The sequence below is a fragment of the Zalophus californianus genome, chromosome 5 (assembly GCF_009762305.2).
Source record: "Zalophus californianus isolate mZalCal1 chromosome 5, mZalCal1.pri.v2, whole genome shotgun sequence".
Lineage (NCBI taxonomy): Eukaryota > Metazoa > Chordata > Mammalia > Carnivora > Otariidae > Zalophus > Zalophus californianus.
This window is the reverse complement of record NC_045599.1, coordinates 109,592,097-109,736,275: the sequence shown is the minus strand read 5'-3', so window position 1 is coordinate 109,736,275 and position 144,179 is coordinate 109,592,097.

Here is a 144,179-nt window from a genome sequence, read left to right as displayed (position 1 = left end):
TTTTCTGTGAGTTAAATCTCCCTCCACTTTCCAACTAAATTTGCAGTGTTCTCTTTCATGTCGTGTTTTACAAACCACACAAATCTCTGATACCCTGCCTGCACTCTGTACTCTCCTGACTGCCAGTGCTGGAGTTCTTCTTTCATTAATATTAACAATTAACATTTACTGAGTGGTTATTGTGGGCCAGGTTTTTTCATAATTGCTTTACATGTACCACCTCATTTCATTTTTATATAGTCAAAAACCCGTAAGGACCCCCATTTCACAGAAGAACAAACAGAGGCTTACACATATTATACAACTTGCCGTAGGAAACACCGGGTGTAAGTTTCAGTCTAGAATCCCCTTCCTGCCACATCCATTGCCCAATCCTATCTAACTACCACTTGCTCATGAAGCCTTTCTTGGTGCTTCCAGTCCCAAGAAAACTTTCCTTCTGATGACCGCTACAGCAATCCATCTTTTCTACTTCCATGATGCTTCTCCTACCTAACCCTAACATATGCAGATTCGTTCAAGAATATTTCCAAGCAGTGAACCATGCTAGGCACTGGGCATTCAAAGGTGAATAAGACAGTGTCTGCCACTGAGTAACTCAGAGTCAAGTAGAATAGACATGTCAAAAGATAAAGGGATGTGGTATAATATATAATATTTCATACACTCACATACAATGCAACTAAAATCCCTAGGAGGAGCAGTTGGGAGAATAGGTCATCTGAGCTGAATATTGACAAAAGGAAATATAGAGAACTCCTAGGTTTCTGGCTTGAGCAGATGAGTCAAAGATGGTATCATTCATAGATACCTGGCATCCAGTAGGATAGGCTAGGGCTGGGTTATAAGTTTATTAGGGGATGTGTTAGGTGTTTGGCATTTATGGGACATTTAAATGTGACCATCCATTTGATATTTGGACATGCTCAGGTAAGAAGTCTGAGGAAGTTCTAGAGGTTTAAGGGCATGTGAGGGACAGAAGCAGATGGCTTCATCCAATCACCAGCAGGAGGCAAAAAGCGGTATTACTGACTTTTGTTTAACACATTTCTCCTTTTGATAAAGATAGAAGCTCCATGACCTACCTCCTTCCACCAGGAGATTCTTCTCCGCCTCCTCTCGCCTGCTCCTCTGCCTCACTTGGACATTAGTCCTATAGGGTGAAAGCAGTGAAGGATAGCAGTGAAACATGAACTTTTAAGGGTCAGGCAGAGGGGAGCCCCCAAGGGACAGAGAAGGTAGCACCAGTACAGAATGAAGTAAGCCAAAAGAGAGTTGTCATGGAAACAAAGGTAGAGAGCAACTCAAGAAGAAGAGAGTAGTCAATGAACTACTGTAAAACGGCAAGATCGGTCAGAGTATATATGTGAATCAGATATATAGGTGTTTTCTCAGGGAGAAAGAATATAATACTGGATTTAAGTGTGGGAATGAAGTAAGTCATGAAAATAGGAAGTAACAGTAACAAAAATAAAAATATTAACAATAATGTATTGCAGAGTTCAAAGTATAATAGAATTAAAATATATTTCCCCTTTTTTCTGATAATGTGGTAAGTTGCATTAACTGATTTTAAATTTTTAACTAATTTCACTGAAGTTGTGTGTGTGTGTATGAGAGAGAGAGTGTGAGAGAAGATAGAAAATGTATAGACTGATTCTAAAATGTTATAGAAATTCAAAGGTACAAGAAGAACCAGTACTATTTAAAAAATAACAGATTTGGAAGACTTACTCTCTAAGAATCACAATTTATTACAAAGTAACAGTAATAATGACAATGCTATATTAGCACAAGGATAGAAATAAAAACAATAGAATGAAGTGGAATAAATAAAACGTTCAGAAACAGACTTATACATATGGTCACATGATAGATGACAAGGGACAGATACTACAGTGAAGTAGGGAAACCATGGTCTTCTCAATTAATTATGCTAAATAAATTGGATATCCATATGGAAAAATATATCCAAAGTCCCACTTTATATTGTATGCAAAAATTAATCTAGGTAGAATGTTCGTCTAAACAGAATAAGTAAAACTCTAAGCTTTTAGAAGAAATCATAGGAAATTATCTTTATGACCTTGTAAGGTTGGGGGGGGGCTTCTTATACAAGACTATTTCGAAATTTAAGAACTCCTCTCCTCAGAAAACAAAACACCATAGAGTGAAAAGTCAGGAAATAGAGTGGGTGAATACATTTTCAATACATTTATCTAACAAGAACTCACAACCAGAATATACAGACTCCTAAAAATGAACAGAAAAACAGAGAAATGGCCAAATAGGCACTTCACCAAAGAGGACATCCAAATGATATGAAAAGGAGTTCGATTTCATTATTAAAGAAATGTAAATTAATACACAATGAGATATCAGAAAGGCTAAAATGAAAAAAAAATAGCAAGAATTGGCAGGGATGTGGAGCAGCAGGAATACTCATACAGTGTTTATCCAATACAACCACTATTTAAAATACAAAGTGCATATCCTACTACCCTCCTAAATACATGCTCTACAAAATGCTTAACGATGTGCACCAAAGGATACACAAGATTATTCACAGCAGCATTAATCCTAGTAGCCGAAACTGAAAATGACCCAAATGCCAAACGTCCATCAACAGTAGAATGTATAAATAAAGTGTGTTGTATTCATACAATGGATAATATCCAGAAATAAACATGAACTATTACTATACCCAGAGATCAATCTCAAATATAATATCAAGCAAGAAGCCACACATGAAAGAGTATATTCTATGTGTTTCCCTTTTATATAAAGTTCAAAAACAGTTAAAACTAAAATCTTATGAAAACTAAGATTAGAATATAGGGATAATGGCTCAGATTGGGCTTGACAGCGGCTTCTGGGCTTTTGGTAATATTCTATATTTTGGTCTGGTTGCTGGTTTCATGAGTATATTCATCTTGTACAAATCATGATGCTGTCTACTTATATGATCTATGCACTTCTTTGTATGTATATTTCCAATTAATTAAAAGGAAAAAAAAACGAGTTTGATAAACTTGCCTAGGTAAAGGATAGTGAAAATCTTGACAACCAGCAATATTTACAGCCCGAGTGAAGGAGGAGACATTCAGTGAAAGGCAGCAGGAAAAGACAAAGATCTACACTGTAGGACTAATTCATTTTGGCTTTCAGCTACAGAACCCATAGCAGTGCTTTCATTCAGTTATTCGTGCACCAATTCAACAAACGCTTTTGAGCACTGACCCTGTGCCAAACACTGTGCCAAATTCAGGGCATAGCACAGTCACCACAAAGAAGTGAAAGCTGCTTTCAAGGAGCCATGTGCTTTGTACATCATACATTAAATTATTTGGGGTGAACAAATTAGTGAATGAATACATATAAAGCATTCTTGGAGGCTTGGAAGTCCTGTTAATTGGTAGACTTTTCCTTTTTATTATATAATCTAAGGACATAACCACAGGCTCCCCGAAGCCAGATGTCAATATCTAGATTTCTGCACTGGAACTGGATTTTGTGATTCCTGATTCCTCTATACGGTTATCAGATGCACGGCTACCCAATTCTTCAAATTCTGTCTGGTTTTGTTCTTCACAGCATCTTCAAAGCATAATATATTAAACTTATCTCTGGAAGAACAAAACAGAATTCAAACTACATATTATATAGTAGTTTTCTATATTCCTCTCTCCATACAAATCTCAATTTTGAGATGAAAGAGTGTGAGGTTGTGTGACATGAATACAAATATGGATAATTACAATAAAGTCCAAAACACCCATTTTTTTACCAGTTATATTTTTACTTATTCATTTGATGAGAAATACATTTTCCTGTATTTTCCAAGCTTGTAACTACTTAAGAACTCCTTTAAAATGTTTTCCCAGAGTATTCAAGAGAGAAATGTGTTAGCATTTGCATATATGTGTTAATACAGAAACAGTAATCTACAGAGATCCTGCTCAGAGGTTAAAGAAATACACAACGAGGGTTCAGTAATTAGCATCATCATTAGGCTTTGTGGTTTACAAATTATCCTACCACCTTTAGAGCACTTCCACCACTATTCTCTCTTTCATTTCTTATATGATGCCACGAGAAAGGTATTTTTATCTGTATTTTACACACACACACAAACACAGCACACCAAGGCCCACCATTGAGAGACGGGAAACCCGGCCCCAGGTTGCGTAAGTGGCACAGACGGCAACAGAATCCTTAATTTTCAGTCTCTAAATCCAGAGTTTTTTCCTACTTACCCCATGTAGTACAAATCTGTCACAGGCTGAGTTTTCTGGAAAGCAGACTCTGCAATAATTACATGTGCGGCATATTTATTGGGGGAGTATCCTTACAGTTAACACCTGTGAAAGGGAAAACAGGGTTCCACAGAGACAGATGAGCTCAGTCAGCTCACAGGGAACTCAGGAAATAAAAAGGCCCACGTTCCTCTGAAATAGCCAGGCTTTTATATCCCAACCTCAATCAGCCATTGGACGTGGGCCACCTAGGAAGGTGGATGGGGTGACTGTCTACAGCTGTTGCCATCCTTGAAGATGCTACCAGCTGAAGGCTGTTCGCTGACAGCATTCCCCAGTAGCCTGGGCCACGCATCTTCCTTGAAGGGGAAACTGAACAGCACATTTCTTTTTCTTCACCGATCTTACCAATGATCACCTAAGTCAATCAACATTTTTCTGGTCTTAACTTTCCAACAGGGATGGCCTGTTGCTTCCTAAATCCTACAGAGCTTGTCTCTAGGAACATCATTATCTCTGGAACACAAATATACTTGCATATCTAAGGAAACATGGACCTAAGTTTATCATTTTTGCTCTTCCTTTTAAGCCAAAAGTTGCCAGGAACAGAGAGAAAACCTCTCATTTCAGTACACATCCATGGGACAAGCTGCCTGGCTTGTTTATATTTTACTAGACAGTTAAGTTTTTGTTCCAAAGAGTAATAGACATTCAATCGTGAAGGCATTTTGGAGGACTTAAATCCAGATCACATGATAGAGTGACCTTCTCCGAATTAACTGTGGTAGCTTTAATAGTTAGTCTCAGTTCATTTCATCTCCCCAAAACCTTATTATAGTTTCAACCTGTAGTACCTCTTTATCCAATAGGCTTTATGCATTTCCCCATGGAGAGGAATAACCTTCTTTTACTTGTCTCACGCTTGTCCGAGACTTCTGCTAGAAAACACTAGCTGCCATCTTATCATCAGCCTCATCATTATAACAACTAACCGTTATTAAAAGTTTTCTAGATTTTAGAATTCACATGTGTTACCTCATCCAGCTCTCACAACAATATTACCACTGAATAAATGTAATAGAAAGACAACATATATTAGAATGGTTTGGAACCTTTGGAAGTATGGTAGGGGCAACTGGAAGACCTTGTTTGATTCATCCCAGGATAGACATTAGTCACATCCCTCACCCCAATCCAACCATTTAACTTGCTGTAATCGGGTAAAAACTGCTTAGTGCATGTTATTTAACATCATATTATGGGTTGGTTGATAATATAGAAAATATTAACTCTAATAAGTATGTGTAATAAGAATTTTGATTATGCCACCAGAGACAAACTGAAATACAAGAAACATCAAATCACCTGCTTTTAGGGAAAGGGAGAGATCTTGAGAGATGAAATAGAAAGAGAAACCATAATGCACTGATTAAATAAAACCATTCCACCAGAAGTGAGCACATAGAAGGGCTCCCCCAAATAGCCCTGTGAATACTGGTTAGTGTTCTTGAAAACTGAGAGATTTATTTACTAGCGGATTCCTTTCCTGCTAATTGGGACACTAACTTTTCAAAAGAACCTATTAATTCTGAACATCTGCCTTGTCTCTTTTCTCCAAGCATCTGGGTAACTGAATTTTCAAAGAGGTATTGATATTACTGATAATACAACTGCTCTGCCCCAGAACCCTTTATTATTCCTTATTTTCTGGTTCTGCTTGGCAGAATACAAATGCTACCTTACTAGGGAAATAAGAAGCTCTGCACAAAAGTCAGAAATTATTTTCATCAATAAAATGTCCGGGGGAAGGAAAGGGGGCTGACATTAACAGAACACCTTGAATTTGCCAGGCACTAGGGCGGTTCTTTGCATACATTGTCAGTTACCATAAAAACTCTGTGAAGAATGCATTGTCATTCCTAGTTTCAGCTGAGGGTGCTGGGCTTCAAAGAAGCCGAATGATACAATCAATCACTGAGTGGATAGAAGTAGGCACTTCCCTAATCCTCCCTCAAAGGCCCATATATAATGGTTCTGCCCCATATCCTTCTGGTCCCCAAACCATGGTCTTCTTTGTTGTTCCACGTATCTGAGGAAGCAAAGGCTTTGAACCCAAATTTCTTCATCTTTTCCCCGTATTTCTCATTCACTCAAACGAATTCCACATCATCAAAGGTCCTTTCTGTTCTCAGTGTCCATAAATCTCCATTTTTTTCCAACTATTATTTCAGAATTGCTTGAAATTTCCATTACCTGAAAAGTCTCTTCCAGCTGGCAAGTAAAGAATAATAACCCCCAGACTATAAACTTTTATTAGTAATTTGGTGTCAAAATAGGGAAAAAAAAGAAATAAAAAATTATTCCCTTCAGAAAATTTTAAGCCATTTTTCTTAAAGTATTGCTTCTGCTCATTCTTTCTCCCCTCTCCTTCTGGGGTCCCATTTCTACCTACATTAGCACTTTTCACTGTGTCCCCATGTCCCTTATGTGCTAGCATCCTTTTGTCTGTTTCAGAGATATTTTCTTCTTTCTTTCACTTCTCTATCAAATATACCCTTAAACTTATCTACTGTGTTATTAATTTCAGATACTGTTATTTCTATTTATTCCTTTTTATAGATATTTATTCTTTTTGTAGATATCAGTTTCCTATGGAAATTTTCCATCTTGTCATTTAATGTCTTGAGCAGATTAGATAGAGTTATTTTAAACTCATAATTCTTAATATCTGAATTTCTTGTGGTCCTGTTATGTTCTCAGAGTCCTTGGTCAATACTTATCTTTTGACACCCAGTGATTTTTTTTTTTTTATTTGATTGCCCACTGCTTAGTACTCCTCCAATATCTTTAATAGATTTTTGGGGTATAACTTTCCCAGTATTCTCAGTGTAACTCTTCATTTCAAACAAGAAGACGGCTGGAAGTAGGACTCTTCACATATAAATCTGAATCTATTTAATCCTGGAGGAATAAATAAGTATAACACAGTGGGTAAAAGCTCACACTCCAGAATCTGACTGCCCCAGGTTTGCATTTGAGTGGCACCATTTATTAACTGTGTCACTGAGCAAGTAACTTGAAGTTTTTGAGTCATATTCTTTAACTATGAAATGGGGAACTTGAGGCACCTTTCTCAAATGATTGTTACGGGAATGAAATGGGATAGCGCATGTATAATGTTCAAATTAGTGAAGAGCATACAGTTAGTGCTCAGTAAACCTGAGGTGGTATCGCAACTGCTTCAATACTACCACTTGCTGTCACGATTTCTACCACATAAAAATTCAAGTATATTTACCAGCTTCATTTGTACCCTACAGGAATTCTGTAAGACATAATACGATACAGACTTATACCCACTTTCAGTCACAGAGAGACTGAGCGTTAGATCATCTAAGTGACTGAGTAAGGAGATGATGCAACTAAGATGTAGCAGATGTGACATTCACACACTGGTTCCTCTGAACCCAAAGTGTGAGTTGTTTTTATAAAATCATTTATAGAACAGTAATGATGTTTACAGTCTGGCTAAATGTCCTAGTTTAAGTGACATATGTCATATTTAAATTCAAGATTAAAGTTTATCTAATCTTATATCATAATTTTATAAATGGGGAAACTAAGGCTGAGAGGGGAAAGGTTTTGGTCTAGTCTGGACAGCTAGAAATGGGCAGAGATAGACATAGAACAAGGCCCCAGGTTTTTCTCCTTTTTTTTTTTTTTTAAGATTTTATTTATTTATTTGACAGAGAAAGAGAGAACACAAGCAGGGGAAGTGGGAGAGGGAGAAGCAGACTCCCCACTGAACAGGGAGTCTGATGTTGGGATTGATCCCAGGACCCTGGGATCATGACCTGAGCTGAAGGCAGACACTTAACGGACTGAGCCACCCAGGTGCCCTCACCTAGCTCCTTCTATGTCAAAAATATTTGCCTAGCAATAGCTCTGATTTTGACTCTGAAACATCAATAGTAATAGCAATACATTCTCCCTCTCCATAGAGTAGCCAAATAGCAGAGAGATGATCTTATCCCTAATGCTAATGCCCTATTATTATATTATGCCAGCATAAGCATTTTATCGTGAAATTTAAAAATTTAAGATAGCATCATCTGCTCAGCCAGGAGGTAAGAGTCAAGATGAATGTGTATGGTATGTTCAATTTAATTGCTGGCTTATTGTGTGTGGTTTGGACTATTATAAATCAATTCAAGTAATGCCAGTTTCTCATGAGCCTTAGAGTTTTTGTTTTTTCCCCCAAGTCCATGGAGTATGCAGTAATTATCCATGGATCAAATAACAGCATCAACCTTTATTAGAAATACTGACTGATTGGGGGCGGAGCAAGATGGCGGAGGAGTAGGAGACCTAGATTTCGTCTGGTCTCAGGAATTCAGCTGAATAGGGATCAAACCATTCTGAACACCTGCGAACTCAACAGGGGACCGAAGAAGAGAGTACCAACAACTCTCTGAACAGAGAAGCGACCACTTACTGGAAGGTAGGGCGTGCGGAGAAGTGAATCCGAGGCGATAATCGGGAGGATAGGCGGCGGGAGAGGGGGCCTCCGTTGGCCGCTTTTGGCAAGTGCTAGAGCCGCGGAGCACAAAATCGGACTTTTTAGAAGCCGGCTCCGCTGAGGGACGTCGCTCCAGTGGCTAAACGGGGGGTGGAACCCTCGCGGGACAGTGTGGTCTCAGGACACTCGGGGTCACAGAAAGACCGGGGGTGCCTGAGTGTGGCAGAGCTCCCAGGTATCAGAGTGGGGAAGCCGGCTGCAGAGACGGAGCCGAGGCGCAGGCTCTCAGCTCGGGGTTGCCATACACGGTGATCCGCGGCATAGTCAGGCCACTTCTCCTCCAGCAGGGACCCAACAAGCGGCAGATCCGGGGAGACTCCCCTTCCTCTCCCGGGAGGAGTGGCGCAGGAACGCACCGCAGGGATCTGCTGGGTTTGGAGACTCCACACGGGGTCGGGAGCCAGAGATAGAAACACTCGGTCATAGGCCGGGTGAGCACGGAGTGCGGCCAGGGACCGGGGAGACGGGAGTGACTGCTTTTCTCTGGGGGCGCACTGAGGAGCGGGGCCCCGAGTTCTCGGCTCCTCCAGGTGGAGATTGGGAGGCCACCATTTTCACCCTGCGCTGCCAAAGCTGTACCAGAGCTTGCAGGGAACAAAAGCTCCCAAGAGCAAAGCCGAGCAGCTTGCTTAGCCCAGACCGACAAGGGTGGGGCAATTCCGCCTCCGGCAAAGACATTTGGGAACCACGGCAACAGGCCCCCCCCCCCCCCCAGAAGATCAGCGCGAACAGCCAGCAAGCCAAGACCAAGTTTACTGATCAAGGAGAACAGGAGAACTCCAGCGCTAGGGGAATACTGCACATAGAATTCATGGCTTTTTTACCATGATTCATTAGTTTTTCAAAGTTAACTTTTTTTAATTTTTCTTTTTCCCTTTTTCAACCATCTTATCAATCCCTTTTTTAAAAAAACACTTGTTATTTTTCATTTTTAGAGTCATATTTTATCCCTTCATAGTAGTTACCGTTATTTTTGGCATATATATATATAAGTTGATCTCTCTTTAAAATTTTGAGATACAGTTTCTTCTAACAGATCAAAATATACCCTAAATCACTAATGTATGCCTTTGTTCTAGTCTCCTGCCTGATCATATTCTCTCCCTTTTTTCTTCTTTTTTTTAAATCTTCTTTCTTTTTTCAAACAACTTCTTATCAATTCCTTCTATAAAATCTTTTATAATTTTCATCTTTACATTCATCTTCCATCACTTCATTGTATCAACCCTTATTTTGTACATATATAAGTCTTTCTTCCTTTAAAATTTTAGGAGGCACTTTTTTCTAACAGACCAAAATACGCCCAAAATCTAGTGTGTGGCAATGATCTATGCACTAGCCTGATCATATCTGATCATATTCTGGGTTTTTTTGTATTGTTCTGTTTTTGTTTTTATCTTTTACTTTTTTTTTTCTTTCGTTTTTCTTTCTTTCCCTTTCTTGTCCCCTGGTCTCAGGTCTTTTCTGATTTGTATACAGTATATTTGCTGGGGACATTGTTAACCTGTTAGCATTTTGTTCTCTCATTCATCTATTCTCCTCTGGACAAAATGACAAGACGAAAAAAATCCCCTCAGGAAAAGAACAAGAGGTAGTACCGTCAGCCAGGGACCTACTCAATACAGACATTAGTATGATGTCGGACCTCGAGTTCAGAATCATGACTTTAAAGATACTAGCTGGGCTTGAAAAAACCGTGGAAGTTATTAGAGAAACCCTTCCTGGAGAAATAAAAGAACTAAAATCTAACCAAGTCAAAATCAAAAAGGCTATCAATGAGGTGCAATCAAAAATGAGGGCACTAAGTGCTAGGATAAATGAGGCAGAGGAGAGAATCAGCGATATAGAAGACCAAATGATAGAAAATAAAGAGGCTGAGAAAAAGAGAGATAAACAACTACAGGATCACGAGGGCAGAATTCGAGAGATAAGCAATACGATAAGACGAAACAACATTAGAATAATTGGGATCCCAGATGAAGAAGAAAGAGAGAGGGGCAGAAGGTATATTGGAGCAAATTATAGCAGAGAACTTCCCTAATGTGAGGAAGGAAACAGGCATCAAAATCCAGGAGGCACAGAGAACCCCTCTCAAAATCAATAAAAATAGGTCAACACCCCGACATCTAATAGTAAAACTTACGAGTCTCAGAGACAAAGAGAAAATCCTGAAAGCAGCTCGGGAGAAGAGATATGTAACCTACAATGGTAGAAATATTAGATTGGCAACAGACCTATCCACAGAGACCTGGCAGGCCAAAAAGGACTAGCATGATATCTTCAGAGCACTAAACGAGAAAAATAGGCAGCCAAGAATACTATATCCACCTAGGCTGTAACTAAAAATAGAAGGAGAGATAAAAAGCTTCCAGGACAAACAAAAACTAAAGGAATTTGCAAACACGAAACCAGCCCTCCAAGAAATCTTGAAAGGGGTCCTCTAAGCAAAGAGAGAGCCTAAAAGCAGCAAAGATCAGAAAGGAACACAGACAATATACAGTAACAGTCACCTTACAGACAATACAATGGCACTAAATCATACATTTCAATAGTTACCCTAAATGTAAATGGGCTAAATGCCCCAATCAAAAGACACAGGCTGTCAGATTGGATTAAAAAACAAGACCCACCGGGCGCCTGGGTGGCTCAGTTGGTTAAGCGACTGCCTTCGGCTCAGGTCATGATCCTGGAGTCCCGGGATCGAGTCCCGCATCGGGCTCCCTGCTCAGCAGGGAGTCTGCTTCTCCCTCTGACCCTCCCCCCTCTCATGTACTCTCTCTCTCTCTCTCATCCTCACTCTCTCAAAATAAATAATAAATCTTTAAAAAAAAATAAAAATAAAAAACAAGACCCATCAATATGCTATCGGCAAGAGACTCATTTTAGACCCAAAGACACCCCCAGATTGAAAGTGAGGGGGTGGAAAACCATTTACCATGCTAATGGACACCAAAAGAAAGCTGGGGTGGCAATCCTTCTATCAGACAAATTAGATTTTAAAACAAAGACTATAATAAGAGATGAAGAAGGAAACTATATCCTACTTAAAGGGTCTATCCAACAAGAAGATCTAACAATTGTAAATATCTAGGCCCCTAACATGGGAGCAGCCAATTATATAAGGCAATTAATAACAAAAGCAAAGAAACACATTGACAACAATACAATAATAGTGGGGGACTTTAACACCCCCCTGACTGAAATAGACAGATCATCTAAGCAAAAGATCAACAAGGAAATAAAGACTTTAAATGACACACTGGACCAAATGGACTTCACAGACATATTCAGAACATTCCATCCCAAAGCAACGGAATACACATTCTTCTCTAGTGCCCATGGAACATTCTCCAGAATAGATCACATCCTAGGTCACAAATCAGGTCTCAAACGGTACCAAATGATTGGGATCATTCCCTGCATATTTTCAGACCACAATGCTTTGAAACTAGAACTCAATCACAAGAGGAAAGTCAGAAAGAACTCAAATACATGGAGGCTAAAGAGCATCCTACTAAAGAATGAACGGGTCAACCAGGAAATTAAAGAAGAATTAAAAAAATTCATGGAAACCAATGAAAATGAAAACACAACTGTTCAAAATCTTTGGGATAGAGCAAAGGCAGTCCTGAGAGGAAAGTATATAGCAATACAAGCCTTTCTCAAGAAACAAGAAAGGTCTCAAATACACAACCTAACCCTACACCTAAAGGAGCTGGAGAAAGACCAGCAAATAAAGCCTAAACCCAGCAGGAGAAGAGAAATAATAAAGATCAGAGCAGAAATCAATGAACTGGAAACCAAAAGAACAGTAGAACAGATCAACGAAACTAGGAGCTGGTTCTTTGAAAGAATTAACAAGATTGATAAAACCCTGGCCAGACTTATCCAAAAGAAAAGAGAAAGACCCAAATCAACAAAATCATGAATGAAAGAGGAGAGATCACAACCAACACCAAAGAAATACAAACAATTATAAGAACATCTTATGAGCAACTCTATGCCAGCAAATTAGATAACCTGGAAGAAATGGGTGCATTCCTAGAGATGTATCAACTACCAAAATTGATCCAGGAAGAAATAGAAAACCTGAACAGACGTATAACCACTAAGGAAATTGAAGCAGTCATCAAAATTCTCCCAACAAACAAAAGCCCAGGGCCAGATGGCTTCCCAGGGGGATTCTATCAGACATTTAAAGAAGAATTAATACCTATTCTCCTGAAACTGTTCCAAAAAATAGAAATGGAAGGAAAACTTCCAAACTCATTTTAGGAGGCCACCATTACCTTGATCCCCAAACCAGACAAAGACCCCATCAAAAGGAGAATTACAGACCAATATCCTTGATGAACATGGATGTAAAAATTCTCACCAAAATACTAGCCAATAGGATCCAACAGTACATTAAAAGGATTATTCACCATGACCATGTGGGATTTATCCCTGGGCTGCAAGGCTGGTTCAACATCCGCAAATCAATCAACATGATACAATACATTAACCAAAGAAAGAACAAGAATCATATGATCCTCTCAATAGCTGCAGAAAAAGCATTGGACAAAGTACAGTATCCTTTCTTGATCAAAACTCTTCAGAGTATTGGGATCGAGGGTACATACCTCAATATCATAAAAGCCATCTATGAAAAACCTACAGCGAATATCATTCTCAATGGGGAAAAGCTGAGAGCTTTTCTCCTAAGGTCAGGAACGCGGCAGGGATGTCCACTATCACCACTGCTATTCAACATAGTATTAGAAGTCCTAGCCACAGCAATCAGACAACAAAAAGAAATCAAAGGCATCCAAATCAGCAAGGAGGAAGTCAAACTCTCATTCTTTGCAGATGATATGATACTGTATGTGGAAAACCCAAAAGACTCCACCCCAAAGCTGCTAGAACTCATACAGGAATTCAGTCAAGTAGCAGGATATAAAATCAATGCACAGAAATCAGTGGCGTTCCTATACACCAACAACAAGACAGAAGAGAGACAAATCAAGGAGTCGATCCCATTTACAATTGCACCCAAAACCATAAGATACCTAGGAATAAATTTAACCAAAGAGGCAAAGGATCTGTACTCAGAAAACTATAAAATACTCATGAAAGAAACTGAAGAAGACACAAAGAAATGGAAAAACGTTCCATGCTCATGGATTGGAAGAACAAACATTGTGAAGATGTCCATGCTACCTAGAGCAATCTACACATTCAATGCAATCCCGATCAAAATACCATCCACTTTTTTCAAAGAAATGGAACAAATAATCCTAAAATTTGTTTGGAACCAGAAGAGACCCCGAATAGCCAGAGGAATCTTGAAAAAGAAAAGCAAAGCTTGCGGCATCACAATTCCGGACTTCCAGCTCTATTACAAAGCTGTCATCATCAAGACAGTGCGGTACTGGCACAAAAACAGACACATAGATCAATGGAACAGAATAGAGAGCCCAGAGATGGACCCTCAACTCTATGGTCAACTCATCTTTGACAAAGCAGGAAAAAATGTCCAATGGCAAAAAGACAGTCTCTTCAACAAATGGTGTTGGGAAAATTGGACAGCCACATGCAGAAGAATGAAACTGGACCATTTCCTTACACCACACACAAAAATAGACTCCAAATGGTTGAAAGACCTAAACGTGAGACAGGAGTCCATCAAAATCCTCAAGGAGAACACAGGCAGCAAACTCTTCGACCTCAGCCGCAGCAACTTCTTCCTAGAAACATCCCCAAAGGCAAGGGAAGCCAGGGCAAAAATGAACTCTTGGGATTTCATCAAGATAAAAAGCTTTTGCACAGCAAAAGAAACAGTCCACAAAACCAAAAGACAACCGACAGAATGGCAGAAGATATTTGCAAATGACATATCAGATAAAGGGCTAGTATCCAAAATCTATAAAGAACTTATCAAACTCAACACCCAAAGAACAACTAATCCAATCAAGAGATGGGCAGAAGACATGAACAGACACTTTTCCAAAGAAGACATCCAAATGGCCAACAGACACATCAAAAAGTGCTCAACATCGCTCGGCATCAGGGAAATCCAAATCAAAACCTCAATGAGATACCACCTCACACCAGTCAGAATGGCTAAAATTAACAAGTCAGGAAACGACAGATGTAGGCGGGGATGCGGAGAAAGGGGAACCCTCCTACACTGTTGGTGGGAATGCAAGCTGGTGCAACCACTCTGGAAAACAGTATGGAGGTTCCTCAAACAGTTGAAAATAGAGCTACCATACGATCCAGCAATTGCACTACTGGGTATTTACCCCAAAGATACAAATGTAGGGATCCGAAGGGGTATGTGCACCCCAATGTTTATAGCAGCAATGTCCACAATAGCCAAACTGTGGAAAGAGCCAAGATGTCCATCGACAGATGAATGGATAAAGAAGAGGTGGTATATATACACAATGGAATATTATGCAGCCATCAAAAGGAATGAGATCTTGCCATTTGCAACGACGTGGATGGAACTGGAGGGTGTTATGCTGAGTGAAATAAGTCAATCAGAGAAAGACATGTATCGTATGACCTCACTGAGATGACAAAGTCTTAATCTCTGGAAACAAACTGAGGGTTGCTGGAGTGGTGGGGGGTGGGAGGGATGGGGTCGCTGGGTGGTAGACATTGGGGAGGGTATATGCTATGGTGAGTGCTGTGAATTGTGCAAGACTGCTGAATCACAGATCTGTACTTCTGAAGGAAATAATGCAACATATGTTAAGAAAAAGAAAAAGAAGAAGATAGCAGGAGGGGAAGAATGAAGGGGAGTAAGTCGGAGGGGGAGACGAACCATGAGAGACGATAGACTCTGAAAAACAAACGGAAGGTTCTAGAGGGGAGAAGGGTGGGGGGATGGGTTAGCCTGGTGATGGGTGTTAAGGAGGGCATATTCAGCATGGAGCAATGGGTGTTATGCACAAACAATGAATCATGGAACACTACATCAAAAACTAATGATGTAATGTATGATGATTAACATAACAATAAAAAAATAAAGAAAAAGAAATACTGACTGATTTGCAACAATATGGATGGACCTAGAGAGTATTATGCTAAGTGAAATAAGTCAGAAAGGGAAAGACAAATACCGTATGACTTCATTTATAGATGGAATCTGAAAAACAAAGCAAACAAATAAAACCGAAACAGATTCATAGATACAGAGAACAAACTAGTGGTTGCCAGAGGGGAGGGAATGGATGAAATAGGTTAAGGGAATTAAAAGGTACACATTTCCAGTTATAAAATAAATAAGTCACAGAGATGTAATGCACAGCATAGGGAATATAGTCAATAATATTGTAATAACTTTGTATGATGACAGATGGTAACTAGATTTATTGTGATCATTTCATAATGTATAAAAATATCAAATCACTATGTTGTACAGCTGAAACTAATATGGTACTGTATGTCAATTAAAATTCAACAAAAGGAAAGAAATACCAACCAAAAATACTCTCTTCCGAGTTCTCTTTTGGTTCCCTTTGGGTGCTTAGATGTTAAAATAATATTGTGGCGTGTATCATTTGAGAAGCAATTATTGAGCATCAGAAGCCCCAAGGAAGGGACTCCTCTATGTAGGTCAACCACATGTTCACTCCTAGACAACAGTTCTGAGCAGCTCAGAGGGATTATGTGAAAGTATGCCTGCTTCTACAGGAACCTTAGGAGTGGGGTTCGTGAAGAGGCCAATTCCCCCAAAGAATCTCTTGTGTTAGGAGGGGCAGGTAGCAGGGCAAAAAGGCAACAGATCTCTCATGCCATTATTCTCTGCATCTCGTCCTGTGCTGAGTCACCCAAGATGCTCAGGTTTGGTGGAATCCTCGATGAAAGAACATATGTGGTCTTTAATGATTTTTGTCTTACTCTGCTGCCATTTTCTCCTTTTTAAAACAATTTCCTTTTCTTCCTTTTTTTCTCTCCTAATCAAATGCATTTTTCTAAGTGTACACACCTGTGGAGTGAATCCTGTTTACAGAATTCCAATTAAATAGTCCCTTTTCTTCTCAATAGCATTCTTTCCCCAATTTGAACTTGCATGTAGTTTGTGAATGAGTCAAGGCCACCCTGACCTTGAATTTTTCACCTCTCCTACCTTCAACATTCTCCACGGCTTTAGTCCATAGACTATATTAGGAAAGACTATTTTTGGTACCACTATACCTTCACTCTGTTCTCTTCCACTTCCAGTCCCTATCTTACTTTTCAATACTTTCTCCAAGAATTTCAACACTATTGTAATCATCACGTCCATTGTCCCATAGGAAACAGACTGGATCAACCAATTAACCCTAAATTGAAGATTTAAAGTATTCGTTCAAAGTAAGATTTAGATTTGCAAAGAGAATCAGAGACTTAAAAGCTTATGCCCAAAGACTGACTTAACTTTTTGGGTTAGAGGTAGGTATTTGGGATGGATGGTCCTTCTTACTTTCCCTCAAATCACATTTAAGTTGCCTCCAGAAAAGTGTGACTAATATCACATCAAAGAGGAAAGTGTAATTTTCTCTCCTATCAGTTGCAGAAACAGTAAGCCCATTGAGTACCCTTGCCCTAAGTATTCTGTGGAAAGAATATGTTGTCTTTATTTGGGGAGAAGTACACCTTGTCCCAAAGGGCACAAATTTCTTAAGGTAAAAACTGACAAAAGGATGAGCTGAGGGACTGAAAAAAAAGGTAAGATATGATTTGCAAGACCTTTAAAAATAATAAAAATAACAGATTTATTGAGATATAATTCACATACCATACAATTTATCCATTGAAGATGTATACTCCACTGGCTTTTAGCATATTTACAAAGTTATGCAATCATCACCATAATCTTATTAGAACATTTTCATCAACCCATAAAGAAATATTATTGTACCATTAGTTGTCACTCCCTAATTCACAATCCATGAAAATGAGTCCCCAGTGGCAGTTTTAGAGGTGATCCCTATAGGTGTCATATTTGTCCACTTATTTTAAAGGTCCAAAAGCCTGAGAAAGGACTGTTGCAGGGACCCCAACAACGGCAATCTTTGCCTACCACAGGGCTGTATTGAACACTAGTAGTTGAAACCACAGACATAACTGAATTACCTGCTGGGTGGTGTGTGGTCACTCACTGTGGCTGTCCAAGTCCAGAGAGCAGCTTAGTATCAAAGCTCAGGCTAGAACCCCGGGGTTCCTGATTCCCAGCTTGAGGCTCTTCCCACCATCACACTGACTTCTTTGGGATAAACTTCCAAAGGTGCTGGAAATAGTTTCTACCCCAAATCCAACATCAAATTTCTCGCAAACATGTATGCAGGTTTTCCCTGAAAACCTCACCTTTGCACATATAGAAAAGCGACAGAAATGCACAACAGAGTACAACAGGTTACATCCTGGCCTCCACTGAAAAGTAGAAGCCTTATGTCCAGGAAGGATAAAGGGACAGCTAGAAATCCTAGGGAGGCCAGATGCGTTTCTTCCTTCCCACACTGAGTGAGTGAGACCTGCCTCTGTGCCAGGTGTGGGCTGAATTATTTCCAGGATTAATTGCTCTGGGCTTCACTGACAGTCTTCAGTGCCTCAGTGACTTCAACCAGGTAGAAAAAAGAGTCCTTATTGGTCTTTTTTGATAAAAAGTGCTGAGTAGGCTCTCACACTCTGCAGGTCTGAGACCAACATAGCATAATTGAAAAGAAGAGTATATAAGTAAAAGTTTAGGTCCTAGGGCCCTGTGATGGAAAAGTGATGGACCTACAAAGGGAAGTAGGACAGATATGTCTTTTCTTGTAATAATAGGAAGCTCTATGGTTATTTCTGCATTAGAAAAACAAAACAAAACAAACTGTCTTGTCCAATTCATTGAAAATATCTCACTGAGGCAGAGAGTATAGTAGGAAAGGCATAATCATGGGTATATGAAACAACAAACAAAAATCTGTTCCAACCCTCCTGACCTTGGAAAAGTGATTTCTTCTATATAAGCTCATTTCCTCTTCTGATTACATTATGCATCATATAACTGTTTTGAAAAATAGATGGTAAGAGGTATGTAGAGTTGTATAACAGTGCTTGGAACATAGCAAGTAACTATTATTATGAATATTATTCATCTCCCTCCTCCCCTCTACAATTTACCCTCATGTTCTCGCCCCACAATCCTTTTGACAAAGGGACTGAAAACTTAGTTTATATCAATGCCATAGTGACTAAAAGGGAGTTACTCTTAATTCCCCCAATGACATTCACAAATACCTAGGGACAGTGAAAGATATAATGAAGTTTTTATCCAATGGTGGAATTTTGGCAGTAAGTCAACCATGGGAGAAGCTATTTAGGGAAGTGTGATGGCGCCTGAAGTTACTATATCAAAGAGAATACGTCTTTATTTGATGTGTAAGAGATACACCAAAGACATATGGTAAATATGCTTGTTCCAGGCATCAGCTCTCATGTGGAATACACTATGATAGGTCTTCATAACAGCAAAGTTCCAATTATATCCACATTGGTCAGGAGTTTTCAGTCGACCCCGAGTAAGTTGTTTAACTTTGTGGACTTCAGGTTCTCTGCCTGTCTAATGGGTTTAACTGGCTTTTTCCCCCAAAGAAGGAGGGATGTGTAACTCTCTGTCAAGTTTAGTTACTAGATATGAGGGCTGGGTGAGAAAACTGGGCTTACAGGATGCAGGAGATGGAGAAAAAGGAGAACAGAAAGATATCCAGGGTTGAAGTCAAGATCAAGAAAAGTAAACAGTGCTACTAAAGAAAGTCTAGAGAAACTCTCAAAGGCTGGAAGTGCATTTGATGGGCTAATGAGGCATTTCCTATACATATGAAATAAACTGCTATGGACTCTAAACCAACTGTCACAGGAGCTCTATCTTGCCTGCTCATTTCAAAGAGTTGTTCTGCAATTCAAATAAAATAATCTGTGTGATGACAATCTGAATGTCCACAGTATTATTATTGCAACTTTATGAGAAAATTTCCTTTTTTATACTAGAGGAAAAATATGTTCTCACCATCAAAGGATAAATCAGACCTCACAGCGATTTGATGCATTCACAATTTAAAGTTAACATAAAGGCAAACAAATTAGTTATTTTATGGTTACTGGTCAGCAAATATGGGCATAGAGAAAGAACACCCTGGTTATAGATAAGAGCCAGATATCGGAGAACTGTGCTGTGCCACTTAGCAACTGTATCCTCAGGCAAGTAGTATAACCTTAGTTGCATCATCTGAGGAAAAAAAACCAGGGATAATTATGCCTGCCTCAGTAGCATCCTTGGATTTTCATTAAGATAAATTAGACATTGCGATGTGAAAGCACTTTGTAAATGGAAATGTGATATAAAAATGTTATAATAGGTAAAACTTAACCTTTTCTAAATTTCACCAGCCTTAAACTCACCAGAAATTTTTTTTTTAAAGATTTTATTTATTTATTTGAGAGGGAGAGAATGAGAGAGAGCATGAGAGGGAAGAGGGTCAGAGGGAGAAGCAGACTCCCTGCTGAGCAGGGAGCCTGATGTGGCACTCGATTCCGGGACTCCAGGATCATGACCTGAGCCAAAGCCATTCACTTAACCAACTGAGCCACCCAGGCGCCCCCGCACCAGAAATTTTTGCCCTGGTGTTGTACATCCTTCTGATAAATCTGTCCCATGGCCATCCATAAACACTTACACACACACACACACACACGCATTTCAATCTATCTATAAAGTCAGATGAGTCCTCAGAGAACAAGTGGATGAAACGTGTAGGTGGGCTGGACCTAACCCATTTGATCCACTTCTATGGAGTATACAAAAGAAGCTTTATCATTCTAGAAATTAATAGGTTCCTGAGAGCAGATCTGGGACGGGGTACTTTGCCCCCCAGATGGCAGCAGTCTGACTGGATGACTTCACCTCCTCAGGCTATAATTGCACTGAGAGCAACTCGCATCAATCCAATTTCAGAATTGCTTTCTTCTCTATTATCTTTTTTCTTCTTATTAAGAACAGGCTCTCCTCAGCTGACATTCTGCAGTAGGAGGAAGACAAGTGACATCCAAAGGCTCATAGCCAAGTGTTTGATTGGAACATTGATACTGAATGTGTCTTCTCAGAGCTGCCATGCCCAAATTACCCACGCCCCAACCCTTTTGGCATATGGGCATTTTGCAGTGATCCTAGCTCATCCTTCATGATCTATCTTATGGCAACATTTAGGGCTGCACTTAAATGTCCCAGATATATTAATAATAAAAATTGTCCTAAAATTTTCTCCAAGTTTAATCAGGCTTTATTTATTTTGTTTTAATTGTTTTTATTAATATGGACAAATTTAGAGTCAGGCAGAAAATATAGGCACTTGGTCCTTTACTGGATTAGGGCTTAATTTTATTTTTATTTTCATTGTGTCATTTTAAGTTGCACAATTAATGCATGCAATAGTATAGACTCAGATAATATAAAAAGCAAAGGAAAAGAGGAAGCTTTCCTTACCATCCCAATGTTTGAGATATAAGGAAAAAATGTTTTACAAGAAACAAGGACAAAATTATATAAGAAATTACAATTGAAGTTAGAAACAAAAATGAAACATAATTGGAATTAGAACCGAACAGGGAAAGAACAGTCCTTAGTAGATCAGGTCAATTTGAGTGAAGTGTGTATTCTGACCAATTAGTGTAAAGGGAGCTTTCAACAAAATTACTAATTAGATTTTTATGCATAACTAATAATAGGTAAAGTGGAAAGGCACAAAAAGTATAACCAAATAGGGTTAAAGAAAGGTCTATTATTTTTTTGCCAGGCATCTACAAAGCATGCCTAGACAAAAGTAAACTATGATATTTCTTACTAGAACTATCCAATGTTCATTACATCCTTAATAAAGTTCATTTAATTTAGTTATTTATACCGACATATTTTATCTTTGGTTTAAATATTAGAAATGTGTTCTTTTCTTGCAATATCAGTGTTCAACAAAATGCAGAATGTCCCTTCTTATCCTTTTCCTGTTTTTAAGGGTTAGGTGGGCAGGGGATATCAATGAGCTTTGCAAACCTAGTCTCAAAAACCATGTTCAAGGTGAATGCTCTATGTGTTTCACCCACCTTTATGAATTGACTGATCGGTCATAAATCAATTTCTTTCCCTACATGAGACCGATCAGATAACTGATTTTTACTTGGTTTACATGTCAGGTTTAGGCTTTTTTGTCTTCATTTATACTTTGAAACAAGGATGACAATTAATAGGATCTCCTTGATTTTTTTATTATTGAATAAATTTGACATATATAACATTGCATAAATTTAAGGTGTATAGTGTGTTATTTTGATACATTTATATACTATAATATGATTGCCATTGTAGCAATATTTATCACATTTCATATTTATAGTACAATTTTGTTATCTATATTCACTATACTGTGCATTAGATCTCTATGGCTTATTTACTACAAATTGCAGGTTGTACCCTTAAACAACATCAATCTTTTCCCCTCACCTCCATCCCTTTGTAACCATCATTTTACTCTCTATTTTTTGCAAGTTTGACCTTTTAAGATTGTACATATAAATGATATACAATATTTGTCTTTGTCTGAATTATCTCACTTAGCATAGTATATTCAAGGCACATCCATGTTTTAAATGGCAGGATATCTTCCTTTCTCATGGCTGAATAATATTTCACTGTGTGTGTGTGTATGTGTGTTATGTATGTGTGTATATATATATACATTGATATATATAGATATCAATGGATGAGTGGACAAAAAATGGACAAAAAAGATGTGAGAGAGATATATATATAAAATAAGATGTTATATATATACATATCTATATCTATTAATGAACATTTGAGTTGTTTCCATATCTTGACTATTGTGAATATGCTGCAATAAACATGGGAGTGTCTATATCTCTTCAAAATCCTGTTTTCATTTCCTTTGGGTAAATACCCAGAAATGAAATTGCTGGATCATAAAGCAAATCAATTTGTATCATTTTTAGGAAATTCCATAGTGTTTTCCATAGTGGTAGAACTAATTTACATAACCACCAACAGTGTATAAAGGCTGCCTTTTCTCCACATCCTCAAGAGCACTTGTGGTCTCTTGTCTTCTTGATGATAGTCATTCTAACAGGTGTAAGGTGATAGCTCATTGTGGTCTTAATTTGCATTCCCTTGATGATTAGTAATGTTGAAGTTCTTTTCATGTGCCTGTGGCTCTCTGGTTTCAAACTGTACTGCAAAGCCATAGTAATAAAAATAGTATGGTACAGACACAAAACTAGATACATAAACCAATGAAGCAGAATAGAAAACCCAGAATTAAAACCCAGCAGATACAGTCAACTAGTATTTGAAAAGAAAGCCAAGAATATACAATACACAAGACTGAAAGGATAGTCTCTTCAACAAAGTGTGCTGAAAAAAATTGGAGAAACACATGCATAACAATGAAATTAGACTTCTATCTTAACATCACTCACAAAAATTAACTCAAAATGCATCAAAGACTTAAACATAAGACCTGGTACTGTAAACTAGAAGAAAAGATCGAAAAGAAGTTCCTCAATATTGGTCTTGGCAATGGTTTTTTGGATATGACACCAAAAAATACAAACAAGAAAAGCAAAGAAAAGATCAACAAATGGGACTCTATCAAACTCAAAAGTTTCTGAACAGCAAAAGAAACAATTAGCAAAATGAAAAGACAACATACAGAATGGGAGAATTTTGTAAACGTTATGTTATATAAGGGTAATATTTCCCCCCCCAAAAAAGGATTTCCTTGATTTTACCTGTACCCACTTAGCTTAGTCTTCAAGGCAGAAGTTCAATGCCATGGGTAGAGAATCCCAAACAAGGGGTGTTGTTAACCCTACAAAACAAGAATATAACATGATCCACATTCCGAAGGAGCTTACAATATTCTTTAAGAGACCACAATTATTCATGAAAAAACAAGAAGAAAAAAAGAAGAGAAAGAAAGAAAGAAAGAAAGAAAGAAAGAAAGAAAGAAAGAAAGAAAGAAAGAAAGAAAGAAAGAGAGAAAGAGAGAAAGAAAGAAAAGAAAGAAAAGGAAAAAGAATCAACCCATAATTGTAATTCTATAAAATAGAAAGGGACACAGGGGAACTGGTAATAATCCCATTACTGGGGTTTTATTCAAGTTATTTCCTCTCCCTGGGCAACAGTTTTCCCATTTTTACATAAATTAGATTACACCAATGATTTCCAGGTTGTTATATTCTTAATCTAGTGAAATTTCAAAAATCAAATTTCGATGAACAAGATAAGATCCTTAGCCTTTGGTTTTGTCAAGTAAAAGAATTGAAAATAACTTCCATCTATCAGCATTATTTCATTAAAAAAAGATATTTCAACACCAGAAAAAGAAATATAATCACAGAATAAAGAACAGCTTTTCCCAAAATAGGAGGCTGCACTTACTTACTCAAAAGATATGTATCGAAGGTTCATTGTGTGCTATACTGCTCCTGATGGTAAGGAAATACTGTGGTGAGGAAGCAGACAAGTCTTAATGGAGATCCCATGAAGGAGATTAGGGAGTGGCAACTTTTGCAATCTACCCATTGTACTGATTTATTTATTCATTTCACCATGAACTAGTGGAAACATCACGCAAACACCCGTTCTTGGACCAGCACTGGGGAAGCACTGTTCCAGAAGATCAATAGTTCCCAGATCCTATGGTTAATAATGTCCAGAGTCTCTATCATAAATAAAAAGTCAGAACAGGGAATTACCAATGTTGGTCAGAAAAAATTTAAATTCACTGAAAGAATCTAAGAGAATGGAAAGCATTTTATTTTGATTTTAGGTCGGTGGGAAATGAGGTAAATAAGAAATGTTCAACTTTCCTTGGAATTCATTTTTTCCACTCACTGACCAAAACAGTAATACATTCAAGATGTTATTGGTTATCACCATCATGCTCATGGTATTGCCTTCTCTGGTAATGCAGCACAGGGGATAACATCCAAACTTCCACAGGATGCTGATAGAAAGGGATGACATAGTGTTTCCAGGAGATAACAGAAAAGCAATTTCTCTTAATTTGGGTAGTTTCTTTGTCTTGGAAGATGTGACTATATATATATATATAGAGAGAGAGAGAGAGAGAGAGAGGTTTTGCTTTAGAGAGCATGAGCTGGGGGAGGGGCAGAGGGAGAGAGAGAATCCCAAGCAGGTTTCACTCCCAGCATGGAACTCAATGGGGGCCTTATTCTCATAACCCTGAGGGAAGATGTAATTATAAAGCCACTGGAGCTAACTTGTCCAAGTTTTCTCCAGGTCTGAACAAGATGAGTGAATATACAGATCACAATCATTGGCTAACTCCTGTTGCCATTTGTCCATGCGATGAAGGTCCCTGGGAAGTTCATTTTGGGTTACTTGATAATTATTTACAATGAAGAAGAATGCGCAAATGATCTTTCATGGCTTTTACAGTATCATTCCCTTAGCAATGAGATAGACAAGATGGAGTTCTTGTCCTTTACCCTAAAGTTTTGGCTGAATCAGACCTAACATCCAGGATAAGTTGCTTGAGGATAAATTAAAATGAGTATAATTGGAGAAGACACTCAAGCCTACTGAGCCGACAAGGATATGGGGTAGGAGGGAATGGAAGTGGACTTGTAGCATAAGTATAGATGGGGCACCAATCATGTCAGCATTGAGTCATGAGAGGGATGACTGAAAGACACCCAGTTGTCATGGAGAAGAACAAAGGGAAATATAGAGTAATAATGATGCTTAAGTACAAGAACATGGTAACTAGGAAAGCCATTGACATTGACTCAGGGAACAAGGAGACCTTTGTTCTAGTTCTGATTCTACTGCTTTCACTGCATGACAGTGGAAACATCACCTTCCTTCTTTCTAATTCAGTTATCTCTGCTATATGCATTGGGTGAGTTAGGTTATCCTACGCTGTGGGATATATCTATATGCACTCAGGAAGCAATATAGTTGGTGTTAAGAGTAAAGATATTGTAGTCAAACAGACGAGGGTTCAAGTCATGGACCTACCACTCACCAGCCACATAGCTAAGCCATGCTATTTACTCTGTGCCTAATTATCTTAACTGGAAAAACGGGAATAAAAATAATACAAATATCATATGGTTTTGTGAGGATTAAGAAAATACACATGTAGGGGCACCTGGGTGGCTCAGTCAGTTGGACGTCTGCCTTTGGTTCAGGTCATGATCCCAGGGTCCTGGGATTGAGCCCTGCTTGGTGGGAGCCTGCTTCTCCCTCTCCTCCCCACTCATGCTCTCTTCTCTCTATCTCTGTCTTTCTCTCTCTCTCAAATAAATAAAAATCTTTAAAAAAATACACATGTAAAGCTCTTAGTTTAATATCAGACACATAATACTATTATTACTTGTAGCCACTACAGACTGACTATTCAGGTCATATCCTCACCTGGCAGCAGCTGCAGCAAAGCTTAAGTATCTCCAGGCTCTTTTGCTTAACATGTGCCTACACAAAATAACAAACCCACCAGCCTAATTGAAGGAAGTGAGTTCTCAGAGTTATCATCAGATATTGAGAAAAATAGCCAGCACATTCTCCCTTGTGTTTATTACTAATACGATCTATTTATATATAATTATATATAATGTAATATATAATATATATTGTATACATTGTTTATAATGTAATATATATGTTGTAATATATATGATATATATTAATGTAGTTATATATAATATACTAATATTGTATATATAATATACTAATATTATACATATATATATATACACACACACACACACCATATACAAGCATCTACAAACTAAAGGTCACACTGTTTGCCACCTTGTTCCAGCTCCCTTGTGTTCCCTGCCTTCAGTAATGTGGTTGAAGCAAAAGAGATGTTAAATGCCATAGGCCTAGGGAAAACGGACAAAGGCAACTTCTGTTTCATTTAAGGAGTAATCCTTTCTGGCAGAAATATGAGTCAGTTCCAATGTCTTTCCTCTGGAAAGACAGGTCTGTTTTCATATATTGAGTATTGTATAAAATTTTCACATAGTAAAAGATTTTTAATTTAATAAATATTTACGACATACTGATCACAACTGAGGCACAGTGTTTTCACTGTGCAAGGAATAGGAGTTTATAAGATATTTTCCCCTGTTCTCACTTCCCTTCATCACTCTCTACTTACACAAACATGTGCACGCATGCACACACACACTCACAGACATATGCATGTGCATTTAGAGAATTGAAAAAGCATAAAATATGAAGTGGTTCTTCAAGTCCCCTCCCCTCTACCAGTAGTATCAGTATCACCTGGGAATCTTCTTGAAATGCACATATTCAGGCCCTACTCCTGATCTTTAGAATCAAAAACTGTGGGGGCAGTTCCCAGAAATCACTGTTTTAACAAGCCCTCTAGGGGCTTCTGATATACATTGAAGTTTGAGAAAAATTCTCAAGCAGAACTTTACATTGAGTGCCTCTTGCAAAAGAGGAAAGTCATCAAATCACAAGGGAAGAGAACAAGAGAAGAATGAATAAAAACTATAAAAACAATCAGACAACAATAAAGAAAATGTCAATAAATACATACCCATCAATAATTACTTTAAATATAAATGGACTAAATGTTCCAATCAAAAGACACAGGGTGGCTGAACGGATAAAAATATAAAATCCATCTATATGCTCCCTACAAGAGACTCATTTCAGATCTAAAGATTCACTTCAGATCTTTAGACAAACACAGACTAAAAGTGAAGGGATGGAAAAGAGGTTCCATGTAAATATACCTTCAAGGGTTATACCTTCTTGTTGGACTGATTCTGATCCCTTTATCATTATGTAATGCCTTTTGTCTCTTGTTACAGCTTTTGTTTTATTTATTTTGTCTGATATAAGTATTGCTCCCCCAGCTTTCTTTGTTTCCAATTTATAAATTTTTGTGTATCCTTAACTAATTATTGTAGATATAGTCAATATTACTATTTTGTCTTTTAACTTTCACACTAGCTTTATAAGTGGTTGATCTATTTTGTTTGCCTTTACTAGTGAGGTTTTTTTTCATATCTATATCCTAGTTAAGCCTTCTCTTTTCCATTGAAACAAGTACCTTTAATACTTACTGTAAAACCAGTTTAGTGGTGATGAACTCCTTCAGCTTTTGCTTGTCTGGGAAACTTTCTCCTTCAATTCTGAATGATAACCTTACCAGGTACAGTATTGTTGTTTAGGTAAGTTTACTGTTGTTGTTTGTTGTTGTTGTTGTCATTTCCATTTCAGCACTTTGAATATATTGTGCCACTCTCTTCTGGCCTACAAAGTTTCTGCTGAAAAATCAGCTAATAGCCTTATAGGCATGCCTTTATTTATAACCAATTACTTTTTTTCTTGCTTCTTTTAAGATTCTTTATCTTTACTTTTTTATATTTTAATTATAATGTACCTTGGTGTAGATCTCTTTGGGTACATCTTGTTTGGGACTTCCTGTGCTTCAGACCTGTATGTCTGTTTCCTTCCCCAGGTTAGGAAAGTTTTCAGCTATTATTTCCTCAAATAAGTTTTCTTCCCCTTTCTCTCTCTCTTTGCCTTCAGAGACCCCTACAATGTGAATATTAGTATGCTTGATGTTGTCCCACAGGTCCCTTAAACCATCCTCATTTAAAAAAAAAAAATATTTTCTTTCTTTTTGCTCTTCAGTTTAAGTGATTTTCACTATCCTGTCTTCCAGATCACGGATCCATTCTTCTGTATCATCTAATCTGCTGTTTATTCCCTCTAGTGTATTTTGCATTTCTGTTATTTTATTTTTCAGCTCTGATTGGTACTTTCCTATATTTTCTATGTCTTTGCTGTATCTTTTTTGTCTTATGTTTTCTATCTCTCTTGTGTTCTTCCATTCTCTTGAGTTCAGTAAACATCTTTAGCACCATGACTTCGAATTCTTTATTGGGTAGATTCCTTATCTTCATTTTGTTTAATTCTTTTTCTGAGGACTTGTCTGGTTCTTTCATTTAGAACATATTCTCCTGTCTCCTCATTTTGCCTAACTCTCTGCTTGTTCCCATGTATTAGGTAGTTCAGCTACATATCCACATCTTGAAGGAGTAGACTTATGTTGGAGCCCAGAAGCACAATTTTCCCTGGCCACAAGTTCTAGGTGCTCCTCGGGTGTTGCTTGTGTGTATGCACAATCCAGTTGTGGTGGGGCTGTGACTACTGCAGGCACAACAGTGTGCAGGGCTATCATCCTCTTAGCTGTGAGGACCAGCCAAGGCACATGGGGTGCAGGGTGCTCCGCAGGACAAGCACCCTGTTTGGTTAGGAGTCTAGAGGGTAAATTCTAAAATGGCTCCCACCAGTGCCTGGATCAGCTGGACAAACTGAGATAGCAAAAATGGCTGCTGCCAGTGCCTCAGTCCCCAAGGAAAGTCCCAGCTGCCTCCTGCCTCTCCAGTAGGCACTCCAGTGGGTCTCACACACCAATGGTCTCTATGATCTTTGATCTTGTTTTTATACTGGTTTCTGTGTTGAGTGAGTCTGTGTGTTAGCATTTTAAGAGCAGGTTTTCCTTTCCTTACAGTTCTATAGTTTTCCTTGACATACTCTCTGTTGTTTTCCAAGTTGGGTGTTTTGGGGAACTCATTTCTTTCTCCTGTGCAGGATCTAAGGATTGGGCTGTCTGATGCGAAGCTTAAATCTCTTACTCCTCAGGGAAAAGTCCATACCTTTGATATCCCTCCCTACTATGGAATGCCAGGCCTGGGGCTTAACAAGATTGTATCTTCACTTCCTCTACCTGTCTCATTACTGTCCCTTGTTGTGGCAGCTCTGTTCATCCAGTTGCTAGGTCCCCTTCAGAGGGAATTATTGCATATGTAGTTGTAGATTTGTTGTGTCCATAGGGAGAAGGTAAGCTCAGGATCTTCATATGTTACCATCTTGAGTCCTCTCCTCCCACTTCTTCCACTCTTGATATGTCTTTCCATGTAGACAGAATTTCAATATGTATGTCATTCCTAGATGTTTCTGCTCATTTACTGGCTGCACCAAGAGTAAATGAAGTGACTTACATGATAGGTAATTTTGAGAAAAGAAATTATGCATGCTCCTCTCAACTGCTCCCTTTTTTTCCTCTTGTGAGAACATTGCCCACAGGAAGCAGATATTCATTCTCCCCTACCCTCACATGCCATAAGTCTAACCACAGGATTTAGTTAGGAAGCCCATGGGCTCTTAGGCTAAGATATATCTTCTACTCCGATCTTAACAATTGTGTGACATTTTTACTTCCATCTGCCTTACTTTTTGTCTTCTCACTGTTCAGAATCCAGGCAGGGAAGAGGAGTCCTATTTATTAGCCTCTTTTGAAGACTCCAAAGGCAAGATGTGTCAAAAGCCAAAACAAACAAACAAAAAAAGGTGGGGGGGCGGTTGCCCTTTCCCAGATATTCTGAGTCTGGGAACTCACACTAACAAAATAATCAATAATGCAGTCACAGATTTTGATAAAAAAAATGTCCATCATTATTTAAAAAGGTAAATATTATTTTAAAATTAAATATCCAATAAGTGGAGATTATGCTATGGTCAATTTGATTAAATGGGATACAACTCTGCCAAATCATTGTTTCAAAGAAAATTGATGACTTTGGAAAATTCTTATGGAACAGTACTTAGTGAAAGAAGGCATAACTCAAATAAATGTAAATACACACATACACTTAAGTTAAAAAGACATCTTAAATGTAAATGTTAATCTTCAAAGCAAAAACTAGCTTTATTTCTCTTTCCCAGAGGGAAATTCTAGAAAAGATGACTAATGTGGCCATGTAGACAGTATCTCATTCTTACAGTGATGGGAAAATGGCACTAGATTGAGGCAAGGAGGGAGTCAGGAAGGGTTGAATTAATCTCCTGATTCTACTACCTACCTACTGTGCTTTCTGTGTCCTTTCCTTGGCCTCAGTTTCCATGTCTATAAAAAGAAGGATCTGGAATCAGCAATCTCTATGACTCCTTCTCACTCCAACATGTTAGGATTCCATTATCTCATCACTACAAATTTTATGCTGAGTTGCTGAGTCATTCTAACCATTAAGCTAGAAGGCTGACAATTCTTCAATGAATAGGAGCTCTGTTGATTTATCTAGTTAAGTCATTATAACATTCAAACATATTTAATGATGCAGTAATACTTCTAAACATTTTCCAAGTTACTAGGATGATCTACAGAAATCATCTATACTCCCATACTTGTAATTTCCTTTTTCTGTTGCCCTCATTTTGTGTTTAAGTCTTCCCTCTGAAAATGGAGAAAGGAAAATATGTTGGTCTTTAAAAAAAAAAAAAAGAAATTATCATTTAAAAGCCTCAATGACTTTGTCAAAAAAAAAGGGGGGGTCTCATCAAATTTTTTTTTTCCTGCAGATCCAAAGGTACTTAAAAAGCCATGGGGAAAAAAAAGCACATAAAGAAAGAAAATTGGTATCATTTTATATTTGTTTTTAAAACAGAGAGAAATAATTATTCCTATTCAGTTGCTCATTGAAATGCCATCATCCTTAATTTTTTATTGTTCCATCTTCTGACATAACTCAACAAAATGATTTAGTTCTGTTTTTTGTTTTTGTTTTTTTTTTCTCTCTCTCTGCCTGATAATTTCATAAGCTCTAGTTGTTTCAGAAGGATAATGATTCACCTCAGGTTTGGTGCTTGCTGGACTCTCTCCATCCATCTAGTGATAACCTCAGCCCATACCTTCCAGATAAAAGAAGGACTTTAATAAAAGAGAAATAAGCATGACTCTTTATTTTTCTAGAAGTGAAGTCCCCTATTTCACCATGTTTTAATTAAGCAATAAGTTAGATGTCAAGAGCAATTATAGCCTTGAAGGTCAAAGCTTGCTTAATTAAAAAATTGGAAGGTTTTCTCCTTGTTCAACTATTTTGAAAGCACTAGAGACCTTTCACATCCACCTGGGTACTGTAAGGAAATGAAGTCATGGCCAAATAGGCTAATACTTTACCTTGGAATTCAGACTCATGTTCCCTCCTGCTGGGCTGCATTGGCCTCCACAAAGCCTATAAATTTGATACATAAATTGAAGTATGTCATTATGACCCAAATCAGAAACAGGTTAATGTTCTAAAAGTGCTATTGAGTGGCAGAGAATTTTAGCATTTATTAGGTTTTAGGCAGGTGGGAAGAAAATGTTCCAAATATTAGATCTTCAGTATATTTTCATTTCTTCAGGTGTGACCCTAGAAACACCACTATTAGAAGCCTCTTTCGAGTTTGATACAACGTAGACTCTATGGACCTACCCCAAATCAATGAATCAGAATCACTGGGAATGGGCCCCTGGAATCTGTATTTCACTTGATGCCCTAGGTGACGCTTATGCACACTAAAATTTGAGAAACTACAAATCTAGTCTTTCCTTCATTTTATCAGTGAGAAACTAGGATTCAGAGAAATGCACCAACTTTGCTAACCACTTTAAATCAGAATTACAACCCATGTCTTCTCATTTCAATTTCAGATTCTTTTCCACCAACCAACCAGACTACCTAGGTAAACCCACACAACCAGGTTTTCCGATATTTAGGTTAATAGAAATGCTTTGAGGAGCACACTTGCCCCAAAGGATTCTTCATAATATTTGTCACAATGACTAATAATATTTCTATATTCAGTTTAAAAGGTCTTAGCTATCTTATATCATAATCCCAAGAGCCATTCCTCTCAACCCATTCTTATTTCTTTTGTGTCTTCTTGCAATTCTATTTTTATCAATAACATTTGACGATGCTTTGGATTTTAGCAATCTGAGACACTCCTGAATTTAGAGGTTATTCTCTAAACATACCTACAGTGATGATCTTTTTGTAATCAACCCCTACTGTCTAAATAACACAAGCACCAAGATGTAGTGGATCTTATAATCTAAATTTATGCAACATAGAACTGCAGAAAGAGTATAGACTTAAGAGTCAGAATATTTGGTTTCTAATTCTTTCTCAATCACAAATTCACTTTAGGCAGGTCATTTCCCTTCTGAGCCTCTATTTCCTCATTTGTGAAAAGAAGGAACAGTTCTATAAAACAGGCCCTTTTCAGTTCTTTCATTCTGTGAAGGAAAGCAGGAAAACCAGGACCCTGTGCTGTCATTAACTCACATTGTTCCTGAGGAGTGTGAACAATCATGAGATGCAAATATCTCTAATTATATCAAGCTGCCAAAGAAACACCTGTCAGTATATTCTATTATTTCTCTGGTGAGAAGCTCCAAGAACTGCTGAGTTCTCTGTGGTTAAAGGGGCAGAAATGAATGAGCACCTGCGGAAGGTGTTGATGAGGTCCCAGCATTTGTGCGGGAGGGCAGAAGAGACTTCAGGGAAAAAAAAATATCTCTAGAGGATTTAATCCACCTATGCTTTCTCTGCAAAGGCTAAGAGGCTAGGAAGGAACAGCCTTCTCAAAGAAGCTGAGTAGAAAATTGATTTAAAGTGCAGGAAGTTCAGCTTCAAACAAGCTGTGGCTAAACAATTCAAGCTAATTAAAGCATTCTCAAATCAGGAAGAAATGTATGTGTGAGTTTGGTTTCTCTTCAATAATTCCACGGTTTAAAAAAAAAAAAAGCTAATAGTAATGTGCCCTGAGCATCTAATTACCCACAGGACCTTCTGAAATGTCAATGTGTGATGAATGGAATGTGTAGACAATGAAAATGTGTAGACCTGCACACAAGAAAGCTGGACTTGAATTTTATGTGCCATGTCTTAGTAGTGTGCTTATACAGAAGCAATATGTGAGCTGCTGGATGATTCTAAGGCTTCCTTTCTTTCTCATAGACTGGGATTAATAATGCCTTCCCAACCTCTCTCAAGTGGTGGAAAAGGGACAAAAGTAAGAGATGGTATGATATAGTCATATTAAACTTTTTTATTCAGGTGTAAGGATAAATAATATGGCATTACTGAGATAAACCTAACACAGTCATGATCGTATTATTTCTACATATAACATATATTGAAATATATGTATTTATACATTGCTGTTCCTTTGTTAATAGTATTTAATTTAGAGTTTCTCTATATATGTTCTTCAGTGAGATTGATCTACTTTTTTTTTTTTGTGGACAGCAAAGCAAAATTTATTGAGGGATAGTACAAAGCTCCCGAAGAGGGAGGGGACCCAAGAGGGTTGCCCTGATCTATAACTTTTATTCTTCATGAATTCTTTGCTTGCCTAATAAAATATGTTCAGGAGTATATCTTTTTTTCTATTCACTGAAAGAGTTTACGTAAGATTAAAATTATGTTTCTCCTAAAATGTTTGGAAAAATTCTCCAGTAATGCCATTTGACTTTGGAGTTTACTTGTAGAAAGATTTTTAATTAAATATCTTATTACTTTAATGAATATAAGATTATTCAGTTTTTTTTCTTCTGGGTCAATTTTGAAAGATTTATTTTTTTAATTTAGTGGTATAAAATGGATTATCATAACTCATTATTCTTTTAATATTGACAGGATTGAAAATGTTATATTTTCATAATTATTAGTTATTTGTGTCTTATCTCTTTTTGACCAGTCTCAGCAGTGGTTAATCAACTTAAGTGTTTCAAAGAGGCAGTTTCTGGTTTTGTTGATTCTCTCTATTGCATATTTGCAATCTTTTAATTAATTTCTACTGTTACCCTCTTTCCTTCTCTTGTATTTGTTTTGCTATTTTTTTCTAATTTCATTATGTAAATGCTTAGTTTATTCCTTTTCAGGCTTTCTTAATTTCTACCATATAAACTTATAACTGAATTTCCCTCTAATCACTGTTTTAGCTGTATTTATGATTTTTGATGTGCAGCATTTTTCTTCTTAGTTGGTTAAAATATATTCCAATTTTCATCATGATATTTTATTTAACCAAAAACCTATTTAAAAATACATTTCTTAATATCTACACATGTGAGTTATTATTAGAATAATTGTATTGGGCTTACAGAAAATACTCTATGTGATTTCAAACATTTGAAATTTATTCAAACTTGTTTTATGACTCAATATATGGTGCATTTTTATAAATATTCTGCATGTGCTTGAAAAATAATACATGTTCTGCAGTTATTTGACTTAATGTTCTATTTATGTCCCCTAGGTCAACTTATTTAACAATATTGCTCAAATTTTCTGGATCCTTAACGGATCTTTGGATTATTCTATCAGTTACTCGGAGATATGTATTTTAAATTGTCCTATTAGTTTTATAAATTTATATCTTCTTGTTTTTATATTTTCACTTTATATATTTTGAAAATATGTTATTATAAGCATAGAAATTTAGAATTGTTATGTGTTCCTGATAAATTAAATCTTTTAGTGTTATGAAATTATTTTATCTCTAGTAAATCTTTTTGCTTAAGGTCTAAAATTTCTGTTATTAATATAACCATACTAGCATTCCATTGGTGAGTGTTTCCATGCAATATATTCTCTTTTCCTTTTATTTTTTAACCTTTCTATACCTTTATGTGTAGAATGTGTCCATTCAGTTTTAGGAGAAATCCCAAATGAGTTTTTGCTTTGTTTTGTTTATTTATTCTAATATATATTATATATATTTGTGTGTGTGTGTATTTATTTTTATGTCTACATTGAACATTTAGTTCTATTAAATTTAATGTATATTTCTGTGTGTTTTACATTTTTCTTGCTTGTTCTGTTTCTTTTACTCTCCTCTTTTGCTTTGTTTTGGATTTCTTAAGGATTTTTTTTTATATTTCATTTTTCCTCTGTTAGTTTGAAATTTACACACATTTTTTACTCATTGTGTGGTTACCATAGAAATTACCCTTGCGTTTTATTCTTCTGGTCAACAAAAAGACCTTAGTGCAACTTTGCTTCATTTATCTCCTTCATTACTGATATGCTACTGCTGTTGGATACTTTAATTGTCTCTATATTTTTATAAATATGAGATATTATCATTGTGTATGCAGTCAATATTCATATAGATTTACCTACAGGTCCACAAGCTTTCACCCCAAACCCTGGTGTTTCAGAATTCCAATTATTTTGGATTTTGATAGGTTATATGCTATGTAAACCTTGTATTACTTATCACCTCCAGTGGAATCTCATCAGTACTTTATAATAGTGCACATTAGTATCTTTGCAGATAACTGTTAACTATTTAAGTGGAATAAAAACTGTAAAGAGCTTCAAGTCATTTTAGGTAGGTTTACGTTTCAGATCAGGTATTACTGATTTCAGAGGTTTTGGGATTTGGAACTGTAGATGAGAGATTGGGGGCAGACCTTATTCAGTGCCTGTTTTCAGGAGTTCAATAAATGCTGTTGTTGACCTGAATTGTCAGCAATGAAATTTTTACATAACAGTTTTGGCCAGATTTGGGACTTTGGGGGTATGTGACTTTAACAATACAAATCTACCTGTCTAGATGACAGACATTCTTGCACCCAACATATTTATGCGGGAAAAATTAGAACAATGAGATTGTGGAGTGAGTTAGCATCACATACAGCAGGTTCAGAGCGGGAAAGGTATCTGAACTCAAAGTCTCAAGCCTCATGTAGTCTTACTTTAAACATATTTTGACTCCTAGGGAGGAAGGAAAACATCACAGTTGGATAAAAACAAGATATTCAGACTGAACAATGAAGGGCAAATGGCAGTCAAGGAAGAAAAGAAAAGCTTCCTCACAGATGAATGATATGGATGGAGCTCTTGAAAAGACCATTTGAGAGAGGGGAATCAATGTCTACCTCTCCTAAATGGAGATGTAAATAATCTGTTTGAGCTGGAAGATTTCACAGCCTCATAGATTTTATGCAGAAATAAATTATTTTCAACATGGACCCAAAATTTATTACACTAATTATACCATTATTCACATCCCTCTCCTAGAATGATCCAACATGTATGCATTTTAAAATATGGATTTACAGAACTTCTTCGAATAAATCTCTTTTTATAAAACCATTTGTATAGTAATGAGAAAGGCCTTATTTTCTTAGTGATTTCAAGTTCCCAAGCTCTAAAGAGAAAGGGGCTGAAGAGTTCAATCTATCCTTGATAAACCACCTCCACTCACAACACCAAACAATCCTAGAAGTTAAAAGTGAGTACAGTTTTTAAGATGATTTCAAAGAGACTTAGAGAAATTGTTTGCTGCCTTATATAGGAGCTCATTAACTCTATGTGAATTACTTAAGCTACTAGGAGACATTAGAAGCAGAACGATTGAAAAACGAGAAAGCAATGCTGAAGCAAAACATCAAAGGATAAAATCACCCAGGGCTTCAACTGATGCAGGGAAATGACTGCTTTCACACATTGTTGGTGGAAGAATGGATTGCTATAGTCTTTTAGAAAATTAATCTGGCAATATCAGCACAATTAAAAATACAACTTGACACAGCAATACCACTTTTGGGAAATCTATCCTATAAAAACAAAAGGGTCACTGTGTGAGGATCTGCATACATATATAGTGTTTATTCTTTCAATAAATTTTTATTGAGTACCTACTCTGTGCCGATCATGAAAGAAAGACAAGTGCCATGGCCTTACATTCTAAGGGACAGAGATAGATGATAAATGGAAAATAGATGGAAAAATATCAGGCATACATATCAATGTTATGTAGAGACTCTAAATGGAGCAGTGTGTCTACTTGTCACTTTAAAATGGGTGATCAAGAAAGGGCTCTCTGAGGGCGCCTGGGTGGCTCAGTTGGTTAAGCGACTGCCTTCGGCTCAGGTCATGATCCTGGAGTCCCGGGATCAAGTCCCACATCGGGCTCCCTGCTCAGCAGGGAGTCTGCTTCTCCCTCTGACCCTCCTCCCTCTCATGCTCTCTGTCTCTCATTCTCTCTCTCACAAATAAATAAAATCTTAAAAAAAAAAAAAATTTAAGAAAGGGCCCTCTGAGCAGGTGACATTGAAGCTGGGAAATGGCCAACAAGAATCTGACCTTGGAAAAATTGCAGTGTGTTTATTATACCTGCAAAAGTGTGATAACAATCTGAATTTCAGCAACAAAGGAATAGATTAATTACATTATGACATATTACAGAGCTATTAAAATAATGTCCAACTGGCATCTCAAACTTAACCATGCCTTAAAATTTAACTTCTGGTCTGTCTCATGAAAATACCTATTCATTTGGCAATCTGTCTCATCTGAGTTTATTGCAACTCTTCTTCCAGTTTTTAGCATAAAAGCCTTGATCTCATCCTTGGCTCTACATTTTGGCTAACGCCCCCTATCTCATCCCTCAGCACTCAATCTGAGCACTCAATCTTGAAAATATACCCAGAATTCCATCACTTCATGCCACACCCACTTCCTCCATCTTGCTCCATCATTTTTCACCGAGATTATCACAATGGCCTGACAACTGGGCTCCCTGCTTATACTTCAGTCTATTCTTAGCATGGCATCCAAAGTGACCCTGTTAAATGTACATCAGGGTGTTATTCCCTGGATCAACATCAGTTTCTTTCAGAGTAAAAATCAAAGTCCTTAGTAAAACTTTTAAGGCCCTACAGGAACTGACCCCCACTGCGTTGATTTAACCTCGCTGCCTTTTACTCTGTCCCTCAGTCACTTTACTACAGCAGAGCTGGGCCCCCAGCTATTCCTTGAACACACAAGGACACTCCTGCCCCAGGGATTTGGTATTTAATCACTCTTTGCCCCCAGTAATTGTTCATATTAAAGTCCTGACTGATTACAGTGAGTAAAATACAACCCCTTACTGCTTCTAATCCTTCTTTCCTACTTTACTTTTTTCCTTAATGTGTGTCATTATCTAATAATACCATGGATTTCACCCAGTTACATTGTGTATTATCTCTCTCCATCATCAGAATATAAGCTTCACGAAGGTCAGGGTTTTGTTTCGTTTACTCTGTAACCTCAATGTTTAGACTAGTGCTTGATGCCCAATAAATACTCCCTAAGCATTTGTTCAGTCCACAAAAAAAAATATTTTTTAAGATTCAAAAGTAAATTGACATATGTGTATGTATTTATGAGTATATAAAATGGTGTGGGATACAAACCAGATGGTTCACATTGATTCCCTCAAGGAAGTAAAAGTAGAGGCAATGAGGAAGTTTATTAAGCTTTTTTCCTTAAGCATTTCTGAATTGGCTTCTTATTATAGGGGTTACATTTGTGAATTTTTTGAAAAAATTATACTTTAATTTTACATAAAGCATATTGACATTGCCAAGAAAATGTACTTAAAACCCTCAAATCCAAAGATTAATCCATTTCTCCCTTTCATCATTAGTATCAGTATTTTAATTAGAAACACATAAATATTCAGGTGTGGTAGCTGTTTATACATAAAAGATCCAAGAATTTCAGTGGATTCTGAGCTTTCCAGAAATAGAAGCCATTCTAGGCTTCCTCACTTAAAGCATAACCCTTGCGTCATGACCAAGAATAACCTAAATGAATTTTGAGAAAAATCAATCCTCATCCAGAGAGTTGTTTTTTTTTTCATATTCTGATTACTTCTGGCATTAGAGAATAGTTTAAGAAGCCATCAAGTGCAGTGACTATCCAATCTTTTTTTTTTTCAGATGAAGCAGTATGCAGAAACATAAACAAAACACAGCTAAAGGAGATGTGGGGATGAACAACAGCCTCTTTGACCTCCCCAGGTGGCTTCTGGGATAGCTAAGTGGAAGTTTTAGGGGTCCTTGCACTTAGAGTATTTATGAACCCTGATGTGGCAGGCTGAAGAGCAGAGCAGTCTGTTAACTTTCAAATAAAGTTGAAGGAATGTTTGAAAGAAATGAGACAAGATAACTGTCTTCAATTATTTTAAGAAGGAAGTTGACTTTTCTGTGAAGCTCCAGAGAACATCAATAAGATTAGTGAAGGGAAGGTTTAAGAAGGCAAATTGTTTGATACTAGGAAAAATAAACTGTCTGGAAATTATAGTTGTCCCATGGTGGAATGAACTGCCAAGTGTGATAGCAAACCTCCTGTCACTAGAGGAATTCAAGCAGAGAGAAAACCTGGGTAAACAACCAAGTGCGATATATGGCATTACTTACCAAGTGGGAGATTAGATCATTAAAATTCCTACTAATTCTCAGGTTCTAGGAGTCCATGTATTAGGACTCTTGGTTATAAGAGACAGAAACTCTCCTTATGCTTAAGCTGGCACAATTGAAATGCCAAATTAGATCCTAGCTTCAGATGTGGCTCAATTCAAGGGTTTAAGATTTCATATCTCTTCTCGCTTTTCCTTTAACCTATTTTTGTCTTCTTTTTTGGTTTAATTTTCAGGCAGAATCACTGCACATGCCAACAAAGGCTCTCAGCAATCCCAGGCTCATACTACCCTTATACCTAGAAATCTTCAAGAGAGGAAAGATCCTCTTCTCAATGGCTCATGCAGAAGTCTCAGGAAGAACTCTGACTGTCACACCTTTGGTCACATGCCTATCCCTGAAACAATCTAGGCATCCAGGCAGGCAAGACATGGTGATTGACCAGTCTGAGGAGGAAGAATTTCCACTCCCCTTCAGGGTCCTTCTAGCCAGACTCAGAATCAAACTGACATGAGACAGTTACCAGGAGAAAATCAAATTTAATTTTGTACCTAAGGGGAATCCACACAGACATGAAATTTCAAAGATAGTCAGGCAAACTGAGGTATATATGGCATCCAGAACTAAGCAGAAGGGGATAGGAATCTAGGACTTGAAAGGGAAGGAATGGAATTCACAGGAAGATACAAAAGAGTAAATGATTGGTAAATAAATGTTCCCTGGGCCACTCAGAAACAATGGGAGAAAAAGGACTTTGATCAAACAGGTCTTGCTAGGTTCCTCCCTGTCTGCCATCCCTAGTTCATGTTGTTTATCCATAACTTAGATATCTATGGTAATAGCTCTCTTCCTAGAGCAGGTACTCTAATTTTTTTTTTAGGCAGTTGAGGGCAAAGGTAAAGAGCTTTTCCTGATTTTGCTGGGGTTTTATTGCTTTTTCTTTTCTTTTTTTAAGATTTATCTGGGAGAGACAGAGAGAGAAAAAGTGAGAGAGAGCAAGTGGGGGAAGGAGCAGAGGGAAAGAATCTTCAAGCAGATTCCCCACTGAGGCCCAGAGTCCAACATGGGGCTCAGTCCCAGGACCCATGAGGTCATGACCTGAGCTGAAACCAAGAGCTTAACAGACTGAGCTACCCAGGCCCCCCTAGTTGCTTTTTAATCTAAAATAATCTTCATGCCAAAGTGGTCCATCTTGGGGTGGCCTGCCCTTGGCCCCTACAAACCCATCCCTGTCACAGGAAAGGCAAAACCATGTAAATGATACTTCTACCAGGTGGGGGTGGACCATTTCCCTAAAGGACAAATTTGCTCAGCAGAAAAATAACAGATGTCAGATGTCTATTATATTCTGAGGAAAGCACATAAAACCAAAAGATTCGATCGTTACATACATCTGACCATCGGGTGAATTCAAAAGGAGAGACCAAGGTTAATAGTCATGCTTTTGCAGATTACAACCAAGAAGGCATTGAGTCCCTTCACATGTGTTGGCTTAGATAGAGCTTTCCAGAATTAACGAAGAAAATCATGCTGTTTTCACCATGGCATTGCAATGGGCTGGTACTAGGATAGGAGATGTGTGCTGTCACCAAATATGTTTCTCTAACAGATGGGAATTGCTTTTTCTTGAAATAGCTACTGATGTAGGGATGTTAAGATTAGCTAGGGCAATGGCTTTCCATTTGTAGGAATTTGTATTATGATAATCAACCAACCAGAAGGAACTGTTAGTCATCCTTTCCCCGTTTAGAGGCAGAGCTTTGCGAATGTAAGAGAACAATATACATGTAGGATATACGTATGTGTATGTGTGTGTGTGTATTTCTCCTCTTCTATATATATGCAGACATTTATAGACTGTACACAAAATGAGTCCACGTATTTCTGACAAAAAGGCAGAATAGCATAATGTGTACAAGCAAGGTTTAGGAACCATTCTGCCCGATTTCAAATCCTGATTCCATCACTTACTAGCTTGGGAACCTTAGGCAAAATATTGAATCTTGCCACATCTCATTTTTTCCCACCTATTTTTAATAATAGCAACAATCCCAAAGAATGAACGGATTAAATGAGTAGATAATGGAAAAGCATTTAGAAGACTGACCGGAGCATCATGAGTGCCTAATAAAGTTTGTGATCATTATTATTACTGTCACCAACCTGGCGTGTGGTATTCTGCAAATTGCTTACAATCTTAGGACCTCAGTTTCTACTCTTTAACAGCCATGTGGGGGTTCCCATAGAAGTCTAGCATGCCATCTTATACTCTGTATGGGGTATTTTTAATCTTGTGATTGTACTTACAAATGTGTCAAACAGCAGCTGAAGCAACATTGCTGGTTTTCAGAACCAGGAAAATCCAAACAACATAAGCTAACAGACAAAGAAATTGACCTAATAGCGGATCATTTATGTTAAAAATCTCACATACACAACAGTTTGGAACCAGAGTAATTCTGTAAATATGAATTTTTTAAAAAGGGGTGAAATTAGAAATTGGGCATTTCATTTCTTGAATTATATACTTATTAAACAGTGCTTGTGACATGAATGGTACAAACATTCAAAGAGGGGGATAGGAAAAAAATGAAAACCAATTTTGCAAAATTGCTTAGTAAGGTAAATTCATCATCCCTCACTAATGGTTAATATGAGTGTCTGAAAATAGGCACAAACTTATTCTGGGCCCAACCACTTTATAAAGAAATAATTTAAAAATGGAAGATGACGGTTTCCAGAAGTTAAATTTCTCTGTACGTCGCCAAGTTTGTTCCTAACTTTCTTCCCGTAAAGATGCTTTGCTGGATATGAATGGAAACTTTCCCTTTTGGAATCCCCCATCTGTCACTGTATAAATTGGATTCAGAGAAAGTAATTTGGTTGCTGCAAAAAGGATTTCAGTAGCACAGGTAGGCTAGGCAGTAGAACAAGGCAATTCTCACAAACCGAGACCCAGCTTCAGGAAACTAGCCCTTTAAGGGAAGACAGGGGAGAGAAACCTGGCAAATATTTTAACTAAAAACCAAGTTATCCTCAAATAAAATAATGCACTTCATGGAGTCCCAAGAAGCATCAGTTACTCTTCAGTGGTTGCTGATGATTTTTAGATGTTATGATGACACATAATAGAGTTTAACAGCCATGGTTGAGAAAGGAGGACTAGGTAGGAAAAAGAAAAATAGCTAATGATGGATACACACAATGCAGAATAGTCTCACCTGCTGACAGCCTGAGCAAAAGATAAAAATTTATTCCAGTGAGATTTCTTGCCTGCATCTGGATTTAGAACTACACGGAAGATAAAGCTGAAAAGAATTTTAGAGGACATCTTATTCAATCCTCATCTCTTGTGTGATTCCCCATTATGATCTTCCTCAAAAGTAGACTTTCACCTTGACTAGAATACACCCAATGGTATTTTCCAGAAAAAAGAAAAATCCATTAAACAGTAAGCAGTGTGGACGCTGAGAAAGTTCTTTTTTAAACTGAGCATAAATTGATCTCCTGGGAATTTCCATGAATTGATCCTAGATTGATCTCTTTAGACTTTCTCCGTAATCACTAAAATACATTTATTCAATAATTCAACGAGTATTTGTGAGCCTCTCTGTCACATGAGCGGATTTTAAAACCTGAATAGAGGGATACAACATGAAAAAAAATAGTTCTTACCTGCCAGCTGCTTACAAAGACAAAAGAAAGGGATGAAATTAGTTTCAGCACAGATCAGTTTTAGGGCACAAGGTACAAGGAGATGTGAGCAAGATTAATGATTTCAGTGGAGAGAGAAATCACTTCTTTGTAGGTTCTACAGAGAAGCCTTCTTGAAAACGAGAGAGTGGGGAATGATATCAGAAGGGCACTAAACAGCATGAGTGAGGGTAAACGTGAGAAGTTTTGGGGTTTGATGCCTCCTGGATGTCTATGTTGTACATTAAGATAGAGACCCCTGGGGGCGCCTGGGTGGCTCAGATGGTTAAGTGTCTGCCTTCGGTTCAGGTCATGATCCTGGGGTCCTGGGATCGAGCCCCACATCGGGCTCCTGGCTCGGCGGGGAGCCTGCTTCTCCCTCTCCCTCTGCCTCTCTCCCTGCTCATGCTCTCTCTCTATCTCTGTGTCTCAAATGAATAAATTAAAAAATCTTAAAAAAAAAAAAAGATAGAGACCCCTGAAAATGTCCTGTCACTGCATATATGCAGTGTTTGGCATTTGAACATGAAATAAACTGTCATATTATAAACCTGAACTGGATGGACTTTAACTTGGCCACTTCCCTGCATGTGAGGGGCAAGAGATACTCACCCAAAAAAACCAAATGATGAGTTATCTCGTTCTCTACAGGTGTACAGTGTGTGTTTGTGTGTGTTTGTGTGTGTATGTGTGTGTATTGTGTGTGTGTGGTATGAGGGTCTCTCACCTTGTCAGTGATCTCTGGATGAACTGTAATGCCTCCTGGAGGAGAGCCAAGTGGGAAAGCCCCAGATGGATACAGCAAGGGATATTTTGTTCTTGACTAATACGGAGACTCATTGGCCCAAGCCCAATTCCAGGTGGCAGAAACGTAATAGTGCCCACTTCAGGGGAATTAGGCAAGGCTCCAGCAGGGCCAGGTTTGCTTCAGATTCCACCAGGAACCAGCCCTTCAGAGGCCTAGAAGCTTGTTTTTTTTTTTTTTTTTTTTTTTTTTAATTTTTTTATTGTTATGTTAATCACCATATATTACACCATTAGTTTTTGGTGCAGTGTTCCATGATTCATTGTTTGTTCATAACACCCAGTGCTCCATGCAGAACGTGCCCTCCTCAATGCCCATCACCAGGCTAACCCATCCCCCTACGCCCCTCCCCTCTAGAACCCTCAGTTTGTTTTTCAGAGTCCATCATCTCTCATGGTTCGTCTCCCCCTCTGACATACTCCCCTTTTCTTCCTCTCCTGTTATCTTCTTCTTTTTCTTTTTTCTCAAAATATGTTGCATTATTTGTTTCAGAAGCTTGTTTTAAACATGACAACTGTTATGCCTTTTGTATTTTATATAATTATTGCCTTTTTGTTCTCTGAGTATTAAAGTTCTTTTTGAAAATGTCAGCCTGTCTCAACTTAGCAAAGGAAAAGAGGAAAAGTTGTTTCGATTCATACCTTTCCAGTTTTTACGGGGAGACGGGCTCCCTGGAGCCGGATGTAGTGGAGGCCATAATACTCTCTAAAGGAGAAAAAGCCCCAGAGGAAAGAGAAACTTAGGGAAAAAAAGCTGGGAGGGCCCTTAACTAGCCATCCCTCTTCACAAAGACATGGTTCTGGACTTTTTTCCTTATTCTCATATTAAGAGAGATTATTCTATATGTTTTTTAAATATTTTCAAAATTCAATTTTGTATTGAGGAAAAAATGCCTGTGCATGGTAGAAAAGAAGAGAAAATCAAAATGATCCAGAATTCTATCACCAGAACATTGGTAATGTTCTGCTGTTTCCTTCCACATTTCTTTAACTTATAAATGTATATACATTTTTGGCACACAAGTGGAATTAAATTGAATTTAGGATTTTGATTTTTTTACATGTATTATGTTGTAACCCTTTGTTTGCTGTTTATAAATTGTACTCCTATGGCGGCATTTTCAACGGTGGCACAGCATTCCACATGCATGTAAATCACACCTCGATTGTTAGGCATTTGACTTGGTTCCATTTTTATACGTTTAATATGACATTACAATAACTATGTTTTATTTTCATCTGCAAAGGAGGGGCAGGAGGAGGGTATTTTTATAACCTAATCCTTTTCTATTCATCTAAACTTTTTACTGCAGCTTCTGAATCCATTCCAAGCATACTTTAGGGCATGAGTGGGCAAACTTTTATATAAAGGACCACATATCAAATATTTTTGCCTTTGTGAGCCATAGGGTCTCTGTTGCAACTTCTCAACTCTGCCTTTGTAACACAAACACAAAAGCAGCCACAGATAATATGTAAATGAATGGGCTTAACAGTGTTTCAATAAATCTTTATTTATACAAGCTGGCAGCAGAGTGGATTTGGTCTGGGGGCCATGCTCTGTGGACCTCTGCCTTAATGTTCAGAGTCTTATGGCTGTGCCTTATATGATCTGTCCTACCATATTATGGGCTTAATATATACCAGTGTTCTTCTGAGCTTGGAGAATACAAAGGTGAAGTAGACACAGATTCTGTCCTTGTGGAACTTAATATTCTGTAACTTTGATCTGAAAGCAAAATTTGAATAGGAATGTATGTGATCAGGTGATTGGGATGCAACATTTAGGACTGTCCCCATTGCTAGGGTCACAGAAACATGATGGTCATGCCCAGTAACACTTCCTGTTCCCTCAGTCATACAAACTGCACATGGGAACCCTAAAATGCAAAAAGCAAACAGAGTAAATGAGCAGAATATAGAAGTCACAAAACGCTAGCACATTTCTGGCAACATACTGATTGTGTGACTTTAAACAATATCCTTAACTTCTCTATGCCTGTAAAATAGGGAGAATAATGGGGCTGTGAAGATTGAGGTCACATCTGGGAGGTGTTTGGTCCATTACATGGAATAAGTGTGTAATAAATGACATCTATTTTTGAGAGGAAAAAAAGCCATCTTTGGGCCCTTATCTAGAGAGTTGCCTATAAAATTAGGTAATATTCCTCATGATTTATTCATTAAACACTTTTTATTACAATACATAGAAAGAACATACTTGTCTAGGACAAGTGACAACAAAGGAAAGAAAGAAAAATATAAAAAATTAGGCACCAGAACTGAAATCTGGACATCTGGAGTCATTTATAATAATGGCCTGCTTTACTCTTTACACATTTAAAGGTATTTTATACCTACTGTGCCTGACCCAGTTTATGCACCTCCGCAGACCTCAGTCCCTCCTGGCTGCCAGGCCTCAGCTCTTTGCTCTGTTCCAGAAGCAGCTGCAGTGGCAGCATGTCCCATTCCCACTGTCACAAAGCCCTGGCCACGTCCACCATTGCCTTGTCTTGTCCAGCCTCCCTGGGGGTGGGAGTCATGGGGCTCCTGTGCCAGGTTATATGCCCTCCAGCCCTGACAAATGATGACTCTGTTTCAGTAGCTGCCAGGAGGGGCAGGCGACCCAACTCAACAGTATCAGGGAATCCACGTCCTAAGGGGCAACTTTTTATCAGTGAGAGTGGGGAGCCAGCAGACACACTGCTCTGTTCCTCCATCTATCTTAGACTCTTGTGGGTTTTCAACCTCACGCCCAATAACATGGTAATACTTCAGTACCCATTAGCTGATAAACTGTGCCTCAGGCTCTATTGCCCAGAGAGCCAGGCTGATACACATAGTATCTCATTTAATCATCATGACAATCCAAACAGCAACCCTTTATAAACGAGGAAACGGAGTCCTGCTTCTGGAGGTGATGTGGCTTATACAAGCCGGTCACACCTGGACCTGGCCACTTGATTAAATGAATTTCCATGACCCTGAGCTACTTTCAACATCTTGTGCTTCCAGTTAGGCTTTATAAGCCTTCAGAGTAAAAAAGGAAGTCACTCGTTTTCTTCTGTCAGCCTCCTTCCATACCAACAAGGGCTCAGAGCCTGGGTTTATTAGAAAAACTAGGCCTCTGGGCGGCTCAGCTGGTTAAGTGTCCGACTCTTGGTTTTAGCTCAGGTCATGATCTCAGGTCGCGGGATTGAGCCCCTAGTCAGGCTCCGTGCTCAGCACAGAGTCTGATTGAAGACTCTCCCTCTCCCTCTGCCCCTCTTATATGCCCTCTCTCTCAAATAAATAAATCTTTTAAAGAAAGGAAAAGAAAGAAAGAAAGAAAAACTCCCAGTCTTCCACATGTTGTAGAGAAAAGTTTCAGTTCCATCTATCTTCTGTGTGTTTGCTTACTACTCACACTAGTTACTTCCCTTCTAACATTTCTGGTCACCAAACGTGTGGGGAGGTTTCCCCAAGACAACAAGCAAGTCTCCTACACCGATGGGTGTCCTACAGTTTAATTCAATTCTGACACTCTCTACCTGGAATTAGTATCAGATCACAGGTTAAGGGCTCAGTCCCAAAAGACTGCCCCCACAGCAGCCGGGTATCCCTTCAGACACCAGTCACAAGGCGAGGTTATCACCTGTGCTTCTGATCACAGATTCCCACAACCCCCTCTTTGACAAAGTTTGATTAATTTGCTACAGCAGCTCACAGAATTCAGGGAAACTTTTTAATAAACATACCAGTTTATTAAAGGATTTAATAAAGGATATGGTTGAACAGCCAGATGAAGAAATACATAGGGTGCAGTCCAGAAGGGTTTCTAGCACAAGAGCTCCTGTCTCTGTGCAGTTGGGGCGTGTACCGCCTCCCTGGTGTGGAAGTGTTTGCCAACCCTCTGACCCCTGTCCTTTTGGGTTTTCCTGAACACTTCATTACATAGGCATTGATTAAATCATTGGCCATAAACAACTGAACTCAATCTTCAGCCCCTCTCCCCACCCCAGAGGTGTGGGGGGGTATGCAGGGTGCAGGACTACAAGTTCCCACGCCCTAATCACTTGATTGGCTCCCCTGACAACAAGCACCCACCCTTAAATTGTCTAAGGGCTTTCCAAAAGTCACCTCATTAACATAATAAAGACCGCTTTATCGATGTTATCACAAGAGAGCCCAAGCTGTGAACCAGTAACTGTGGAAAAAGACCAAATGGGCATTGGAAATATATTTTGATCACCTACATGGCCAAATATGTATTTCTTATAAATCACAATATTGCACTGGGGCTGCTCACTCAAAAACACTAAGAAAGGACTTAGTCTGCAAGCCTGTGTGGTCCCATCTGATGTCAGCAGCCTCTGGCCCAGCATGGCATCTAACCCATCCTTCCACAGATACTGCTTCATGTCATCCAGAGGCTTATGCCAAGCCTTTCCATTTGGGGCTGGTGGATAGCTGCACACTCTGTTTGAACACTAGGGTGCAGTAAGGAGTGCTGGGTTTTGTACAAACTCTAATACCTACTAGCTGGGTGACCACTCAAGCCTCAGTTTCTTTTTCCATAAAATGAGGATAATCAGGAACCACTCTCAGTGCCCCACCCAGCTCACGTGCTCCCAGCTCTCCCAGACAGTTCCTGGACTCTCCCATGGCTCCCTGCACCTTCGCATGGCAGGGTTCTCTGGGCAGCATCAAGCGAGGCCCCAGTGCAGGGCAGAGTTACTGACTGGAGCAGCCTCAATTAATGAGGGACAAGAATTAGTGGATGCACAGTTCAGCTTCCTTGTACCCTGTGTAGGTCAATTCTGAGATGTGTGCTACACAGTCTCTCAGAGAGTTCCCCAGCAAGACTGAACCCCACTTACCACACGGGGTAACCCACTTATTTACAAACCCCTCCCTAGCCTCCCTCCCTTCCTTATCTCCCTTTCCCACCCCCGCACTGTGCTACCTGGGAAGGACTCGCAAATATACCCATTTGCCTCAAATCCTTTGCCGCATGTCCAACTTAGCAAGAACAATAGAATTCTTGCCTATCTCAGAGAATAGTTAAAAGTAATAAAAAGGAAAGTCATAGAGTTCCACTGCTAAGCTCCAGGAGAGTCAAGACTGTTTGGCTCACTACTGAATACCTAGTACTCAGCACAGTATCTGGCAGGTAGCAGATTTTGAATGCATATTTACTGAATGAATTAATTAATCAATTAATCTCAACTCGCCTCCTGGTGTTTACGAAGAATTTACACTATTTGACAAATTTAACATGCTCAATAGATGTCAGGGCTTCACTCCTTTTCCTCTGTCCACATTTTTCTCTCCTAGGTCTGTTTCTGGACGTTTGGGAGTGGCTGAACAGGACCCAGGGTCCTTGGGCTGTCTCCTGCTGTATACCCCCCTTCCCATCTCCCACAACCCCAACCTCTAAGAAATTTTTAATATATTCATCACTATCTGTTACTTTTCTGCTTTGAATTGCTCTGCTGTTCGCACCCACTTTATTATGTAATATAATCAATTAACAACTATAGCAAAAAGCAGTTACATTTGGTGCCAATCAATGCCTTATGGGGAGTCCATGATTTAAAAAAAAATACATAATGGACTCCTGACTCAACCTCCCAACCCCATTTCCCCCAAAATATGCAGTCAAGTTAGGTGACTCCTTATATGCATGGGCGGTGGGTGGGGGGAAAAAGAAAGAACTTCTATCAAGTATTTAGAAGAAATGTGAAGTTTAATGCACTATCTCCTTAGACTTGGCTTTCTGGTAGTCTGAAAGTAGTCACAATATAGCTGGAATAAGGGTTCCATGGTTTGCCAAAGGACAAGACTACCTTGCAGAGTTCATGCCTGCACTCCCCAGTCTTAGGCACCAACCAACGAAACAAACAAAACCTTTCCAGAAAGCTGTAGTGCTTATAGACTATTGTGTCAGAAAGTGTCTTCCATCTGAGAAATCCAGAGGAAAGGACTTTTGCATCTGGCCTTCTCAGTTTACAGATGAGTCACTTGAGACACAGAGATTGCCATCTGTTCAAGACCACATAGTACATCGGCAGCAGAACAAAGGCCAGCTCCTCAATCTTCTGATTCTTCCTGATGCTTCTCCACCACATGCTACCTCCTCAGCTCTTGACAACAGGGCAAAAATAGTTTCATGGGAAATATGCGTGTGGGTATGTATGTAAGTGAATGTTGATGGTTTATTTTTCAGGGTTTATGTCAATTTATGCCAGGTTTCCAAGGATATTATGTTCGTAAGAGATCAGCTGCACATTTTCCCTAAACTAAAAGCTTTCTTAATCATGTATGCCTCCTCCTATTTTCCTTGTTTTACATTTTAGGGATCATGAATATATTGAATATAAAGCTTTTATTGGTTATGTCTTTTTCTGGCTCTGTTTTTCCTATCAATAAGATGAGGAAGTTGAACAAATGTAGTCACTGGTGTGTCTTTTAAATGGAAAATCCTGTGATCCAGTGGCTTTGGTGGTAGTTACTTAGCAGCATGGGCTTTTCTTGTCCACTGTTGTTCCCTGGTGTCCAACATATTTCTCTATGCCATTTCTCCTTAACATAAGATACGCAGGAAAGTCAGTAAATGCTTGTTGGGGGGACGGAAGGATAAATGGGAGAATGGAGGATTGAGAGAACCCACCTTCAGAAGTGAAATTCTTATACTGAAATTATTTGTGATTATAAGTAACACTGACATAGTCCAACAGAGAACCTCAATAATTTACATATGTGAAACCTAGAATCCTAGACCCACAAGTTTTAAGTTACTCATTATATTAATCTACACATCAATTCATTCATTCATAAATTTGCATTCCACATGTGTCAGTCACACTCCCTTCCATTCACTCATTCATTACTGATCTAATCAATGCACTCAGTTAACGTCTATTGAGCACTATTCCCTCACGAAATTAGCCTACTTCTTAAATTATTCACATTCTAAATTAGACCAAAAAAAGAACAATGAAAACGTAAATTCATTTGAAAAGATAAATCTGAGTTAACAGATTTTATGTCAGTCCTTTGTATATTACATAAGCCAACTATAACAATCAAGCTACTAATCAAAGTCTATCATCATTGTTTATAATAAAACATTATTATTTATATATAAAACATCCAACAAACATAGATATTCTGGACCAGAACCAAGGACATGGAAGAAAATTTCAGGTCAAGTTTAGCAAAGCCTTTTTAATAGTGAGAGGCATGGAATACTGAATGAACTTCTGGAGATATTCAAGCTCAGACTGGATGAACACCCACACAGAGATCTAGATTAATTGTACTTAGGAGTTTAAAGCCAGTAATGGCTTTCAGAGACTAATAGAATAAGTTGATCCTTTCCTAAGAAAAACCTATACACACACACATGAAAAAACAATTCTGCCTTTAATTTCAGAGCTTATGCATTCCTTGAATTCTATCCATCAACCCTAGATTAAACCCACCTGCTCTGGAAAGATTCCAGCATTTGGTGAGAGGCTGAAATAGTTGACCTTTAATGTCCTCGGAGCTCTGAGAGTCCATATTTCACTATGCCATACATCTTCTATCTAAAATGAGGTTCTTTATTTTCTTCACCCCCATATTAATGCTTCTAAAATTGAGATGAGCTTACTAATCAATATGTACATTTAATGCAGTGGGATCTTTATTTGTTTTCTAAAGAGCTTTTACTAAAGCAATGGTATTATCTCCTAATCAATAGCAACTTTGAAGTAAAACACAGTGCATTATTTATTGGATGATGTGTTTGGCGTTGCTAAAAATAAAAGTAAAAACAACGTCTCTGCCTTCAAAGAGTTTGCAATCAAAAATCTAGACAAATGTTTGTGAAATAGACTAATACCCCAGCAAGGAATAAATCATTTGTGAGGTGGGCATTTTTCAGAAGAAGTAGATATCAATACAAGGCAGAGAAAATAATTAAAATGGCTTGAGATGGAACAAGTGGTCATGAATTGAATCTATGGAAGGGCTTGGGGGCATGGGGGTAGACCTAAAACATTCTAAAATATTCAGCTCAGTGGTGTGGTTGCATGATGGAAACAAAATAGTATATAAATCTGCCAGCAATTTATTTTAGCTGTTTGAGATGAGTTATTAAAAGTATCACTGAAGTTATAAAAATGATCAAATGGGGAAGGATGTAAAAAATCTGTTCACTATTCTAGGGTGAAGCTAGAAATTGTTCTTCAGGCAGATATGCCCTTTGTTTTGAGAGCATACTTTGATAAGCCTTTTACTTGCAGATATTTCAGGTGAATATCTACCCATTTTTCTTAGAAAATCCTCAAACAGTGACATATATCAAATGCTTCAGGCCAAGCATTTTGTTTCTGAATAATAAAAAAAAAGTATCATTCATGGGGGTCACAGTTGCCTCCCTGCAAAGTTTATAATATTTTTACTGAGTGCTACATTCTTCAATCCCCATTACAAAGAGGGACATATGGGTCTAGACTCAGTGGAGAAGGCTGGGTTGGGGTCTAGAATCTATAGGGATTAACTGGCCCCTTCAACATGGCTGCAGACCAGACTCATAGGAAAGAGATGAACATTGAGGGACTGACCTTCTGTGGGGCGGGGGGGGCCAGGGTCACAGTAATCAAATTTTACAGCAGTTATTCACAATATTCAGTTTCACTTCTCCTCCATCTCTGTACTGTAATTCCCCATAATTACCAGTTTCTTATAAAGTTTTGTCAGTGCTACAATCTGATATCAGCTCTTGCTAACTAAGTAGGGGGCCTCCATCCTTATCTGGGTCAAAGTAGATCACAGAGGGTGATGTGGTATGAAGAAATGTTTTCAAGCTGCAAGAAGGGACTGATGAAAAAGTCCAGAGTGGTAATTGATAAGCAGCAACTGATGCAAGTGTGCAAATTCCCAAAAGAGACCCAGAAAGAAGAAGGGGAGGGATCTGGACTTCCTGTATCCCTATTTACTCCATTTTAGTCAACTGCTAAAAAGAAACATGACTCCTTGCAGACCTCTGGGCTTGGAGACAATAAGTGTGTTTTTGCTTTTTTTTGGAGCCAGAGTCTTTAGGTTCTCAATAGCCCCCAAAATATTATGAACCATTAAACTATGTTTGAGAATGGCAAGAATTGGACAGGCAAAAGAAGAGATTTTACAGGAAAATAAGATTTTCTCTAAATACACATTTAAAATATATTAAGGAAAACATTTTGGAATGCCGGCTATGTGTTTGGTAATAGATGAGATGTAATTAGACTTTAAGACATACTATATTATGCTCCTCGGATATCACTGGCTTTTGGTTCCAATGCTCTCCCAGCAAGTCAACAGATAATGCGGCTGCCCTAGGGAGTCCATCCTTGGAGGAAAGTTGCAAAGCCCTGGGCCCCTGGCTAATTAAGAGCCATTTATCATTTTTAGACTTCTACAGCATTAAAAGACGTGGAGTATTAGAAGTGGAATTCTTCCCACGAAGGTAATCAGAGATAGACATTCGAACCATGGATGAACAAAGATGTTCATCTAAGGTAACAGTGAAAAACTGAAAACAACCAAATTATCTAATATACTGGATTTTTTCCACTAAATTACAGTATCCATTAGATGAAATATAATACAGTCATCAAAAAATAGGTTGCATTAAAATGTTAATAGGGACTAGCATTAATAATAATGCTGTTGACAGTTGTAGATGGTTTGGTCTCCTTTTGTTTTTTGGCTTATCTGTTTCTGAGCTTTCTGGAATGGTTGTGATGTTTAATTTCTGCAGCAAGCAAAATGATAAAAGTTGTTAAAATCAAGGTAGAGGAGAATATTTATAATCATGGTAAGGCCATTCTATATTGCTAAATAAAAAAGGAAGATATGAAAGAGTATTTGTAGGATAACACCACCTAAAATGTAGTTATATACAGAAAAATATTTAAAGATCATACAGCAAAATATTGATAGGTAATTATAATTATTATATTTTTATTCTTCTTTTGTTAAAATTTTCAAGTTTTCTCCACTGAGCATAAATTAAATTTTTTTAAGTTATTAAAAATTAAGGGGTGTTAAATTTCACCCTCAGGACATTTCTACCTTAACAAGCAGTCCTGTATAAGGACTGGGTATCCATATTTCGCTGTCCTATTTACCCTTTTGCAATGTTTCAGAAACCGCATCATTTAGGGGATGAAAGGCCTAATTTCGCTTCTATGAAATGGCCCCTGTGTTGATGTCTCCTTTTGGTAAAGTTTGTGTATGTACGCATATATACATACAATGTACATAAGTATATAATACACACATGGACAAATCCTACCTTGATTCTCCTAATAAGCCTCTAGGTGTTCAGCAATTTAGCAGAGAGAAGTTTCCAAATCTGTTAGTGGTACTGTCTCCAAGAGCAGCACAAGGTAAGAATAAGAGATTAGACTGCACAGACTATAGGCAAAAACAACAGTTGACCAAATTTGGAAAGTGGTGGCTATGGGTGTGAAATTTTACAATGATCAGCTTTAGAGACTGCATAGAGCCAATTTCCTCCGACAGCCGCCCACTACTGCTCCAGCCCAGCTCAGGGTCCTTCCCATTCCCCTTGTCCTTTCCTCAGCTCTTGTAACTCTTATTACCCAGAAAAGCCCACTTACTCCTTCTCTAAACTATGAGAGCCTAACCATTTTGTAAGGTGACTCAAGACAACACTAAGGGGATCGGGGGGGATACTACGTAGGAAACAGATGGCACACTCCATGGGACAGGTTGAGGGGAATTTAATAATGTACTTTTTACCATGATGGAGGTGAGGTTTAGGACAACCAACAGGACACAGCACATGTGGTAGCCAAGACTACGGCACGGAAGCTTACAGTGAGATCCCGTTTGTGGGACCTGAAGTTTTTTTACTTACTCACTTTATTAACTTTAGTAAAAAGAATACAGAGTTGCAAGCATGAAATCGATGATGTAAATGAATGTTTTCAAATGAGAAAAAAAAAAACACAGTTAACTTCCAAGTGTAAACAAAGCTGATGGCTACTACAAAACTGCAAAAGCCAGGAAACCAGCATCGTTATACCAATTAACTGCTGAATGAAACGCTGTAATAATTTTTCCCTAAATTTTTGGCTGCATGTTCTTTTTTTTAAAAGATTTATTTATTTAATTATTTGAGAGAGACAGAGAGAAGGAGAGAACCAGTGGGGGAGATGCCCAGAGGGAGAGAATCTCAGGCAGACTCTCGGCTGAGCAGAAACCCAGTACAGAGCTCAACAAGGGGCTTGATCTCCTGACTGTGAAAACATGACCTGAGCTGAAGTCAAGGGCCAGATGCTTAACCAACTGAGCCACCCAGTCGCCCCAGCTGCATGTTCTTTGATTACCTTCTCAAATGACAGTGATTTGCTTCGTAAGTTGTTATTGGTAATGACACATAAATTGTCATGATTTAAATCAAAATTGAGAAAACCAGTAGGTTCCTTTTTCTTATTTACTTCAGTATCAAAACTTATTTTAGGTAATGTCACATAAATGTTTAGAATTATTTTGATATTATGGGAAAATGTTTACCAAGTTTCTTCTACATGTGCTCTCTACAATGTGGAAGAATTTTTCACAGACTACCATTGGCTCTATTTCAAGTTCTCCTCCAGGACCTAGTCACTTCTGCCATCAGGCTCTGCAGGACATGTCACAATTCAACCTCTGGCCATGTGTTTCCTTATGGTGATGCCAGATGAACCAGTGCAGTGGATTATAGGAGTGTTTCTGGAAGCCATTCCTTTACCAAGTTAACTACTCATAACTATTCACAGAAGTGACTCTGAGCCATGTAAAAATGATATCCCACTAAATCCAAACTAAATGTAAGCCCTGGTTTCCCTTAATTAGACCCTGCATATTCCCAGGGCCACTCCACATCACCTGATGCAAAGAGAATTACAAACAGAGGGAGGGTGAAGTATGACGAGGAGGCAGGATTATTCAATATGAGTTGAAATAACTGTATCTTTTCTATTGCTGCAAAGTAAATGATCACAGACTTAGAATTTATTAGCTCACAGTTCTATAAGCCAAAAGTTCTCTGGATTCTCTGCTCAGAAAATTTAAGTGTTGGGCTGAGTCCTAACCTGGAGGCTCTGGGGAGAAATCTGCTTCCAAGTTTATAATGGTTGTTAGCAGAATATTGTACCTTGCAACAAGAGGACCAAGGTCCTTGTTTCCTCAATGACTGTCAACTGGGGGTCTTCATCACTTCCTTAAAGTTGCCTGCATGCTTTTTCATGGACCCCCTCCATCTTCAAGCCAGCAGTGGGTCCATCAAATCCTGCTCTTGCATTAAATCTTCCAGGCTTCTTTTTCTGCCACCCCTTGGAGAAAGTTCAACACTTCTAAGGGCTCAGATGATTAGATCACAACCACCCAGAAAATTTCCTTACCTTTTTAAAAATATTTTATTTATTTATTTATTTGAGAGAGAGAGCATGAGTGGGGGGAAGGGCTGAGGAAGAGGGACAAGCAGTCTCCATGCTGAGCACAGAGCCCGACGTGGGGTTCGATCCCAGGACCCTGGGATCATGACCTGAACTGAAGGCACTCAACCGACTAAGCCACCCAAGCACCCCCCAAATTTCCTTATCTTAACATCAACAGTGCCATATAATATAGCAATAATAGGAGCCATATCTCATCATATTCACAGGTTCAAGGGAGTAAGACATGCAACTTTGGGATCATTTTTAGAATTCTGACTCTTACAAGATTATATTTTAGCAAGGTATCCAAAAACACATGACCATATTAATACATTGTTAGGGTTCCTCCCCAGGTGTGGAAGAGCAAGTGAAGACCACTGAAGCTCAATGCTGAGTCCACCTCTGAGCTTTCTACCCCAAGGAGAAGGGGGAGTAGTCACTGGAACCCAGAGAGTGCATTTGTATGAATCAGTGCTTTAGTAGAAGAATACAGCCAACCTACAGTGACTTGGCATGCAGAGGGGCCTGAGGAATAAGTACCCCAATATCACTCTGCTAGGATCTACTGTTGGTTCCTTCCGTTTGCCGAGTCCACTGAAAATCAAAACAAAAGAGCCCATTGATGCAGTCCATGCATCTCAGGCTCCCTGGGCCCACAGGAAGGTAGAAAAGTCAGAAAAAAGATCTGGAGGGCAAAATGAAGACATCCATCCCATTGATGGATCTCTTTGTCTAGCCATTTAATGCCTATTGACTGATGCTATGGTGTCGGCACTCACTTGTACCCTGCCTGCTAGTACTTGAATTACTGTGTAGGTGGATAGTGACAACCCTGCCTCTAGATGGTAAATTGCATAAGAGAAGAAGGCATAACTTTTCCTTTACTTCCACAACCCACAACACAAAGAACAACATTTAGCTGAGCTCCTTAACAGAAGGGTCTATGTGAGCTAATCATTAAATTCTTAATTGTCAGCACTGTTTGTGACATGTAATTAAGGATATGTTTATCATCCAAACTGGGACACATTAGAAACGGATGCTATTTATAATTATACTGGGTCAAAAGATATTAGCTGAGGGTGTCCCAGACAAGGTAGGATGTATAATTGTCCAATGCATAGCGGATGTTTGTTAAACATATTGATTAGTAAATGAATGAAAGGATGAATGGAAGGTTTTACTAAAATATTCTGTTATCTCCTTTGTGTCTCCTTGCTCTATGCAATCTACTTACATTCTATCTTCTACTCTCTTGACTTTATTATCACTTATTTATCTATATTTCTGACCTCTCTCTGGAGATCTAGACTGGAATTTCTTAAGGACCAAATATATATTCAAATCCAACATGTCTACAACTGAGGCTAATACTTTCTACTTATTTATGCTGTACCCTGTCTTTCCCATCTTTGTAAATAACACCATCAACTCTCAGTCCCCAAAGTGATATTGCATAACCCAGTGCCTTATCCCAGCAACTCCCATTCAATCAGTTGTCACATTTTCTAAACTTTTTCTCTTCTAATTCATTTCTGTCTATTCCATTCTCTCCTGCATCACTGTTACAACCCTGTCCAGGTCTCTATCAGATTTCTATTGGGCTACTTACTACTTACCACTACTATTGTGCTACTTAGTACTGGTCTCCCACTTCCAAACTCTCACTTTTTCAGTCTAACTGTGACTCCATCTCTAGAATTGTCTGCCCACAATACAAATGGGATTATATCACAAAGCTTTTTTTGATGGAAGGAATACTTGCAAAATATAACCAAGCCTGCTTGGATTGACATTCCAAAGATTCCCATAATCTGGCTCAATCCTATCTTGCCAGCTTCATCCAACACTACTCTCCTGCAGATATTCTATGTCACTAGACTTTGCCTAATGTGCATTCACACTTTGGGGCATCTCCAACCACAAGGGATTCCTAACTTTCTTTTTAGTGGTGTATAGGTACTGATTTCGTGCTTGCCAATTTCCACTGTGTAAGTACTCTTACTATGGCCAATTTCAAGTTACCGATTGAGTGTCACTGACTACAGGATTTGGAAGGGATGTGCACATTCTATTGCCCTGAGTCAGCTTCAACACCTCACTACTCCTTTTGTCTGCTTCTAGAAATCCTACACATCCTCCAAGGGTCAGGTCAAATGACTGCATCTTCTAGAAGATCCCTATGACTTTACCCTCAATTCCCAACTCTGGCCTTCTTGACTCGACTTGGACCCACTGATAGTACATTTTTTTATTCTACCTTAAAGCCTGGAAAGCAAGTGGGCTGAAAATAAATCTCATCTATAATTCATGAGTGAATGCTTACTGATACATTGTATTTTACATTTCTCAAGCCAATATTCTTCATAAACAGCAGCTGTGCTTAAATTCAGGTCTATTTAGCTATTTAGTATGGTTGTGCTTTTATTATTCCATGAAGAAATCCTTAAGACACAACATCAACAGCATTTGTTTCTTACATTTGGTGTAAAAGAGTCAAGGGGTCATGAGATACCATGAGGACAAAGAACTTGGCTTTCAGAATCATGGTATCCTACTGACTCAGTAACTTGGAATCACAGGAGTGAGCAAAATGATCTTGAACCCAGCTCATAAAAATAGCTTTTCCCTTTTGCCATACCTTTCCTGGCATCAAGGGGCATGAGAGAAGCAGACATGTGTATTACTTTTGCTCCCATGATTTCTGAGCATAATTAGGTAATCTTTATGGTTAAGGTGAGCCAGGGAACCTCAAGGACTCCATAAAAATCTGTGTTTTGCTCCTTTTCCTGCTTCTATTCTTTTTTTTTTTTTTTCCTGCTTCTATTCTTGCTAGGACCTGCACCCCCACCCCACTTTACACATGCCTTGTAATGCAAATAGCATATGTCCTCCTTGAAAAGGATAAGGAGTTAATGACTTCTCTAAAATAGATAACAAAGAAAGGACCAGGTGAGAACAATTGGAGGAAGCTATAATATGCATATTCCAGACCGCTGGCGCTAGACATCTCAGCACTAAGACTCCTGGCTTCAGGGAATGAGTGACTTGTGATGGATACCTGGCCTGGCCCCTGTCCTTTTTCTGACCAGTTCCTGGATGCCTGAGAGGACACTTGCACCAGACCACAATCGTCAGTAAAAACACAAGACCCTGGGGTGCTTGGGTGGTTCAGTCTGTTAAGAGTCTGACTCTTGATTTTGCCTTAGGTCATGATTTCAGGGTTGTGAGATGGAGCCCCACATTTGGCTCCGCAATGGGTGTGGAGCCTGCTTAAGATTCTCTCTCTTCCTCTCCCTCTGCAACCCCTCTAAAAACAATTAAAAAAAAAAAAAAAAAAACAGACCCCAAGCAAAGATGAGACTCATGCTCCTTCTTTCTGAGTCTCCTAGATGCTCCATCTGTATCTCTTTCTTTATGTCTTCAACAGACTCTGCTTTCACCTCCTGCTGGGTTCACATTTGAGTTCCATCCTGCATGAAGCCAAGGACCCTGTTGTCTGGTCCTGCAGGACCCCCTCTGTGTCCTCTGACCCAGCCTACCTGTATCAAAGGTACAGGTGCTATCTGCAGTTTTTAAAATTATTTTTTTCTCAATATCCTTTTTATCATTTTTGCTGTCTTTAGCCATGTTTTGTTTTCGCCACATAACTATTCCCTTTCTCCATTTAGTGGCTCCTTTAAAATCAACCTTCAAAAACTGAGTTGAGCTATCAGACCTCATCATAAAGCCTCCCTCTCCACTCAATGAGTTATATGTATAGAGGATGGTCATCTTAATCCCACTGAGAGAAGCAGGACATATGGGGAGAAATATCTCTTATTGGATCAAATAATGGTTCAAGTGGGGATAAAATAGAGTTTTGTTTTGTTTTTTTTTAATCAGTACTTTCCTGCCTTCACACCACTTTAAGCTGGTTGCAGGATAAGCTAGCTGCAGGTTCTTTTGAATAGACGGAAGGGCATCTTCCTATAATATTCCTGATGAAGGTTTATTTTCCTGTGCCAGGAGTGCCCGCAATATACCACCTGCCCCTGTTATTGAACTGTTTTCAAAAATAAATGGCTCCAAATCACGACTGCTTTGAAATCAAAATCATTTTTGGTAGACACCCTCCAACACCTCACAACATTGAGCTGGCTCCATGCTAACAATTCCAAAAGCAGATCGATTCATTTGATTATTTTACTATATCTCACTGGTTTATCTCAGAGAGTTCACCATGGTGTCAAAGTTTCAAAGTTTGCTGTTATCAAAATGTGGAGGTATTTTTAAGTAATCATGCTGGATAATGGGAAATACCTCCTGGGAAAATATTCTAGGCCAGTGGAAGGAAGAAAGGAAAGTAGGAAGGAAGGAAGGAGGGAGGGAGGGAGGGAAGGAACAAAGGAAGGATTGAGGAAAAAAGAAATAAAAATAGTAAAAAAAAATTAAAGAATAAAAAAAGATACTATCTACATGCCTGTCTCCTTATTACATCTAGAGATTGTGTCTCATTCATTAGAAGGCTGGACACACAGTAGATGCTTACTAGTATTGTTAATATACTCCTTTAACCACTCTTTCCCCTGAGTCTTTTATCCCAAGATTGCTCCTGACAGAAGGACTAACTCTTAGATTTACATGCCCAACCATTAGTCCTTAGGGCTTTGACACCAACCCTGCCATTGTTGCTTGATTCTATTAAAGCAAAAATGCAATTTGCATTTATTAAATGTTTCCCACGTCCCAGGAATTTCTCTGTATCTCTTATGTGGCACATTATTTAATCTCCACAACCACCTTTTAAAGTATCATTATTTCTATCTCACAGATGAGGAACCTAGTATCAAGGCAGTTCAGAAAGTACCCCCCACCCAAAAACATGAGAAAGTTTCCAAAGATCACATCAGTAAGTAGTGGAATCAGAATTTCAACTCAGGGGGATGCCTATGTGGCTCAGTTGGCTAAGCATCTGCCTGTGGCTCAGGTCATGATCTCAGGGCCCTGGGATCAAGTCCCACATCGGGCTCCCTGCTCAGCAGGGAGCCTGCTTCTCCCCGTCCCTCTGCCCCTTCCCCACCCGCTCGTGCTCTCTCTCTCTCTCTTTCTCAAATAAATAAGTAAAATATTAAAAAAAATTTTTTTCAACTCACAACTAAGCCCCCTACACACTATTTTGCAGGTAATACTTCAATATCTTACAAGTACAGTGTTTGATATTTACCAAAAATAAAATTCTGAAGCATTAATTTGCTAGTGTCTTAGAGTTACCCTCTGAGTCTGGAAGAGTGAAGAAGACTAAACCGAAGCCAGGATAGAGTGACTTATGTAAGTTCAGTTCAGTTCATATTGGATCAGGGCATTAACCAAGACAGGACAATGAGGGCTTAGGAATGTAGGATTCGGTTTCAGACATATCTGGCTTGAGGCCCTTCACCACCAATTTATCATTCAGTAGGTATTTATTGAGCAACTCCAATGTGCTGGTTCTGGTCTGAGTGCTGGAAACTGAACAAAAGCTGAGAAGATCCTGCTTTAGTGGAAGATGCACTCTATTTGGGGAAGATAAATGATAGCTGGATGGATAAGAGATAAAATAAATTAGGTCATATCAAATAGTGAGAGAAATGATGAAAGAATAAAGGGAAGACAGAGTGAAAGGGGAGATGACCTTGAATAATGTGATCAAGGAGGGCCTCCGTGAGGAGGTGACAGCTGAGCTGAATCTGGTGTGATGGAAGCAGCCAGACACATAAAGACCTGAAGGAAGAGAAGATCAAACAGAGGGAACAGCATGTGCAAAGGCTTTGAAGGGGGAATGAACTTGAATGTCTGAGGAACAGCCCCTTACTGGTTGATTTCCTTTGGGCAAATTAATACATTTCTCTGGGCCTTATTCTTTTCCTCACTCCTGGAAATGACAATAACACTTCCTTTACAGGACCTGGCAAATGGTAAGTACTCAGTAAATGCTGAAAAAATGACATTGACTCCACTCTTTGTTCATTTTTGCCCATTGCTCAGCATCATGTCTAAACAGGCCATCTGGGCAATTTTCCATTCCCGGGGTTATTGCTCCCTTCTACAAATTAAAAACAAACAAACAAACAAAAACTCCAAGTTGCATTTACTTAAAGGCCTTACTCAAAGCCGTTGTCCAGGTGCAAAGTCAAGCTCAGCCAGGGCATCTGGGTTTGCCTCTCTGTCCTTGATCTGACAGTCTGGATTTGCTCCCTGAATATTTGCTGTCTTAACATGCCTCTCTCTCCAGATGCAGGGCATTAATTCTGAATCAGCTCCCCCCACTTTCCTGTCAGAGGTTGTCATTTGCAGAGCAGATGATGGAAGGACTGAATGATAGATGGCAGTCCCTTCAGAGCCCGTCGGCTTCATTCTCAAAGCAGGAACTGAAAAATGTGAGGCTGGTGCCAAGCCACAGGGCTCAGGGGGGAAGAATAAGCGCCTCTCCCAAAGGCTGAGATAATGAGAATCCTCTGGTCAGTATCACATTGCAGTCTAAGTAGGACACAATAATCCTGATTATAATGTTAATAACAATAGGCTGTATCCACTGAGTACCTACTCAAAATAAAATTTTGCACAGAGGAGACCAGGTACGTGGGTGTAATAGCAGCCCTGGCCCATCAATAAAACGTTTTTTTTTTCCTCCTCCATCCATTCAGGAGCTATTTACTAAGCATCAAGTGTGTGCCAACAATGCTACAAGGTTCCCAGATTAGAGAAATGAATGAGACAACGCCCTTACCTTGATGAGACTTACATTTAAGAGGGACACTGATAACAAACAATCAAATAATATACTATGATGCCAAAGTGGTAAAGGCTTGGAAGGAAAAGAAGGCAGAGAAAGTGATTAGGTGGTACAGAAACAGAAGAGGTAACTTTGGATTGGATGGGTGGTCAGGGAAGGCATCCAAGAAGGGGACCCCTGAGCAGAGATACTTGAGTACATTGGCAGTCCAGCCACGGAAGTGTCTGCAGCAGAGTTCCAGAGAGGGCTGGGAGGAACCATGAGCTCTGTAGTGGAGGAAAGGGGGGATGTGCTGCTCAAAACACTAGAGTCTCAGTCATCTCCTACCTGGGTCTCCTACCTGGAGAGCATTCCTGCCCTATGACAGGTTTCTCAACCTTAGCACTACTGACATTTGGGGTGGGATAAGTCTTTGTGGGGTGGGTTGTCCTGTGTGTTGTAAGGTGCTTGGCAGCATCTCTGATCACCCATTAGATGCCAGTAGCTCCTGCCCACTTGCCACAACCAAGGTGCTCTTTCCCAGCACCTTGCTTGCCCTCTGCATCATTTCTATGATTCTTTGCAGGTACTCTTAGCTCTAGGTCAGGTACTTCAGATCGACCTCGCAGTTATGTATAGAGTCCTTGAGTCTGTTTTCACAAGCCCTCTGGGCAAGTCTGATGCCACCAAAGTTTAAGCACTAACTTGACAGGTAATGGCAGAAACCTATACAATGTTACCTGATATAATTCTCTAAGAGAAATTCCCTGAGGGTGAATATTATCACTATCCCCATTTTATAGATTTGGAGAGTGAGACTCAGAAACATTATTTCACCTAAGGTCAACACAGTAAGCAAGCAGAAAAGCAGAGATTTCAATGCTAGAATGTCTGATTTCAAAATTCACCTTCTTCCCCCTAGCACACATTTATTCTGGTGGGAGCTCCCAAATAATTGATGTTAAATACCTTTAGAGAACAAATAAAAACGCTCGATGACCGTAAAACAGTGTTATTACCAGCAAAAGTCATAACCATCATCATAAGGAATACTTCTTGGCATATTTCTGTTGCGTCCAGTCCTGAGGACAGTGACATCATACTCTATGGCTTTTCAGAGACCCAAAAAGGTTAATCCACCTCCCAGAAGCCCTGACTTCCTCCCAGTGAGTCACTGGGCACAGAGGAGACCAGGTACGTGGGTGTAATAACACACACACAGCACAGCAGGCTTGCTTGCACGTGCGCCTCCCTATTGGGAGTGAAATGAAAATAGAAATGGAAAGCAAAACGCTTTGCCTTGCTGCCTGTCTCTCCCTGTCACCTGCCATAAATCTTCGAGACCAGAGTTCTGTGGGCAAATGAGATTCTCCCAATCCATCACATGTGGCTTTTGGAACACTGGTCTAATGTCTAGCAGCGCTCTTTCTGCGAATGCTTTGTGTCATGCATCATATTAGCATCAGCCACCCAAGTCTGTGTTGGAGGAAGAAAAATACAAAGAAAAGCAGAAAAAGTAAGATAACTGGCTATTTATATCTGCTCTGTCGGAAGTGGTGACAGGTATAATTACTGAGTAGAAATTACAGGGCTGATTCCAGTGGCATTCCTCCCGCTGTTTTGGGGAAGATAAAAGATTGAAAGTGTTCCTGACATCTCTTAAGGAGAGGATGCTTTGGCATTCACTTCCATTTATACTGAGATTGATTAAAAGCAATTTCCTGTTGTTCATCGTTGAACCAAGGGCCTTTCCTGGTCCCCTAGATTCAGTGAAACCTCTTTGAGGGGACAACCCCTTGTTGAGCGCTACAGTCTTCCCATCAGCTCCCTGCCCAGGTCTAGTCCTGTGCTCCAGGGTCCTTCACATCGAGAGAAAAACAAGCTACTGAATTAATGCACATAAAGATGTGACTGATGTAATTGACCATAATCCCAGGGGTATTTGCCGTAAAAGAACATAAGGTAAAATCCTGTGATATTAGAACAGAAGGGGCCTAAAAATCCTCTAACTCAGTAGTTTCTAAACAAAATCAATAAACAGGAGCCCCCTTAGATACATAACTTTCCCTAGAATCCACTCAGGCGTAAGGAGCTAGGCTCTCTGGAGCTCAGACACAGGAATTTATAATTTAATAAAGCTCCTACGTCATTTTGGTTTAGACAGGTTTAAGAACCACTGATCTGCCCCAAACACCTTAATTTATATGAGTAAGAAATGAATGGAAAAGGGGACAACATGGTTTGGCAGAGTGAGGCACTTGGCTAAAAGTTTTAAAACCTCAACAATCAAGATGAATAATAATTTAATGCAATATTTTTCAAAATCAAAAGTAATGTCAATAATCCATGATAAACAAAACATTAGTTTTCAGTGAAGACAGGATTAATACTACTGATGCATCCTTTGGGTCCAGGTTTTCATATGGCTTAGCATGAGCCATTTTTGAAAATATTACTTTAAAATATCATTTATCTTGATTACTGAATTTTTTGATGCCACTTTAAATTTTACACCCAAGGGGAATGCCTTGCTCACCTCACCTTATATTTTGGCAAATACTGAAACTTGATGGCTGTGAGCTCATATACAATCTGTAGAAGTCAGTTTTTTGGCTAGTGTTGGTTTCTGTGTATACATTTTGCTTTGTTTCTTTTCTTCTTCTTTTTTTTAATCAAATTATCTACCACCATTTTAAAGTAGGAAGATTTAACATTTTAAGAAATTATGTTTTATTGTGAAAAATCAGAGTTGTTTGTTTATTTGTTTTTTAACAGACTAATTTTCCTCATGATATCGATATCAACCACCTCGTACTAGGTGGTTGCTGCCCTCTTGCAGACGAGGCAAAGACCACTGGCCACAGTCAACAGCGATAGATATCACTTCACTTCTTTATGTGTCCTGACTGATCTCTGTGGGCATTGGATTTTTGTGATCCCCAGTATAGCAGAGGACCACATAAAGAAACAGTGGCAAGATACTGTGTAACCCAGTTTACTCATTTATTCAGCAGATACCAACAGTTACACTGTGCTTCAACGAGGCAGAGACCAGCTAGGCAAGATCTCTCTGAGAAGGACCATAACCCCGGCCTGGTTCCTTCACCTCTGCTCTTAGGCCCACTTGCAAGCTCAACCTTGCCCCAGGCTCTGGGACCTATATTTTCAAGTGGGGAAATTAAAGACATGTAAGTAAGGCAGATATTTGGCCACTTCTGCTTCAGGCTGGTTTCTTTCCTTAAATGACTTTTACCTAAAACTTTCCCACTCAGCCTTTTCGTTTTCTGGCAGAGAAGACCCAGATCTGACCCTTCTCCTAGATTCTTGAGTCCTTGCCCTTCCTCCTGTGCCTGAGACCTCAGTACGCCAGGCACTGTGTATTCCTGTCATTGTGGCAGATTTGGCCCTGGCCCTATAGGCTGTTGACAAACATTTATGGAGTGTTTTTGGTGGGCAAGACACTGGTGCCACGATAATTTACAACACGGAAAGAATCGCTACCTTTGTGGGGCTTTTAATCTAGTAGAGGCCACAATGAATACACAGACCCCTCACCTCTCTCTTACCAATTTCCTCAAGGTTACAAACTCAAATGCTAAAAGGAGCATGGCATTGCAAAAATTAATGAAGGAGATTCCATAAAAATGAAAGGAGGTATTAGGCACTGTGGAGAAAATCAAGAGTACTTTCCCTGTTTGATGGTATTCAAATTCCTGTTTTTAAAAAAAAAAATGTGTGGAGGCTGAGCAAAACACATTTGCTGACGGAATTTTGCAAACCTGTGTGCAACCCCTGCCTAGAGGCGTACCAGACTCCTTCCTGCCACTTTGCTGTGCTTCCTCTGACCCTTGTCTACTGGTTATGCTAATCTCTCCCCAGAGCTCACATCTGGTCTTTCCCCAAGCAAATCATCTATCCCAATTCTAGGCAGGCAGCCCTAGATGTGGCCATAGACCAAGTCTCCAAGCTAAACTAACTAAACAACCCCATTTACCTGTCAGTGTCCTTAAACTGTTTTTGGTCATGGATCCCTGTGGCAAGGTAATGAAGTCTATGGGCCCATTCTCAGTATAATGTTTTTAACACCTAAGTTAAAATACATATGATTGTACTGCATGATATATGTGAAATGCAGATTTAAATATTAAAAATGATACATTTGAAAATAGTATATGTATTCCTACACGGATGCATTCAAGGATGAGCTCTGGCAGGATGTCTAGCACTACCGTAATTTCAAAAGGAGAAGAAAAAATATTAAGGTTTCTACAATAACTACAATATGCTATGAAAAATGTGATTTCTACAGATGACAAAGTCACAGGTACTGCCAATCCTACTGTGGTCTGTTGTTGTATTTACAATGAAGGAAATCTCAATTACAATTAGGGATTAGTGAAAATAAAGCTATAATATTTTTGCCATCCAAATTCATGAGGGCCTAGAATTCTATGTGATGACCCTTTTAGGATCCATGGAAAAGAAACTTTGACCTGGAACAACACTTCCCAAAGAGCAGTGTGAGGCTCTGCGGGTCTTTAGGGTACCTCTAATATCAGGAACACGGAAAATGCTAACTTCATTTTGCATGAATTAGACTAGAAGTGCCTGATGGGATGTTAAATGAGGTGGCCACAGCATTCTCAAACACTGCGGGTAGGAGTGTAAATTGGTACAATGTGATCATTAGGCTATGTGTTTCAAAAGCCTTGGAAAAGTGCAAATGCCCTTTGACCCAGCAATTCTGCTTCTCAAAGGTATCCTAAGGAATGAATGAGACCCATGTGCAAAGCTCTAAGCACAAGGATCTTCATGCCCAGCTGTGCAAGAAATAATATACATCCAATAGAAAATGATACAGATCCATGATTACTGACATGAAAAAATGACAAACACAAAGTAAAAGCAACATGGGCATATAAAAATAATTGCATATGCATGTATTCACACAGAAAAAAGCTTGGAAGGATATATACTAATTCTCTCAGTGGTGATTTCTGGCAATTCAGTATTGATTTTGCATACTGATGTCCTTCTTTTCTCCCCCCACAATGTATTGTAGGATAATATATCACCGATGTAAATAAACAGTAATAAAGGAAAGGGACAGAAATGTCACCATGTAGAGAACTCATTTATTCTGTTTAAGGAGATATTTCCTGGGGAGAATTTCTGTGTTTACATATTCTTACTCATTCAAAAACCAGGTGACAATCATTATTGTAGATACTAAGAATGCAAAATTGAACAAGGCAAACAAGGTGCCTTATCTTATGGAACTTACTTTCTACTGCAGAAAGCAGAAAATTATCCAACCAACAAATGCGTAAATAATGTATTGGGCAGAGATAAGTGCTTTGAAAAAAAATAATAAAATAGTTGGAAGAACTAAGGAAGAGATGAGGCAAGGGAGACTTCCTAGGCAGAGGGCCAGGCCTTTCCATGGCAGTAACGTTTAAGTAGAAAGACAGCAAGAACCAGCCTGCTCTAGATGGGGACTAGGGAAGAGCATTCCCTCTATGCACAGGAAAAAGTGAATGCACGGCTTTAGGGCTTGGCATATTTGGCAACAAGAAAGATGAGAGGACAAAAGTGGCACTGGACAACATTGGGCCAAATCATTTAGGGTCTTGAGGCCCTGGTAAAGTGTTTGAAGGTTATTCTAAGTGCATGGTAGATAGAATTATTAGTCACAATTCTTTGTTCCATATACAAGTATTGCAAGTTTGCACCCTGGACACAACCTCATGGTGAAAGGACTCTACTTCCTACCCCTTGGTTTGGCCACATGACTTGCTTTGGCCAGTGGCCTGTTCGCAGCCATGACACAAGCAGGACCTTGAAATGTGCTTGTGCATTAGATTTGCCCTTGGGCTTCTGCCATCGCCATAAGAAGAATACACCTGGTGTAAGCCTGCTGGCCCCCAAAAGAATGGGAGACACAAGGAGCAAGCCTGAACCAAACCTGCAAGCTTGGAGCCAAGTCCAGCTCAGTCGAACTGAGATCCACAGAGTGATCCATCCAACTCTCAGACATGAGAATGAGAAAAAATGGCTGTTCCAAGTCACTGAACTTCAGTGGTTTAGTGGTTTGTTATGAAACATTATTGTGGCAATACTAATAAAAGGAACAAAGGGAAGGCACTGAAGGCTATTAAGCAGAGGACTGGCAGGACTGATTTATATTGTAAAAATTATTTTGGCTGCTGTGTGGAGGGTGGACTGAAGAGGTAAGGTTAGAAATAGGAAGACCAACTGGGGCCTGTTATATTTGTTTTGGTGAGAGAGACGATGATGGTATCATTTATTGCAATGACAATGAACAGGGGTGGAGAAAGTCTAGGAGAGCAGGAGAGGGTTTAAATCAACACAGGTGTTCAGTTAGCCAACATATAGTACGTAATAAAAAAAAAAAGTTCTGAAAAGATCTGTTAAGTCCTAAATAAATAAATAAATAAATAACACAGGTGAAGTTTCAAACCCCTAAATAGCAAATAGCATCTAGGTGGAGGAAGAAGTCATGGTACATATAGAAGTCTGGGAGTAACTTGCTCAAAGTGAGGATTTAGGACGGGTGATTTGTCCTGGGAAATGGTGTTCCACCTGGAGTGAGATCACCCCTCTAGAGCTTTGTTTTAGCCTTGTTGTTTGCTTTCACTTAAAATATGATTTCTCAGAGAGTTCAGACATTTCTTTCATAGCTTCATAATCCCATCTCTCTCATATCTCTCTCTGAGCACAGCTTCCCAACAACCTTGTTAGAAAGAAGTTGATCTGAGGGAAGACGATGCCATTACTGGTGTTCTGAGGAGTGAGAAGGCACACGCAACTTGGAACTCTTGTTTTTGTTTTTTGGGTTTTTTTAAGATTTTATTTTATTTGAGACAGAGAGAGACAGAGAGTGGGGGAGAGGGGCAGAAGGAGAGGGAGAGAATCCCAAGCAGACTCCCTGCTGAGCATGGAGCCTGATGCAGGGCTTGATCCCATGACCCTGAGATCATGACCTGAGCCAAAACCAAGGTTGGACACTTAACCAGTTGAGCCACCCAGGCGCCCCACACCTTGGAACTCTTAAAGTCATTACTCCAATCTCCTATATAACAGAGCAACTTTTCCCCAAAATACCACCCACAGAGCACAATTTCTACAAGACATGAAGAACGTTATTTGGAAATAACAAGGTTCTCTTCCTTTTGTCATGGAGCATCTCACAATCCTCACATTCTGCACGATGTACTGTGGGAAATGTAAACCACAAGACCTTTCCTCATTACCCGTCACACTCAATAAAATTGAGTCACTCAATGAAATCAACTCTTGTTGACAGGCAGTCACTATTAGGTTGAACACCTAACCTTATTAGAGAGTCTCCTCTCAGAAATGTCTAGTTGCAAGTCCCTTCCCCTGGAAGTGAGATAACCTCCTTGAAGTTTTCACTCATTGACAGTGGTGCTTTCCATGGAGGAATACAGAACTAAGCCCCTTCATTATCCATGGGAGATGCCCCTACATTTGAATGGAGTCTTGGGTCCACCCTCCTTCTAACGTCTCCTCTGCTGAGAGTTGAACTTTGGCATTACCTTCAGTCATTTCTCACATACCCAGCCTCTGACAGGCCTGCATCAGAGGCCCATATCTCTTGCATTGTCTTGTCTTTCATTGTTTACATGCCTCAGGTCCCAAATATCACAAGAACAGGTATTATTAATTATACTTTCATCTACACTCTACCATGTCTAGATAATGCCCTCCACATAGGACGATGTGGATGAACATTAATGAATCACATTAACATATCTGAAGACAGCTATTATGTTGTTTCTAAGTCTGCTCATTTCCAGTTCACTCAACCTAGGTTCTTTGGAGAAAGTTCACATTATAGAACTGAAACTAAGCTGATATTTCACTTTGATGAGATGTAAGAACTCGAATGGAAATCCTAAAAGCTTAGCACATTGCATAAGTCCCTGAAAAAGGGACTGGGGGTGGAGATCTGGAAAATATTCTGTTCTTTCAATTTCTCTCTTCTCTTTGGTTCTACTGGAAATCATGTTGGTTTGTTACCTAGCAACACAGAGCTTATCACTGGGCAATTTACAACCATTTCTCATTTGTCATCATTTGTCTAATCAGATCTGATCATAAATAAAATCTGCACACAATCAACTGACTTCTGTTTGTAATTAGAATCTATCTCCATCAGGGGAAGGACGTTAATAGTTTTGCACCTTGCATGTGTTGATTTATTTGTGCCTTTTTGTCATTTTCTAACATGCTACCCCTCACCATCTTACATGATTCAATCTGTCTTGATTCCCTTCAGCAAAATTCCATCTTTTGTTGTGAGTTGCTATCAATCCAGGTGTCTTTGGATGAAATTTGTAGGTCATCTCTGCTCATTTATTCTGAGCATATCATCTGTGCAAGGTGACTTAATTTTGCGATATACTGCTTATGTTTAACACAGCTTCTTGCTTCCTTTCTATCATACCAACTAGCTTTGCCTACTTTAGTCAATGCCACAAACATTTCTTATTATGAATTGTAGTGGGCATGAATTATTTTGTGTGTCCGGCATTACTCTCTTTTTTGTCTGTTAACAGCAATTCCTTTCCTTTGGGGATTCCAACCCTCAGTGATGATTTGGGCTGCAGAGCTGAATACTGTATAACTTTGGTCATAGAAATAGGTGATTTAAAAAGGAAAAAAAAAATACTAGCTCTTACACTCACATTCCCTGGTCACAGTGCTTGGTCCAGGACTGGTCCATGACACAAGCCAGACCAATCTTTTGGGAACTCTCCAAGTGAAGCTGACAGAAAGAGTCCTTTTTCCTCTTACTTCTCTAAAACAAAATAGTAGCCCAGTGTTTCCTATGGACATTTGCCTTCCATGTGGAGAAGGCCCATCTGCAGAGGATAGAGAATCACAAAGAGGAGAGCCTGAGGGTTACAGGGGTAGGCAATTGAAACAGAAATAGAGAGAAAGAGAAAGGGGAGAAAGAGGAGCACAGGAGGATGGGAAAGAGAGAGAGAGAGAGACTGTAAGAGAGAATGTTGATAGCATTCGAGTCCCTGGTTCTAGTTCTTATCGCTGCAGAGTCACCCTGACATCTTTGATCATGCGAGCTCTCGCAGGACCAGTATCCTCCCCATGAAGCCATATTTGAGTTGGGTTTCTCTCAATTGCAACCCATATAACTGACTTACACAACTATATGATTCATAATCCCGCAAAATTGGAAAGTACTTAGTTTAAAATGTTTTTGCACATTCATCACTTGTTGTATCCTAACAACAATGCTCGAATCCTTGGAAACAGTTAATGGAGAGTGCATTGTACCCATTTTACAGAGGAGAGAGCAGAGTTGCCCCCAAGATGACCTGTTATTTGGTTATACAGCTAGGTAAGGAGAGGACGAGTGACTCTCAGTCCCATGCTCTGCACAACAACCTCCCCACACCACATCACACCTGGCAGCCACAGAGCAGAGCAAAAGCAGCCATGGAATGACAGAGAAACACGTGGTGCAGTAACTGGCTTGGCACTCCAGAAACTTACCTGAATGGACAGATAAGATAGATTCAGATACAATGGCAACTGAAAACACAAAGACCAGCTTCATGGAGACAGAACCAAAGCAGTCCTGTGCTGGGGTCAGTAGGAACAGAGGGGTTCGGATAAGAAGGAGAGTGAGAGAACACTCCAGGTGCCAGAAACAATATGAGCAAAGGTACAGAAGCAGGAGTAGACATGGGGTGTTGTAAGGAACACACGGAACACATCTGGCTGGAAGGGAGGGCGTTTGTTGATTTTACCTTCTAAATACAGCTTGGACCTTTCTAGTTCTCCTTTTCTCCACTGCCACCATTCTGATCCTTTCCTCTGTTACCTGGATTATTGAACTAGCCCCTAACTATTCTCCCCATATCCTTTTTTTGCATTGCAATCCATTCTCCACATTGCAGCACAGGGTGATCACTGAAAACAGTGTCTCTGATCAGGTCACTCTCCCATGTAAAACTAAGCAACAGCCTCACACCATTTTCAAGGTGCAGACCTCATCCTTTACATGCGCCACTAGATGTCACAGCCCTTCTAGCCTCAGAGGACACTTTGCTGTGCCTCCTTCCCAAACACTCCAGCCACAAAGAAGGTCTATTGCTACAACCCATCCTCCTCTCTCTGGTAGTAGGACATTTGCACTTGCTGGTTTCTGCCTAGAATATTGTTTTCTCTCTCTCTTTCTCTCTTTGCCTCTCTCTCTCTTTTTATCCTTCATTCTTCCTTCTTTCACTTAATTCAAAGAATAATAATTGAGTGTACCTTATGCACCAGAGAGGCAGGTTTAGGATAGCCACTAAGAATACAGATTATGGAACCAGACTTCTGTGTTGAAACTTAATTCTGGGGGCGCCTGGGTGGCTCAGTCAGTTGGGCGTCTGCCTTCGGCTCAGGTCATGATCTCGGGGTCCTGGGATCAAGTCCTGTGTCAGGCTCCCTGCTTGGCGGGGAGCCTGCTTCTCCCTCTCCCTCTGCCTGCAGCTCCCCCTGCTTGTGCTCTCTCCCTCTCTCTCTCTCTCTCTCTCTCAAATAAATAAATAAATAAATAAAATCTTAAAAAGAAGAAAAGAAACTTAATTCTGATTCTTACCACCTGGGTGACCTTTAGCAAGTGACTCAAATTCTCTGTCTCCATTTTATCATAATTGTAACTACCTTGTGTGGTTGAGGATTAAATGAGCATATCACAAGGCATATATCAATGTCTAACATAGGAAGGACTATATGGGTATTTGCACCAATAATGATTGCAGCCCACCTCGACTAACTTTCAGGGTGTCAGAGTAGATGTGATGACCACGGAGAAGGTTTCTCAGCCCAAGGACTGAGCCACTCTCTGAACTTGCTCTGTTTTTCACTTCATCGTATTCAGCTACTTTAATCCACTTTCCTTGTTGGATTATAAATCCTAAGAAGGCAAGGATCACATCTACTTGGTTTGTCATCTTAAGGAAAGGTTCTAGTACAATGGTTCAGAGTAGGAGATAAACGATTATTTATTTTTAAGAAAATCAAGGTCACAATGGTGATTGCTGTGAAAGGAAAAATGAATTGGGATTTCAACTGTACGCAGCAGGGGAATGATCTGTGCTCTTCTCAGGCTGGAAAAGATACAGGGACTACTTCCCTTTAGGGAGTGTTATATCCACAGCCTCTGCATCGTAAGTGATCTTGCCGGCCCTAGTTATCACCTGAATTGGCAATGACCTGAACAGCTTCTGAGAGGTTTGCCTCGCCCGTCGGGGACATCCTGGGTCAACCGGTGACTCATGATAATAGAAGGGATGTGACAGTGCTTCCACGGACACCAAGACCTTAAAAGGTATTACAAAACAGATATGAAAACCAGGCCAAAGCATGAGGGCCTATGCGCACAGGAAGGGCCGGGCAGGTTTTTAAATGTCAGAACAAAGGATTATCACTGTTTCCAGACAAAGGGTGCAGCAGCCTAAAAGATGATAAAAAAAAGAAAGCTTTCAAATGGGACTTGGGGAGCACAGATCCCCTGGTAGAGAACATACAGAAAGATTCACGTGGTTCCTGCTCCCATGCCCTACAGTCAGGATGGAACCCATTAAACCTCCAACTCCATTATAACCATTTTATGCATGAAATGTGGCCCAAACCAACGTAGGAAAGTATGTCTCTCTGCATATACTAATGAAAATGCCATGGTTAGAAGCGAATACATCTGATGCCTTCCCTTATCTGCTGCATGGCATTCATTAATTAGACAGTTAATTTGTTAGGTGCCTATTTTGCCATGTGGGGGTGCTGGAGATGGAAAGATGAGATCACTTCCCTTGAGAAGGTCACAGTGTGACCTTGCGACATGTGAAGTGACAGAAGCCCACTTGGTCCTAAGCTCTGGCCATGACTGGCTTCAAACAAACTTTGGATAGTTACTAACTTAAAATCACCAGGATAGCTTAGTATAAAGTACTGAGAAGTGTCCCAGGGGAGAGATCGAGGTAGACAACATGTAACAAAGCCTTGGCCAGTAGAGGGGATGTGCAATTCTTTTTTTAATTTTTTTTAAGATTTATTTATTTATCTGGGGACTGCAGGGAGGCAGAGGGAGGAGGCAGAAGGAGAGGGAGAGAGAGAACCTCCAGCAGACTCCCTGTTGAGCCCGAGATGGGACTCAATCCCACCACCCTGAGATCACGACCTGAGATGAAATCAAGAGTCAGAGGCTTAACCTACTGAGCCATCCAGGATGGGCAATTCTTAACATCTTCCAATATCCTTTTCTCACTCAGCTTACCATGGACTCATACCTGAGTCCTTAGGGAGAGAAGGAGGAATACTGTGAATCACAACTGAAGCAGAGTTTCACTAAAACTCTGCAAGCAGTTGAAGCACAAGGCCATATTGCCTTTGTACCCATGTCACTAAAGGACAATAAAAGCCACTTCTGTCTCAGCCTTGGCTTGGTTTAGCACATTGAGAGCATCAGAGATCACAACCCACTGGCACCTCTGGAGAGCTAGAGCACCTCAGGTAAGATACTCAGTGGAGACTGCAGCAGTAAAGTAGGGTATTGGTGCCAGGCAAAGGGGCAGTGGGCAGGGCTGTGCTGGTAAATGGATAACAACTGGCTCTCTAGGAAAGGAGAATGTGTTATGTGTTGGTGCAGCTGTGTGTATATGTGTGTGTGTGTGTGTGGATGGGGTATACATTATACATACATAAGTCTCATATAAATTTTACTGATATTAAGAATACATAACATACAATTTGCAATTAATAATAAAATATACAATATTCTTTATTGTAAATTCCATGTAACAAATTAATTCCTACAGGGTACTTTCACTGTTTAGAGACCCTGTTGTGAGCAGTATTTCCCTTGTGCTCATGAATGGGTCTTGTCACGTTTTACCTGATGGGTGCCATCACTCTCTCTGTGACTCTGTCCTCTTTGGTCAACCTATGGTTATAATTAACAACCTATGGTTGTAATTAACAAATGAGCATAGTTCTGACCTGAATGCTAGTTGATATTTTCCTTATGCTAATGAGCAGGCTGAAAGTTAATCAATCAAGACTTATGTCGAAACTTCATTGATTCATCAATAATGACTTCAATGAATTAGGTAATAGTTTCTGAATACTGGAAGGACATTTCCTCAAAATGTTTGTTCTATTCACAATGTAATGGCTGCACACACACACACACCTCTAAATATAATCTGTATTATTGACATTTTCTCTATCACTTTCTTAAGTCTAGGCAACCAACAAAACAGTAAGTCAAGCCCTGATTTGTCGAGTTTGCCAGTTTCCATGGTATAAATACTCCCAACGTGGCCAGCATCTAGCTACCAAACATGATGTCACTGAGTTGGAAAAGAGGTATGCTGCATGCCTTTATATCATATGATGTAATTATACAATCAACATACATGTCCTCAGGAGCATAGATGTCAAAAAATAATTAGACAATGATGAGTTTTGAGTACTTATTAACTCTGTTTTTAATATATTTTTTGTGGATTTATATGATTTTATTTTTAATAATGGCTCTTTTGCAATCAGCTTGCAAAATTCCTGGAAAGTTAACAATCTGCTCCAGTAGGAGCCAGCTCCAGCACACAGCATCCGTCTCAGACATGGCAGACATGCTCCAATCAGACTTCCTTTGAGAAAAGACTCATGCAGGTTGTGAAGAGTGTACCTCGTTAAGAGCTTAGAAGGTTTGCCTCAGTTTTCAAGCCAATGGCATGCTATGCTGTTCTTGAGATGGGTCTCTGCAAATGACTGAATAATAATGGGGCAAGCCCAGCCATTTCTGTACAATGTGGGGCTCCTCTGATAGGCAATCATTGCTCCTGAGCTCCCCCTTGGACGGACAGAAACTTTGTCTGACTGCTCTCACATTCTGACATCTCCCCTATCCTCTCCTGTATCCACGCTTCCCTGTCACAGGCGCCATACCCACTGAACCTCTTATACTCCCAACTCCGTCTCATTGTCTGCTTGCCAGGAAACCCAGCGCAACAAGGCACTGGAGTCAGAGGGAAAGTAGCTTCATGTATTATCAGAGAATGGGTACCTCAACAAGTGGAAGTGACCAAAGAGGACAAAAGTGACCAAAGTGACCACAGAGGAAGTGATGGCACCCATTAGGTGAAACGTGACTAGACCCATTCATGAGCACAAGGGAAATACTGCTCACAACATGGTCTCTAAACAATAAGTACAATTTGGCATAGGGCTGGGAAACCTGAGCAAACAAGGCTGAGAAATGAGTCAATATCTTTGGCTATTAGTAGATATCCTATCTGTCCATTTCTAAGTGGAATAGCCAGCCAGGGAAAGTGCAGGTAATTATACGCAATGTGATAAGTGCTGTACTGGAGGTATGAATCAGTTTCCTTCAAAACAGAAAAGGCAAGCCATCAAGTCAATAGAAGAGCCAGGGAAGGCTTCACAGAAGAGGTGCTATTTGAACTGGATCCTGAATACTAAGTAGGAATTGGACAAGCAACTGATTTACTGGGAGAACTTAATGGGCAGGGGGTAGATTGGAGCAGACCAAGATATGACTACTGATTCACTCACCAGTATTTGAATTATTTCCAAGAGCAGATACTCACTTCAGTGAAACATCAACACATTTTCTTGACCCTCCCTCAGCATCAGGAACGTAAACAACTCTGGGTGGGGACTGGGGCATCCCTGGGGCAGCCTGTAACAAAGGGCAGTTAAGCTGGTTCTTACAGAGATCAACCCCATGGCTGGTCCTAGAGTCTCATTAGACCTGTTTTCTGACTTTGCAAGAGTGAAAAACAATCTAGGCAGGAATTTGAGGAACTGTGTGTTCTAGTCCTTGGCTTTTGTCTGTCTCCCCACCTGTAAAATAGAGTTGATAATCCAGGCCTCCCTTAACTCAACAAACCTTTTGTGAGGACCCAGTGAGGTAAGAGACTGGAAAGTGCTTTGAAAAATATTAAAGCACTATGTAGTGCTTACCCCGACACCTCCTCAGCAAAGCCTTATTTGAATCACTCCTCCTCCCCCATCCCATCCTCAAGTCTAGAGCAGGTCCCTCGGTGACAGTCTCAGCTTTCTGTAGTTTTCCATCATAGCACCTATTACTGCTGGGAATTAAACAGCTGTGTGATTATTTCATTAATGATGGGTTCTTCCAATAGGTGCATTGGGGGGATACCACAGCAAGCACGCTCATTTTGTCCCCAGTGCCTAACAAAACACCTGGAGCAGGGTAAGTGCTCAGTGTCTGTTGAATGAATGGATTATCTATTGTGCCTTTCAGTTAAGTTTCATTTCACCTTTTTACCACTGAGACACTGACCCCAACTGTGTATTACTTAAAAGCAGGCTCCTGTGTTTTGTTATCAGCATTCTCATCTCTAGCCCACTCTCTGCCACATACTAGGTTTAATAAATATTTAATTGACAGATAGTTTACATATAACTTCCAGGTACAGCCTTTTGAATGTGGCAGAAACTCAATAATACATTCATTGCACATTAAATAAATATGAAAATACCTGTCTTTGCTTATACACCTGCTATAAATATTTATCCCTATGTTTTAACTAGTAAACATTTAAAAAAAAAAAAACAAACTATTCTACCTCCTTTGAGACATTAAAGTAGTAGCACTGGGTAGTGGAAATGTCTGGGGCTTGAGAGTCTTAACAGACTTCCTTGTATCTGAATCTAGATATTAGCACTGTGGCCAAGGAAGAATTACTTAGCTCTCCAGGCCTCAGTTTCCTCATCTGTAGAATTGAAATATTATTTCATAAAGATTAAATGAGATGAAGTACATGAAAGACATTGTACAGCCTTTGCTGATGGTAGGTTGTCAACAAATCTCAGCTTCCTTTTCTCCCAGGGTCTCTATTCTCTTTTCACTGATATGTCAGGTTTCCAATCTTCTCTCCCAAGGCTAAAAGAGGAATTGAGTAGCGATTCTTCTCTACGGCTCAGTCTTTGGCTTTATCTCAAATGGTGTTCTGCCAGGTCACCTCTCTGACGTCCATTTTTAGCATGGAAGAATGGAAAGAACGTTAGGCTGGGAATCTACCAAGGCTCCAGTTCAGATCCAGACACTGACTAGCTGTGGATCCATCCACTCATCCATCCATTGTTGTTAGATACTCTGACACTATTCTTAGTAGCTGGAAATATAGTAAAGGCAGAAATAGGCAAACACCCTGCCCTCATGGAGAGTTTACAAATGTATTGTCAGTAGGAAACACTGACCCAAAAAAACTGAACATAACAAAGTAAATTATGTAGTACGTTAGGGAATAATGAGTCCTAGGAAACAAATAAAAAGTTGAGCACTGAGAAGGGGAACTGAGAATTCTGGGGTGGGGCAGGCCAGGTTACAGCATTAAATAGGCTCATTAAGGAAGTGAGATTTGAGCAAAGACTTGAAAGAAGTGGAAAGCCATCCAGTAGATATTGGGGGTCAGGAGCATGGGGCCAAGAGAACACCTAGATTAATACCCTGAGAGAAAGCGTCTCTGAAACATAAAGGAGGCCAAGGTAGCTAGTTTGGAGTGAGCAAAAATAGAAGGAGGAGGTAAGGAGGGGGCAGTAAGTATTAAAGACCCATAAGAGTTTGGGCTTTAATCTGAGGGAAATGACTTTGCTGGCCTTACTTCTACATGTGGAAAAGGAATTCAGACGAGATTTTTCCCAAGATCCCTCCCGGCTTTTAAATTCAAGGATTTTCTTACCATTTTGGTACTGAGAGCTGTAATAGGCTAATCACAGTGAACTGGACAGGTATATATAAACTATATTCTGGCACAGACAGGATTTACATGTGTAATTTTACCTCTTGACTAAAATCATAAAACATGGATGTCTTCCAAGATATCATAAGACAATGATGCCGGACTCAGGCATTGCCTATATTTAGACAGACCAGTTGTCAAATACCATACCTGCCACTTGTGCTGGACAGATGCTTAACTTGCCTGGCCTCAATCTCCTCATTTTGAAAGTGGACATAATTGAGGTTCCTATCTCATCAATTTATTCTGAGGATTAAATAAGATGATATGCCAAGTTCTTAGCATAGTATTGGACATGTCGTAAACTCTCAATAAATTTCACTATTTTTTTAAATTTCATATTAGTAAATATTAACAAATGTTTGAGTTGAATTTTCAAAGCTTCTCTATTTGGGATGTTAGTGCTAATTTTACCTCTTGTATATCATTAAAAATGTATTTCAGAATTTCATTTCAAAAAATACCTGTTAATGTTTATCATGTGCAGGGCACAGATGTGTAGATGAGCAAGATAGAGTCTCTGTTTGATAGGAACATAAGTGGAAGAGGCAGATATCCATAAAAGTAACTGTAATTCAAGTCAGACTATCAACACTGTTATAATAGAAGGGCCACACATAATAACAGAATGGATAAGGAGAGATTAGTTCCAACTGAGGCTATATGGGATGGTTTCATGGAGGAGATGAGAATCTGAGCAGGTCGGAAAGTATGTCTCATATCTCCCTGTGGACCAATGACACTGTAAATAGTCTTCCTTCTCTTCCAGATGGCACTAGTAAATTATGAACTCAGTGACTTATAAAACTGTTACAAGTTTATGTACACCTTGACTCTATTGTTCCTGGCAAAAGTGACTTCCATAAGCAACAGTGTGTCCTAATGACCACAGTGGTAAAGCTGTATTGAGGAGCTAAATTCAACTCACATTATTGCCTACCAGGGGAACAGCAGAGGAACATTCTATTGGAAGGGAGGAAGGGAGGGAGGGAGGAAGAAAGGAAGGAAGGAAGGAAGGAGGGAGGGAGGGAGGGAGGGAGGGAGGGAAGGAAAGCAGGCAGGCAAGCATTACCATTAATACCATTTAATGCCTTTAAATGGGCATTAGGATGGAAGGGAGATGTGTGATCACTCTCAGCTTCATGGTCAATACGGTATAATTACCCAAGAAATTTTTTCCAAATGAATCTTTGCCCCCTCACTCTTTTCTTTCCAGATCCACTAATTCAGCTGTTGGATAGCCTGAGGCAAATTGCTCTTCTTGGTAAGTAACTACACATTTCTGTTCCTGCTGGGAAAATATGAGATGCTTGGGAAAGATTCACAGAAAGCTATCAGTTCACACGTACATTTTCCAGGAGTTGGTCCAAGGAGAGCTTGGATATTTCTAGGACTGTAACACACTTCACTAATAGAACATACTGGGTGTTCCCAAAGGAACGAATGAAACTTTTAAATATCCTTCCCTTGCCACTTGCCTTTGCCTTCTTCTACTCTCAAGCTGCGTGGATAAATGGCCAAGACAATACATTTTTAAATCAGCTATAAATTGCTAGATTTTTTGATTCATGTTCTTCTATTGAACTACTGTAAAATCTCTTATTTTGTGTAGCAAGGCCATGGTCAAAGGAATATCCTCCATAGCATATCCTACTCTCAGAAGTCTGGTTAGACATGAGAAAAGTGACCCAGGATGTTTAATGATGTGTGAAGTTACTATGAACTTTATAGGTGTGGTGCTGTAGTTGTGTTTTTAAATAAACTTTATTATTTATAAATATATTCACAAATAATCATAAAATAATATGGTATCTATGACTTGCTTCAAAATAGTAGAGGGGAGAGTGTGTAGAGGTAAGATGAAACAAAATTGGCTCTGAGTACACGTGACAGATATACAAAGCTCATTACACTATGTTACTTGTACAGTGTTTTATATGTTTCATAATTCTTTATAAAGAGAGAGGCACAATCCCAATGATCTTAATGAATTTGAAGAGGGACTCAGTGATCTCAAAGAATGGGATGTTTGAATGGGAGAGCAGGCTTTTGGCACTTAAGATATCAGAGATGGAAGAAGGACAGGTACCATGGCAGTGTGATGCTGAGCTAGAGGGAAGGTAAAACCTGATGGAAGGAGATAAAAGAGCTATGAGGTTGGGGTTTTTAATTGTTAATAAATGACCAATAGGGTTATTCATGTGGCATTGGATGCATAGTTTTGTCTCAACCATCTTGGTCTTTATTGCTCATCAGAGAGTAGACAGGGAACCAAGGACATAAGAGGGTAGGTTGGAAGGAAATGTGAAGATACAAACCATAAAAACAAACATCTCAGACCAGCTCCTGCCCCAAACAGCATACTAATTAATTCTTTGGATGATGCTATAGGAGGTGCGCTTATCATATAATACTTCAGAATGTCATGCAGAAAAAGATAGGGAATTCACAGAATGATAGAAGCTATATCCTCATATCTTCATATGTCAGAATTGTGAGCTGCATATAGCTAGATCAAATGAAACAAATAAACAAAAATCCTATCCTGCAGTCCAAACACCGATGGCATAAATACAAGGTAGGAGATACAGAACTTAGAAATAGCCCATGTGAATATAATTAGGGAGGTTTAATAGGCAATAAATGCCATATAAACAATGTGATGAGGCTGACAAATAGAAAAGTTAATTCTTTTAAATGGGCATTAGAAGAAATGGAATATTTAAACTGAAGCGCTGGTAGACCCATCCGTATTGGCCAGGCCTGCGTTGGAATGTCAGGTTCATTTGTGCCCAGGACACAAACCAAGTACATTCAGAGCAAAGTACGGAAGGAAGAAGGGGTTCAAAGCCCTGTCCTTGAGAATTGACTGAAGGAGCTAAGGGTGTTGAAGTAAGATGATTCACTTGGGCTATCCACACCCTCTGAAGTGCTGGACCACAGAAGAGAAACAAGCATTTTTGAGATGGTGACAACAGGTAGAATTGAGTAACATATGAGAATGTTATAGGGGATCACATTGCAGGTCAATAAGAAGAAACTCCTTCTAAAGACCAGAAGCTTCCATAGATTGAAAGCCCTGTCATGTGAGTTAAAGTCATGTACAGTTGAATCACCTCATCATCTGTGGCTACTGAGCACTTAAAATGTGGCCAGTCCAAACTGAGATGTGCTATCATTATAAAACATGTGCCAGATTCTGAAGACTTACCATGAAAAAAGAAAATAAAATATCAAATTAATCTCAATAATTTGCATTGAGGGGCACCTGGGTGGCTCACTCATTAAGTGTCTGCCTTTGGCTCAGGTCATGATCCCAGAGTCCTGGGATTGAGCCCCGCATCGGGCTCCCTGCTCCACGGGAAGCCTGCTTCTCCCTCTCTCCCTCCCCCTGCTTGTGTTCCCTCTCTCACTGTCTGCCTCTCTGTCAAATAAATAAATAAAATCTTTAAAAAAATTATAAAAAATAATAACTTGTGTTGATATATTGAAATATTTAAGGTATATTGGCCTAAATAAAATATATATCAAAATAAATTTCACCTATTACTCTTTAGGGTTTTTTTTTTGCAACTTTTATTTTTTTTATTATGTTAATACTCTTTAGTTTTTAATATTACCTGTGTGACTCACATTCGTGGACTGTTCTCCTTCTATTGGACAACAAACACTGTTAGAGAAATAGTGAGAAGAGGGAATGACGGTTGAGCTAGACTTTAAAGGACCCCGATAATCTACAATTTAGGAGAAGGCTTTCTGTAAGTTTAGGACACAAGGCTATGGTCATCACCAAGATCTGCCTCTAACTAGCTGTGTTACCTTACAAGAGTGACTTAACCACTCTGAACCTCACATTCCTTTCTGAAAATGATAAAGTCGGACAATCTCTGAGGTATTGCCTGAGGTCTTGTTGACATTTTGGGACCTCTGCCCATACCAGGTCTAGACATCCTAGTAATAAGAAGTATCCCCTCCACCAATTTATGCAGGCAACCCCTCAACCAGTTGCTTCATAGTTTTGTCCATTTTCAAAAGCCATAGAAAGAATCTAGTGTTCAAAGTCAGATACAACTGAATTAGATTTGTGAACTGACCCCATCATTATCAGCTTCATAATTATCATTAATGTCTTCATTCCCAAAACAATTTTCTAGCTACTATGGGTATGCTTACGCTGTGCAAGGGGCTCTGAGGTATGACCTCATTTAATCATCAAAGACTTTTTTGAACCAAAGGCTATTACCAAGGAGGTAACTAGGTTTCAAACCTATTTGTGTAATCTTGGGTATGTCATTTTACCTCTCTAAGCTGCAGCAAGATGGCACAATATTATCAATCACTACAGTATACCCAGGCATGGTATAAACTATAGTAAGGATTAAGTAAAATAATGTATGTGAAGTTATTCTAGAGTAGCAGATTTACAATAGGTAGCAAATATGTGCTAGAGGCCTGCCCCTGCTAATCTCTTCCACTATGAACCATATATACCCTCCAAATCCAGCACCAGTATATGCTTTCCAAAGAGCCTTGCCCTTTCCCCACAGCAGGAGGTAAGGTTACCCCTTCTGAACAAACATGGTTCTACATCTGATAATTTCTTATCAATTTCATCATTTCCAACCTTACGCTAAAATCACATACATACACATTGTATCTCCCCTATCAAACTATAAAGCTCTTGAGTGGTAGCTCTCTATCGGATTTATATACACATTCAGTCTACTGTGTGGCAGAGAGTAGATTATTAATAAATATTAATTGAATTAAAGCTACCATTTATTGAAAGTTTATTGGTGCCAACCTCTGCACAAGGTTTAAGTTCTTTACATGCATACCTGATTTATTTCTCACAACCTAAAAGGATATTAATTTTACTCACTTTACAGATGAGGACAGTGAGTCTTCAGGGTAGCTGCCCAATATCACACTGATCTTAAATGACAGAGCTACGTTTTGAATTCTGGCTGGCTGGCTGGCTGGCTCCAAAGCCCAGGGGCTCAACCATTACAAAGAAAAGACGGATGGATGGATGGATGGATGGATGGATGGATGGATGGATGGATGAATGAAATAAATGGTGGATAGAAGCACAACATCTGCATCCTCTGAATCAAATTTCAAGATTTCCTTTTGATCCTAGATTTTCCTTATGGATATTAAACCTCCTCCTTCCAATCCCATCCTCCCAACATATGACTGGGGAGTTCAGCAGAGAGGAAAAAGAAGCACATTTCACCATTTTAAAGATTCATAATGAGCTAAAAGGCCAAGTCAAAATCAATTTATTATTCACCAAAGTCTCAGGTCCCTGCCTGTTTTATTCTCCTGAATAAAACATACCTTCTCAAGCGTACGAGCTGCCAGCAGCCCGGAAGAAAAAAAGGAGCAAGTAATACATATTTGCATAATTAGGAAGAAGAAAAACATTCAAGCAGGTTTCCTTTTCAACATTTATGTTTATCTGAGTCTCCAGCTCAGGAAAATGTTTGCCTAGTGTAGAGAGCATATGTATTTTTCACCTGATGCAGGATTTTTACAATCGGGATTTTTTTCTTTCAATTTCAAGCTACAAACCCAGAATTTAGCAGCTGCCCTACAGCAGCCTGAGCCCACCAACAGAAGGAACTCTGGGTTCCCTGTAACACCTGGGGTTCTTTAGCCAGCCAATGGCCAGCCCCAACATAGTGATACTAAGTTCAGCTGCATCCCTGGCATATGTTGGGATCAAGCCTTGTGGCTTCGAAAGTGAGAGTGACTGTAATTTATTACCTGCACTGATTCACAGAATGCAGCTTCTTGTACAAACAAGCAGACATTTTTCAATTGTGCAGTGCAATGGATAAATTGTTTTGCATAGAAACTGTACTTTTACAACTAATTGAGGTGAGCTTTGCGGATGTATGCATTATGCACGTACAAATAATACATCCTTGGGAAAAAAAAAGTGCCAATGGGTTCTGTTTAACTTTAAAACTGTGTTTTATTAATGCATTTTCAGAGAAGGAGCTTAAGTCAATGACCCTACTCCCACTAAACCCAGGGCATTCAGGCAAAACAGAATCCAGGCTGCTTATTTTATTTCCCACCCTCTCTCTGAAAGCAATGGCATTTCATTTTCCAACAGAGCCCTTTTTTTTATTCATAATGTCATATTTTAATCCAATCAATGCACATTAGCTACAACTAATGTAAATGTCATTGCTACTCTTTCCTCCATTTTTTTAAATTTGCTAAAGCTCAACATAGCACAATCTCTCTACCTCAGATTAATAAATATTGGACAGCTTTTCTGTATTTCTTTTTTCTTCTCAGCAGAGTATTATTGAACAAAGCTCTAGGACATTTTAGGGCAACAAATGAAACAGATTATCCTTGAATATTCGAGAGAGTTTTGGAAGGGCCAACCTTTTTCACCCAGGGCTCTACTACTTCTCTTCAATATTCCTGCTAGAGCCAGAATTGGTCCTACGTGGCCCCCACTCTCCAGGTTCTCTGCCTTTGTTTCCTCTACTCTGGATGTCCCTTTCCCCATATCCAAAGTCTGCCTGTATTTAAGGTTTCTATGAAGTGCCCCTCTTTCAGGAATCCTTCCCTGATTCTACACTTACCTTGTCCCAAGCAGATAGGATTCTTTTATTCTCCAAGTGCTGGAGGTGCTTTATATGCATTTTCCTTGGGGCTCTGGAAATAGTTCACATTGAAACCTATTTGTTGATGTCAGTATTATCTCCCCATGTAGACTGCAAATTCCAAGAAGGTAGGAACCTATAAATGACATATTTTATCTCTCATGTTAGTTGACACAATGCCTGCACACAGTGAATGCTAATAAATATCTAGAGAAATAAAAAGAAGGAAAGAAAGAAAAAAATAGGGAAGCAGTGAGGAACAGTATAGACAAAAGAAAGGAGGAGGAAGTAGGGAGGAAGGGAGAGAGAGAGATTGGGAAGGAAGGAGGGAGGAAGGAGACTGAAGGATGGAGTGGGGGGGCGCAGAATGGTAAAAGACAACAAAGCTTCTGAGGTTACTGACCACTATAGTACATAGTACTGAGACATCTAAGTCAATTATACTTTTATAGGGGAGTAGCTGGAGCCCTAGAAGAACCTTTTCACCTCCTGGATATGCCTAGGGCATATGCTCTGACCCAGGATATGCCTAGGGCAATGGTTCTCAAAATTCAGTGTGCAAGAGAACCATTTGGAGAGCTTAAAAAACTATCAATCCCCTGCAACTGGATTCCTGACCCTATGTAACTTCCAAGAGATTCTGATTTAGCAGGATTGGTAAGGGTGCCAGGGATCTACATTTCTGACATGATCCCAGATGATCCCAATGTAGGTGTTGGAGATCATGTTTTGTGCAACCCTAGCCTAGAAATATTGCCAGGTTCTGTCCTTCTGGAGCTGTCTCTGTTTATTGGCTATCACTGTTCACCACCTCAACCAGGTGATACATTACCTGATTCCATAGCCGAGCTATGCTGGGATTTGTTCCTGATCCTCAGAACCCATAAAACATCTCTAGATTTAGGTTCCCTGTCTTTTTGTTTGCTAAGATTTTATTACCACTATTATTATTATTATTAATTACTGTTATTTCAGAGTTTTGTTGTCTTGCCTAGAGCCTTTGTCTCTTCTGATACCCATTTGTGTGGCTAATGTTATTCTGATGCCCGACTTCCTTAGATCAGCTTATATGTGCTTGTTGCCCCCTTTGCCCTGCGCCGTCGGTTATATTCCAGGTATTTGGAACCCCACCTTCATATCCAGTCCTTGTCCATATCCATCTCATCTATAGGCATCCATGCCCCTGTGCTGCCAGGTGAGTGGAAACCAGAGCACTCTTACTCTTGTATCATCCCAAATGGTAGGACAGAATGATTAATTATGGTATAACGGGCCACCGGGCTCTTTATCAAGAGCTTGGGTTCCAATCACGATTTTGTGCATTGTCCATGAGATGATAATTACCCTCAGGGTATTCATTCATTATGGAAGAATAATCATTTTCTGTAAAAATTTTAACAAAATTGGGCCTTGGAATATATAGAGCTAGATTCAAAACTCAGTTCTATCACTTACTGGCCATGTGACATGGGCAAGTCATTTATTTTCGAAGTCTCAGTTTCATTGCCTATAAAATGAGGCTAATAATGCCAATACCTACATCCAGGAGTGGTTGCAAATGAGCCAGTGACTGAATGAGCCAATGACTGCCAAGGGAAGAGCTCAGTGCATGGCTTGTGATGAATCCTATACAATGGCAGTGAAGGTGATTAATTATGTAAAGATGTTGTTACTGTCCCAATCATCACTACCATCATCAGTTTCAGGTATTCCACGTCCAGTTAGCACTGAGGTACGTACTCTCCTTAGTTGTTTATTGGGTCTCAGCTAAAATGTTAGTTTCTGGGAATCCAGAGGGAGACAAGCATGGTGTAGGCCTGAAGTTAACGTTCAAACTTAATCACTTCCTTGACATCTGGTAAAACCAGGAGGGCCTCAAGTGGCCTAAACACAAGTCCCCCTTCCTTTTGGGCTCCCACAGATAGGGTGCCCTAGGCAAGCAACCCTCCATATCAAGGGGACCAGGCACGATTCCTAATGATCCCTAATAATCAGCAAGTTTCAGTTCCCTGATAGCCCACAGAATTATTCAAACAAGCCAATCGTATCCTCTCCCAGAAGCCAAGGTCACCCCACCCTCTTATACTAGAAAATCTGCCTCCACGGCCCCTGGTTGTTCACTCTGCTCCTGAGCACAGCCCTGCAAGGCCCTGCATGGCACACCACATCCTCCACCAGACTGTGAATGCATGTCACTAATAAACTGCTGATGCATCCATCTGGTGTCAGATGTCATGTGTTCCATCATCACCACAACCCTCAGGTGCGAATCCTTCCCTCACCAATGTGGTGAAGAGGAGGTAAAGAAAGCAATTATTTTGTAAATAGACCTTTAAATCCACTGGGATGAGTGGTCAATGGGGAGGTATAAACTGTTAGAGGAAAGCAAGAAACTCTGGGTGGAGGGGTACAAGACAGTAGATTTCACAGACAAAGTAGTATCTGGCTCAACTCAGAAGTCTCACATGAAACCTTAAACAGATGATTATTGTATAACATCATGCTAAGAGCCCCCACCACCATTCTTACCCAGGATCCCACTGGTAAGGGGATCTGCTGGCCCATATTTAAACCTAATGTGTCCTCTGTGCTTGAGGTAGGGCTCTGTGCAACAGAATTCCCTATGCCCAGTATGAGTTTATTTTTCAAGAGTTCCTTTTAAGCTGCTCTAGTTGTACACTATATGTTTGAGTGTTTCTTTGCTACAATAGAGTAGTTGCCAACACCTGTTTTTCTCTTGTGCTTGTCTCTGCTCTACAAACAATATGTTCAGCCTCTGTCTAGAGCAGATGAGCCCCTAAACCATCCATCCTGGGCCAGATCTTTGCCAAAGTGGAAATAAGCACTTTGCTACATCTTCTTTTTGGGAACTTTATTTACTGTATTAAAAATATATGGAGAGATTACCATCAAAATTGTTGCATATTTTAAGTAAAGACAACATTTACTATTTGAATGATTACTGTGCTTCAGGCACTAGTGAGGATGTTACAGACATTATCTGGTTTAATTTTTTCTACACCACTGCAAGGTAAAAACAACAACAACAACAACAACAAAAGTGTCCCCAGGTGAGAAAACTGAGATTCATGGATGTTAGGTGACTCATCCAAGGTCACATAGGTGCTATCAATAAATCACGCATTTAACTTCAGGTTTGCTTGTCTCTAAATTCATGTTCAGAACCTCTATGCTCTTTTTTTTTTTTAACTTAAATTCAACTAGCCAACATATAGTACATCATTAGTTTCAGATGTAGCATTCAATGATTTATCAGTTGTGTATAACACCCAGTGCTCAGCACATCACATGCCCTCTTTAATGCCCATAACCCAGTTACCCCATCCCCCACCCACCTCCCCTTCTGCAACCCTCAGTTTGTTTCCCAGAGCCAAGAGTCTCTCATGATTGGTCTCCCTTTCCAATTTCTTCCCATTTAGTTTTCCCTCCCTTCCCCTATGATCCTCTGTGCTGTTTCTTATATTCCACACATGAGTGAAACCATGTAATTGTTTTTCTCTGATTGATTTATTTCACTTAGCATAATACCTTCCAGTTCCATCCACGTCGATGTAAATGGTAGGTATTCATCCTGTCTGATGGCTGAGTAGTATCCCATTGTATATATGGACCACATCTTCTTTATCCATCCAACTGTTGAAGGATATCTTGGCTCCTTCCACAGTTTGGCTGTTGAGGATATTGCTGCTATGAACATTGGGATGCAGTACCCCTTCTTTTCACTACATCTGTGTCTTTGGGGTAAGTGCCCAGTAGTGCAATTGCTGGGTCATAGGGTAGCTCTATTTTTAACTTCTTGAGGGACCTCCATACTGTTTCCCAGAGTGACTATACCAGTTTGCATTCCCACCAACAAGGTAGGAGGGTTCCCCTTTCTCTGCATTCTCACCAACATTTGTTGTTTCCTGTCGTATTAATTTTAGCCATTCTAACTGGTGTAACGTGGTATCTCATTATGGTTTTGATTTGTATTTCCCTGATGACAAGTGATGTGGAGCATTTATTCATGTGTCTGTTGGCCATTTGTATGTCTTCTTTGGAGAAATGTCTGTTCATGTCTTCTGCCAATTTCTTGACTGCATTTTTTGTTTTTTGGGTGTTGAGTTTGATAAGTTCTTTATAGATCTTGGATCCCAGCCCTTTATCTGATAAGTCATTTGCAAACATCTTCTCCCATTCTATAGGTTGTGTTTTAGTTTTGTTGACTGTTTCCTTTGCTATGCAGAAGCTTTTTATCTTGATGAAGTCCCAATAGTTCATTTTTTGCTTTTGTTTCCCTTGCCTTTAGAGATGTGTCTTGCAAGGAGTTGCTGCGGCCAATGTCGAAGAGGTTGCTCTCTGTGTTCTCCTCAAGAATTTTGATGGATTCCTGTCTCACCTTTAGGTCTTTCATTTATTTTGAGTTTATCTTTGTGTATAGCGTAAGAAAGTGGTCCAGTTTCATTCTTCTGCATGTGGCCATCCAATTTTCCTAGCACCATTTTTTGAAGAGACTTTTTTTCCTTTGGATATTCTTTCCTGCTTTGTTGAAGATTAGTTGACCATAGAGTTGGGGTTCCATTTCTGGGTTCTCTGTTCTGTTCCATTGATCTATATGTCTGTTTTTGTGCCAGTACCATGCTGTCTTGATGATCTTCTGATCTTATGTTTATTGTCCCCAGTTGAAGCAGGTAGGTCAAACAAGTGGCAATGGGTTCTTCTGAAAGTGTAAGCCAATGCTGCATATTGAAATCTTCATCCCTTAGCAGAAATAAGCCAGTTATTGAAAGACCACTGGGTAGTAACAATTACTACCACATCTTGTTTGCATAAATGCAAACTTGTTTTGTTTTTAGTCAAATCAAATGACATACTTAGATACTGCTTAAGATAAGTAGCAAACATATATACAAATAAGCCTTCTAACTAGATGAAACATAAGGGTTCATGGCTAGATTCTTGCTGCTAACTATCTTTCTAAACCTCTGAAATGAGATTTTCATCGTCTGAGGCTCTGCACATCAGTTGTATAAGAACTTGGGTGAATATTTCTTCTGGGGGCACCAAAGAGAAAGAGTCGCTAAATAATGTGAGAAGAAAAAGGAAATGGCTTATATGTCCTTAGCTGAGACTCTGAATGGTCCAGAGGATTTGGCTGTAACCTCTCCTAGAGACCCAATTACAATAAATCTTACAACTCAGATGTGGTCATTTATAGTAGCTGACAAGATGACTGACAAAGCTACTGACTGTGGAGAAAGCCATGTGGTTCTTGAAATGGGGTATCTTACAAGGCCTGAGACGTTCTTCCCTCCTATACTATTCTAGGCCAGATTTAAGATCATTTTCACTTGTGATAGCAGAGAAGAGACTTCAACAAGCCTTTATGAAAGTGGTACCGGGAGATTTCTACTCCTGAGAAGTGGGATTGCATTTCCTGCCCTCCTCTTCCCTTTGAACAGTTTGGTCCAGTAAAGTTTATTTTAGAAAATCATGTTTTCTCAAAATACTCCACAGGCTTAAGAAAAATACCACCTGTTGACATGGATTTCGACTGAGAAATACTCGTTTGTGTCTCTCTGCAATGACTGACTCCCTATTTTCCAGAGATGTCGCACTATCTGGGAGAACGAGCATAAATTTCCAATAGATTGGATATTGAATCTAACGTCAGGTTTAATAAAGTAGCTGAACTTTAGCTGGAAGGTTGCTTTATTGAGAAATCTCAGTCTACAAGAAATCATTATTCCTTTAATCAATTACTCATTGAATCATAAAGTGTTGAAATTTATAGGGAAGTTAAAAAGCATCTAGACCAGAAGATTATAACTGGGGGGCCAGAGGGCTCTACCTAGAGGCCATGTATAGGCCTCAGTGGCCTCATTAATAACCAGAGATTATGCACAGATTCATTTACATTCATGTGTAAATTATTGGTTACATTAGTTTTTCTCCAGAGAAGAGGGTATGAAACTTGTACTAGTGTTTTTTAAAGGGCTCAAAATGTTTAAGGACCACTGATTTAGATCAACATTTAATTAAATGTGAGCAAACTGAAACCCAGGGAGGTCAATTGACTTACAGAAGATCACATGGCTAGAGAAAAACAGAACTGCTAGACACTGTGTCTCCTGATTTCTAATCCAGGGCCAACATGCTGCTTCTGAGTTACCAACAATGCTGGGATTCCTCCTCCAGTCTATATTTGAGTTGGAGCATATAACTGAGGTGTGAGGAAACAAAAAAAACATAAAATATGTTGCTCAAGAGTAGGCGGTTTATATGTTGAGTGCATATATATCAAAACAACCAGAACTATGCAAGAGTGCTCAGTTGTAAGATTTTTGAATAGAAGGGTATCTTAGTTTAAGCCCCTAAAAAGACCTCTAGAGAAGAATTTGGACATGAATAGCTCTAACGTGTTGTTGATTCCAGGCAGCACTATGAGGAGCTGGGGAGTGAGATAGAGAAGGAATAAAGTCAGTAATTAATTTGTTCACTAAAGAGATATCACTGTGGGACCTTGAGTATTTATGGCTTAGACTTATTCCACCAGAGAGCAGGGAAGCGGGATACTTATCTTATAACCCCCATCCTTCATCAGTTGAGGGTTTTTCTTGAGCAGAAAACCACCTCAGATAGAGAGATACAGAAAATATATATAGACATTGTCTACCAGTAGCCCCCAGAGCAGGCTAAGGGGATATGGGGCAGGGTTTCACAACATCTACTAAAATGTATTACAGCAGTTAAATGAAGAAAGGTGTACCTGTGAACTATTGTCAGATCATAACATTTTATGAATAAAAGACATCGCGGAAGTCATTCACTGCTACAACCCCTTCTTTTATAGCCCATGCAAAGATTCTTTCTTTAATATCACTTAAAAGAGCAATCTCCTTTCAATGTTAGGAAACACATTACATGCCAGTGTAGTTTTGCTTTTTGTTTTGTTTTGTTTTGTCTTTGTTTGTTGTTGTTTGGTTTTGTTTTGCTTCAGGGTCATCCCTGTACATTACTGACTTCATTTATATGGAGTGAAAACTTGCTAGAGTCTCCCCTGGTGGCCAACTTCTCCAGTGATTCTTTTTTTAAAGATTTTATTTATTTATTTGAGAGAGAGAATGAGATAGAGAGAGCATGAGAGGGGGGAGGGTCAGAGGGAGAAGCAGACTCCCTGCTGAGCAGGGAGCCCCATGCGGGACTTGATCCTGGGACTCCACGATCATGACCTGAGCCAAAGGCAGTCGCTTAACCAACTGAGCCACCCAGGCGCCCCTTCTCCAGTGATTCTATATGAAATTTTTTAAGGTCTCTTTCAAGCAATAGCCTATGGGAGCCAGCCTCCAAGATGACCCCCAATGATCCCTGCTTCTTTTATGCCCTTGTATTATGCCTATGTATTTATGTCCTTGTATAACCACCTCCCACACTGCATAGGGCAAATTTATATATCTGATAGAATATTACAGAAATGACAAAATGTGACTTCCATGACTAGTTCATAAAAGTCATTGCAGTTTCCATCTTTTTCTCTTGGACTACTCACTCGGGGGAAAACCAGCTGCCATTTCGTGCGGATACTCAAGAAGCCCCAAAGAGAGGTCTACAAGGTAGAGAACTGAGTCTTCCTGCCAAAAGCCATGTGAATGAGCTATTTTGGAAGTAGATACTCCATTGCCAGCCAAGCCTTCAGATGACTGTAGTCACAGCCAACATTTTATGTGAAACTTCATGGAAGACCCTGAGCCAGAAACACCCAGACCCTCAGAAACTATATAAGATGATACATAGTGATTGTTTTAAACCACTGCATTTTGGGGTAATTGGTTACACAGCACAGATATCTAGTACTTACCTTTTTTTGGTATTGAAAGATAGCTACTCCTAGTCTTCTACTCTGGTTAAACATCTCCTTTCCTTTCAATCTTCCTTTGTGTGACATGGTTTTCTGCTTTTTTTGCCCCATTATGAGACTATTCCTATATGTCAATATCCTTTTTAGTGTCAATCTTAAATCTTGATTCTGAAAATGACAGAAACCCAAATTCAACTAGTTTATGCAGAAGAAGGGGGATATGTTGTCTCATGTAATCAAATTCCCAGACAGGAAAAAGAGGCTCTGGCCTTAGAGACCACTGGAAACAAAGACTTCAATGACACATGGGTTCTTTCTCTCTCTTTTCTGCTTTTTATCCTAGGTTTTGGCTTCATTCTCAAATCTAATGTCCCCAGAAGTGTATAATCATTCTTATGTAGCTTTCGTACTCAGAACTGTGTAGCCAGAAACCAAAGAAAGTCCTTCCCTTTCAAACAATTTCAGTTAAAAAAAAAAAATCTCAGGGAAAAATTGCAATTGGTCTGACTTAGAGCATGTTCCTAACCCTAGAACACTGTGATGGAGAACACTTTATGACACCCAGGTGAATCATATATGCACCCCTGTGGCTGGGAGCACATTGGGAGGAGACTTATGAGAGGGAGAGAGGAGCAGGTGAGATTAAAATGAAGGTGACTTACCGGCAGAGGTAAGAATAAATAACCTCTGCTTCTTAACTGGTTGTTATGTCCCTGCTGTGTTTGGACTAGTGTGGAATGGACAGAGATTATTTTCTGGTAGTCAGATAAGTACATCTTATATAATAAATATGATAAAGTGATCAAGAATAAGATCTCTGCAACAAAAGGAAATAGTCTACAGCTTGGTGGGTGACAGTAAGAAAATCCATTCTTACTTAGATTAGAGGACTCACTGACACAGGAGACAGTAGGTGGTAGAGAAATTGAGGAGTACTAGACTTCTAGGACACAGCTGTGGGAATAGATACTCAAAGCCATGGCTTCTGAACAGCAATATGGTGAGGCACTGGGGTCACAGTCCTCTGTAAGGTAATTTGCAAGGTCCATCTCAAATATTCATTACTGTCAGTAGATAAACTACCATAGTTTATAAATTATTTCCTTTTTTATGCACCAAGCCAGATTTATAGTCATCCTTATAAGAGCCCTCTCATTAGCATCCATCCAAGAGGCAGTATAGTCTAATGGTTAGAAAGATGGTCACCTAAGCACACAGCCTGGATTTTAATCTTAGATCTGCTATTTATTAGAGGTAGGATCTTGGGCAAGTTCTTTAACCTCTCTGTGCCTCAGTTGTGCTTCATCACAGAATTTGGGATAATTATAATAATACCTCATGTGGATGTTTTGAATTAAATGAATTAATGTATACACAGTTCTTACAATAGCATCTGGCACATAGTAAGTGAAATATTAGTAATTGTCATTACTATTTTCATCATTATTCTTGAATTTAAGAAAGAAGTCTATATTTAAATCTCTCCCCACAAAAATTTGTACATACCCTGATAGGAATGTGCTACCCATTTGAATATCATCTGCTCTATATATTGAGGAAGAAGAAGGCTTGCAAGCTGTCATTCTAAGCAATCAGTGGGCTGGAGGATAGTCTCTAGTAAGAAAATGGCAAGGCCAAGTGAGTTGGAATGATTTGTGGGACATTCTGGCTAGAAATAGAGACCCCAGCATCCATCTTGTCATGTGTTAAAGTTTGTACTGATTGCATATGTCTTCAAATAATACAAGAGCAAATATATCCCAGTGCACTTCCACAAGAAATGAGCATTCATCTGTGGGTTGTTGGTTTTCCAATTGCAGTAGCAAAGATTTAAGCCATATTTAGGACCCAACATATCCATCATAAAAGCTAATCTTTCCTAATGCCCATTTTTATCCAAGTACAGTGCATAATTAAATGCTAGCACTGAGAAGCACTGTATTTAGAAAAGAACAAGGCAAGATCATCGCCACAGCTATTTATATACTCCTCCAGCTCAAATATTTCAGACTGTGCATGCTTGCTACTGATATTGCTTATTTTTTAAATCCTTTTTTTTGAATTGTATAAATCGTATTTTTGAAAGGTGTGGCAATTGGATCATTACATCATATAATCACAAAGCTTTAAAAAGTAAGCGATGCCTAAAGATCACTCAGCACACCTTTCTGAGAATCTGTCTACCATATATTTTGAAGATATCTGTCCTGAATCACAGAATGACTTAGGGAAACAGTAACGTTATGACATGCTAATTGTAATTGATTTGAAATGAATATCTGGACTGAGCCTCAGAATCCTTTTCAACATAATGATCCAGGTATTCATTTCAAATCAATTATAATTAAACTGAACTTTTATTTTTTTATTTTTTATTTTTTAAAGATTTTTTTTATTTTATTTACTTGAGACAGAGAGAGAGCACAAGAGGGGGCAGGGTGAGAGAGAGAAGTAGACTCCCTGCTTAGCAGCGAGCCCGACGTGGGGCTCGATCCCAGGACTCCAGGATCATGACCTGAGCTGAAGGCAGTTGCCTAACCAACTGAGCCACCCAGGTGCCCCATTTTTATTTTTTTATTTTTTAAAGATTTTATTTATTTATTTGACACACAGAGAGAAAGCATGACCAGAGGGTAGGAGCAAGGGCAGAGGGAGAAGCAGGCTCCCTGCTGAGCAGGGAGCCTGATACGAGACTCGATCCCCGGACTCCAGGATCATGACCTAAGCTGAAGGCAGATTCTTAACTGACTGAGGCACCCAGGCACCCAATAGCCTGAACTTTTAAATCTGTTTACCATCACCTAATGATGGCTGAGCTAAATAGAATCCAGGGTGCCCAATTTCCATATCAATCTGATTATACCATTCAAATTCTTCAGCTATAAACTCTTCGAACCAGATTTGTCCACCTCCACCCCATTTGTTGACTGTTCCATGAAGGGTCAGTCCATCTCAGTGTATATTAGCGAAACCCTTTCCAGGACCTGGTCAGTGATACCCTCCCATACTGCAAATTACTTTTTTTTTTTTTTAATGAGGCATACATTCATATACCATACAATGCACCCTTTTAAAGCACACAATTCAGTGGGTGTTAGTATATTCACACAGTTGTACAATATCATCACTATCTAATTCCAGAACATTTTCATAACCCAAAAAGATGCCTCATACCCATTAGTAATCACTCCCCATTCCTCCCTCCCCTGTCCCCACTGCAGCCCCTGGGAACCATTAACCTATTTTCTATCTCTATGAATTTGCTTATTCTGGACATTTCATGCAAATGGAATCATATAATATGTAGTCATTTGTGTCTAGCTTCTTTAGCTTAGCATTATGATTTCAAGGCTCATCCATGTCGTTGCATGTATTAGTACTTTATTTCTTTTTTATAGATAGATAATAATCCACTGTATTTTATGCCACATTTTGTTTATCCATTCAACAGATGATGGACATTTGAGTTGTTCCCATTTTTTACTATTATGACTAACACTACCATCAACATTCATGTACAAATTTTTATATGGCAAATGTTTTTGATTCTCTTGGATATATACCTAGGAATGCAATTACTGGGTCATATGGTAACTCTATGTTTAACTTTTGAGGAACTGCCAAACTGTTTTCCAAAGTAGCTGTAAAATTCTACATTCATACCGGTAATGTATAAGGAGTATCCACTCCCGCTTTCCACATCTTCATTAACACTTTTTATTGTCTGTCATTTGGTTACAACCATCCTAGTGGATGTGAATGGTATCTCATTGTGGTTTTGATTTGATTTCCTTTCCCTAATAACTAATGATGTAGAGCATCTTTTCATATGCCTGTTGGCCATTTGTACATCTTCTCTGGAGAACTATCTATTCAGATTCTTTGCCCATTTTTTCATTGGGTTTTCTTTTTATTATTGATTTGTAAGAGTTCTTATATTTGATTATATAATACTTATCAGATATATGATTTGCAAATATTTTCTCCCACTTACTGAGTTGTTTTTCCACTTTCTTGAATAGTGCTCTTGATTTATAAAAAGCTTTAATTGTTATGATGTCTAGTACATCTACTTTTTCTTTGGTTGCTTCTAAGGAGCCACTGTCTAACCTAAGGCCATCAAACTTTATGCCTATGTTTTCTTCTAAGAGTTTATAGTTTTAGCTTTTACATCTGTGTCTTTGATATACCAAATAAATTTCAATAGTATACCAAAATGTTGTCTCTATGCAGCTCCATTCCCTCTCCCCTCTTGTGTAATTGTCATATAAATTACAACTTCATGCATTAGGTGACCATCAACACAGATTTATAGTTTTTGCCCTAAGCAGCTGTCTTTTGATTTTAAATTATAGAGGGAAAAAAGTTACAACTAATGCATTTATGCTGCCTTATATTTATCTACGTAATTACATGTGGATTCAAGTTACTGTCTAATGTCCTTTCATTTCAGTTTGAAGGACTTTTTTTTTTTTTTTTTTTAGTATCTCTTGCAGGCTAGTTCTATTGCTGATTAATTCTCGCTTTTGTTTATCTGGGAGTATCTTAACTTCTTCATTTTTGGAGAAGTTTGCTGGATTTAGGAATTCTTGATTGACAGACTCTTTCAACACTCTATGTCATCTCAAGAAATGAATTTCTGCCCCCTCCCAAAGGTTTGTTTTGTTGTTGCTGATGATGTTTTTGTTTGGTTGTCTGTTTCTATAGTGACTTTTCTGATCTAGTTCTCTGAAACCTATATTTTTGTGTGGCCACTGAAATCTCTACGCTAAACTGATGATTAGGTGGAAATTTCCTTAAATGAATCAAACCAACAAGTCTCCTAGCCTTTGCTGAGGAGCTCTGTGGTGTGTACACTAGGGCACACCCTCAACACTCAGCCAGGAAGCTAACAATCATGTTTTAGTCTTCACTCCCACTTACACATGGCCTCAAGATCAGCCAGAGATGAAGCTCAAGCTCCTCTCAGATCATCCCTGAACATAGTATGTAGTCCCAGGCATGCAAAAAGCTCATGTGTGTGACCTTCTAGGTTCCTGGTAACATGTCAGAGATTTTTAAAGCCCTCTATGAACTTCTCAATCCTTAGCTTTTTGTTTTTAAGATTTTTAGTTAGCTTATTGTTTGCCCCAACTGTTATTCACCACCTCATGGTGGTGCAATGTTAAAAAAAAAAAAAAAAAATGCCTCTAACTGTTTTTAACCAACACTCTCAGCATAAAGGCTATTCATACTTGGGTGAGGTCCAAGTCAGGTCTAATAAAGTCAGTCTTACAAGTCAGTTCTTCCAAGAAACCACTAGAGGGGAAAAATGATAATTATTTTTAGAATGGGCTTTGAAAGAACTCAACTGTGTTCTGTCCCCTCTAGTGGCTATCAGTTGCTGGTTTTCACTGTCATTGCACTCTGTTCCTTTTCAAGGCTAATGCAGAGCTATGGGAGGGATGAGAATAGGGCAAATTAAAATGCCACAAAGCTTACTATTCTTACCAGTTTTCAACCATTTTGTAAATAAATGATCCTCAGATTTCTACAGTCTTTGGTTAATTTCCAGAGTTCTGGCAAAGTTCATGATGGCAATTTTCCCCCATATTCTTGTTGCTTTTATGGACAAGAGGATTTTCAGAAGTCCTTACTCCTCTATTTTCTCTGATATCACAAATTATTTTCATGTTTTTTTTCTTTTTTTTCTTAAGATTTTATTTATTTATTTGACAGAGAGAGAGAGAGCAGAAGCAGGAGGAGCAGCAGGCAGAGGGAGAAGCAGGCTCCCTACCAAGCAGGGAGCCTGATGCGGGGCTCGATCCCAGGACCCCGGGATCATGACGTGAGCTGAAGGCAGACACTTAACCAACAGAGCCACCCTGGCACCCCTCATGTTTGTTTTCTATACATTATAGTTTGTATAGATTATAAAGATTTACAGAATTAAAAGTGTGTATCATGTCTTATAAGGCCCTACATGATCTGATCCTCTGCTTTTCTCCTAGAAGTTATCTCTTATCCAGATTTCCCCCACTCACCATGAACTGAATGGTTCACAAGGCTCTCATTCTGTTCTTCAAACACCCTAAGCCATTACCTCATCACTGTCTTTGCATTTGGTATTCTCTCTGCCTGAAGTTTTCTTCCCCTGGAAGAAACTGCTCATCCTTCTAGTCTCACCTCAGATATCACCTCACAAGAAAGCCCATCTATGACCACTTTTCCGAAAGAGCTCTGCCTCCACCAATGGCTACAGCCTTCTCACCTCCAGCTAATTTCTATCTCATCAGAATCTATTTCTTTCACAGCCTTTGTTGAGTTCCACAATTATTATGTTTATTTTACTTGTTTCTTATAGTAGAATACAAAACTTCATGAGGATAGGGACCTTGTTGGTCCTATGCTTTCCTATATCCCTTTGACCTGCACAATTACTAGCACATAGTAGGTGCATAAGAGTAGATAGTTGAACAAATAATAGTTGAATAATGAGCTACTCAGAATTCTCCTTATCATCAATAACATTCCTGGGTTTAGGATCCTACAGGTATGCTTTATCTTCAGTTTAATTCCAAGGACAAACCAACGAAAATGTGGTGGGGAGTCAATTACATTAGGAAGGTAATTAGAAGCACCTTGAATTTCTTCTACTAGAGAATGCTTGATAGGGAAGAAAGAATCCTTGTCTAAGGATTAGGAGACATTCCTCATCTTGGCTGTGGCCCAGAACAAAACTGCATTTTTATCTCAGCCTCCGTTTTCCTCATCTATAAGACCATAAGGTCAAATCAGGTGACCTCATGGTGTCATCCAACCTCTACCCTCCTGCTCCTGGCATTTCACAATGTACCCTATTACCAATTAGAGAGAAAACGGCTTACATTTTAGAAAGTGAAATTGATTTCAAATGCTACACAATGAAAATAAATATGAAACACTAGGGCACCACTTTAACAGAATCTTTTTTATGTCCATAATGATACTTTCATGTTTTTTACTAGGAACATTTTGAGGTTTATAGCACTAGAATAAAACATATAATCTTTCATCTGGTAAACCAGCTTATGGCTACTGTATTCTAAAGTACTCTAAGATGCCACTGGGATTAAATTTGCTGAGGCTTGGGGTTTTTTTTGTGTTTTCTGTTTGTTTGTTTGTTTTTCTTCTATTTTAAATGAGGTAGGTTGTGAATTGAATCCACCAAATGATAAAAGAAATTTGAGGTTGATCTTCATATGGGCTGCACAGTAAACTGGAATATTTCTCTGGCTTTCAGCAGCTCTGGCTCTTATCTCAAAAGACTACTTTGAAGTTAGGAACTTTATAGGGTTTTTACGTCAGGAATATACAGTAAAGGGGGAAATCAACAAATGGCAAGGAAATTTCCACCTCTGAAGTAGAAGTAAGAATACTTACAAAATGCTGGGTTTTTTAGATCTGTATAACAAAATTTGGGTACTTAAGATAGAGGCCAGATGGGTGAATCAAGTGAATAATGTATGTATATTTTTGGAAGTTATAATTTCTCAGCCATCCCTCCTATGGATTGAAATTTCCCTGTGTGCATAGCCCAGTGCTTTTTATAAAATAGGCAACATGGATATAAGTTAAACGAGGATTTAGTCATCATGTAGTCTAATCCAAAACAAGAAAAACCCACCTCCTGCAGATTTCTGCCAGAGAGCCTGCGAGTGCTACCTCACCCAGGCTTAGTGTCTTCTTTCTGGAGCACTTGGAATGTGCCACATGGTTACTACGATTCTCTGCACTGGAAGTAGTGAGCTGTGGGTCCCAGCCAGGTTTAGGTTGAGGGATGTAAGGAGAGCATGGCAACACTGTACACAGGATGACCTTTTTTTATCTGGTTTATCCAACTAGGTTAATGACTCTTCAGGGAACTTTTACAATACTCTAGACCAAGGTTTGTCATCCTTGGTATTACTGACATTTGGGACCAAATAATTCTTTGCTGTGGGGGGCTGTCTGGTGCATTGAAGACTGCTTAACAGCATCCCTTGCCTCTGTGTACAAGTGTCCAGTAGCATCTCCCCCCCTACACACACACATTTTGACAACCAAAAATGCCTCTAAATATTGCCAAATGTCATACAGGGGAACAAAATCACCTCTGTGGAGAGCTACTAATCTAAGAGTATGTTCCTTTAGTATGAGGGAAACTAAACAAAGAATAGTACTATCAAATGTGCCAATAACCAGCTTATAAAGGAAACATCTGTTTGAGGGCACTCTTCTTGGACCAATATGATATTTTATCCATTCAGCAATTATTCTTATATCGATATTACAAGAACATTTCTAGCATAATAATGGCTACTTTTTGAACAAATAATCTATGCTCAGTAGTTTATGTACTTTGGCTCATTTAAAATTCACAAGAACCCTATAAGATATGCAGATTAATAGTAGTGGAATCTGGATTTGAATTCAGATTTTTTTCTTCTTCTCCAAGGTCTTTAGTCCCTCACTCATGACTTTAGAAAGTTTTTAGACAACAGAACATAGTGGTTAAGAGTACAAGTTCTGGGAAAAAACTGCCCAGATTAGAATCTTGTCTCAACTAATTCTTAGTGCACAAGTTTAAGCAAGTTCCTTAAACTCTCTGAGCTCAGATTTTACTTTATAAAATGCACCCTCGCAAGATGGCAGAGGAGTAGGAGACCTGGATTTCATCTGGTCTCAGGAATTCAGCTGAATAGGGATCAAACCATTCTGAACACCTACGAACTCAACAGGAGATCGAAGAGGAGAGTAGCAACAACTCTCTGAACAGAAAAGCGACCACTTACTGGAAGGTAGGACGTGCGCAGAAGTGAATCCGAGGCGATATTCGGGAGGATAGACGGCGGGGGAGGGGCCTCTGCCGGCCGCTTCTGGCAAGTGCTAGAGCGGCGGAGCACAAAATCGGACCTTTTAGAAGCTGGCTTGGCTGAGGTACGTCGCTGCAGTGGCTAAGCAGGGGGTGGAATCCTCCCGGGACAGTGTGGTCTCAGGACCCTTGGGGTCACAGAAAGACCGGGGGTGCCTGAGTGCAGCAGAGCTCCCAGGTATCAGAGCGGGGAAGCCAGCTGCAGAGACGGAGCCGAGGCGCGGGCTCTCAGCTCGGGGTTTCCATAAACTGTGATCCGCGGCCCAGTTGGGCCACTGCTCCTCCAGCAGGGACCCAACAGGCGGCAGATACAGGGAAACTTCCCTTCCTTCCCGGGGAGGAGCGGCGCGGGAACGCACCGCAGGGATCTGCTGGGTTTGGAGACTCCACACGGGGTCGGGTGCCAGAGATAGCAACGCTCGGTCACAGGCCGGATGAGCACGGAGTGTGGCCGGGACCAGGGAGACGGGAGTGTCTGCTTTTCTCTGGGGGCGCCCTGAGGATCGGGGCCCCGAGTTCTCAGCTCCTCTGGGTGGAGATTGGGAGGCCACCATTTTTGCCCTGGTCCTCCAAAGCTGTAACCGAGAGCTTGCAGGGAACAAAAGCTCCTGACAGCAAACTGGAGCAGCTTCCTTACCCCGGACCGACAAGGGCGGGGCAATTCAGCCTCCGGCAAAGACATTTGGAAACCACAGCAACAGGCCCCTCCCCCAGAAGATCAGCACGAACAGCCAGCAAGCCAAGACCAAGTTTACCGATCAAGGAGAACGGGAGAACTCTAGCGCTAGGGGAATACTGCACATAGAATTCATGGCTTTTTTTTTTACCATGATTCACTAGTTCATCAAAGTTAATTTTTGTTGACTGTTTTTTTTCTTATTTTATTTTTCTTTTTCCTTTTTTCAACGAACATCTTATCAATCCCTTTTTTTAAAAAAAACATTTTTTATTTTTCATTTTTAGAGTCATATTTTATCCCTTCATAGTAGTTACCGTTATTTTTGGCATATATATATATAAGTTGTTCTCTCTTTAAAATTTTGAGATACAGTTTCTTCTAACAGATCAAAATATACCCTAAATCACTAGTGTATGGCTTTGTTCTAGTCTCCTGCCTGATCACATTCTCTCCCGTTTTCCTTTTATTTTTTTCCTAAATCTTCTTTCTTTTTTCAAACAACTTCTTATCTTATCAAGTCCTTTTATAAAATCTTTTATAATTTTCATCTTTACAGTCATCTTCCATCCCTTCATTGTATCAACCCTTATTTTGTACATATATGTTTTTCTTCCTTTAAAATTTTAGGAGGCACTTTTCTCTAACAGACCAAAATACGCCCAAAATCTAGTGTGTGGCGCTGATCTATGCACTAGCCTGATCATATGTGATCATATTCTGCTTTTTTTGTATTGTTCTGTTTTTGTTTTTATCTTTTTTTATCTTTTTTTTTTCTCTTTTTTTTTTCTTTCTTTCCCTTTCTTTTCCCCTGGTTTCAGGTCTTTTCTGATTTGTACACAGTATATTTGCTGGGGACGTTGTAAACCTGTGAGCATTTTGTTCTCTCATTCATCTATTCTCCTCTGGACAAAATGACAAGACGAAAAAAATCACCTCAGCAAAAAGAACATGAGGTAGTACCATCAGCCAGGGACCTACTCAATAGGGACATTAGTACGATGTCGGACCTAGAGATCAGAATCATGACTTTAAAGATACTAGCTGGGCTTGAAAAAACCGTGGAAGTTATTAGAGAAACCCTTTCTGGAGAAATAAAAGAACTAAAATCTAACCAAGTCGAAATCAAAAAGGCTATTGATGAGGTGCAATCAAAAATGGGGGCACTAAATGCTAGGATAAATGAGGCAGAAGAGAGAATCAGTGATATAGAAGACCAAATGATGGAAGATAAAGAGGCTGAGAAAAAGAGAGAGAAACAACTACAGGATCACGAGGGCAGAATTCGAGAGATAAGTGATACGATAAGACGAAACAACATTAGAATAATTGGGATCCCAGAAGAAGAAGAGAGAGAGAGAGGGGCAGAAGGTATATTGGAGCAAATTATAGCAGAGAACTTCCCTATGTGAGGAAGGAAACAGGCATCAAAATCCAGGAGGCACAGAGAACCCCTCTCAAAATCAATAATAATAGGTCAACACCCCGACATCTAATAGTAAAACTTATGAGTCTCAGAGACAAAGAGAAAATCCTGAAAGCAGCTCGGGAGAAGAGATATGTAACCTACAATGGTAGAAACATTAGATTGGCAACAGACCCATCCACAGAGACCTGGCAGGCCAGAAAGGACTGGCAAGATATCTTCAGAGCACTAAACGAGAAAAATATGCAGCCAAGAATACTATACCCAGCTAGGCTGTCATTGAAAATAGAAGGAGAGATAAAAAGCTTCCAGAACAAACAAAAACTAAAGGAATTTGCAAACACGAAACCAGCCCTCCAAGAAATCTTGAAAGGGGTCCTCTAAGCAAAGAGAGAGCCTAAAAGCAGCAAAGATCAGAAAGGAACACAGAGAACATATAGTAACAGTCACCTGACAGGCAATACAATGGCACTTTTCATACCTTTCAATAGTGACCCTCACTGTAAATGGGCTAAATGCCCCAATCAAAAGACACAGGCTATCAGATTGGATTAAAAACCAAGACCCATCCATATGGTGTCTGCAAGAGACTCATTTTAGACCCAAAGACACCCCCAGATTGAAAGTGAGGGGGTGGAAAACCATTTACCATGCTAATGGACACCAAAAGAAAGATGGGGTGGCAATCCTTATATCAGACAAACTAGATTTTAAAACAAAGACTGTAATAAGAGATGAGGAAGGACACTATATCCTACTTAAAGGGTCTATCCAACAAGAAGATCTAACAATTGTAAATATCTATGCCCCGAACATGGGAGAAGGCAATTAACAACAAAAGCAAAGAAACACATTGACAACAATACAATAATAGTGGGGGACATTAACACCCCCCTGACTGAAATGGACAGATCATCTAAGCAAAAGATCAACAAGGAAATAAAGACTTTAAATGAAACACTGGACCAAATGGACTTCACAGACATATTCAGAACATTCCATCCCAAAGCAACAGAATACACATTCTTTTCTAGTGCCCATGGAACGTTCTCCAGAATTGATCACATCCTAGGTCACAAATCAGGTCTCAACCGGTACCAAAAGATTGGGATCATTCCCTGTATATTTTCAGACCACAATGCTTTGAAACTAGAACTCAATCACAAGAGGAAAGTCAGAAAGAACTCAGATACATGGAGGCTAAAGAGCATCCTACTAAAGAATGAATGGGTCAACCAAGAAATTGAAGAATTAAAAAAATTCATGGAAACCAATGAAAATGAAAACACAACTGTTCAAAATCTTTGGGATACAGCAAAGGCAGTCCTAAGAGGAAAGTATATAGCAATACAAGCCTTTCTCAAGAAACAAGAAAGGTCTCAAATACACAACCTAACCCTACACCTAAAGGAGCTAGAGAAAGAACAGCAAATAAAGCCTAAACCCAGCAGGAGAAGAGAAATAATAAAGATCAGAGCAGAAATCAATGAACTAGAAACAAAAAGAACAGTAGAACAGATCAACGAAACTAGGAGCTGGTTCTTTGAAAGAATTAACAAGATTGACAAACCCCTGGCCAGACTTATCCAAAAGAAAAGAGAAATGACCCAAATCAACAAAATCATGAATGAAAGAGGAGAGATCACAAACAACACCAAAGAAATACAAACAATTATAAGAACATATTATGAGCAACTCTATGCCAGCAAATTAGATAACCTGGAAGAAATGGGTGCATTCCTAGAGATGTATCAACTACCAAAATTGAACCAGGAAGAAATAGAAAACCTGAACAGACCTATAACCACGAAGGAAATTGAAGCAGTCATCAAAAATCTCCCAACAAACAAAAGCCCAGGGCCAGATGGCTTCCCAGGGGAATTCTATCAGACATTTAAAGAAGAATTAATACCTATTCTCCTGAAACTGTTCCAAAAAATAGAAATGGAAGGAAAACTTCTGAACTCATTTTATGAGGCCAGCATTACCTTGATCCCAAAACCAGACAAAGACCCCATCAAAAAGGAGAATTACAGACCAATATCCTTGATGAACATGGATGCAAAAATTCTCACCAACATCCTAGCCAATAGGATCCAACAGTACATTAAAAGGATTATTCACCACGACCAAGTGGGATTTATCCCTGGGCTGCAAGGCTGGTTCAACATCCGCAAATCAATCAACGTGATACAATACATTAACAAAAGAAAGAACAAGAATTACATGATCCTCTCAATAGATGCAGAAAAAGCATTTGACAAAGTACAGCATCCTTTCTTGATCAAAACTCTTCAGAGTATAGGGTTAGAGGGTACATACCTCAATATCCTAAAAGCCATCTATGAAAAACCTACAGCGAATATCATTCTCAATGGGGAAATGCTGAGAGCTTTTCCCCTAAGGTAAGGAACGCGGCAGGGATGTCCACTCTCACCACTGCTATTCAACATAGTATTAGAAGTCCTAGCCACAGCAATCAGACAACAAAAAGAAATCAAAGGCATCCAAATCGGCAAAGCGGAAGTCAAACTCTCACTCTTTGCAGATGATATGATACTTTATGTGGAAAACCCAAAAGATTCCACCCCAAAACTGCTAGAACTCATACAGGAATTCAGTCAAGTAGCAGGATATAAAATCAATGCACAGAAATCAGTGTCATTCCTATACACCAACAACAAGACAGAAGAGAGACAAATCAAGGAGTCGATCCCATTTACAATTGCACCCAAAACCATTAGATATCTAGGAATAAATTTAACCAAAGAGGCAAAGGATCTCTACTCAGAAAACTATAAAATACTCATGAAAGAAATTGAAGAAGACACAAAGAAATGGAAAAACAATCCATGCTCATGGATTGGGAGAACCAACATTGTGAAGATGTCAATGCTACCTAGAGCAATCTACACATTCAATGCAATCCCCATCAAAATACCATCCACTTTTTTCAAAGAAATGGAACAAATAATCCTAAAATTTGTTTGGAACCAGAAGAGACCCCGAATAGCCAGAGGAATATTGAAAAAGAAAAGCAAAGCTGGCGGCATCACAATTCCGGACTTCCAGCTCTATTACAAAGCTGTCATCATCAAGACAGTATGGTACTGGCACAAAAACAGACACATAGATCAATGGAACAGAATCGAGAGCCCAGAAATGGACCCTCAACTCTATGGTCAACTTTTCTTTGACAAAGCAGGAAAGAATGTCCAATGGAAAAAAGACAGTCTCTTCAACAAATGGTGTTGGGAAAATTGGACAGTCACATGCAGAAGAATGAAACTGGACCATTTCCTTACAGCACACACAAAAATAGACTCCAAAGTTGAAAGACCTAAACGTGAGACAGGAGTCCATCAAAATCCTAAAGGAGAACACAGGTAGCAACCTCTTCGACCTCAGCCGCAGCAACTTCTTCCTAGAAACATCGCCAAAGGCACAGGAAGCCAGGGCAAAAATGAACTATTGGGATTTTCACACCCGTCAGAATGGCTAAAATTAACAAGTCAGGGAACGACAGATGTTGGCGGGGATGTGGAGAAAGGGGAACCCTCCTACACTGTTGGTGGGAATGCAAGCTGGTGCAACCACTCTCGAAAACAGTATGGAGGTTCCTCAAACAGTTGAAAAGAGAGCTAGCATTCGATCCAGCAATTGCACTACTGGGTATTTACCACAAGGATATAAATGTAGGGACCCGAAGGTGTACGTGCACCCCAATGTTTATAGAGGCAATGTCCACAATAGCCAAACTGTGGAAAGAGCCAAGATGTCCATCGACAGATGAATGGATAAAGAAGAATGGTATATATACACAATGGAATATTATGCAGCCATCAAAAGGAATGAGATCTTGCCATTTGCAACGACGTGGATGGAACTGGAGGGTGTTATGCTTAGTGAAATAAGTCAATCAGAGAAAGACATGTATCATATGACCTCACTGATATGAGGAATTCTTAATCTCAGGAAACAAACTGAGTGTTACTGGAGTGGTTGGGGGTGGGAGGGATGGGGTGGCTGGGTGATAGACATTGGGGAGGGTATGTGCTACGTTGAGCGCTGTGAATTGTGCAAGACTGTTGAATCACAGATCTGTACTTCTGAAACAAATAACGCAACATATTTTAAGAAAAAAGAAAAAGAAGAAGATAACAGGAGAGGAAGAATGAAGGGGAGTAAGTCAGAGGGGGAGACGAACCATGAGAGATGATGGACTCTGAAAAACAAACTGAGGGTTCTAGAGGGGAGGAGGGTAGGGGGATGGGTTAGCCTGGTGTGGGTATTGAGGAGGGCACATTCTGCATGGAGCACTGGGTGTTATGAACAAACAATGAATCATGGAACACTGCATCAAAAACTAATGATATAATATATGGTGATTAACAGAACAATAAAAAAGTAAACTATAAAATGCACCCTCCTCAGGGGATTGCTGTGAAGATTAAATGAAATAATGTATACAAATGCTTGCAAATGCCTGACACATAGACCACTTTCTATGTGTCAGGTTTCAAACTCGTATGCCTAGCAGAACTAAAAAGTAATATGCAAAAATAAAGTGAGCCAAGGCATGGCATTAGGGAGTGGTGAGGACTATGGTGTACTACATAGGGTCACATCCTGTCTATAGATTTTCCAGCCAATTTTTAAAGAAATAGGTATAAGCTAATAACTGATATTGGCAAAATGGATTGAGATCATGAGTCCCCAGTTTGCTGGTGAGGTAATTTTGAAGTCCAGAGAAACAGAGGAGTCTGTCAGTGTTGTATTGTTTCTTGGTGGTAAGGTTTGACATGGAATCTATACCCCATTTTATTTTTGGTCAGGTCTCATTCTGCTGTCCTGGGTCTATCTCCTCCCACTCCCTGAAAAACAGCTCTTGCTTTTATTTCTATAAATGAGTTCTGATTTCCTCACAAGCTGAAAAAAATTATTCATATACGGATGCTGAGCAGTGTTTATGGGCATGGGATTGCTCCTATCAGGGCACTCAAGCATTTAAATTGCTCCCCACTGGGTGTCAGAACCCCCCAGAGACAGATTGCAGAGTGTTCCAGCATGAGGATTATAGTTTTCTTCAGGGATGAAAAGGGCCAAGACTTGCAAATAAATGTAACCACCAATTAGACTCCCTCAAAACTATATTTAATTTAGAGTCCTTAAAACAAACAAGGATCCCACTCCCTCTGCTTGTGTTGCCTCTCTCGCAGTGTCTCCCTCTGTCAAAAAACAAATAAAATCTTTAAAAAAATAAAATAAAACAAACAAGGATTGATGGTTTTTTTTTTTTTTTTTTTTTTTGACAGAGAGAGAGAGAGAGCACACAGGGGGAGCAGCAGGCAGAGACAGAGGGAGAGAGAGAGGCAGGCTCCCTGAGCAGGGAGCCCGATGTGGGGCTCGATCCCAGGACCCCGGGATCATGACCTGAGCCAAAGGCAGATGCTTAACTGCCTGACCCACCCAGGCACCCCAGGATTGATGTATTTTAAATATCTGATTTTTTTTAAGGCTACCATCCTTTAAACTAGTTCTTGCTTTTGATCCTTAGGCAACTGGTTGGTAGGAGAGAAGGGAAAGCTTTGTATTTGAGTATCACACATCTTTGAAATATAAAGACATCTTAGCAGTACAGAAAAATCCCTGATAGTGTGCCTAAATTTTTCTACTAGTTTATTATATTGCACTTTAATCCATCTCATTCTCTCTCTCTCTCTTTCTCTCTCTCTCTCTCTCTCTCTCACACACACACACACCCCCATACCAGTACTTGGTATTATGTCGGTACTCAATAAATATATATACTTTTAAATTTACAGAATAATGTTTGGAAACTCAAATGATGAGAAGTATGCACTCTTTTACAAATAGCCTGCTCTACTTTGTTTGAACTCATAAAGATAATCTTCTCTCTCTGTTCTATTTATTTTCTCCTTGTAACTTCTAGCTATTGATCCTGGGACTGACCTTACAGGTTATGTAAACAAGAGCTTCCATCTTTTTTCCAAGCACTTAAAGGCTGTTTCATGATTCCCCAATTTCTTTTCTTTTATGATACAAGTATCCTTTTCTTCTCTCTATAACATGGCTTCAAGTCTCTATAAGATACTGATCTCTCTTCTTGAGCTATTCAAAAACTTGTTTGTTTTTGTTTAAATTCTGTGGCAGAGACTTCTGGTTGGCTCTCAATGTCCATATACCATTTCTGATATAATGTGAGCACATAACTCCCATTTAAGGACTACATTTCCCAGGCTCCTTTGTATCAGACATGACTGTGGCTGCTGTGGACAATGAGATGTGAGTGAAAATGATAGGTACTACTTCTGAGTCATGTCCTTATTAAAGGGAGCTCTTCTCCCTCACTCTTTGCATCCCGCTGCTTGGGGACAAGCCATCCTGGATTGCACAGGAGGGGGGCCACATCTTAGGGATGACAAGACAACAAATTAAGAATATGAACAGATACATAGTACAACCGTGTGTATTAAAATTTTACAGATAAGGTGAAATAAAGCTCGCAGGTAAGAAGCCAGGGTTCCTGCATGATCTGAAAGAGCCAAGCTGGTCTGCCATACCCTTGACTGCCCACCTTTAGACAATTACATGATAGAGAAATACACTACCTTATTTAAGTGACTGTTGAGTCAAGACTTTTACATGCATCTATGTCTACAGTTTACTCATAGTGCCAGTTCCCTGTGGTTTGGTACCAAAGGTAAAGTTCAACAGATCAAACATACCAGACTATATGACATTGATTTAGCATTTGAATAGTATATGGAGAAGATGTAAATGTTATAACCTAAAGCCAATTACTCTTATTATACCACATGATATCTTAGAATGTCTTTATATTTCAAAGATGTATGATATTCAAATACAAAGTTTTCCCTTCTCTCCTACCAACCAGTTGCCTAAGGATCAAAAGCAAGAACTAGTTTAAAGGATGGTGGCCTTAAAAAAATCAGATATTTAAAATACATCAATCCTGGGGTGCCTGGGTGGCTTTGAGACTGAAGTTTGATACTCAGACCTTATTATATTTCTCGAAATCAGCCCCCCCCTCATTTCTGTCTGCTGTGATTCCTAATCTGCCATTCATGCAGTTTTCCTCCCTCCTCAGACCCAGGCTTTCACTATGTGATAAGTATGCTTCATGAATTTATATTGTTTTTTACAGAAAAGCCAGTCATACTACTTTATGGCATATCATCAGGGATTTCTGTCAAGTTTGCTATCTATCCATTCATCAAATTTTGGAAGACAATTATTTAATTGCATCTAAAGGGTAAATCCCCTTAAGTGTTCATTCATATAACAGAATCTTTTTTTTAAGATTTATTTACTTATATGAGAGAGAGCACAAGCAGGAGGAGCAGAGGGAGAGGGAGAGAGAATCTCAAGCAGACTCTATGCTGAGCACAGAGCCAAACTCCGGGCTCAATCTCATGCCCTGAGATCACAACCTGAGCTGAAACCAAGAGTCAAACACTTAATCAACTGCCCCACCCAGGTGCCCCAATATATAATAGAATCTTTCTTAATGTTCACATATACACCTTAACATTGATAAATTATAATTAATGTAACTGAATATTAATACGGTATGTATCTTCTATTTTTATTGTTTTTTTCCTGATGTTCTAAACCAGAATTCAGCAAACTATGGCCCATAGGCCAAATGTGGCCCTTCTCTTGCTTTTTTAGAGAAAGTTTTATTAGAACATAGCCATCCCCCTTTATTTATGTATTGTCTATGGCTGCTTTTGTGCTGCAATGGCAGAGGTGAACAGTTGCCACAAATGCAAAAATATTTACTATCTAGCCCTATGCAGAAAACATTTGCTGATCCCTGCTCCAGACCAGTGTTTTCCAACTTTTTTCCTTATATTCCACCCAAGGAGCCCTTTGAGACTTTTTTTTCCCCTGAAAAAAAAGCCCCTTGAAATTTTATTACCATAAATATACTGTATATTATTCATGTACTGCACATACATTTGTGCTTTATACATAAACATAGTAAGGTTTGTTTCACTCCCTAAAAACCAATTTTCTTCCCCTTGGGGGCAATATTGCACCTGTTGAGAATGCATGCTCTAGACCAGAGTTTCTCAGTCTTAGTCTTGAGACCAAATAATTCTTGTTGCAGGAAGCTGTCTTATGTTTCATAGGGTGTTTGGCAGCATTTCTGACCTCTAACCACTAAATACAAGTAGCTCCTTTACACATCTGTGGCAAGCAAAAATGTCTACAGAAAATGCCGATTGTCTCATGGTGGGGGGAGTGGGTGTAAAATTGTCTCCAGCTGAGAACCACCTGCTCTGGACTAATAATATCAAAAAAGGGTGGAGGGGCTAATTTATATTATTATGTCCTAAACTTACTATATTTTTCCTTGCAATATTTACCGTTAATAAGTAGTATTTTACCTCTTTGTCTATCTCACCCCACTAGATGTAGGGACCATGGAAGCAGAAACTTGAGTCATTAACAACATATCAAAATGAACATCCAGAAAAATTTATGGCTTTCCATTTATGTTTTATGATAAATCAATAATTCTGAGTAAAACCATGCTGACTGTCACTAATTAAAACTTCTTGAAAGGGGTTTCAAAACAAATCTTCAAATTCTAAATTTTCCTCCAAAATTGACATTATATTCATTGGTCAGGCATTGCTTGAATCTCCTGGTCTACCTCTAATTATCTATGACAGTTTCTATTTTAACAGGGTTCTTCAAAAACTAGTCAGTGTTTCAGTAATCTTTTATAAAAATTCTCCCAGCAAGTTTTCTTCTGAGCCATGAAAATTGAGTTATTAGAGGTAATTCTTGCCAATCCTTCTCATATACTGAATTTCCATTCTCCACTAACAATAGTCATTCTATCATTTGATTTGTAAGGATTATTCTCATTGTCAGGAAACCAAAGAAAAAAATGTGAATGAAAATGGAGTTGCTCTGTCACCAAACACATGTAGTCATTTCCTAGATTTTCTTGCTCCAAAGAAAACTGTAACTATTTTGTTGCCACTCAACCTCATATTGTGCAGGATTGTCTTGGAAACAAAATGGCAGACAAGACACAGATGTGTTCCTAAGAGTGATAAGGGCATAAATGAGGCATTGTAGTCTGTTCCTTCTGGGTTTCTGGAGAAAGGACTGGGGTCAGGCAAGTTCATAAAAGGAGAGATGTGCTTAACTCTGGCTTTCTCCATAGAACCATGTGTTTATACCAAGGAACCAGTTTTAGCACATCCATAATTCTATCACACTGCTATGTAATTTGTTGGAATTTGGCTTTTATAAGGTAATAATCCAAATGAAAAAATACTGACCTTTTAGAACTTATTGAAGGCTTGGAAACAAGGAAAACATAAATGATTTGGGAACTGTTTAATACCAAGTTTCACCTTCTTTCATTTTTACCATTTTACCATACAGTTCCATCACTGAATGTCTTCCATAAGCCTATGGAGAGCACATCATCTTTTAGCTTATTTCTAGGGCATCTTGACTTATGTCTATCATGGTCCCACAGGGAGACCAGAGGGGCTTTGGGCATGCTGTGTACCATCCAGACCTCAGCTCCCTCTTCTTAAAGAAAAATCATCTGAAAACATAGATGTACTTTCCCTGTATGTCCTGTTGTAAAAAAAAATTAAATGAGTTATATATATGAGCTGCAGAGCACTGGCGTTATGTTGGAAAGCTTTCTGGGTCAGGAGATATGTGGGCATTATCTGTGGATTTCTAGAGACAGAAACACTGATAATGTCATTCCATAGTCAAATGGCACAAAATGTCAAAGGACCATCTTGATCATGCTTCAGATCATGACATGTGATTTCATAAAGTTTCATAAAGCCATCATAAAGTTTGCTTGACCTTCTACTCAGCCTGTTCCCAGCCCAGAGTTAGTCCCCACCATGTCCCTGCATGGGTACCATCTTCCTCTCCTGCACCACTTAATCAGATATTTCACCCCAGGATGTGGACCCAGGAGGGATGTGTAGACAAGTACCTTGTGTTCTGGATCACCAGAAGGTAGGGCAGGGCCATCTGCTCATGCACAAGGATAGTTGTGTTCCCCATTGTGAGGCATAGGATGAATCACTGTTCAAAAGCAAATTTATCTCACTAGATGAGAAATACACAGAAATCTCACGGTACCATGAGGTTGTTGGGAGCATAACTATAGAAAGTAATGAAGTTTGAAAGTTTTTATTGGGGTTTTGAATTGATAATACACTTATGTGCTTGGAAATAAATTTTATCTTATATACAAGCAGTTTTCACTTTGCAGTTTGAATACACACAAATTTTAGTTGCCACGATTAGATAACACCAGTCCCCCAACAATGTCCATAACACAGTTACCACCATACATTAGTTGTGAGTAATTGAATAGAGTGCACACTTTGCGGCTAGTTCTTCACTCTGATTACTACATAAATAATAGGTGCATGTCATGGTGAGTGAGCAGTCACACCGCTTCCTTCAAAGTCTGTCAATAATTGGTCACTGTGTATCCAGTATTCAGTTCAGACATAGACAGTAAAGTGTGTAGCTGTTTTGCCCTCCTGTTCTCAAGTGATAAGCCTTTGTGACATTTTATAGAAATGGATAATCAAAAAAGGGAATTGGCCCACAATGCTGAAAGTGCCACAAAAAAAAAAAAAAAAAGTGAGAATGGTGGAAGTGAGATTTGAATCAGATGTATTGGAGTTAATAGAAGAAATCACTGATCTGACTGTGGGAATGTTGATATTGCTGCCCTTCAACAGACTCTAAATATGCAAATTTATCAACATTAATTGGGAAAATGTTCATGATAAGAAGGATGATGAGATCCCATAAAAAGTGATGCCAGCAAAACACTTCATACTAAAGGAACTCTTAGAGATAATTCATCACACTGAAAGAGAAAAGGAGAAAATGTTAAAAGTGACTCCAAACTTAGAAAAGAGGATGACAGTTTTCCAAGGCAGAGAAAACATGTCTGCTCTTGATGGTAAATTATACCGCAGGAAGAAGGCAAGGGCACTGCTCAAACTTCTCTAGATTTTTTTTTAAGTTTTTATTTAAATCCCCATTAGTTAACAAACAGTGCAATATTAGTTTCAGGTGTACAATATACTCTAGATTAAGTTTTTTATGAGGAAATAAAATACTTTAATACTCACTGTTTTTAATCTCTTAATCATATTGTACAAATATTAGATTTACTATTTTTTTAATTTCCTTATATATAAGTAAACAAACAACAGTAAGAGTTTTAATGTTTTGACAAAAATTTTGAAGCTAACTGGCTCTTTGAAAGAATTCACAAGATTGATAAACCTCTAGCCAGACTTATCAAAAAGAAAAGAGAAAGGACCCAAATAAATAAAATCATGAATGAAAAAGAAGAGATCACAACCAACACTGAAGAAATACAATTATAAGAGCATATTATGAGCAGTTATAAGCCAACAAATTAGGCAATCCAGAAGAAATGGATAGATTCCTAGAAACATATAAACTACCAACACAGAAACAGGAAGAAATAGAAAACCTGAACAGACCCATAATCAGCAAAGAAATTGAAGCAGTAGTCAAAAATCTCCCAACAAATAAGAGTCCAGGGCCAGATGGCTTCCCAGGGGAATTTTCCCAAACATTTAAGAAGAATTAATATCTACTCTTCTGAAACTATTCCCAAAAAATAGAAATGGAAGGTAAATTTTCAAACTCATTCTATGAGGCCAGCATTACCTTGATCCCAAAACCAGACAAAGACTCCATCAAAAAGGAGAATTACAAACCAATATCCCTGATAAATGTGGATGCAAAAATTCCCACCAAAATACTAGCTAATAGGATCCAACAGTGCATTAAAGGGATTATTCACCATGACCAAGTGGGATTTATTCCTGGGCTGCAGGGGTGGGTCAACATCCACAAATCAATCAATGTGATAGATCACATTAATAAAAGAAAGGATAAGAACCATATGATCCTCTCAATAGATACAGAAAAAGCATTTGAAAAAATACACCATTTCTTGATAAAAACCATCATAAAAGTCATATACAAAAGATCCACAGTGAATATCATTCTCAACGGGAAACACTGAGAGCTTCTTCCCTAAGTTCAGGAACACAACAGGGATGTCCACTCTAACCACTGTTGTTCAACATAGTACCAAAAGCCTTGCCTCAGCAACCAGACAAAAAGAAATAAAACACATCCAAGTTAGCAAAGAAGTCAAACTTTCACACTTTGCAGACCACATGATTCTCTACATAGAAAACCTGAAAGACTCCACCAAAAAATTGCTAGAACTGATACAGGAATTCAACAAATCACCAGTTATAAAATCAATGCAGAGAAGTCTGTTGCATTTCTGTACACTAACAATGAAACAGAAGAGAGAGAAATCAAGGAATCAATCCCGTTCACGTTTGCACCAAAAACAGTAAGATACCTGGGAATAAACCTAACCAAAGAGGTAAATTATCTGTGCTCTGAAAAGTATAGAACACTTATGAAAGAAATTGAGGAATACACAAATAAATGGAAAAACATCTCATGCTAATGGATTGGAAGAACAAATATTGTTAAAATGTCTATATTACCCAAAGCAATCTACACATTCAGTGTGATTCCTATCAAAATACTAACAGAATTTTTCACAGAGCTGGAACAAACAATTCTAAAATTTGTATGGGACTAGAAAGACCCCAAATAGCCAAAGTACTGTTGAAAAAGAAATGTCAAAAAGCTGAAGGCATCACAATTCTGCACTTCAAGTTCTATTACAAAACTGTAATCATCAAGACGGTATGGTACTGGCAAAACAGCAGACACATAGATCAATGGAACAGAATAGAGAACCCAGAAATGGATCCTCAACTCTATGGTCAATTAATCTTTGACAAAGCAGGAAAAAATATCTAATGGGAAAGAGTCTCTTCAACAAATGGTGTTGGGAAAATTGGACAGCCACAGGCAGAACAATGAAACTGGACCACTTTCTTACACCATACACAAAGATAAACTCAAAATGGATGAAAGACCTAAAGGTGAGACAGGAATCCATCAAAATCCTAGAGAAGAACAGAGGCAGCAACCTCTTTGACCTCAGCTGCAACAACTTCTTCCTAGACATGTCTCCAGAGGCAAGGGAAACAAAAGCAAAAATGAACTATTGGGACTTCATCTGGATAAAAAGCTTTTGGACAGCAAGGGAAACAATCAACAAAATTAAAAGGCAACCTATTGAATGGGAGAAGATATTTACAAATGACATATCAGATAAAGGACTAGTATCCAAAATCTAGGAAGAACTTATCAAACTCAACACCCTAAAAATAAAAAATGCAGTCAAGAAATCGGCAGAAGACATGAACAGACATTTCTCCAAAAAAGAATTACAAATGGCTAACAGACACATGGAAAAATGTTCAGCATAACTCAGCACCAGGGGAATACAAATCAAAACCACAATGAGATAACACCTCACACTGGTCAGAATGGCGAAAATTAACAAGTCAGGAAACGACAGATGCTGGCGAGGATGCAGAGAAAGGGGAACCCTCCTACACTGTTGGTGGGAATGCAAGCTGGTGCAGCCACTCTGGAAAACAGTATGGAGGTTCCTCAAAAAGTCAAAAACAGAACTACCTTATGACCCACCAATACACTACTAGATATTTATCCAAAGGATACAAAAATAGTGATTCAAAGAGGCACATGTACCCCAATGTTTATAGCAACAATGTCCAAATATCGAAAATTTGGAAAGAGCACAGATGTCCATTGACAGATGAATGGATAAAGAAGTGGTATATATATTCAGTGGAATATTACTCAATCATCAAAAAGAAAAAATCTTGCCACGGGGCACCTGGGTGTCTCAGTCGTTAGGCGTCTGCCTTCGGCTCAGGTCATGATCCCAGGGTTCTGGGATCGAGCCCCACATCAGGCTCCCTGCTCAGCAGGAAGCCTGCTTCTCCCTCTCCCACTTCCCCTGTTGGCGTTCCCTCTCTCGCTGTCTCTCCCTCTGTCAAATAAATAAATAAAATCTTTAAAAAAGAAAAAGAAAGAAAAAATCTTGCCATTTGCAATGACGTGGATGGAACTAGAGGGTATTAAGTGAAATAAGTCAGTCAGAGAAAGACAAATACCATATGATTTCACTCATATGTAGAATTTAAGAAACAAAACAGATGAACGTATGGGAAGGGAAGGAAAAATAAAATAAGATGAAATCAGAAGGGGAGACAAACCATGAGAGACTCTTAACTATAGGACACAAACTGAGGGTTGCTGAAGGGCAGGTGGGTGGGGGATGGGGTAACAGGGGGATGGGCACTAAGGAGGGCACAGGATGAAATGAGCACTGGGTGTTGTATGAAACTGATGAATCACTAAATTCTACCCCTGAAAACTAATAATACACAATATGTTAGCTAAACTGAATTTAAATAAAAAAATTTTTGAAGATCCTAGAATAATCACAATTATTACATTGGCTATTAAGATTGTTTTGCCTAGCTACAGTGTGCACACTCATTTCTATGGTCCTGCACTATCATCTAACATAAGGACTGCATATATATATATATATTTTTTTAAGGGAGAAATTAGGTGAAATGAGTCACAAAAGAAGTACATATCCATTTAGTGTCTACTGCCTATAAAATATTTGAGGAGCTGTGGGAAAGAAGAATGAATTAGATATGGTTATTATCCTCCAGGACTTCAAGGTCTCCTTTAAGAAGATGAGGATTTCACATAAAAGAAGTATCTGTTATGTGAGGATAATTCACATTTAAAATGTCCCTTCAAAATAAACACTCTTAAAATTGGAACCAAATTTTTATTGTAAATATATGAGGGAAAAATTTTAGCCAAGAACTGATCTCGAAAAAAATAAAATTAAAATATACAAAAATAGGTATATATTTTCATTTATCAGCATTTAATTTAAAATTACAACAAAGTCCTAATTCATACAATGCAGAAAATATGACCCACCTTAGCAAATGGCATAATTTTTCTTTAGTTTTGTGGTAGCAAAATATACTACCCTTTGCTTTATGTTGGATTCTTAAATCACAACCATAAAATGAATAATTTTTGTAAAAATATTTCATGGTTCATCAGTTTTCTCAAGGGCCTTTCTACATCTTTTAATATTCAAGTTCTTGAAGCTCCTATGCAGTTGTGATACTTACTATTTTTTTTTTGGCTCTCACTGGCTTAATTCTGCCAGATTCTCATTTGTCCATGGCTACTGTGTAACTCAGGCAATTACCCCACATCACTTTTATAGATATACCATGCAGTCTTACAGTTTGCAAATTGGCTTTATACATGCACTATGTTATAAGTCTAACCTCTGACAATCAACAGAAAATTGTCAAAGGAAAATGACATGATGGTCTACATTGTAGTCAACAAACTTCAACCCAAAAAACAAATCTGACCCACTGCATGTTTTCATAAATAAAGTATTATTGACAGGGAGCCCCGCCCATCCATGTATAGATTGTCTAAAGCTGCCTTCGTGCTACAATCATAGAGTTGAATAGTTTTGACAGAGACCATACGGCCCACAGAGCCTAAAATATTTACTGTCTGGCTCTTTACAGGAAAAATTTGCCAACCCTTGGTGGGGACTGCTGCTAACATTGAGCAGATAGAGACAGCTGCATGGATGCTGATTTGATTAGGGACCAATTAATTAGTAAATGTTTGTGTTCATGATCTTGCTTTCATACCAACTCCTAAGGGTGGAAAAAATGCAGTAAACATCCAGCTAAGGAGAATACCTCACTATTAAAAACAAATTCAGCTTTTATTAGATTTCTAGGAGTGATACAAAGTACTATAGTATTTTTTATTTTATTTATTTATTTCTGTATTTTGGAGGAGAAAGAGCTCCTTGTGGCCGCTGAAAGGAAGGGAAAGCTCCCAGGGAGAGGTGGCATGGCTACAGGACTTCAAAGGATGTGCAGGACCAAGGGTTAGAACATGTTCTGAAAAGAACAACCTGGATGGCCATTCTCTGTAGTTATGAGCAAATGGTAATAAACCACCTTGCTGAGATGACAGAGTATACCCAGCAGAATAGATAAATAGAGGCTGTGTCTGACTAAAATCTTCCTGATTTCTATGGAGTTGAAGGAAGTTGACAGCAGGTCCAATAACAAGGACACAAGGATGGTTGTGGCAAAATGGAATCAAGGCACCTGCCACCTGCCATGTTTAATGTTTTTAACGTGACCCACAAACTCTAGTGGTGTTCAGTGTGGCTAGTTCCTTACTATTGGTCAGATTCTGAAAGAGAGCCTAACTGAAATTCCTCTTTATAGTATTAGGTGATCACTGAGGCTCACCTCAAGAGCTAGTCTTTCCAGAAAAGCTTTGGGACCCAAAGGAGCAAAGCCTATCTATGTCCTTAGTGGTGGAATTTCAGGAAAGGTGGCACACCATAAAGGGCTGGGGATTTCTCTCTCATCAACAAAAATTCTCATTTTTCATAAAGTTTCTTGGCTTTTCCTCCTCGAGTTACACATTTAGCCTATGCCAGTCTCTTTCAAATAAAGGGTCTCTGGAAATGTACAATCGGATTGCCGACTCCTGGAACCAGGGTGAAGGCGTTCATCTCAAAAAAAACCTCTTCTCAGCAAGCTCTCTTTTTAATGACCAGTCCTCCTCGCCTACCCTGCCCTCCCATGAGGCCATGGGAGTGATTAGCAATGTGGGTGGCCCCACCAGGCTCTGGAACGGGATTCCAGCCTTCAGATCTGTCTTACAGTTTGTCAGCTGAGCGAGGAGCCCACACTGAAGCCCAGCAGGAGCCTGTCAGGGGAAGGAGAGGAGCTGCCAAGGCCTGTGGTGCCTCTGGGTTCCAGACTGTGCTTCAAAGGTGGCCACCAGCACACTGTGTGCGGGGGTGGAGGCAGCGTTCCTGACTCCACTCTTGGCGTCAAGGCCACTTTGGGATTTTTAAGCTGCTTGGGGAGTGACAGCTGTCACGGCATGTGCCCTGGAGGGAATTGTGTGTTTGCCGGGGGGGGGGGGGGGGGGGGGGGATAGGATTTGGGACTAACTACAGGGTCTGTTCCCTGCTGCTCCAGTTCTTAGTCTTTTTTTTTTTTTTTTAAGCAAATATAATTACAGACAGTAGTTTTAGGAGGCTGTGGCTGCTTCCAAAGTTGCCTTCTTTCAAAAACTGCACTGTATGTTGCTGAGAAAGCATTCTAAGTTATCTCCAGTGTACATCAGACTTGACCTGTAGCCCTCCTTCCTCTGCTTATTGGTCAGAGGGCCCAAATTTTAAGGCACACAGGCAACTACCTTTTCCTGGCCCTTCCAGACCCTATGACTTCTTCCTGTTCAGACCTGCTTGCCACACCTGCCATCTTCCCTGCTGGTCTGAAAGCTCTTTATGGGCAGAACTGTCTTGCTCATCTTTTTATCTCCTTTATTACCCAGCACTGAGACGTGCTCATGCCACATGCTGTGTGACGTTGGCCAAGTCAGCTCACCACTCTAATCCTCAGGTTTCTTTACTATAAAATGAGGGACTTCAAAGAAATGGTCCCTTAAGTCCCATGTAGTGTTTATGTAGGGCAAAATATCACCCAGTTCTGTTCTTACTGGCTGTATTACTATACACAAGTTATTACCTTCTGAGACTATTTTCGTTTTTAGAAAGAGGGATAATACCCATTCCCTATAAGCTATATGAGTATTAAGTATTTATTATTACATAATTATTAAGAGCTAATTATATATATATATATGCCAAATATATGCATGTGTATATATGCACCATAAAATGAAATCTATTATTTTTGCCATAATCCAGGTCAGAAAATAGGCTTAAAGAAGTAGAATAACTGGTTCAAGTTCACATGGTTCAGAAATAGACAAGCTTACGTTTGAACCTAAGCAGTCTCCACAGCAGCTTCTTTTGCCTTTCCCGAGTTTGCATGAGATCAGTACTTTGTAAGTCAGCATGACAATAGCCCCCAAATCGTCAACCATTCTCTTTGCCAGGAATAAATGTTTTGAAGGACACTTCAGGTCCTTTCTGTAACCTGACCTTGGCCTAACCTTCACCTTCCATGTTCATTAAGCATGCTTTAGATACAGACCACTTATTTTTCAAATGTGCACAGAACCTACCTTTGCTTGTGCTGGATTTTCCACCTACAATGCCTCTTCTCATTTATGTATGAATTCTCCTGGTGGAAACATTTTCCGTTCTTTGTAGTCTCAACTCAAATGATTGTACTTCTAGGAAAACTTGTCTCGCTGCCACTCCCTTCACTTTCCCTAAGATTTGATTCAGTAATTCTCATACAGTGAAAGCTCAGCAGAGGGAGACATTGTTATAAGCTGGTAAGGACTGGGAGTACATGATGGATGGGTAGGGACTGAGGCCCAGGCTGGAAGAATACTTTTGGATATTGGCATAATTCCTATAGAAAAGAATTCTGCATTTTTTATTCCTGTTAGTTGCCAAACTAATTGGGATATAGGATAAATAACAAGGAAAAGATCACCGGGAGAAGATTTTTCAAAGCTTTGAGTGCCAGGATAAGGAAACTAGATGTCATTCTGTGCTTCGGCTTTGTTCTCAATGGCTCTTAAGCCACCTGCCTCACCTGGAATACTTGTTAATAGTGAAGGTTCTGGCTCCATTCCAGTTATACTGAATTCTAGCAATTCACAATTTAATAAGCTCTCTAAGTGACTATAACATACCCTAAAGCTTGAGAAACTATGCTATAGGATTTGGTAGAATGTATGAATGAGTCTTCAGGGTGGAACGGCTTCAGAGGACAAGGGAGTAGAGGAAACAGGGGACCAACTGAGGGCTCCAGCAATTGTCCTCAAAGATCATGATTCCACATTCACCTTGATGGTTGACTCTGACCACACTTTGATTGCTAGAATCCTGCCATCTCCAATAAAAGCACTTTCTCAACTTTAATTTATCTTGCCACAAGCTGTAAGGCTGTCAAGATACTATAACATGCACGGTCTTAAGGGCTGACTTTCTATTTTTTTAAGTGCTGACTTTTGACTAGAACTGAGGTCTCTTGATGCCAGGCCAAGACATTTTTTGAAAAGTGGCAACCAAGGGGTTAAGGCTATGTCCTTTTGATTAAAAATAAAGAGCAAATGTTCAGGTGTCCCAGGGCACACTGCAGCTACCGTGAAGCCTTTGGTTATAAGGAAAATATTCAAGTCATGCCTTGTATTTGACTAAATGTACATAAATGGGGCAGAGGGTATTTTGAAATGTACATTTTCTGAATTATACTGTGGGGAGCCTGGAATAGGCTGAAGGAAGCCCTGGATTTGCTGGTACCATAAAATGCATGTGGATAAAGCCAGCTCTGAATATATCTGCAAATGCCACTCAGTGAGTGGAGAGAACAGAATCCTGATGGAGAGTATGTATAACTCAGCATCATCAGTGTTTCCATGGGTTTAGTGCAGGCTGAATCTTTAGAGGACCAGAGGGGTGGGAGATGGTAATGAGGGATTAAGGGAACAGAGGTCTAGATAATAGTGTATCTTTTCAATCTATAAAGAACTTCTCAAACTCAACACCCAAAATATAAATAATCAAGTCAAAAAATGGGCAGAAGACATGAACAAACCCTTCTCCAAAGAAGACATACGAATGGCTAACAGACACATGAAAAAGTGTTCATCATCATTAGCCATCAGGGAAATTCAAATCAAAACCACATTGAGATACCACATGACACCAGTTAGGATGGCAAAAATTGACAAGGCAAGAAGCAACAAATGTTGGAGAGGTTGTGGAGAAAGGGGAACCCTCTTACACTGTTGGTGGGAATGCAAGCTGGTACAGCCACTTTGGAAAACAGTGTGGAGGTGCCTGAAAAAATTAAAAATAGAGCTACTCTATGACCCAGCAATTGCACTCCTGGGTATTTACCCCAAAGACACTGATGTTGTGAAAAGAAGGGCCATATGCACCCCAATGTTCATAGCAGCAATGTCCGCAATAGCCAAACTGTGAAAAGAGCCGAGATGGCCTTCACCAGACAAATGGATAAAGAAGATGTGGTCCATATATACAATGGAATATTACTCAGCCATCAGAAAGGATGAATACCCAACTTTTGCATCAACATGGATGGGAGTGGAGGAGATTATGCTAAATGAAGTAAGTCAAGCAGAGAAAGTCAATTATCATATGGTTTCACTTATTTGTGGAACATAAGGAATAGCATGGAGGACATTAGGAGAAGGAAGGGAAAAATGAAGGGGGCGGAAATCGGAGGTAGAGATGAACCATGAGAGAATATGGACTCTGAGAAACAGAGGGTTTTAGGGGGGGGATGGGTTAGCCCAGTGATGGATATTAAGGAGGGCACGTATTGCATGGAGTACTGGGTGTTATATGCAAACAATGAACCATGGAACACTACATCAAAAACTAATGATGTACTGTATGGTGACTAACATAACATAATAAAAAATTTAAAAATAAAAAACAGTGTATCTTTTCAGCTTTTCCTTTCTTTGTCTCATCTCAGAGAAGACCTATTATCAAATCTACCACCTACCTCCTTTCCTGTTACACATTGTATTTGAATCCCTCTAAAATCATATTTCTTTTGCAGTTATTGGCCCACACTTAAAATTGGCTGGTTATATTCACAGAATGAAGATTTACCTAAGTTTCAAGGACTAGAGGTTTTAGAAACAGAGGTTTGTGAGAAGTGAGTCTCTGGCTTAGTCCCACCATATTTCATTTTGTTTACCAGTACAGGATTTTTGGTCTAACCATTTCACTGGGAGTAGAGAGAGATGGACAGTGAGAGATTACTGGAAAACAACCATCTCTGTATGCTCAGCACCTGAACATCCAGTACCAATGCCTGATACATGGTAATTACTTAAGTGATAGGAATGAAAGGTGGAAATCAAGGTACCCCAAGAAAGGTTCATTTAAAAGTCACAAATTCTGATTGAAGGCTAAGACAGAAAAAGCACAACAGAAGTAATTTCCCCTTTATCAGCAATTACTTTAAATGTAAATTGATCAAACTTTCCAATCAAAAGACAGAGATTGTCCAGCTGTAGAGTAAGGTAGCCACTTCCAGCTCTGGCACCCAGGAACATCACTTAACCTCTTTGCACGTCTTTTCCTCTTCCTAAAATTAGGATGATGAGGGTTCTCCCTCTTAAGTCTGTTATGAGGATGACATGAGTTAATACATGGAAAGTTTACGAAAAGAACCTGTCACATAGCACACACTAACAGCTGCTTTTGAAGATAACACCACTGTGATGCTGACTGAGAGAATGCTGGTGTGCCCTAAACTGTGCTTGTAAGAAACAGAAAGAAGGGAAGAGTGTTTCAACAGACCATGGTGTGTGATCAATAAAAGACTTTTAAGTATAAAAATATATTACTTAGGTTAATGTCTATACATGAAAAAGAAAGAAAGGGATGCCTGGGTGGCTCAGTTGGTTAGGCATCTGCCTTCAGCTTGGGTCATGGTCCTGGGGTCCTGTGATCGAGTCCTGCATGGGGCTCCTTGCTCAGTGGGGAGCCTGCTTCTCCCTCAGCCTGCTGCTCACCCTGCTTGTGTTCTCTCTCTCTCATAAATAAATCAATTTTTTTTTAAAAAATGAAAGGGAAGGAAAATATCAGTCTGAGGCAAAAAGAAAAAAAAGATAGTGTACAATAAATTAGGGTTAAATGAGAGAAAAAAAAGAGAATTAAAAAAAAGCATGATCCAACTATATGCTGTCTATAAGAGACTCATTTTAAATCCAAGGACACAAAAAGTTGAAATTTAAGAATAGAAAAAGATATTCCAGGCAATTAATAACCTCAACATAGTAGGGGTGGCTATATTAATATCAGACAAAATAGACTTTAAGTCAAAAAAGTTTACAAGAGAGAAGGACTTTATATATTAATAGGAGTTTCAAAACAACAGGATGATGCAACAAGGATAAATATTACACACCTAATAACAAACCATCAAAATATATGAAATAAAAATAGAATTGAAGGGATAAATAAATAGTTCTATAATCATAGCTGGAGACTTCAATACCCTACTTTCAATAATGGATAGAACAACCAGATAGAAGATAAATAAGGAAACAGAGGATTTGAACCAATATAATAAACCAACTACATCTAACAGAAATATATACAGAACAACAAAATATATATTCTTCTCAAGTGCATGTGGGACAATTTCCAGGACAGACCATATGTTAGGTCACAGATTAAGTCTCAAGATATTTAAAAAGATAAATATCATGCAAAGTATATTCCCCAACCACAATGAGATGAAGTTAGAAACTAATAATAGAAGGAAATCTGGAAAATTCACAAATTAGTGAAAATTGAACAACATACTCTTCTTTTTTTTCTTAAAGATTTACTTATTTATTTTAGAGAGGGAGTGTGTGAGCAGGGGAAGGGGCAGAGGGAGAGGGAAAGAGAGAATCCTCAAGCAGACTCCCTGCTGAGTGTGGAGCCTGATGTGGGGCTTGATTCCAGGACCCTAAGATCATGACCTGAGCCAAAATCAAGAGTCGGCCACTTAACCAACTGAGCCACCCAGATGCCCCTAAATGACATACTATTAAACAACCAGTGGATTAAAGAATAAATCTCAAGGGAAATTAGAAAATACTTAGAGATGAATGAAAATGAGAATACAACATACCAAAATTTATGAGATGCAGCAAAAGCAGTATTGGGGGGAAATTTATAGCTATAAATGCTGCCATTAAAAAGAAGGTCTCAAATCATAAACCTACACTTAGAAGTCAAAGAAAAGAAAGAACAAGCAAAAGAAGAACAAGCTAAACCCAAAGCTAGGAGAAGTGAGGAAATAATTAAGATTAGAGCAAAGATAAGTGAAATGGAGAATAGAAAAATAATAGTGAAAAATCAATAAAACCAAAAGTTAGTTCTTTGAAATGATAAACAAACTGACAAAATTTTAACTAGATGAACTAGTACAAAAAAGACGGAAGACTTAAATTACTAAAAACAGAAATGAAAGTGGGGACATTACTACTTATTTTACAGAAATAAAAAGGATTATAAAAGAGCATCACAAACAATTGTATACCAACAAATTAAATAACCAAGATGAAATTAAAAAATTCCTAGAAACACAAAACCTACCAAAACTAAATCACAAAGAAAAAGTCTGAATAGACTTAAAACTAGTAAGGAGAATAAAGCCATATTCAAAAATCTCCTGACAAAGAAAAGCCCTGGACCTGCTGTTTCCACTGGAGAATTCTATCAAATGTTTAAAAAAGAACTAACACCAACCTTCTCAAATTAAATGTGCAGAGGATCTGAATTGACTTTTTTACAAAGAACAAATACAGATGGCCAAAAGGTACATGAAAAGATGTTCAACCTCTACATCACCAATTCTGAAGGAAATGCAAATGAAAACTACAATGAGATATCCAGCTCATACCTGCTAAAATGACTGTTATCAAAAAGACAAGAAATAACAAATGTTGGTGAGGATATGGAGAAAAGGGAACCCTCATGTACTGTTGGTGGCAATTTTAAATTGTTGCAACCACTATGGAAAACAGTATGGAGGTTCCTCAAAAAATTAAAAATAGAACTACCATATGACCCAGCAATTCCACTTCTGGGTATTTACCCAAAGAAAATGAAAACACTAATTTGAAAAGATATATGCACCCACATGTTCACTGAAGCATTATTTACATAGCCAAGATACAGAAACAGCCTAAATGTCCATCAGTGGATGAATGGATAAAGAAGACATACAATGACGTACCACTTAGCCATACAGGAAAAAAAAATCTTGCCATTTGCAAAAACACGGACCTTGAGAGTTTTATGCTAAGTAAAATAAGTCAGAGAAAAACAAATGGTGTATCATTTTACCTAAATGGGAAATCTAAAAAATAAATGAACAAAGTAAAATTTATAGATGCAGATTGGTGGTTGCCAAAGGTAAAGTGGTTGAAGAGGTGAGCAAAATGGGTGAAGAGGGTCAAGAGGTACAAATTTCTGGTTATAGGGTACCTGGGTGGCTCAGTCGGTTAAGCATCTGCCTTTGGCTCATGATCCCGGAGTCCTGGGATCAAGTCCCATGTCAGGCTCCCTGCTCAGTGGGGAGTCTGCTTCTCCCTCTCCTTCTGCCCCTCCCTCTGCTTGTGCTCTCTTTCTCACTCTCACTCTCTCTCAAATAAATAAACAAAATCTTTAAAAAATTTTTTGGTTATAAAATAAATAAGTTTGGGGATGCAATGTATATCATGGTGACTATAGTCAATAATATTGTATTACACATTTGAAAGTTGCTAAGAGAATAAATCTTAAAAGTTCTAATCATAAGAAAAAAACAATTTTGCAATGCTGTGTGGTGACATATGGTAACTAGGCTTATTTTGGTAATAATTTCACAGTGTATACAAATATCAAATCATTATGTTGTATACCTAAAACTAATATAATGATATATGTCAATTATACCTCAATTAAAAAAATACTTTTCTAAAAAGTTGAAGAGGAAGAAATATGTTGTCATTCTTTGAGGTCAGCATTACCCTGTTACCAAAGCCAGACAAAGACATTTCCAGAACAGTAAAAACTACAGACCACTAACTTTTAGGAATATTGTTGTAAAAATCCTCAACAAAATAGTAGCAAACTCAATTCAGCAACATATTAAAAGAATTACACATTATAACCAAATGGGATTTATTCCTGGACGCTTCAACATATGTAAATTGGTCAATGTCATATACCACATTAACAGAATGAAAGAAAAATAAACATATGATTATCTCAATTGATGCAGGAAAAGCATTTGACAAAATACAATACCCTTTCATGATAAAAACACTCAACTAGGAATGGGTGGAAACTACTTCAATATCATAAAAGCCATATATGAAAAAAACAAAGCAAACATCATACTCAACAGTGAAAGACTGAAAGCTTTTTCTCCAAGACCAGGAATAAGGCAAAGATGCTCATTTTTTCCACTTTTATTGCACACAGTACTGAAGTCCTAGCCAGAGAAATTAGGCAAGAAAAACAAGGAAAAAAGCATATCAATTAGAAAAGAAAAAGTAAAATTTTGTCTGTTTACAGATCATATGATCTTATGTGTAGAAAAATCCTAAAGATTACACACACACACATATACACAAGCTGTTGGAACTAATGAGTGAATTTATTAAAGTAACAGGACACAAAATCAACACACAAAAATCAGGGGCATTTCTGTTCCCTAACAATGAACAATCTGAAAAAGAAATTAAGAAAATTATTTTATTTCCAATAGCGCACACACACACACACACACACACACAATTTAATCAAGGGGATGGAAGCTTTGCACAATGGAAACTGTAAAACGTTGCTGAAAGAAATTAAAGAACACATAAATAGATGGAAACATATCCCATGTTTGTGGATTATTAAGGTGTCAATAACTAAAACCATCTACAGATTCAGGGCAATCATTATCAAAATCCCAGTTTTTTGTTTGTTTGTTTGATTTTTTTTTTTTGCATAAATAGAACTCATCCTAAAATTCATGTAGAATACTAAGGGACCCCGAATAGCCAGAACAATCTTGAAAAAAAAAAAAAAAGCTGAAGGCTTCATACTTCATTATTTCAAAACTTAATCCAAGCTACAGTAATCAAAACAGAGTGCTACTGGCATAAAATAGACATACAAACTTATAGAATAGGATAGAGAATCTAGAAATAAACCCTCACGTATGTAGATGAATGATTGCATCAACTAAGATTATTCAATGGAGAAAGCATAGTCTCTTCAAAGAAATGGTGTTTGGAACCTGGATATCCATATGAAAAGAAAAAGAAGTTGGACCCTTACCTAATACCATATACAAAACTTCACTCAAAATGGATCAAAGACCTGAATATAAGACTTAAAACTATAAAACTCTGAGAACAAAACACAGGGCAAAGTTTTATGACATTGGATATGACACTGTTATCTTGGATATGATGTGAAACGCATAGGCAACAAAACAAAAAATAGACAAACTGTACTTCATGATAGTTTTTTTAAAAATTGTACCTCAAAAGGCATTGTCAACAGAATAATAAGGCAACACAAAGAATGGAAGCCAATATTTGCAAATCATATCTCTGATAGGGGATTAATATCCAAAATTTATAGAGAACTCCTAAAACTCAGCAACAAAATAACAAACCACCTGATTTTTAAAAGGGCAACAAACATAAATAGACATTTCTCCAAAGAAGATATATATGTAGACAATAAACACATGAAAATATGCCCAACACCACTAATTATTAGGAAAAGGCAAATCAAAACCACAATGAGTACCACCTTTTACCCTTTAGGATGGCTATTATCAAAAAAATAGAAAACACATGTTGGCAAGGATGTGGAAAAACTGAAACCCTTGTGTACTGTTGGTGGGAATATAAAATGGTGCAACTATTGTGGAAAACAGTATGGAGGTTCCTCAAGAAGTTAAAAATAGCATTACCATATGATCCAACAATGCCACTTCTGGAGACATGCCTGAAAGAATTGAAAGCAGTGTCCCATGGTCACAGAAATATTATTCACAATAGCTAAAACATGGAAGAAATCCAAGTGTCCACTGATCAATGAACAGATACACCAAATGTGGTACATATATACAATGAAATATTCAGTCATAAAAATAAAGAAAATTATGACATAAGTTACAACATCTATGAACTTGAGGACATTATGCTAAGTGATAAGCCAGCTACAAAAGGACAAATACTGTATGGCTCCACTTAGATGTGGAATTTAGAGTAGTGAAAATCACAGAGGTCGTAGAATGGTGGTTGCCAGTGGTAAGGAAGGAGGTAGGAATGAAAAGTTATTATTTAAGGGGTAGAGAGTTTTAGTTTTACAAGATGAAAAGAGGTCTGGAGATAGAAGGTGGTAATGGTAGCACATTAATATATTTAATACCATAATATATTTAATAATTAATATATTTAATAAGTGTAAACTTAAAAATGGTTAAAATAGTAAATTTTATGTTTGTGTATTTTACCAAAACAGAGAATTTAAAAAAGGACACGGGGGTCAATCTGAAAGAGCTCCTAATAACCAATCTTCAATACCATAAGCAACAAAATCATTTTGAATGTTGTAATAGTGCATTATACAAAAGTATAAAATAAAATAGGGGTGCCTGGCTGTCTCAGTCAGTGAAGCATGCTACTCTTGATTTTGGGATTGTGGGTTTGAACCCCATGTTGGGTGTAGAGATTACTTTACTTAAAAATACGTTTTAAAAAGTATAAAATAAACATTTGTAAGTCCATACTGATTCAAAGAAGTTATTGAATAAATAAACGGGGGGAGTCTTCTTCCCCCTAGAATGTGGACCGTACTTAGTGACTCACTTCCAGAAAACAGAGTAGGGAGAGGCAGAACCGGTAACTTTGCAGTGGAGAAATCTGACAAAAACTACCTCAACCATTGATGAAGATTAACATTGTCCATTATAGGGGCACCTGGGTGGCTCAGTTGGTTAAGCGACTGCCTTCGGCTTAGGTCATGATCCTGGAGTCCTGGGATCGAGTCCCACATCAGGATCCCTGCTCAGCAGTGAGTCTGCTTCTCCCTCGGACCCTCCCCCCTCTCACGCTCTCTCTCTCTACCTCATTCTCTCTCTCAAACAAATAATAAATAAAATCTTTAAAAAAAGAAAAAACATTGTCCATTATTATGTCCAGACCATGGACCCTATGATGCTCGATAACAGAACACTTGACTTCTGTGGTTTTCTTTCCATAAACCCATAACCCCAGTCTAATCATGAGAAAAACAGAAACAAACCTGGATTGAGGAGTATTTTACAGGATACCTTGCCCATATTCCTCAACATGGTCGAAGTAAGTCATGAAAATTAAAAAAAAAAAAAAAAAAGACTTAGAAACTGTCACAGATAATAGGGGGCAGAGGAGGTGGCAACTGAATGCAATGTGGTGCCTACCCTTGCTTGGATCCAGAAAGGGACAGTACAGAAGCAGTGAAATCAACATAAAGTCTGCAGTTTAGCTAATAGCTAATGTCAGCTTCACACTTTTGACAAATGTACTATGGTAATGTAAGATGTTAACAGTGAGAGACAGTGAGTGAGAGATATATGAGAATTTTCTGTCCTACTTTGCAGTGTTTCTGTAAATTGAAAATGATTCCAAAACAAAAAGTTTAGTTTAAAAAGATTAAAACAGTTCAGCTATTTTCCAGTGGGGACACAATGGTATTTTGGTTTACCTAGAATTTAAACTGATAAATAAAAGACAAACTATTTTTTAAGGTTTATTTATTTATTTATTTATTTATTTATTTATTTATAGAGTAGGGGGAGGGGCAGAGGAAGAGGGAGAATCCCAAGCAGACACCCCGCTGAGCGAGGAGCCTTATGCAGGGCTCCATCCCAGGACCCCGAAATCATGACCTCAGCGGAAATCAATAGTCAGTTGTTTAACTGACCAACTGAGCCATCCAGGTGCCTCAAAAAACAAATTCTTTTTTAAAGAGCCAAAAATGGGACGCCTGGGTAGCTCATTCAGTTAAGCGTCTGCCTTTGGCTCAGGTTATGATCCCAGGGTTCTGGGATCAAGCTCCACATCAGGCTCCCTGCTCAGCGGGGAATCTGCTTCTCTCTCTTCCTCTGCCTCTCTCCCCTCTTGAGCTCTCTATCTCTCTCTAATAAATAAATAAAATCTTTTTAAAAAATAAATAAATAATAAATAATAATAATATAGCCAAAAATTAGGGGCACCTGGGTGGTGCAGTCAGTTGGGCGTCTGACTTGGTTTCAGCTCAGCTCATGATCTCAGGGTCATGAGATTGATCCCCACATGGAGCTCTGTGCTCAGCACAGGGAGCTTAAGACTCTCTCTCCCTCTCCCTCTGTCCTTGCCCTGCACACTCTCTCTCTCTCTCAATCTCTCTCTCTCAAATAAATAAATAAATCTTTAAAAAAAAATAAAAGAACTCCACATGAAACCATTTAGGATGACTGACCATGAATTACATACTTCCTGCAATCTACTCTCCTGAAGAAAATATATTGTGTGAACAAAAATTTGGAAACAGTGAAACAGTGATAGCTAGAGAGCTTAATTTCTAAGGTCAAGTTCATTTCCATAACAAAACCAGGCTTCAGAAACGTTTTTTTAAAGGTGGAGGTGCTGTTAGCTTTACAACACTTATATCTAAGAATATCTCATTTTTGGTCTATTTTTAGTGGCTTAGTCTTATCTTTTGTCAAGAACTCAGATATGCATGGCACCTGGGTGGCTCAGTCCTTGGGCCTCTGCTTTCGGCTCCGGTCATGATCCCAGGATCCTGGGATCGAGCCCCATCGGGCTCCCTGCTCAGCGGGAAGCCTGCTTCTCCCTCTCCCACTCCCCCTGCTTGTGTTCCCTCTCTTGCTGTGCCTCTCTCTGTCAAATAAATAAATAAAACCTTAAAAAAAAAAAGAACTCAGACATGCCACACAGCCCAGTGAACTTATTAGTTATCGTTATGAGTCCAGACCATTACCTTGTCTTTTTGGTTTTGTTTCGTTTTGGTTTTGCTTTACAATTTTTGCAGGAAGGGAAACTTTGTGTTCAAGTCAAGACTCATTTGTGAGAACAAAAGTAGCTCAGAATAGAGGAAACCATGGCAGCAAAAGATGAGAGGGAAAGGGAAAGGTGGGGGCGAGGAAAGGGAGGAAGGGAGAGGGGAAGAGAGAGAAAGAGAGGGAGAGGAAGCGAGGGAGGGAGAAGGAAGGAGAGGGAGAGCGAGGGAGGGAGGGAGAGCGAGGGGCAAAGAGAGAGAAAGAGAGGAAGGGGGGAGAGGGAGAGGGAAGGAGAAGGAGGGAGGGAGGGAGGGAGAGGGAGGGAGAGAAAGAGAAGGGGAGAGGGAAGAAGGGAAGTCCCTTTCCTTATCTGCTACGCATTGTTGCTCTGGTAGCTCTAAGATACATTTAAACACATCAATACACAAAATAGACCCAACTTTCTCAGCTGCTGAGGGCCATAAAGAAGAGAAAAGCAAACTGAGAATGTGAAATAATGCAGTGACAGCTTCCTCAGAGTGTATAAGCTGACAGTGAAGTAAGTGACTAGTTCCTAAAGCCCAGACAGGTATTGATTAATGCACTGTCACCAGGGCATATGAAGTCACAAGGGTCAGCGAGGTGGAATTAGGCTCTGAGCATGCAGTTGATAAGTGATGGACCCAGGATTAGAATTATGTTTCCTTTCAGAACTCACATGCTCCACTTCTAAACCATACTATCTCTAAACACAGTAATTTTGCAGCCATACATGTTGTTTCTATTAAAATTAGGATCGATAGCCATCTTTAGCCATACAACAGGCTACACCTGATTTTTTTTTCCTCTAGAAGTGCGATTTCTAGGTTTCAGGATGTGAATATTTGAATCAATACTTCATTAAATTGTTCTCTGTGACAATTGCATCAATTGATAATGAGCTTAGTTCTGCATTCTTATCACAATATCTCTAACATGGAGCCTTATTATTTTGAGCCCTTATTTTTCAGCCACATTAAATATCTGGTTTTCTTTTATTTTCCAAAGATTTATTTATTTATTTGAGGGGGGACAGAGGGAGAGGGAGAGAGAGAATCTCAAGCAGACTCCACGCTGAGGCTGAGCCCAACCTGGGGCTTGATCACAAGACCCTGAGATCATACCTGAGCTGAAATCAGGAGTTGGCTGCACAACCGACTGAGCCAGCCAGGGACCCCTTAAATATCTGGTTTTCATTTGCATGTCTTGAGTACATGTGTGGCTGGAGGTATTGGCTGTTTATAATCACACTTTAGTTTTTATTTTTGTTTTTTGGTACGTGATTTTGTTTTATGGCCCTCACTCAAGGGCTCATTTATTTTCAAACAGTTATTGAATGTGTACCCCGTGTCAGGTATTTTGCCAGATGCCAGGACTATACTGGTGCACAAAATAGCTTCAATTCATGCCTTATTTACAATCCAGTGGAGATAACAGACATTGCACAAATAATGAGGAGTGAAATGAGAAGAGCAGGTTGCTTTGGTAGCACATATCAGGAGGGCCTATTATAATTTGGAGGTTCAGGAAAGACTTCTCTGAAAAGACACTAAGATAAAAAGTATGAATAAAATCAGCTAGGTGGAAGGAAGAAGGCTGCTAACAACAAGTACAACAGCCCTAAGATAAGGGAAATTTCTTTCTACTGGCTTTAATGGATTTGGGGGGAGGGGGTTCATTTTTCTCAATAGCTTAAAACTCTATACATTAAGGGTATTAATCTTTAATGTCATTTGTTATAAACATCATTTGTCCCTTTCCTTACATTCAAATTTGTGTTTTCACTCAGAAAATCTTGTTTTGATTTCTTTTTGTGTATACTTTAATATACTTAATAACTGGTCTTTTTTTTTCTGCTACAAAACTTAATATTCTCCAGCTAATAGGTGTGTGGCATCCATTTTACTCACCTTAATCTCCTGTGGCCGAAACCATTTTCCCATTTCTTTCTCTCTACTACCACCACTAACACAGTATCTGTTAGGAATTGCTGTGTAACAAACCAACCTAATGTCTAGTGGCTTAAAATAACAATCATTTATTATTGCTCAGACGTCTTAAGGGTTTCCTAGGTGTCTGTCCTGATCTGAGCTGGACTGGCAGGGCTCACTTATACATCTAGGATCTGCTAAAACCAGCTGGGGGGTTCTAGCTTGACCCCTCAGATATCTGAGACCTCAGCTTGGACAGCTTGGCTGATTTAGCTTTGTTGCACATGACTTTTATCCTGCGGCTGGCCAGTTGGACCTGTTCTTTTAATGGAGCCCAAGTGTCAAAGGAATGAGCCAAAATGTGCAAGACCTAGTCATGAAACTGGCCTAACACAATTTCTGCCATATACTATCTGCTAAAGCAAATTATAACTCTACCTATATACTCAACTCAACTCCACTCAACTCAACTCCACCTCTTCATGGGAGGAGCTATAAAGTGGTATTACAAAGGGTTTGGATAGAAGAAGTGATGAAGAATCAGGGTTATTTTTGCAATCAACTATAACTGCCAAATGGAATTTTTGTTTCTAGTTTAAAGTCTTGCTCCTCCTTTGAATCCCAGTCCAAACTCACTGAATTATTTTTCATGCTAAGCATCTCACTATCTCGCACTTATGTAGCACATCCTTTACCCAACACTGTGCAAAATGCTTTAGGTCCTTACTTGATTTAATCCCCACAATAAATGAGACAGGTACTATTACTGCTCTGATTTTGTAGTTGAGGAAACAGGTTCTGAAGCAGCTTTTCTCAAGGACTCAGCCAGAAAGTCAGAGCCTACACCCCAATTCAAGTGTAACATAGAAGTTTATGGTTTAACTCAAGTTTCTGCCTATTTAAAAGTCTAAACTATTTATGGAAGGCCATAAAATATATTATATTAAATCAAAATAGCCATATATCACTTTCTGCTAAGTCAAATTAGATTAAATAGTATAAACAGAGGTATAGATCTATTCTAGGAGTCCTCAACACTGAGTGCTGTCCGTTAATTTACTTTCTTTCTACACATTAGAAGTAAGACAACATTATTCAGTTTTTAAGAAGGGGTTCAGTCTGGGGCGCCTGGGTGGCTCAGTCAGTTAAGTGACTGCCTTCAGCTTGGGTCATGATCCTAGAGTCCTGGGATCGAGACCCACATCAGGCTCCCTCCTCAGCTGGGAGTCTGCTTCTCCCCCTCCCCTGCTCATGCTATCTCTCTCGCTCACTCTCTTTCAAATAAATAAAAATCTTTTTTTAAAAAAAAAGAAAGGGTTCAGTCTTGCTCAGAGCAGTGTAGTTAGAGAAATCCCTGCATTAAAGGAGATAAGGCAAGGTGAGTTTTTACAGTACACTTGGATTCACTGAGCTCAGACATCAGGTCTTCTATATATGCCTGGATCCCCTGTGCCTAGTACAGTGTGAAGGATGATAAGCATAACTGTAGAACTAGAAACTCTTAGAGATCATCTTAGTACAAACTTGTATTTGATAAGAAACAGACCCATAGAAGAGGTTTAGTTGACTCCCAGCCACTTGGACTATTGGGGACACATTCTGGACTTCACACCGTTCGGCCTACTCTCAGCTCTGAGCTTCCTGTCCTATCTTTGCTTGATGTACTCAAATACTAAGGAAGAGTATTTCCTTTCCTTTAGGTTTTTGTTTTGTTTTGTTTTCTCCAACTCATAAACTTGCCGGACTCAGTGCTCCAGGGAGTGTTAAAGCAGAATGTGCTTATTTACTTTTATTTTTTTTGTACCATTTTCCTTCTTTTTTATGATCCTGGCTTCCAACTGTGTAGCAGAAACACATAAAAATTGGCATAAAAGTAGGAAAATGTGCCCCAGACGCTGTATTAACTATGAAATAAGTTTAAATGCCTCCAAATCGGGTCTGGTCTCCTATCCTTCAGCTTCTAAAGTGGCTCATCCTTAAGTATTCTTTTGGCCTACATTACGGAGGGCCTGGTGTAGGGGGTAAAGACACCTCCAGCTTGCCAATAGCTTCATGGCAAATCGTCATGTAGGCTCTGGCAGCTCTTTCATCGATGAGCAGAGAGGGAGCAAGAAAGAGCAGAGTTCCAGGTCTATCTCAGAAAACACAGGTGAAAACCACCTGAATATGGATTTATCATCACCGGGGCCCTAAGAGGGCCAGAGGGACAAACTTTTGGGCAGAAGTTAGGAAATAAGACGGTCATGCCTGGTACTTGTGCTTTCAAAGCCCTTTTTTGGTGAATTTGAAGAAGGGCAGCCGACCCAGCAACATTCCTAGCCCCTCTGCATGCTCTCCTCCCTTCCCCTTGGTGTAATCACAGTTACATCACTGCCCTACCCAAGACTCTCCCATCCCTTCCTCCTGCCCTCAGCATGATGCATGAGCTCCAAGTCAGGGCTCACAGGACCATGCTCCTTAGGGCCTCCACTCTTCACACGCTCTCATCTCTCCCCATCCTGTCTTCCGTGGGTCCACAAATGAGCTGTGTCCCCTCTCCTCCCCAGGTCTGTGCACAGGCTCTTCCTTCGGCCTGGGCATCCTTTTCTCCCATTCCCAATCCCAACCCCCTTTCTAAGCCATGGCCTAGACCTTCTCAAAAGGCTACATGACACAGGCTTTCACTCCCTGCCCTGGGTTCTGCCTTTAATCCCACAGCACCCTGGGACCCCTTGATTATAACACTGTTTTGTTGACATAAGACAAGGGTTTGTAGAATGTGCCAAATTATGTTTTAATATGCATCTCTACCATGTAGCATGGTGATAGAGATCAGTTTAGTTAGTGGTTAAGACAGTAAACCCTCTGTGCTTAATTCCTGGCTTTATCACTTATTAGTTGTGTAAATTTGAGAAAGCCACTTAGCCTCTGTGAAATAAGAATATTCCTGTGACCTACATCATTGGGTTATGCTGAGAATTACACACTAGCTCATGTAAGGTTCCTAGTAGAGTGCCAAAGGCCCCAAACATTGGCTGTTATTATCATGGTGCTCAGTGAACAAATAGGCTGAGTGAATAAAAAGTGAAGCTCTCTGCTCCAGGTCTTCATGAACTTGCTCCTTAACATTGGATAAATCACCTTGCCTCTCTAGGTTTTAGTTTCTTCATCAGAAATCTTAGAAGATTCAGCAAAATTATCTCCAGGCAGAAGACATTGGTAGTTTTGTTGTTTATCTCCTCCAAAAACTTTTCATGTAGGTGAGTAATTTGACAAATGAGAAAAATAAAGCCCAGAGAGATAAGGTGACTTGCCTAAAATCTTGTAGGAAAGTGGAAGAACCAAATCTAAAATTTTAGCACTAACAACCCAAGGCTAATATCTTGTTCCAATGGTATTATATCAGGCTTTATCTTGAGCAGAAGGAATCTTACTTCATCTTTATCCCATCATGTTGTATGTAGGCAAGATAAGAATCTTCTTAAGATCATTGACTTTTAGAGCTACAGTGAACTTTAAATTTATTCTAATTCTATAGATGTAGCAATGAAGACTCAAAAACTAAAGTTCACTCAAGGTTATATAGCATCATTGTGGGCTGCCTCTCATGGGCAACAAGCCCTTGATGTGCCTTTCTTGGCTCGAGGCCTTGGTTTGCCTAGAATATAAATTCTTTCTTATATGTTATGTCCTTCATTAAGAGTCAGTTAAGTATAATCAACAAAGCAGATAAAATAATTTAAACTGGGGCTGTTTATAAATGGCATTTGCTGCTACTAAGCATGAATTTAATAGAGAACAAACTGGTGGTTGGATACTAGAGGAAAGGTAGGTGGGGGAATGGGTGAAATAGGTGATGGGATTATAAGTACACTTGTCATGATGAGCACTGAGTAATGTATAGAATTGCTGAATCATTATACCGTATACCTGAAACTAATATAATGGTGTAGGTTAATTATATTTGAATTAAAAATAAATTAATTAATTTAAAAAGTATACGGGCAATAACTGATTTCAAATAGAAAAATCTAAGACTGTAGAATATTTGGAAATTTAAAAAAAAAAAAGCATGAATTCAAAGATTCCCATTACATGGATAATGGGTAGAACTCAATGATGTTTCCATTAAACATTATTTGTTTTATTCAGTGACATGTTTGAGTACTTCTTATGTGCTAGGGCCTATTCTAGATACTTGGGATACTGAAGTAAATTTTAAAAAGTCTCTTATTTATAATAATTGATTCAAATATAATTCATCATTCATTATTTACCTTCAGATTTGGACACTCTTGATTAATTATTTTTTAATTTTTTTGAATATAGTTGGCCCACAATGTTACATGAGTTTCAGGTGTACAACAGAGCAATTCAATTTCTCTATAGTCATGTGATGCCCAGTACAAGTGTAGCTACCATCTATCACCATAAACGCTATTACAATAACACCGACTATATTCCCTATGCTGTGCCTTTCATTCCTGTGACTTATTCATTTCATGACTGGAAGTCTGTATCTCCCACTCCTCTTCATCCATTTTGCCCATTCCCCTCCCCAACTACCATCAGTTTATTCTCTATATTACAGGTATGATTCTCCTTTTTGTTTATTTGTTTTGTTTTTTAGATTCCACATATGAGTGAAATCATATGGTATTTATCTTTCTCAATCTGACTTATTTCCCTTAGCAAAATACCCTCTAGATCCATCCATGTTATCGCTAATGTCATGATCCCATCCTCTTTTATGGCTGCATAATATTCCATTGCATACATATATAAGCTACATCTTCCTTATCTATCACTGGGCACCTAAGTTGCTTCCATATCAGATTAATTTTTTTTATTTAAATTCAATTTGCCAAGGTAACAGGTTAATTTTAAGTATGTGTTACCCAAATGGTTCAGCCAATTATTTTAAAAGCTTGGTATTTATGAAATCAAGTTGTATGTAGATTCTTGGTGGATAATGGGTTGGCTGATTATTCCATGGTATGAGGCTAAGATCATCATTGCAGTGCTATTTACTTTGGGCATTTGTTTTTGTTCTGATCCAAGCCCACAGATGCTATCCATAGCCCTGGTCAGTTATAAGATGCTCATCCGAGGAAAGGTGGATCTGCCTCTTACAGAGACATGCTTAACACATTCCATCCCATGTAATCTTAACTATAGCAATGCTCTCTTTCAGCTTAAAAGACTCTATATTGATGGTGTTTTTATCAATATCTTCGCTGAAATGTGAGTTGAAAGGATCTGTAGAGAGTATTTCACAAAATCTGTGTTCCAGAAATGGAGAAAGAATTGTCTAACAGCACACTGTAAGTGAGATGAGTCAGACCTAAGAACAGGGTCTCCCAAATCCCTGTGATACCTTTGCTACAAATATAGTCCTCTAAGTGAACCTGAGAAATGGACAGGAGATGAAGATGCCTTTATTTTATAGATGGAGACAAGGAGGCCTGAGAAGGGAAGTGGCTTGTCCAGGGCCACATGGCTGGAAAGCAATTGAGATGGGTCCAGAACTCAATATTCATAACTCCAGTGATATGCACCCCTATTGAAGATGACCTGGGGATTGTACACAAGCCCAGAAATTAGTACCAAGGAGGCCTAATTTTAAAGTAGTGTGTTAGGTTGCAGGTATATAGGACTGGTTTCTGGATTTACCCACTCAGATTTAAGTTTTGGCTCCTCCACCTACTAGCCTCATGACCTCTTACCAGAGAGACTGTGCCGGAGGCCTTGAAGCTACATAGAGAAACCGAGAAGCCTCACTGAGCACAGCCTTCTAGCTGCCCCTACCAAGGTTCCAGAAATGTGAGCAAAACCATCTTGGACCTTCCAGAATAAACCAGCTGCCAAGTGAATACCAAAAGAATTGCCCAGCCAAGCCCTGCTCATATTTCTGATGCACAAAAATCATGTGATGTAATAAAATGTGATTTAAGCCATCAGGCTTAGGGCTGGTTTGTCATGCACAAATAGATAACCAGAAGGCCCTTGTATTCTTAACACCTAGCACAATATTTGACATATGGTAGACAGTCAATAAATGTTTTTTTGAGTATTGACTGGGTAAAGGCCATTGGGACAGCCTGGAGAGAGAATAATAACTAACATTCTGTACTGAATGTTTACCCTGTGCCAGGTGCTTATTAACTCTTCACAACAACTTTATGAGGGATATTTTCCTATTATCCTCATTTTGCAAATGTTAAAATTCAAGCCCAAAATTTGAAGTAATACCTAGGGAGGTCACAGAACTAGGAATATAGAAAATAGTAATAGATTCCCAGTCATACTCTTATGCTATGCTGTCTTTGGATAGTAAATTTCAACAGCTAAAGAAGCATTTGGAAGTTCCTACAGTCGGGTGGGGAATGAATATGTCATACCATGGCCATACAAAAATAGAAAGAGCCAAACATGCTATAGATACACAGATTTTGAGCCTGGCTGCAGTCAAGGTAATTACACTCCTTCTTCCTAGATCCCCTTGACCTTGGCTCTTAAGTCAAATCATGTAGCCATTTGGGATGAGGGCTTTGCAATTAGACCTAGCTTCAAATAATGATTGTGCCACATATTTCTTCCTCAGTTTTCAACGTTATTTTGCCTGAG